At 38.9% G+C, this 144,179-nt stretch overlaps 1 protein-coding gene across 1 annotated transcript; it reads left to right on the top strand.

Annotated features, from left to right (window-relative positions):
• Positions 1–28,281: 28,281 nt before the first annotated feature.
• On the top strand, positions 28,282–107,359 carry LOC109433389 (odorant receptor coreceptor). The gene is made up of 9 exons (XM_029877254.2): positions 28,282–28,881; positions 36,744–37,182; positions 37,307–37,467; positions 43,908–44,006; positions 44,139–44,256; positions 59,416–59,626; positions 92,942–93,146; positions 106,723–106,878; positions 107,063–107,359. The coding sequence occupies exons 2-9, from the start codon at positions 36,744–36,746 to the stop codon at positions 107,111–107,113; spliced, it is 1,440 nt and encodes a 479-aa protein (XP_029733114.1). The 5' UTR covers positions 28,282–28,881; the 3' UTR covers positions 107,114–107,359.
• The last annotated feature ends 36,820 nt before the right edge of the window (positions 107,360–144,179 follow it).

The raw sequence follows: 144,179 nt of genomic DNA, 5'->3' as shown, positions 1-144,179 counted from the left end.
TAAAGATGTCATAAGAAATGGAAACGGGTATAAAATGTGTTAGTTCAAAAGTAATCACCAAGTATTAAGAAAAAAATCACCTTCAAATATCTACATATCTTTATGTCTAATTTAACTTATATGTTCTGCCACTGTCAAGTTACCACAACTGACTTTTAGTTGGCTGTAATAGGCGGAGCTTGTCAGGTTCCGAAAGTTCCATTAAGCATATATATTGGGAAAACATCTATCAACTCCTTCGTACCTCACAAATGTCATACTCTACCTACCCTTAACCTTATTCATGCATTAGCTGACGTTCACCCCGTTTACATAGTGCCTATCTGGGTCCATAGCATATCTGGGTCTATAGCCTATCTGGGTCATAATGACTCCAATGCACGACTATGGTTAAGACATCCTGAGATTGGTTACATGGATTGGACTTGAGAAGTCTCACAAGTATGTCATGGGGCAGAATACAATTAAAAAAACATCAAACCACTTTGCTTTCCTCAACTTACACATACAGTCCTAAGGAAACTGTATCAAAAGAACATAACATTGCTATAATGTGTAAAGTTTTCCCGGGCTCATTAGTATCCTTTAGACTTCAGATCAAAACAATAGAAATACTCTTATTATTAGTTTATGTTTTTGTTGACATGTTTCATCATTAAAAATACAATACGTCTGATTGTGAAATCGCTTAAATGAGTGAAGCTTTGCAGGCTCCATGAGTATCCATCAAGCGAAAAAATAGGAAATCGTCAATTAACCTCTGATACTACTTGAAAGGTTTCCAAATTGTCAAGTGACAAATAAAACTTCGTATTCTTATGTGTTTCTCCACTTTCATGTTTTCTTCCTAAAAAAAGATGCTAAAAACTAAATTTGATATTGCTACATTGTGTAGAGTTTTCCAGAATCCATTGCTTTACATCTAAATTAACTAGTTTTTAATTTTTGTTTGCATGTTTCCTTATTAAGAATCCAAAACCTCTGATTTTGAAACTTTTCGCTTGCCAGGCTCGTACATAACAATTAGGAAATTGTCAAGCAACTCCTTCCTACTCACAAATTCCTAGTTTTACCCTCAAGAAACTACTGACACAACTGTGTATTTTTTCGACTACTTTTGATTATCATTAAACTTTAAAAGCAAAATATTACCAACACTCTAGTTAATAGTGTTTTCGTTCTTTTAATGTTTTACCATAAAGAACTCAATACATCTAATTCTAAAATCGCTTGGATGGGTGAAGCTTGCCAGGCTCCAAGAAATCCATCAAGCATAAAATCAGGTAATCGCCAATAAACTCCTTAGTATCTCACAGATCTCGTGGTTCACCTTCAAGAAACAACTCATACAGATTGCATGAGTTTAGCTTTAAAGTTTATAAACAAATAGTTAAGCGTCAAATTTCCCAAATTCATTTATCTTTCTCAACATACACGCTACATCATAAAGAAATATCACATTATTATATTGTGAAGAGTTGTCCAGACTCCAATAATAATCATTAGGCTTCAAAACCAGAATATCAGAATTATGTAGTTGTTAGCTCGTGTATTTTGTTATATCATGCTCCCTGATATGCTTCCAAATTTAATTCCCATAACGTCTGTTTTGAGCATTACTATTATAAAGACGAACTATATCTCATCATTAGGAATTCCTATTGCATCATTTTGCTTATCACTATAGTTCTGCTAAATCCCCATAAGATGCTATGCAGATTTATCTGTAATACACATACTCATTTCTCTTTTCATTTTTTTTAACTTCTGTAGCACCTAGTTTATTCAGAGACTTTGTACTTACTCATTTGTAGTCTTATTTTCTTTCTACTCTGGCTTTTGTTGTCACTTCTGTGAGACCTAACGTATACCAAGACGCACACAGAAACAGAATATCTATAACTACCACAGCTTTTTGTTGCATTGCTCTTACAGTCGAACCTCCATACTGAAAAATCATTTCTGGATTACTATGATGATTCCTCCACAATGCCTCCAAAAGAATTTCTGTTCTACTACTCGATATTTCCACGAGTCAATGGTCCCTTCAATATCGACTAATGGAGGTTTTACTGTATGTGAGACCTAACTCTTAAGGAGACGCTACACAGAATGATATAGACAATAATTTCACTTTTTTTTGCTGAATCTTTGAGACTTGCCCATCCAGAGACGCACACCGAAATATTGTGTGTATCAACCATCTCCTCTGTTTTTCTGCCTTGTCTACCATCTGTGAGACCTAACTCTTAAGGAGACGCTACACAGAACCATCGATAAACCTTTTTTTTAACTTCTGTGAGACCTAACTCATTAAGAGACGCTACACAGAATCTTTAAGAATTCCACTGACTTCTAATCTCCAATTATTATATTGTTGAACTTCTGTGAGACCTAACTCTTATGGAGACGCTACACAGAATTCATGGTTTGCACTGCTTAGTCCGAAATATGATACCTTTCCATTCCTAACAGATAACTGTTAAAAACCAAACCAACTAACTTGCATCAGTAAAATAACCTTTTTCTGATATATAAATCCATTCCGATCATTGTAAATAATTCTCACCTTGAAACCAAATTATACTCGAAACTCATTAAATTCAGCACCAATTAAAATATCTTTTAAATAATACTTGATAGAATCGTAATAAATTTTTAACCACTAACCCAACATTGTTCGAGTTAACGCTGGTGCTTTGAATAAATGTAGCGCATAAATTTTCATCCTCTAGTTTAAACTAAAATCCGACATAGAATATTACAACAAACAACAAACTTCCAATGACGTACAGTCCTGCTTCATTCTAATATTTCATTCATACACTCGGTTGTGCAATATCACAAAAATGCTATTACGCTCCTGTAATAATCCAGATAACTAATAAATTACTCAACAAAGAACACTTCAACACTATGTCATTTCGATTCACACAAAACTTCCCATAAAATCTTTTTTTTATTTCCCAAATTCTTTCACAAAACAAGTAAACCAGCAATGACTGATTATACAAAACGCCATCAACGTTGATTTTCTCGTATAAGAACACCATCTCTTGTCAAACGTTCATTCATAAAATCGGTCCGTAAAATGGACCATTCTGCATTTTCTTGTTTCGACATTCCACTCACAATTCTTGATCTCGGATCAAACAACGGACCTCTGAATTATCAATATATCAATTTTATCATCAGAGCTATCGCGGTGCCTCGGTGCCACCCAACCCAACATTTTCCAACATCAATTGCCTTCAAAATTCTTAACATAATTAAAGAAGCATCTCCGCCTTTTTTTTGTTTGTCATTCAACTTACAATTTGTCCCGAGCAATATGGATCACTACCAAATGAAAATTCTAAACTAAATAAACTCATACCGACTGCGCCATGTAGTATTCGTACGCTTTTCGGAACAATCAAGGAAAATCGATGCAAGTTCAATCGTGTATGGATGCACGGGAATCCAGCTTTTCACTCCAAAAAACACCATCATTTTCAACGCCACCAAATGCACCAACAAATCAAGAAATTCAATCAACTTACCCTGCTTCCGGTCACACATTCTGCATTCCTCCATCCTCTAGCCATTAAAACATCAAAAACAATGTTCACTTTGTTATTAAAGAATATTTATTCACAGAAACTCAAATTACTTTTTTTTACTACTCCACATCACTACTCCCGTCTGTTCGTCTCAAACATCGTTCACAAACTGACTTCATTCGTCCGCCGTGGTGTGCATGTCCGCTCACGCCTTCTCGTTCACCCATAGTGGTTTCTGCTTTTAGTGGTGTTGCGTGTACGTACACGTTGCATTACACGAACACTACTTGAGTTACTGGTTGAAAATAGTAAACAAAAATCAGCTGTTCCCGGCAAAATCAGATGGGCATATTTTCAACCAGTAGATTTGCATTAGTGTTCGTAACGCCGCGCTGCGAAACCACTATTCGCTAGTCATTCATTCTCGCCTCCCTTTTCATCGCATCCAGTTGTTCGTCAGCGCAGCGCGAAAGAGCCTTCCGATCACGCCTAGACATCGTGAGCTAAAGCTCAGTTGCAACGGGTAGAAGTCATAGGTACACTCAGAAAAATAAGATTGTGTAAACTATTTGAATTTGAATCGAAATATTTTCTTCAGTCGACCTATATCACTACAACTCTCAGTAACGAATTTGATGGCTCATGCTCCCACTTGCTTCTGAAGCATGTTAGCCAATGAAAGTATACAGCTACCGCTCTGGGTGGAACAGCGTTGGTCAAGGAGGAGCAAATTTTGCTTCGTCCAGGGGAAAACGCTTCATTTTGCAAGCACTGGCGAGCTCCCAGGAGCACTGTACATTTCGAAACTGAAAGTCGTGCGCCTCATTTTTCTCAAGATGTGTCTCATGAGCTTCGTCTCATGCGCTGATTAAACTAGTAAATTCCAAGACAAAAACTTCCTAAACGAACGAGAATTGAAACCTTTGCATTGAGAGTTCCTAGTCGTATCGCATAGACCAACCAGACACTTTGGTTGTGTACGGAAATAAGTTGTTGAGATTCTTCGTTACCAAGAAGTTGTTTTTCACCTTAGATACCAACAGCTCACGCAGCGCATGCGACGAGCTCCCCGGGAGCTATGTACCTAGCTCGCACCCACCAGATTTTCGTGGGCCTCGGGCGAACACGATGAAATTGCCACACAGAAAGTATTGTATAACTTTTGATTGCGTTCGTCAAAATAGCTTATTTTTTGACCATGAATAGTATATTATGTTTAGCTAATACCATAAAATTTTCATTAAAATCGGTTGAGTATTGGCGCATATATTGTCGATATCATAAAATGAGATTTTAGAAAGCTTGTACACCCATTTCAAAAAATTACTGAGGCTATAACTTTTTTGTTACCTCATCAAAACGTTTGAAAATTTCACTCGATATTCTTAACATAGTATCAGTGTTGAAAATTTCATTTCGTCATATCTAAATTCAATCGCCTACAGCTAATTTTAGAAGCTGAACCTGAGAATATGGTATATGAAAAACTTGTGCGGCTAGACCAGTTCTGCTAGAAAGTCACGAAAAAACCGATATTTTTCGAATATTTAAGGTAAATGTCACGGACCAGCTTTGAAAAATGCTAAATGATATTCACTGTGAATATCATTTGGCATTTTTTAAAGGAAGACCGTGACATTTACGTTAAATATTCGAAAAATAGCGGTTTTTTCGTGACTTTCTAACAGAACTGATCTAGCTGCACAAGTCTTTCATATACCATATTCTCAGGTTCAGCCTCCAAAATGAGCTGTAGGTGATTGAATTTAAATATGACGAAATGAATTTTTCAGCACTGCATAGTATCAATTAAGTGGTAAAAATTTGATCGAAATCGGTTCAGTACTTTTTCTAGTAAATATCCAAAACTCAAATCGCTTCAAGGTAAATTTTAGGTACTTTTTAACCATTTTTAGTTCCGCGTGCACTATTTTGACTGTAGAACTGGTAACACTGTCCCGATTTTTATAAAACTTTGACAGTGTAAACTTGTTGTGTTATACTGTATACAGTGGAAATTTCAGCCATTTTTGTTGAGTACTTTCAAAGTAAGAGCAGTTTGAATTTCACTATACCAAAAACCTCATCTGCTTTTTGTGACATAGTGCGACATATATGGCTAAAACTTTTTAACGGTATGATCAAATTGAATGAAATTTTGACAAACTACTTCTACATACATACTTTACGTACAAAAAAAAAATCATTGATATCGGTTCAGTATTTTTGGCGCCAGCGTTGAAACGGCAAAAAAGTGATAATTTCCAAAATGTTTGTTTGTACAAGATTTTCAAGTGGCAATTTCCTTGTTTCAACGATATCTCCGCTATTACTCAACCGATTTTAATGAAAATTTTATGGTATTAGCTACACATAATATACTATTCATGGTAAGAAAATTAGCTATTTTGGCGAACGCAATCAAAAGTTATACAATATTTTTTGTGTGGCAATTTCATCGTGTTCGCCCTTTAGCAGCGCAGCACAGTGCGATTTTGAAGAGCTGGGAAACAATTTGGTGGGAGACTCGCTGTCACATTTATGTACACATGAGCAATGGGAAACTCTGCTCTACGAGTTCCTCTGGGTCCTCCTCTATGAGTTCCTCAGGGAATTTCTTTACGAATTTCTTCGGGAATTCTTCAAGAAATTCTTCCGGGAATTTCTTTAAGAATTCGTCCGGGAACTCATCTAGGAATACCTCTGGTAGTTTCTCTACGAGTTCTTCCTTGAATTCCTGACGAATTTCTTCGGCAATTTGTCTAGGAGTACCTCAAAAAATTCCTCTGAAAGCTCCACCGGCAATTTATTTACTAGTTGCTCTAAAAGTATTTCTGGCAGTTGCACAAGGAATGACCAAAGTTTCCTCCGAAAATTCCTCTATGAGTTCCTCCGGTAATTCCTCAGGAAATTCCTCTAGGAGTTCTTCCGTGAATTCCACTGAGAGTTCCTCCAGCAATTTCTCTAAGAGTTCTTCGAAGGTTTGTTTCCGGAATTCGTCCAGGAGTTTCTCCAAACGTTCTTTTAAGATTATTTTTGGGAATTCGTTTAGAAGATTCATCCTGGAATTTTTGTAGGTGTACCTACGGGAATGCCTGTACGAGTTCCTCCGGGAATTCTTTTAAGAGTTTATTCGGAAAATCCTCTAGAAGTAGACGTGTGCGCCGAAGCTCATTTTACCGGCGGCGGCGAATAGGGTAGTTTGAGACAACGGCGGCGGCGACGCCGGCGTCACGCCGTACACCCTATTCGGCGGCGGCGACGGCGGCGTAACCGGCGTGACCAAAAAAAAAATGTTTTTTTTTTTGTAATCTTGAGAGCAGATTTTCCATTAAAAAAAACGTCAACACGGAATGTTTTTTTTTGTGTCAAAGCTACGATTTGCAGAAGGAAGTGCACATTGGAAGTTCATCAATTATTTGAATCTTCGGGATTTTTTTAAAATGTCACAGATATTAAACTTTGAGTTTTTATAAGATTCCATTAGGATGTCTACAAGAAACTTTTTTATGTGATTTCTGTTGATATGGCTCATATCATTTCAGGAATTCCTCTGAGATTGTTACACATTTCTTACAATACAAAACAAAAATAAAAACTTTGGGGATTCTTCAGTGATACCCTTAAAGAACCCTTGCAGGAGTTCTACGAACCGAAGACTTCAAAAATATCTGCAAAGAAAAGAAATTTCCTTAAGAGTTTTTTTTTTGAAAACTTCCCCGGGTAATAATCAAGTGATTTCAGCAGATTCTTTTTTAATTTCTCTAGGGTTTCATCAAGACTTTTATAACGCATACACATACCATAAAAAACCCTCCAAGAATGAAATTGGAAATCCTTCCAATGATTACATTAAAAAAATACTTTGAGAATCATTAATGTGGTGGTTTCAGGGATTGCTCGATAAATCACTACAAGGATTTTATCATTTCGATAGATATTGATATTGATAACCCTCTACGAATTTTAGTGTTTTAGGTAGCCCCTCGTCAAAGGTATCAGCTTCACAGGGGTACCAAAAAGGCCTAAGACTAGAATTGAACAGGATGCTATTGCACGGTCGCATGATTTCTGAACTTAACAATTACTGTGTCTTAAATTTATATTTTCAACATCTATATCCCTCAAAGTTCTACAGATTTGAATAAAAATCTTTGGAATGTTCGCAGTGATTCTTTACTGGGCAATTATCCAATGTTATTTTTTTCAAAAACTAATCCTCAATATTTTTCACAAATTGTCTAAACAATCAAAGAATGTCTTTATGTTTCTAAAACAAAAAATCCAGCGAAAGGTGATCTAACATTTTTTTTTAAATTTTAATTCTTGAAAATTTTTATGTGATTCCTCCAGATTTTCTGCAAGTATTTCAAAGTTAAACTATTCGGAGTGTACTTTTTCAGTTTATGCACACTTTATTCCAAGAAATGTTTTATGAGCCCTAACATAAAAATTGCCTCAGATGCTTTTTAGGAAATCACCTCATAGGAATTTCAAAATCATATATTGAATCATGAAAAAAGTTAGGATTCTTTCAGAATAATCGTCTTAGATTCCTAAAAAGTTCTATATGAGATTTCTCCAGGAACTCCTATTGAAAGGATACCAGAAGGAACCCTACTGGAGTATTTTCTCAAAGAAATCCTGTAGAAACTTCATGAGGAATGCCATGAATGAAAAAAAAAAACCTACAGGAACAATATCTCAAAATATTCCCTAATAAACTCTAGGAGGATGTCCATCAGAAGCTTCATTTGGAAGAAACCAAAAAAGAGTTTCTAGATGAATCCTAGAAAGAGTTCCCAAAGAATTCCCGAAATCAATTTCTGAAAGAATTTCAGTAGAACTTCACGGAAAAATCCCAGTATCAATTTTCTAAGGAATACTGGAAGAAGTTCCTGAATCCACGAAAGCGTTCCTGACAAAATTCCAGGAGCAATTCCTGACAGAAGCCCAGAAGAAATTCTCGGAATTTTTAAAGCAATCCCAAAAATAGTTGCTGTGACAATCCCGGAAGGAGCTTCAAAAAAGATTCCCGAAGAAGTTTTTAGACGAATACTGAAAAAAGCTCTTGAAGGATTACTGGAAGATCTCAGAAAGGATTCCTGAAGGAATCCCAGAAGGACCTCCGGGAGGAATCACGCATGAAATTCTCGGAAGGAATCCCAGAGTGAATTTTTGGAAGGAGCTTCTGTACTGCCGTCCTACGCATAATTGTCCCATGTTATATGTGAATCCCATATAACATGGGACAACTATGCGTAGGACGGCAGTGTAGGAATCTTGGAAGAAGTTTTTGAAGAAATCCCAGAGAGAACGCCTGGAGAATTCCCGGAAGAAATTTAGGGTAGAAACCCCGGAAGAAATCCTCGAAATCTCTGAAGGAATCCTGAGAATGGCTCCTGGAGGAACAATTTAGGAATCTCAGAAAGGATCCCAGAGGAAACTTCTGAAGGAACCCCAATACAATTATCCATATACTCCCTGAGCAAACACGTTAGCATAACTAGTCACCACGTTATGTCCAATGGGAAGTATTATGAAAAGTGAATGTACCTTAAAATTTATTCGCTAGGGTTTTTTTTTCCTATACATTTTTCGATATTTGTATGGAATAATAATAGGAAAAAAATCAAAAATATCAAAAAACCCGAGATGAAATATTTTAAACCGCACAGATTCTGAAACTAGTGGTCCAAAGCTACGATTCTGCAGGATCGGATGGGGAATAACATTTGAGGTACACTCGGTTTTCATAATAAATACTTCCCTTTGGACATAGCGTGCCACAGAAGTCCAATGTCGTGACTGTTCGTGTGACATCTAGTTTTCCACGCTATTACAGCGTCAATAGGGCAGTGCATGAAATTATCTCCTTCTCTTTCACTCTTACAGACATTTTGTAAACAACAAGGCCACGAAACGTCAAAATCCCATACAAAATCAAAACAGTGCGGTGCCCTATAGCGCTACTAGAAGTGTCAATTTGGTTTACCAAAACAAGAGATCCTCTACAAGATGGACACCCATAAATATTCAAATTGTTCAATTGAAGTCAGTAATATTATTAAAATGGAAAAGTGACTACAGTGCCATTGAAGTTCTAGTGTATTTCTATTGGAATAACAGAAGGAAATCCTAGAGGAATCTTTGTGGAGAAATTAAATTTGTGGAGACACCACGGGAGAAATTCCCAAAGGAATCACAATAAAAATGGCTGTAGTAATCTTAGATTCCTGAAGGATCTCGGAATTGATTTCTAGAGAAATTTTGGAAGGTATTTAGGGACTCCTGAAGTAATCTCAGAAGATATTTCTTAAGAAATCTCTGAAATTTTTGTTGGGAAGTATTTCCTGGAGAAATCCTGACAAGAGCTCTTATGTATCCCAGACGAAATCTCTTCAAAAATATCAGAAGAAACTTCTGGAAGAGCCCCAGAGGGAACTTCTAAAGGAATTCTCAATGAACCCCTGGAAGAGTCTCATGAAGAACTCCCTGAGAATCCCACAAGAAACGCCTGGAGGACCCCTGTAAACTCTAAGGATTTTTTGGAGGACTCTGTCAATTAATTTGTATGGGAGTCACCCTTTACTGAGGGGCAGGCGTCTCAGACCTTGCTTAGACCCTTCCTGGATCCAAAAACGCCCACATACAAATTTTCATGCCAAAAAATGCGTCCTAAATCAATAAATGGGTAATATACACTGATAAAATTGCAAAGTTAAAGTTTATGTAACTGGCGCCCTTTAAATTCATAAGACATATCAAGGATTATTTTTATGTATGCGAATTTAAACTGTATGTCGAGGTTTTTCAACTTTATGTTTGCGCAAACATAAGCATTATAAGGATCTTCGTTATAGTAAAAAAATATAGGAGTTCATTTATAATTATCATGTTTGGCTTAGTCAGTGATTCAAAAAGATTTCCAACGGTCGTAATTGCTATCATCAGCCAAACCTCCAGTGTTATAATAACATCTTTACTTGTCCAAAGAAGATATCGAAGGCTGACTCGGCTACAACCCACCAGTAAGGTAAGTAAAATGTGATAAAAGTGAATAATTTGCGATCATGACTTTGCCTTTTTCACAGGAAAAACAAACCCCCGGGAAGCACGGTAACCCTTGAGCCAGCAGCAGGAGCGCGTCAATCCTCCGGATAGAGTTCGCATCAACTCCTTCGACACCCCCGCATTTGTCATTCATTTGCGTTTCCTTCAACTTCCGGAACTTTTAAAGGATCGCTATCGCCTTGGGGGATGAGCGCACAGAAATGGAATCCGGCGGCCGTGGGACCTGCATGTTCGTTGAGTAAGGAATTATCTGCAGTGACCAAGGCAGTTGCTAGGGCAATTACGTAAACGCCAGCTGCACCATCGGCTGACAAATTCATCTCGGGCAACGAAGCGACGCCAACAAGAACAGAGGATCGATAGCTAGCAAACCACTTCAGTGCTCGAGACACAAATTTTCGCTGACCAGACGACCAATCCCGCAAAGGAGGAGAAATTTGAACAATTGTGCATATAACTTAGTTCCGCTCTAGGTTCCAATAAATAATAATTGATGTTTTGATGAAATTGCTTGTTTTTATTTGCTTATGGCTTGAATAATGATTTTTAAAGAAGTTTACCAATAATTGTTATATATCACCTATGTATAAATGTTAAAACCCTCACACATAAATTTTATTTATCACAATAATGAATTTCATTCAATTTCATATATAACTTTCATTTGTGGGAAATTTTATAGAATTTATGTTTCCAAACATACTTTTTAAAGGTGATCTCGAATTGCAAAAAAATATGTAGTTTCACACTTAATAGTTAAACGGAAAATATCTTCAGTGTAGTTTCACACTTAATAGTTAAACGGAAAATATCTTCAGTGTACAGTACTAATCCGCCAAACATATTATCCAATACAGATTGTTTAAATATTGAACTAGTAGTAGCTCTACAGGTAAGAACAGTACTGTTTATGTGCTGGCTAGAAAAACAAAATACCCAAGTCGCTTTCTGATCGGCGTGGGAAATTTTGTTCGGCGGCGTGGAAAAATTTAATCAGCGGCGCGCCGGGTCAATTCGAGTGGCGGCGGCGGCGTGGAAAAAAACGTCGGCTACGGCGGCGCGGCGCGGCGGCGCACACGTCTATCTAGAAGCTCCACCGGGAATTTCTTTAGGAGGCCATTCTGGATTAGTTTTTGCGCAGCTGGTAGATGATTCACCATAACAGTTATTTCAATCAATTAAAAAAAACCTGAGAAAATAAAAAAAATATATAACAAAACCGTAACTATAAGCATGTCATTGAATCTTCAACATGGTGAGTTACTTAAAAATAAAACACTGATATTGATTAACGGAATTAACAAAAAAAACCCTAATTAATCCACCTAGCGGTGATGGTGCCTTTCTCGTGCTTTAAAATATCCTTTCAACAAAACTCGAGCGACATGTTGATGACATTGACATAAATACAAAATGAAAACTGCTTGCTAAATCAACTCAATATGGATACATTTTATATTAGCATAACATCCAATATTCAGAAAATATAAGACAACGATCCAAAACTCAAACCAAACAAGTGACATGAAGCCGCAAAATTTTGAAACGTCATTTTAGATTTTCCTGTCATCATTTTATGACTCCGGATATCTACCCCAACTAAACTAACCGCCATCTTGAACATTGAGACACCATCTTGGATGTTCTGGTATTCATTTTTAGACTCTGCACCTAAAATTACATAAAATAGTCGCTGTATTGAATTTTGGCATGTCGTTTATGATTTTCTGTTTACCAGTTTTGGACGAAGACCGACATTCTTCCCCATTCAAACTATAGTCATATTGCAGACTTTGTGAAACAGCGCACAGCTTGGGTTTTCTGATTACAAATTTTCAATTCTGGACATATTTTCATACAAAATATGCCCATAACGCAAGAATTAAAAATCCCATAAAATAGGCACTAACTTGAATACTGGGCCATTATCTTGGACTTTGGACCGCTATCTTGGATACTCTGGTGGACTCCGAACATATTTCCCATACCAAATAGACTTATTTTATATAGTTTTAGAGCTCAAAATTCCTTAAAACAGCCACCATCTTCTGTTGACGCGATCAAATTCTTATTTTTCCATTCAACGTTACCCATCCTGCTATAAATTTATACCTTAGGAATCTGAAATGGTACGATTTGATGAGATCGCTTAAGTTTTGTCTATATTTTGTTCTCATATATGAGAACTTAGACCTATTCGTCACTGTTGTTCATACCTAATGTTTATCAGGCCATTAAACAAAGCCACGATTTAATTTTTCACATGAACGTTGGTTCTGCTACACAACAGCTAGTCTCTAATGTGATCTAAGGCTATTTTCTTGCTATGGGTTTGGTTAAATTTTACATTTTACTACCCGGATCTGATTCCGGGTAACTACCGGCTGAACCAAATATGGTCTAACACTATTGTCTTGTTAACTGCTCATCGGTTAACCAAAAAAGCTGCAAATTGAAGGTGTCACATGCAGGGTTTGACAATTTCGACGGGACTCTCGGAATCGGAACCAATTCCGGAACACTACCAGTTGTCTTTAGTGTGACGTAAGGCTATTTTCTAGCTAACTTTTCATCAGGTTATCGCAAAAGCCACGATTGGATGTTTCACATGCCTGGATGTGGTTTACTTTTACATTTGGCCTCTTCCGGCCACTCAAAACCGATTCCGAAACACTTGCTGGCCGTTCATTAGGTAATATAAAAAGCCGCTATTTGATGTGACGCATGTACGGGTTTGTTTCTCTTTCAGATTTAACCACTTCGGCGGGATCCCCAGAACGGGTTCCGGAACACTACTGGTTCAGATATGGTCTGAGATGGTTTTCCTGCTCATTGTCCATCAGGTCATAGAAAATGCCGTGGTTTGATGTGTCGCATGTATGGGTTTGGTTCAATTGTATATTTGGCCACTTCCAGCGGGACGCCTAGAACCGGTTCCGGAACACTACCGGCTCAGATATGGTCTGAGATGATTTTCCTGCTCATTATCTATCAGGTAATCGAAAACGCCGTGGTTTGATGTGCCGCATGCATGGGTTTGGTTCACTTGTATATTTGGCCACTTCCAGCGGGACGACTAGAACCGGTTCCGGAACACTACCGGTTCAGATATGGTATGATATGATTTTCCTGCTCATTATCCATAAGGTCATCGAAAATACCGTGGTTTGATGTGCCGCATGCATGGGTTTGGTTCAATTGTATATTTGGCCACTTCCAGTGGGACGACTAGAACCGGTTCCGGAACACTACCGGTTCAGATATGGTCTGAGATGATTTTCCTGCTCATTGTCCATCTGGTCATCGAAAATGCCGTGGTTTGATGTGTCGCATGCATGAGTTTGGTTCAATTGTATTTTTGACCACTTCCAGTGGAACGCCTAGAACCGGTTCCGGAACACTACCGGTTCAGATATGGTCTGAGATGATTTTCCTGCTCATTGTCCATCAGGTCATCGAAAATGCCGTGGTTTGATGTGTCGCTTGCATGGGTTTGGTACAATTGTATATTTGGCCACTTCCAGCGGGACGCCCAGAACCGGTTCGGGAACACTACCGGTTCAGAAATGGTCTGAGACTATTTTCCTGCATACCGCTCATCAGGTTATCGAAAATGCCGTGGTTTGATGTGTCTCATGCATGGGTTTGGTTCACTTTGATATTTGCCAATTCCGGCGGGACACCCGGAACCGGCTCCGGAACACTACCGGTTCAGATATGGTCTTAGACTATTTTTCTGCTTACCGCTCATCAGGTTATCGAAAATGCAGTGGTTTGATGTGTCGCATGCATAGGTTTGATGTATTTTCATATCTGGTACCTTCCTGGGGTACCGTTCCGGAACACCTAAATGGCCATATCTCCGGAACGACTGAACCGATCGGAACCATTTTCAATAGGAAACAATGGGACCAGATTCCGCGTCAAATGAACCGTCGGTCATTGAAATCGGATGAGGTTTACAGCCAAAAAGTGATGTGAGTTTTTTGTACACACACATACAGACACACACACACGCACACACATACACACACACATACACACACACAGACACACCTCAATTCGTCGAGCTGAGTCGATTGGTATATTTGGCTCGACCCTCCGGGCCTTCTATCAAAAAGTCATTTTTGGAGTGAACATATAGCCTTTCCAGTACACTTAGTGTACGAGAAAGGCAAAACGTTATGCCCACGCCGTTTCACGCCGCCGCCGCCGAAAAAATACATTCACCGTCACGCCGATCACGCCGCCGCCTAAAAAATTGCAAAACGCCGCCGCCGACCGATTTAAAATCGGCGCACACCTCTACCAAGTGTTTCCAAGGAGATTGTGAAACACATGGAGGCGCATGGTTGTTGATGCCTACGCTATCCATGTTTAGGTCATTTAAATTTGACGATCGTCATTTAGGGGAGAGGGTGTCTGTAGAAGTGTAACAATTATACGATAAAGAGTGACAGAGGGGGGAAAGGGGATTTGAAAAGCGCGAAAAATGATGGACGTAATTTTAAGAGGTTTCCATAAAGCGGCATCTTACCCCGCGACAGATAGCCTTCGTTCCGTTTTACGAACCAGCTTTTAAAACCGCTTAAACGATGAAAATGCATTAGTTTCGTGAATATTTCTGCTGAAGTATCAAGCAAATATTGTCTAGTTTTTTTTACCACTTTTAATGCCTTACAAAAAAGGCTGTTTATCATTGAAAACAATGCAAGTTTGAAAAACACCATCCTACCCCGCTCTACTCTTCTGGTAACATTTTGTGAATGTCGTGTTCGTTCTTATGTTAGCAGTATGTACACTAATTTATAGTGATACATCATCAATAGCCATTTAGATGTTAATTGCGAATACCATACCATTTGGAATTCTATAAAATTTAACATATTTCAATGACGACTAGTTTATCCATATTCGTGCAGAATTTAGTTTAAAAGTCCATTCAATATATAACTATTCAAAATCTTCAAGCTCTTTTGTACTACCCGAAGAACTTTGTCAATCGTTTCGATTTCAGGCAATTCATTTTTATAATTTCTTCTATTTCCTTCGCCTCTCCCGTGTAGGAGTAAAGTATGGGAGTAAATTAATTTAATCTTTGTGGAATCCCGCCGACCTCCAATCCGCTTTCAGTGTGGTTTGTCATACCATGGATCAGCGTTTTACAATCGCTGAAGCACGACAAGGGATGAACATTATAATGAAATAATGTTTTATGTTATTAATGCTTTCTTCAACGAGGGTAAACAAACAATGACTTTGATTTTTGTCTGTATCAGGTTAACATCCAAGGTTAGTCCATCCAATTGAAGATTTTGATTAAAATATCAATAGCAGCATAATTTAGGAAACAGCTGGGAACTTCTGGCACTGGCACCAAGCCACCATCAATTACACCGCTCCGTGACGATGGAGCTGCAAAAGTTCTACGAGACAAGTCGAGCACATTTTAATTGGGAAGCAGTTTTGTAATTTGGTTGAATATTTCAAACTGGAGATGTAGACCAAACCATACTCCTCCTAGCAAACATAAACAGATCAGTGGCATCAAGTTATGGTTCTTTTGAATTGGTACAGGTGGAGTGGGAGCAATTAGTAAACGGTTTCTTGCGAACATTGGATATTGCTGAAACCGATAGATATCGTCAACCTAACCTAATTACGCTCATTAAAGACTGACACCAATTAGCGATTCTGTTGGGCGAATGACGTCGTTTTGCTTTTATTACCAAGCGTATCGCCAAAGGCAATAAGGAACAATACGATTATAATCCTTTGGAAAAAAAACAAGCTTTTGATTGCTGAAGAGCCCGTGAATCGAATTCTTGGAATTTAAATTAATTTGTTGGAGTTGTCCTTCTTCTTCTTTTTACCGAAGCAGGAAATTCGACAAATTAGTAATGGGCAGTAGGGTGGCCCATCTTTGTGTACTAATAAAACACTGATCAGAACTGTTGATAAGCCTACTACTGATTTTATTTAACATGATACTACGATGCCCTGGTCCAAGGTTTAGCTGTATCCGCTAAAACTTAGACGGTGGCATTGATATTTTGAGTTTGTATGGGGTTTTACATGTTTTTTTGTATTTTTCTCGATAGACGATCAAATTAATCATGAACCATACAAACATTGTTTATAGCTATAGATTTGGGTACCTCAAAGGTTTGTCGAAGACCGTAAAGTAATCAAAAGCTTAAGCAGTGAATAATGAAAATATTAGCAACATGTAACTTAAAAACTATTTCACCTAAAAAAAATGGAACACGATTCAGAAATCAATACATGATTATAAATGAAAAACTTTGGGTTTTTGGCGATTTTCGTTTTTTTTAGGTAAACTAGTGTCATCATTTAGGGCAAGAATGGAGAAAGAGAATGTTCTGTATTGATACAAGTAGGCAAATAATCTATTTTACAGTTTTCCCTGCCACTATTACGAGTGAGTAGCCTTGTAAAGTTTATTTTCAATAATAACAGACAGAAATTGTGTCGCCTTCCCTGAAACATTTTATTACAACGTCAACAGTTTATCGCAGCATTCATCTTCTCATCCATTCTTTACAATGTATTCAACAACTGGTGACGCCAATTTCATCGCCATGATCCAATTAAATTCTTGCCTGGGAAGACCCAGTTTAGAAATATACACCAAATTGTCGCCTTCTCAAGAACTTGTACCTTTCTGTTTTTGTGCGCTTTGCCATCGTTGTCCTCCGAATCCTCCACGACGGATTTTGATACACACATATACAGCACTGAATCGAATGCCAGTGCCAGTGTCAAGTAGGGAAAAAGGCTGTTTACATTAAAAATTAACCGTATCAAAACGGTGAGGGATGTCCGGAATATGACTCGGACGGACTACAGCAAGAGCTCGTCGCGACCACCCAGTCGGCGGCGTTCACACCACCCTCCACCCTGTGGGTTTCTTTTTACACCGTGGTAATCGCCATCGGCACGGCTCCCCAGTTCACCGCAGGGTGGCTGGGGGACGTGTTCAGTTCAGACGGAACAGTTGAAGAGAACGATGTAAAATGTGACGTGGGAGTGGAATGGCCAACTTTCACCAAGCTGGCCATAACCCCTTTACGAGATTCGGTAGTCCAGTGAAGCTTGTGTTGGAACTATTCCCGTCCGCCGGACCACCGGATCCGTCCGGGCCACCCAGCACGTGTTTGCAAATTGAAATTCAGTTGCAGAACTTGTCGAGCCAGATACCATACTACGCGACATGAGCAAGCTACAGCATCGAAGAAGTGTTACACCCACGTATACTCTGTCGCATCGTCCAATCCTCCCAATAATCAACCGAATTCATCCGATAATCGAGGGGATCACCGGATGTCAGCATGAGTGTTTATTTGAAGTACAACATGTGCCAAGGAGATTACTGTCAGTGCAATCCTGGCCTCTGCTTCGATAATTAATTCTTCACCAAGCAGTTAGAAAATGATCTTGGTATCCGCGAAGAATTACAGAAGACGTCACCGTGTTGGGTCTAGGTGAATTCATCAAGAAGGCTAAACGCCAGCTCGCCTCTACGATCAAATCGAAAACAAACCCTTTTTCCTCCACCCATGAGTTTTTGGTCATGAAGAACCCTACCGCACTTCTTCCGGCCGTAATCATCGATACATCGGCATGGAACATGCCAAACGTTCCATTGGCCAATCCGCACTTCGATATTCCGGGCATGATTGACATTATTATCAGTGAGGAATGCGACTATTAGCTCTACACCGTCAACCATATATCAACCGGTCTACCTCTGGTTTTCAAGACCCACACTTTGGATGGATAGAGCTCGTATCGCGAATTCACCGAAGAGTACCTCCGCCTCGGACACATGCGGCAACTCAAATTCGTAGACGTTATTTGAATCTCCGTATTGCTATTTGCCACAACATCCTGTGTTCAAAGGGAATAGCACCACAACCAAGGTACGCATCCTGTAAGACCTCCTCCGTTATGCCGCGTAACGATACACTACTGCTCGTTGGCCCAGTTGTTCAGCAAAATTTGGATTCCATCGCCATCCGCATCGGACTACGTGGTTGCCATTGTTGCTGACGCCAAATCCTACATTCTCCTGGTGATCAGTGATACATCCGAGTGCTGTTTCGTCGGCATCCGTTGGCTTTAATCGGTACCTTCGAACTACTAACAGTTACGTGTGGTACAGCCTCGGCTCTGTTCTAGTCAACGCGTACTCTGCAGCAACTAACAAAGAACAAAGGAAGAAACTATCCAGAAGCTGAAGAAGCAATCGACGAAGACTTCTACGTTTATGACGTCTTAACTGGAGCGAAATATCTAGCGGCTACAGTGGAAAGACGACGAAAACTATCCGCAATACTCACGTCCGCCGGCTTTCCGTTAAGGCAGTAAGCTTCCATTCCATCCCGAAGTGTTAGCTGACATTCCTCCAAAAGAGTTAGCCATCAAATCCGGCGTAATATACACTAAAGTGTCTCGGGTATACCAAAGTGGCGAATCCTTGTCGTTTTGACAGAACTCCTGCTCGATTGGAACTATGGGGATGACAGAAACTCGAGTGTTCCAATTTTGACGTATCTCCTCTTTGTTTTATCCAGGCTCATTAATCTACACAATGATCAGTCTGTGTCAACTCTCGAACTGGTATGGGATATTAGCGTAGGACACAAAAATACATTTTACTCCTGTACACTTTTTGAGTTCCATTTTGGCCCCATATCAACTGTGCAAAATTTCAGCTCAATCGGAGAAACTATATTTTAGCGCCAGCTGTTTTAAGTTTTCATACGATATACTATGGGAAAAATCGCCACAAGTTTACCCATTAATCCCTAAACATAAATCAATGAATGATTTCTATTGGAAATTTTATGAGGAATAAGCCATCTGAAGACCGCAAAGTGATCTAGGGCATGTGGAAAAAGTAATTGACCGAAAACCGAATGGCATGCCAACGCTGTTTAACGTATAAGGAATTCGAAGAGGAATTCGAAGGTATTTCAGAAAACTTCAGAAGATTCGGCTTGTGTGCGTTACATGGGGTCTGAGGGGATTTTAGAGGGATTTTGAGAGCGTTTCATTAAGCTTCAAAGGATTTGTAGCGGGTTGCACAGGCGTTTACAGGGATTTTGGATAGTCTCAGGAGCTTTACAGGGGTATTGAGGGGGATTAAGGGGGCCTACAGTTTCTAAATATTCAGTTTGAATCACCGCTCCGAAGTAATCTTCAGGGAGATTTCAGCAGCGCTTTAAAGCGTTTCATAAGAACTTTCCAAACTATTCACAATTGAAGATGACCTATACGCAAGGGAGCTCTTAGAAATTTTTAAACAAACATTGAACATACCATTTTGTAGGGAATATGAAGACTTAGAAGATTTGCCGTAAGACTCCAGAGCGATAGAAAGAATTAAAGGGCAGGAAAATGTAGCAGTTGCATATTATCACAATGGATTCGTGATACACAAAATCCAGTTCCATTTGAAGAGAACGTCAGCACACAGTTGCAACGGCTGTCTATGTATGACTTTCATTTAATCTTCCACGCACACAAGATATGCAGGTAGATTCGATGACTTATGCTTAAGAAAGTTTTTAGGAAAACTTAAACAGTACAGGCACAGAAGATCTCCCAAGATCCCATGTTACATCGGCCCGTGCCTTCTCAATCTCCGGCATTGAATATTGGTAAATTCTTCATCAAGTCGCCGATTTGCAATCGAGTACACATCAAGGCGTACATAGAGATTTTCGTCCGTTACGCAACGAAGGCTGTACACAATGAGTTGATTAAGACCCTGTCCACAATCGCATTTCTGTCGGTTCGCCGATTCGTCGCCCGTCGCGGTCCCATTCGAGAAATCCATTCGGATAATGGAATCGTCATTAAGCAGCAGTCAACGCTCTCCATCGTATTTACAAAATGGTAAAATCCAGTGACGCTGACCGTCCGCAAATCCAGACCTAAATAATGTGCCAAAAACCAGATTCAGTGGAAGTCCTTCCCACCCAGCATTTTAGAGGATTGTGGGTAGCCACGGTTTTCAGCGAAACATCATCTCTTCTGTTAAATTTACCACATCAACCTGAAATAAGTCAGCCGGGGTCCGTGGCGCAGTGGCTACACGTTCGCTTCATAAGCGGATGGTCATGGGTTCGATCCCAGCCAGTTGCTCTTCCCCCCCGAGAGTGGCTGGCACTTGACACTCTTCTGAGCTCTCATATCTCAAACGGATCCGGATAATTGGATATCGGCGAACGGCAACCCATAATGGGCGGCCCCCAATCGAACTGGAAAAGGAACAACAGTCACACATCATTTCATCATCGTGCTCATCATTCTACCAAGGACAGGGTAGAAAAGTGAAAGCAGCACAAATGCAAACCATTTCGATATAGTAGAAAACCCAGATTAATCCACCTAGTGGTGATAGTGCCTTTCTCGTCGAAACTGTACTCATGATTTTTCCATCGATGTTAGCCAAAATGTTCCTCCATTTTGGCTTTCATCGATTTGGGAAACTTATTGATGATACATATTCCGATGTTATGTTCAACAACAAAACATAGCTAAAAAATATCAGACCTCTTAGTTGACTGCTTGACCACCTTACCCCTAGTCGTGCATTGGGGTCATTATGACCCAATTCTATTCACTACGGCAGCGGGGTGAGCGTCAGCTAATGCATGAAGAAGGTTGACTTTATTCACAATCACAGATCACTTTGTGATCCTCGACAAAGTGTTTTTAGCACACTTTAGGCTATATTTTAGTATCATTGGTAACACGATTTATGTGAAATTTGACCTCCTTACGAGAAAAAGCGGAAAATGGAAATTTTCCATTCAAATTTCAATCGCAATGAGAAGAGCGAGGGCTCAACCAGCCGCACCCAAATTGTGAGCAGTAATTTTAGAAGCAAAAGAAGATTGAAGATTGAAAAAACTTTATTCGATGTTGATGCGGTCAAATTATATTTTTTCCACGTTGTTCCATCCTACTATATATTCACACCGCCCGAATCTGAAATGGTGTGATATGATGAGATCGCTTTGGTCACGATTTTGTTCTCTTGCATATATTAAGATTTTGATCATTTCTTCACTTATAATCTTCTCCAACGTGTACAGGCTATCAAAAAAGCTACGATTTGATTTATCGCTTTAACATTTATTTTGTTCACTTTTATAATTCTGCTATTTGATGTGCAGCTTCCATGGGTTTTGTTCAATTTTACGTTTGACCACTTACGGCGGGACACCTGGAACCGATTTCGGCTGTCTCACATATGGACTAAGACTATGTTCTTGTCAACTGTTCATCGGGTTACCTAAAAAGCCGAATATTAAAGTGATCTGAGGCTAATTTCTTGCTAACCGTTCGGCAAATTTTAGAAAAAGCTGCGATTTTATGTATCGCATGCACGAATTTGATTCACTTCTATTTAATCACTTCCCATGGAGCACCCGCAACCGATTCTGAAATACTATTACTAGTTCTAGATGTGGCCTGAGACTACTTTCTTGTTGACCGTTCATCAATAAATCAAAAACGCCGCTATGGTTTGGTTCCCTTCTATATTTTACCACTTCCGACGCGTTACTCGTCTCATCACCAGTTATGGAACACTACCGGTTCTCTCAATATGGTCTGAGATTATGTACTGGTTAACCGTTTATCATGTTACTGAATAAGTCATTGATATGTCGCATGTATTGGTTCCCTTTTATATTTGACTATTTCTGGCGGGACACCCGGAATCGGTTCCGTAACACACTGATATGGCTTGCGTCTATTATCTTGCAACTGTTCATCATGTTACCTAAACAGCCACGATACCTCAATGCATGGGTTTGGTTTCACTTCCGGCCCGGAACCGGTCGCGGAACACTACCGGCAGTCTCTTAAATTGTCTGAGCCTATTTGCTTGCTAACGTTTATTAGGTTATCAAAAAACCGCGCTTTGCTGTGTTGCATGCATGGGTTTGGTTCAATTTTATATTTAGCCGCTTTTCTAATCTAATCTAATCTCACACTAACGCAGCCATTACTTGAATGCATCCTGGAAAATGAAGACTTTTCAAGTCTATCATTTTTCTTGTCTAACGGCCAGGCCAACTGCGCAGCATGTACCGCAGAGAAGATTTTAAGGGATAGAAAGATTTCAACATAGTCAATATTTGAAAACATTTTACACCTTGAAATCGAGGGGAAAGATGGAAGCGTGGACCTCCCGTACCAAACGCTTCCAGATAACGATATAGATATTTCAACATGTTCGCATGTATTAATATGGTGATGTATACGGTGATTTGCTAAAAAAAATATTGATTAGTGCGCCTGGAATGGTGGTAAGATTCCTCACTGAAAAGGGAATAAAGAATAAAGGATTAAGTAATATATACTGAATAAGGCATAAGTGATACGCTCGTTACAGTTACTATTTTTTAAAACATGGTATTATTATACAATAAAATTACCTGAATCCTCCTGAAACAAAAAGGTTTATTAGCAGTTAAAAACAAAACATAAATTAAAACAACCATTACTAAAATACATCAAATTTTAATCTGGTATGCTACCACTTTAGGCAAAAGCAAGATTAAAATTTGATGCAATGTGGTAGATCTTACACCGTAACGCACCGTTCTAAGGTGATCTACCCACGTTACGGGAATTTTATATTTAGCCGCTTTTGGAGGGAAACCCGGAACTAGTTTCGGCACTACTGGCAGTCCCTAATGTGGTCTTAGCCTACTTCCTTGATAAGCGATCATCAAGTTGTCAGAAAAGACGTGATTTGATGTGTCGCATGCATAAGTTTTGTTCACTTTTATATACGGCCATTTCCGGCGGGACACCTAGAACCGGTTCCGAAACACTACCGGTTCAGATATGATCTGAGTCTTTTTTATGCCAACCTTTCATTATCAAAAAAAAAAAGCCACGCTTCGATATGTCGCATGCATAGATTTGGTTCACTTTTATATTTGGCCACTTCCGGAGGGACACTAGGAACCGGTTCCGGAACACTACCGGTTCAGATATGGTCTGAGACTGTTTCCTTGCTAACTGTTCATCAAGTTATCGAAAATGCCGTTGTTTGATGTGTCGCATGCATGGGTTTAAATCACTTTTATATTTTACCACTTCCAGCGGAACATCCGGAAACGGTTCCGGAACACTACCGGTTCAGATATGGTCTCAGACTATTTTCTTGCTAGCTGTTCATCAAGTTATCGAAAAAGCCGCGATTTGATGTGTCGCATGCATAGTTTTGGATCACTTTTATACTTGGGCACTTCCAGCGGGACATCCGGAACCGGTTCCGGAGCACTACCGGTTCAGATATGGTCTGAGACTGTTTTCTTGCTAACTGTTTATCAGGTAATCGAAAATGCCGCAGTTTGATGTGTCGCATGTATATGTTTGTTACATTTTTATGTATGGCCCCTTCCAAGGGTACTGGTCCGGAACACCTAAATGGCCATAACTCTGGAACGGCTGGACCGATCCGAACCATTTTCAATAGGAAACAATGGGACCAGATTCCGCGTCGAATGAACCGTTGGTCATTAAAATCGGTTGATGTTTACTGCCAAAAAGTGATGTGAGTTTTTTTGTACACATACACACATACATACACACATACACACACACAGACATCACCTCAATTCGTCGAGCTGAGTTGATTGGTATATGTGACTCGACCCTCCGGGCCTTCTATCAAAAAGTCATTTTTGGAGTGAACATATAGCCTTTCCAGTACACTTAGTGTACGAGAAAGGCAATAAGAATATAATAGAATAAGAATATATAATAGAATACAGTTAGACGCTGTACAAAGCGTAAGTGCAGTTGCCAATTGAAATCACTCACGTAGTGCCCTAGTAGACAAAAGAGCTGTAAAATAGGTTAAGTGGTTAAGAACAAAAAAACCTGAAATAAGAAGACATGGTCACATTGCCAGCGCAGGTCGAAATTAGCCTGAACTCGAGACCGTTGACTCTTATTCCGTCCGATCCTGCCGATTTGGAAGTCATGACACCCGGACACTTCTTGGTAGAATCTAATATTTAATCCGTTCCGGATTTGAGCATGGTCAGATGCCAGATAACCGTCGGAACCATTGGCAGCTTACCCAGAAGCTATTTCAGCGTATCTAGGCCCGCTGGTATCCAGAATGTGTCGCATAACTTCAAACACGAGTAACGAAGGACTGTAAACTACCAGTTTCGGTCCAGTTGGGACAAAACGTTATCATCAAACACGATCATCTACCTCCTGTGCAATGGCCGCTCGTGAGAATCACCCAGCTACTTCCCGGGAAGAATGGGATCGTGCGTGTCGTCACCATGAATACTTCTGACATTGTAGTGAGACCGGTTGTGAAAATCACAATGCCAATCGACGGCGGTCAGAAGCTATCAGCCAAACGAGAGCTCCTGATCCTTCAGAGATCGATAGGTAAGTCCGGAACATGCTCAGTTGCAATCTTTATTTCAGGTGCGTTACATAGGGTCCAGAGGGGTTTTTTTATCTGTATTAACGAGATTTTTAGCCCTAGGCTAGTTCATCTCGGGACCCACGCTCTACTTCCCTTCCGAAGGAAGAACTCACATATTGCGAGTTTGTCGGGAGTGGGATTCGATCCCAGGTCCTCGGCGTAATAGTCAAGTGTTCTAACCATCACACCAGGTCCGCTCCACTCCACTCCACTCCACACTCGTTGTTGGAGCTGCGCCGCCATGAGCCTCTAGGTCTACCTCTGCTGCGATGCCCTGCTGGGTTCCAATCTAACGCTTGCTTGCAGTTTTCGTTTCCGCCAGAGGGTTTTATGCGGACTTCGAAGCATTCTAGGCGGATTTCAGAGTCGTTACGCAGACGTTTTTGGAAATTTTGGAGAGATTCAGGTGTCTTATTTGGAGTCTGTGGGGGTCTTTCAGATGCATTTCCGTGGGGGATTTCAGAAAATTTGGAAGAGCTTCAAAGACTCTTTCACAAAATCCCTTGAATTACCACTGAAACCTCCCTAATCCCATTGAATCCCATACCCCCAACCAATGGCATAAAAAGGGGTTCCAGTGTATAAACTTTTTGTTTTTTCCCTACAGGAGTAATGAAATGTTCTACAACAGACTTGCCCAACCTTTTACGACCGCGGGCCACAGCTTACACTTCATACCAGTTGACGGGCCAGAAATTGACTTTGCTGGTCAATATAATGGCTTCAATCCGAAAGAAATATTAGAATCCTGAAGATGAAAATTCAACTATTGTTTCAACACTTTCACTTGGAATTTCATTGCTTACTGAATACATGAGAATTCTTTTCTTCAAGAAATTTGGAGTTGGTTTCAGTAAGAAATATACAATGGCATTCATAAAGCAGGATCTCATGTTGAATCCTTTTAATGTTTCTATGTTGTGTCAGATCTTACTGAAATCTTACGACAAAAATAGAATATTCAAAATCTCGTGGAATTCGGATTCGTTTTTTATTTTGTTAATTTGTTTTACAATGTCAAAGTGTTCTCAAAAGATTATAACAACTTTCACATTGACATAATCTGATGATTCCTCGCAATCTGTAAATTAAAACCAGATTTTATACATTTACTAGCTATCCCGGCAAACTTTGCCTTGCCGTCTTTGTGATGGTTTGACAACTGTTGAGCTCAAAATAGCACCACACTCTAGATTGGCTTCATTTCGATCGTGATTTCCTTTCCATCTGTAGAAAAATCAGAACTTTATCCATTTGCTTACTTTTCTAGTTGATTTTCGTAACTTGTTGTACATATAAACACAGACACCGCGAACCGTGCAAGAGTCCTGCTGATCGGTTCATCTGTTCTAGATTTTTGTTGCCTCAAAGGAACTTCAAACTCGTTTTGATAAATGTATAGATAGAAGATAGATAAATACGTACTAAAATATCAAATTAGTTATTTCAATTACATTTCACTTGGAAAAGAAAAAAATACTCGAAAATATTCTTTGTCCGGCCCGCGGGCCGTACGTTGGGCAGCCCTGTTCTACAAAGTAAAAAGGCACTTAATTTTGAAAAACCGTTCAACAAAAAACGGTGCAGCCTCAACAAAGAAACTCATCATCACTCGCTCACTTCGACCCTCTGTAGCATCATGAGTACAGAGGTCTAGGAGTAGTAAATATATCGTCCCCTTAATGCTAGAACTAGGTAACTCGAAATTTTACGTTTTTGAGTTGAAAATACCAATATATCAATCTTTTTGAGCTCTATAACATATCCGAAGACCAATGAAATACGATTATAAACAACGAAAATATTCATTATTTTCAAAACTAGGTACACGCTCAGAAAACCGTTCTGATAAACGTGAACAAACAAACGCAAATATGAGAACAAGCAAATATACACCGTGAACTGGAACTAGTTCCAGCTGTCAATATGGGCGTTCTAGAAACCGTGATATCTAGTTCACTGTGTACATTTCTTATTGTTGTTATGGTTGCTATGCATAGTTCCCGTTTGTTCCTGTTGCCGTGACTGAGAGTTCACGTATATCGGAACGGATTTTTTTGCGTGTATCTCGAAGATAGAATACAAATACTGCGTGCTATAACTAGGTAACTAAGAAAATGATATCTATTTTTAACTGCACAGCTTAAAAGTCATCGGACGCTTGGTGGTGAAAATGTTACTTGACATTATTTTGCTAGTAGATTAAAAATCCGTAAGATGTTTTTCATTTTTAACTTAAAAAAATTAAATGTTTTACTTTTATTTATTTGGACAAACATTGATTTTTTGTGGACGATTATTTCACAAACATTTTAAGATATCTTGTGGAGATATAGCAGGTATCCTAACAAATTCAGTAATTGAACGTTAATTTCAATATGTGGAGCCTGTTTTGTTTGCATATTGCAACAAGAAAACTAAACAGAATGATCGTCCTACGCATAATTGTCACATGTTATATGGGAATCCCATATAACATGGGACAACTATGCGTAGAACGGCAGATAGTGGTAAAAAACTAGGTATCTCAGAACATCTCCTCCATTATTTATTGTTTTTATCCAAGGTTTAACCGTTATGTGGCCGGCAAACATTTTGCTTTTTTCTACACCGTGTATTTTAAATGGGTGCTGGGTACCCGGGTACCCTGCCGGCCACATAAGAGTTAAACCAAAATAGTTCAAAACTTTCTCTTGTAACAGAAAGAGTAGAAGCTGAATGAGCATTCAAAGCTAAACAAGTATTATTTTAAGATTCCATACCTTTGGAACAACTGCATGAAAAAATGTGAAATTTTCAAACTCGTTTTTCTCGAAACCTTGATTTTTGAGTTACCTAGTTCTAGCATTAAGGGGACGATATAGTATTTGTGTATTTCTCCGATGCATTTATCCCAAATCCCCCTTTGAAGATATATTAAAATTGTATCACGGATGAGTCGGTGGGAAAAAAATCTTCACGCCGACGATGCAGGGACAGCTGGTGTCGATGAAGGAAAAAAAGAATCCTGCCCCTAATTGATGGTTTATGAAAGTCAACCAATGGGAGGCCGTCTTGAGACGGTTGAAGAATCAAGTTTAAAGTAGTTCGTCCTGCAGGTGTGGTTGGTATTGGGCCACGTATGCCAAGGACAAGTGCCCTCCGGGCGGAACTACTCCTAACAGACCTTGTTTAGGGGCGCGTCGGCAAACGGTTTCGACACGTCCTGCTCGGAAGACGTGTTCTCCCGCGACGTGGTCTCGCTCGACGTGTGGCGGTTCCAGTTGTCCCAACAGAAGCGTTCCTATCCCTCGCGTGGCGGTTTTTACTATCGGGTTGGAGCATTTTCCCCCCTGTGGTGTGACAGATTGCATCTTGGTGCATGGGAGAATAAAGTTCGATGATAGCGCGGAAAATGTGAAATCAAAGCGTTGCAGAAAAAAAAACGAAAACAGGTTTCTGCTTGAGTGAATAAGAAATCATTTCTTCTGTGCTACGATGGCAACGTCGTCGGAGTGAAAGATTGTCGGAAAATTCATCCAATAAACGACGACGACGGTTCAATCGTGGGAGTGAGATTGCAGAAAATTGAAAAATCTTAACTCTAAGAATCGATGGTGGAAGCAGTGGTGCATGGATTTTCAGTGCAAGTTGGATATCATCTGAAGCTGTACGAAACGACAGAAGAAAGTTGCTCAATCTTGTGAAAATCATTTTCTGTGGAAAGGAGTCCTGGTAACCTTATAGTTTGGACTGTGGAAAGGAACTTGAACCATCAAGGTAAGGAAATGAGATGAGTCTCGGTTTATACACACTCAACCTTGCTACTTTTATTGGCAAAAAAGATCCCCAGAACTATTTCGGCAATCGATTTTGCAGTAGTTCAGAACAACATCAACTGACAAAATCGTGTGCGGCTGTTCGAGCCCATATGAAGTTGATCATCAATATTAACTTCTTTTCTCGATCAACCTAGATAGTTGTGTAGTGTCGGTAGCGGTTGTTTCAATTGGCTAAGAATAACACTATGGACTGCCTGTTCTGGTGGTAAGAGTCCACCAACAGGTGACCCCCTAATTCATGGTGTGATGCGGCTATGTGCTTACCGTACCTAAGAATGAATGGCTAGGAGGGTCTTATAAAAAGCTAATCGCTAACGGAGCTTGTGGAATACCTGCAGGGCGCCCTCCACAGTATGTTGCCCTTACTGCGCAAACCGGAGCAATGCATTGCTATGGTGCAGTGGACCTTGTGTTTCTCCGAGATAATCAGCTTCCCTTCTTCAGTCTCACTTGAGGCTAAATAAGGGCGGGGTTAGGAAGATGTTGTAAATTAGTTTAAATTTTCACCATTTTCGCATTATGCGATTTATACAGTGTGAATCCTCGTCTTTGGCGATCTGGTTTTGTTGCTGCTGTTCTTTGTTGTGCTGTTATTGCGAAGAGTTTAATCTTACCTAGTTTGGGTAGTGGCTACGGTTAGGATAGCTCAGATCAATCTTCAGCATAATAGAACAGCAACAATCAATCTTTGAAGACTCATGCAAAATAGTACAGCCCAAGTGGCCTTGAATCAAGAACCTTACTATCGTAAGGGACATTTCTATCTAGGAAACTGTGTGAATTCAGAGTTTCATACTTTCAGTACACATGAAATGGCAAACTCGCGTGTCATGCCTCGAACCTGTGTGCTTGTCAACAATGCAATAGTTGCTACATTCATCTCTGAACTAACCACCAGAGATGTTTGTACCTATGTGTGCTATTACAATTGATGTATCTGTTGGAAACCTCAACAGGAAATCTGGGGCAGCTCAGATATTTACTTGAGAAGCTCCGGTTTGATGGAATACTTAAGTAGTACAGATCTTGGATTACTTAACATAGGCAACCGCCCAACCTTCATGGTATCTGCTTGAGAGGAAGTGTTGGACATAACGCTTTGCTCTAGCAGAATTAGTCACGAGCTGACCAATTGGCATGTGAAGAATGATTATTGGCAGATGAAGAATCTTTATCTGACCATCGCTACATCTTGTTTGAACATGTGAATGTTACTTCGCAAACTTTGCATTTCAGGAACCCTCGGTCAACCAACTGGGATCTATTTACCGATTTGATTGCATCCAAATTTCATGGATACTCACCATCCATTAAATCTCCAAGTGATTTAGATGATGCCGTTGATACTACAACGGCCTTCATTATGGAAGCTTTTGATGTAGCTTGCCCTCTGCGGTCTGTGAAGACCACAAGAGGAACCCCTTGGTGGAACTCTGATCTGGCGAAGCTCAGGAAACAATGTAGAAAGAGTTGGAACAGACGACGTTCTGCTGGATCGGAGGCTTTCAGGTCGGCTCGCAAGGCCCACCAGAAAGCTCTTCGGTCTGCTGAACGATCCGGCTGGAAAAACCTTTGTACAAATGTTTCCAGTCTGAGTGAAGCAGGCAAAATTTCTGATTGAAAAATAAGTCCCTAAGGAGTCAATAATTATTTCACTAACAAAAGTTAAAAGAACAGCCTATAAATTTAAGAAGGAAAAATTCCTGAACAAAAAACTAAACTAAATTGCCATTAAATAAGTACTACATTACCAGAACTTGAAAGAACAGCCTACAAACAAAAGAAGGAAAAATTTCCTATGGAAATGTTAGTGACTGAAATGCATATGATTTCTATAACAGCACTACAATGTTTCTTTCAATGAGCGGCAACAAAGACTTCTAAAAAATGTTTATCTTATAAGCGAGAAATACCAGCTGGTAAATAGGTCCACTAAAATTCGACCTTTTGTCCCATTCGACCTTTTGTCCCTTCGACCTTATGTCCATTCGACCTTTTGTCCATTCGACCTTTTGTCCATTCGACCTTTTGTCCATTCGACCTTTTGTCCATTCGACCTTTTGTCCATTCGACCTTTTGTCCATTCGACCTTTTGTCCATTCGACCTTTTGTCCATTCGACCTTTTGTCCATTCGACCTTTTGTCCATTCGACCTTTTGTCCATTCGACCTTTTGTCCATTCGACCTTTTGTCCATTCGACCTTTTGTCCATTCGACCTTTTGTCCATTCGACCTTTTGTCCATTCGACCTTTTGTCCATTCGACCTTTTGTCCATTCGACCTTTTGTCCATTCGACCTTTTGTCCATTCGACCTTTTGTCCATTCGACCTTTTGTCCATTCGACCTTTTGTCCATTCGACCTTTTGTCCATTCGACCTTTTGTCCATTCGACCTTTTGTCCATTCGACCTTTTGTCCATTCGACCTTTTGTCCATTCGACCTTTTGTCCATTCGACCTTTTGTCCATTCGACCTTTTGTCCTTCGACCTTTTGTCCCTCGACCATTTGTCCTTCGACCTTCTGTCCCAAAGCCACCTAACATTGTTAGTCGGTATGTGCATCAGCAATCAGCACCCTTTTCAACCTAATGTAAAATGCTCTTCATATGAGGACTGCTATCACCAATATGGCCTTTCGGTAAATCTGAGTAAAACAAACTACGTTGTAGTCATTTTAGATTCCAAACACCTGGTCACCTCATATTGAGTTCAGAATCAAGAAAGCTTGTACGGCCTTCGCGCAATGCAGGCAAACCTTTGGTAAAACTTGGAGCCAAATGGATTTACTGTTGTTCGTCCAATATCGGCCTATGGATGCCTTGTGTGGTGGCAAAAGGGCGAAGTGAGAACGATCCAATCAAAACTAGGCCATCTCCAAAGGATGTGCTTAATGGCGATGTCTGGAGCGTTCTCTTCAACTCCCACGGCAGCGCTCGAAGTTCTTTTTGGCGTTGTCCCACTATACATTAATCTCAAACAAGAATCTCTTTCTTGCACTTACCACCCATCGGTACTCGGTTTACTAGAGGAAACTCCTGTGAACCGCAGATCAACACACATCTCGTTGTTTCCCATTTTGGTGAATTGGGACATAGTTGACCTTGCTTCAAGTGATCTTACAATTGCTTATTATTTTCTATATAGGACATTTTCCACAAATTCCCTTCCCGGGAAGAGTAGACATCTGGTTATCTGGTCAAAGCATTGACTGGCCGCTGCCGACTCAGCTATCACCTGGTGAATTCAAAAAAGGATTCTTACAAAAAAAAAAAACAAGCAAACATCGTCACGAGATTCTTCTCGAAATTTGTCATTAGAATTAGTCGAAGAATGTCATTAGAATAATTTCAGGCTTTTAAGAAGTTTCCTTGGAATTTGTTCAGATTTAAGTCGAAGGATTCCGCTTAATTTCCTCCAAGGACTTAATTAGATAAATTTCCACAGATTCCTTAATAAGTTTCTGAAGATATTTTTTAATGAAATGAAGTGATGAAACTTTCTTCAAGGAAATAAATTCTTCGATGGAATCCTTCAATAATTCTTCTACAAGTTAACGCTTTTATTTCCAAACACTTCTATTACATCTTGTACCGACTTTTCGAACCCTCTAAGCAGAAAACCCTCTTCGAATGAGTGTAATCAGTTTCGTACCTAATAATTCCGCCCTATGTTGCATATCCTTTGACAGGTACGCGTATTTCGACTACCACTTGTAATTTTCCTCAGTGTCAGTTATCCACTCAGCTTGAGTTCACTCATTCGAAAACTTCTATTACACTTTTTTCCCTGTGTTTTTACAGAAAAATTTGAAATAAATGTCTTTTGAAATTTCCGGGATTTTCTTTCAGAAATTTTTATGGAGTTTTCTGCAAACATATTTTCAAATATTACTTAGAAACACTTCGATAGGGTTTCCCCGTCATTTCCTGTAAAAATTTCTTTAGAAATCTCGCCAGAGGTTCCATTAGAAATGCCTCTGAAAGTTCCTTTAAAAATTATTCAAGGGATTTTTTTAAATGTTTTGTGTTTTTTTTAATCCAAACAAAATTTTCCTTCAGAAAGTCTCCTATTGATTTATTTAGAATGAGGAAATATTTTATATCGCTCACAATATTCTATTCATTCCTTCCGAAATTGTTTCATATTCACTAGAGATTGCTCCACACATTTTCGCTAGAATTAGAATTTTATCATTAACTCCTACAGAAAATAATAAATATGATTATTTTTTTCAAAAATTTCTCCATGTATTCCGTTATAATATCTGCCACTCTTTTCATACAAAATTTCCCCGATGGTTTCTTTTAAGGTTTTCATGGATTATTTCAAAAATTCTTTCAGGGATGTCTTCATAAAGCCATTTAGGGATTTTTTTTAGAAAATCATAAAGAGTTTTCTTAAGAAACTTGTGCAGGAATTCCTTAAAAAAACTTCCACGATTTTTTTTGAGAAACTCTTTTAAGTATTCTCCAAAAATTCTTACAAGAATTCTTTCAGGCATGTCTTTACGAATTGCTCCAGAAATTCCAATGGAAATTCTTGCGCTGCAATAGCTACTGGATTTTCAATAGGTATTTCTTCAAATATTCCTGCAGAAATTCCTCCAGAGATTCTTACATGATTTCATTCAGTGATTCCGGCAGGAATTCTTGCAGAGACTTAAAAAAGTCATATAGAGATTTCTTCAGGAATTCCTCCTCCTGAATTGCTGCTGCTGAAAAGTTTTTTCTGGGATATACCGTCAAGGCACCATTCACCGTGGATCTAACAGGATTCGGGGCAAATAAGGGCTGTCATTTGACACCAGTCTTATAAACATTGTTGGTGCCGCTTTTAATTGCCTTCATTATAGGTTAAAATTAAAGCAATATCCACAGAAGTAGAAAATTTTTCATAAAATTTGGTGATATAGTACAATTAGTAAAGGGTAGTTGGGTCGCCTAATTCCGTGGTAGTAGGGACCCATTCACCGTATATGAGAAATTTTATTCTACTTTGTTTAAAAATGATCAAAACAACCCAGCCAAGGGAATTTTCTTCATTTAAATTCATTTCGAGTAATAACTTGCAAGATTTTATTAGAAAAACGAATGTTCAAATTTTCGATTTTTTCTAGATATATGGGACAATATGGGGCACGGTGAATGGAGACCATTGATTTTTAGGGTACCCATTTACCGTGCCTTTTTGTTTCAATCAAAAAGTACGAGTAATCGTACTTTCTTGTTAAACTTACTTCGGTAATGCAAAATACATACCTGATATGTGAATTTAATTGCTTCTTGGTGGAATAAAAACGTTATTACATTTAGTTTATCGCTTGAATCACCTTAGCGCAGTTTTCGTTTTTTCACTATGAATGCAGTGAACGAGTAGAAACCCGCTTCATGTAAACACACTTTAGTGTCAAAATGATACTTTTAAATGTTTCTAATGAGCGTTTTGACATGGTAACAATACATTAGTGTTGTATTGGTAAAATTGAAGGGAAATTGTCATATCATTCAATCATAATATGGAAATAATGAAAAAATATTCGAAGGCACACGGTGAATGGAGCCCCACGGTGAATGGCGCCTTGACGGTATTTTAAACTTAAAAAAAACTTTGGTAAAGATTTTAGGAAATTCTGGTTAACCCAACGAACAAATCATCGGTAATAATAACATAGATCGTTTGGGGATTCCTGAAAATTTCTCGAATATTAATTAAGTATGAAAACAAAATGCAGATAATCAGAAAAAAAAACAGAATCTGATACATCATTTCTAATTACTGTGATGATGTAAGTGATATTCTCGAAATGCAAAATGTGTTCGTTGTTATACTTGTAAAAAAGAAAAAAAAAATTTTTTTGGGTGACACCCAATGCCAATGGGTGAAATACACCAAGTTGAAATATTGGGACGGAGTATGCGGGAATTAATTAGACGACTGGACACTTCACTTTAATATAAACTTCATTAATTTAATAACTTTTGAGGAGACGGTTACAACTGCGTCCGTACTGCTCAACGGTCGGATGAAAAGACCCCGTTGAGTATTCACGGTGCACAAATCAATCTAAGAAAAAGAAAATATCGAAGGGGTGTGGATTTGTTTCTTCGAAACACCAAAACCCACCTTTAAAAAAATAGAAAAAGAAGTAACAACAAATTTTTGCGATTTACCATTGTCTAATTCACTATCGTGGGACGCCAACATGGATGCTTGCCAAGGGCGCCATAGGGCCATGCTATGACTATGGATAAATAGCACTACGCTTTACATCCAGTGGGTCAGTAGGGAATTTATCATTTTTCGATTACTGGCGACAAATCATAAATAACATTTTTGAACTCAAACTTCCGTTTACCTTGAATTTTTCATCATAAACAGAATTTTGGCTGATTAGTGTAAATAGAAAGAAATATACCACCTGGGAAATATGGATTTATCTAAGTGTTTGGCTATTTTACATACTTAAATTAAATAAATGCTGTTTTCGTCGATGAAATATTTTCTAGTGTCTCGATTATGAATATTAAGCCCAAATACTAATTATATCTGAAGAAAAAATATGAAGTACATGAAAGTTCGATATTGTGGATTTAGCACCAAATTGATGTCGGAAGTAACTTCATTGACTTCCGCTGCCTTTCCTATGCGTTAAACATAACGTCGGAAGTAGTGCGCTGTATAGTAAATCTGATGCTCTATACAGCGCACTACTTCCGACGTTATGTTTAACGCATAGGAAAGGCAACGGAAGTCAATGAAGTTATTTCCGACACCAATTTAGTGCTAAATCTACAATAATAATCGAGTTTTTAACACCGTGTGGCATTACGCCAAATGAATTAGCGCCCACAACAACGAACTTCTTGCCTGTCGTGCTGTTCTTAAACGGCTAGGGTAGTACAACTATTAGTAGTTCGATAAAGACTACCAACCCTGGACAGCAAAACCATCGCGGTTGTGATCTGTTAAATATTCTCAACGTTGATGTACTTCAGACCCAGATTAGGGTATTGGAACCAGGTGCCCAAAATCAGTTCTTCCGCAAAATGTAATAAAAAAATCGTAAAGGAAATTTCCTTCACTTCCTTGGACAGGACATATAATATCTTCGTGCCTATCATACTTTGTACACATGCAAAATGGTCGTTATTGGCAGAGAAAGCTCTCATTTAATAAGTTGATAGTTCGCATAGAACACTAAGCTGAGAAGCATGCTTTTTCTCAGTAAAGACGTTACGTCAAGAAGGATGAGCTAAAGCCCTGGATTTTCAAAATCGATGAAAAATTAGCGGAGATATGATCATTACAATTTCAAGGGTTCCCAGTTACCCTACCCACATTCTACTGTTTTATTGGATAAGTTTGAAGAAGGTAGTGGTCTAGCCATTCATAACCGTTCAGGACGCGCTCTTCAAAGCTGAACCGTGCTCACACTGTATACGACGAGCAAGGTTTTCTGGTTGTTTTTAACTTTTTACAATACAGTCAGGTTTTTTTTTACGCGGGGGATTCGTACCGCGTAAAAAAAAACTCAGTTCAAAATTCGAAAAACCGCGTAAAAAAAGTCTCACCATTTCTCGAAGAATCATGCAAAAATAAGACGATGAAATTTTTTTTTATGGAGTTTTCATTTACGCGGCCGCGTGAATCAAAACCGCGTAAAAAAAGACCTGACTGTACGTAAATAAAAACTGGTGTATCATTAAAGATTGGACATACTCCAACTACACATTACACGCCGAAAAAGTTCATCATTTTCAATCGATTATAATAATTTTCCATCACTCTCTTCCGCTTCAGATGAACGTCCAGCCGACAAAGTACCATGGCCTGGTCCTGGACCTGATGCCGAACATTCGGCTGATGCAAGGATTCGGTCACTTCCTGTTTCGCTACGTGAGTGGACCGGTTCTGATTCGCAAGCTGTACTCCTGGTGGAATCTGATAATGATCCTGCTGCAGTACTTCGCCATCATGGGCAATCTGGTGATGAACACGGGCGACGTTAACGAGCTGACGGCCAACACCATAACGACGCTGTTTTTCACCCATTCGGTGACCAAGTTCATCTACGTCGCCGTCAACTCGGAGCACTTTTACCGCACGCTGGGAATCTGGAACCAACCGAATAGTCATTCGCTTTTCGCCGAATCCGATGCCCGGTACCATTCGATTGCGCTGGCCAAGATGCGGAAACTGTTGGTCATGGTAATGGTGACGACGGTGCTGTCGGTTGTCGGTAGGTGTCCACACGTCAAACGGAAAAAAAATAGCACAAATGGAGTCACGTGGCTTGTGATTAATTATGATTTGTCTTTTGTTTTTCGTTTGTTCGCACCATGTCTGTCCGGAACGGAACTCAGCATGGATCACGATAACCTTCTTCGGTGATAGTGTCAAAAACGTTTTCGATAAGGAGACCAACGAAACGTACACGGTGGAAATTCCCCGGCTGCCCATCAAGGCGCTCTACCCGTGGGATGCGATGAGTGGTGTGCCTTACTTTTTCTCTTTCGTCTACCAGGTAGGTTTTATTCCAAATTATTTATGTACTTTATACAATTTTTTTATCGAAGAGAGAGAGGGGATGCACCACAACCTACTTCATACAAGTTAAGTGTATTCACTTTTGTTAAACCATAGCAAGAGAAAAGGAACCTTGGAATTTTGGATTTCAAAACCCCATGAAATCCCTTGTAAGCCCAGAATTTTCTTGGCAATCCCTGAAACGTATTAAAACCATGATAAATATGGACGTGTTAGATAGGCATATCTGTAAGAATAAGAGAAACGAATTCAATACTGTCCCGTAAATTCTAACTACGGTATTATATCCTGTAAAAGATACGTATATCGTCCAGAACTGTAAGGTCATTTCAAGTGAGTTCTTACAGTTGAGGTTGAATTACGTATCTGTCATATTGTATCCTACACACAGTACACACAGTTGGAATAAAACGAAACAGCATTCATTCGATTTTCAATTACAATCACCTATAGAAAACCCAATTGTAGCTCCCTAAACTCCTCTGAAATTTCGCATAAATTTATCTGAAATCCCTCGGAGTTGAAGTCACATTGAAGCCGCCTTCAATCCTCTTGAAATCTCTCAGAAGACTATAGGTTCACAACTTCAGGTTGTTTTTGTAAGTTTTCGGTTCTTTCAGTATTTTAAGCAGCTGAAGCGATCATTGCATTGACATTCCGATGCTTCGACGGATATTTCGTATTCTTCAAGGATTTAGAGGCTTCGTTTTGCCTCTAGATCCTTGAAGAAGACGAAATATACGTCGAAACGTCGGAATGTCGATTCCATAATCGTTTTAGCTGATTAAAAGACTGAAAGAGCCGAAAACATCAAAAAATCAGCACTAACAGTCGAAAGCATCCACAAAATTCCAATAAACAGAACTAAAGGTCTAAATTAGCAACATGGTCATATCCGAAAGAGCAACCTTGTATGATCAATTCTGACCGCTGGACCCACTTGTAGACTAATGAATAATATTATATACTTTATGGACATTCAGGTTCATCCAATCTGTCCTGAATAATCCTTGACGTTGACTCAGGGTGCTTTAGGGAATTATCGATAGTTTGATGGAGGGGCCGATGGTCACCCGAATCATCCCGGGACAAAATATTCCAGGATTTGGGTAATTTCAAGATTTCTTTAATCCGGGATATAATTTTAGCGCTTGAGTGTAGTGAATATGATGATGATGATAATAAATTATTCAAAATTCAATTGAAAAATGATCGATCTTCAAAGTTCACCAATACTTAATAGGACATCAATTATGTTCAGTGTATGCCATTTGGATGTGGCCTGAAGGAAAAGAGAATTTAATGGAAGCATTGTCAGTGACACCACTATGCGCGTGTGTGCGTGATCAGCAGAATACCTTGATACCTTGAAAAGTGATCAGCAGAAGCGTGATTCAAATCATGTTGCCTGGAAAGAAGAATGGAATGTAGGACAAGCGATCACGAAGAGATGAAAGGAGGATGGAGATGCGAGAGAATGATATAATGGTATGAATCAAAATGTGTGTGTGAGAGAGTTGAGGCCGTCATTCTCTAAACGATATTTGTGTCTTTCTTCGAATTTCGACTGTTGGTGATTATGTTGGAAGGGGAATGGCGTTCAGTCTTTGGAGGAACAACTCAAAAACGGATTTTTAAGCTATCATCCGACGTTTCGGTCGCTATATTGCGCCTTCTTCTGGGAATCTGTGGACAATGGTTCGATAAATCGAACATAAATCGAACCATTGTCCACAGATTCCCAGAAGAAGGCGCAATATAGCGACCGAAACGTCGGATGATAGCTTAAAAATCCGTTTTTGAGTTGTTCCTCCAAAGACTGAACGCCATTCCCCTTCCAAGATATTTGTGTCGGATAAACGCCAAAATTCGCGAAAGAAAAGAAAGCGGATTAAGTTTACAATATGAAGTGTGAATAATTAGTTTTATTGTAAGTGGTTCCGGATACTTAATAAATCATGTAAAATAGCTGGAAAACGCAGGAAATTTCCTATCAGCCCCTCAATATTTTTTTCAAGGAGTTTCACAAAGGCCTTTCAAAGAAGTTTTTCAAGAAGTTCGTAACCAATCCCTCGTAGAATCGCTTCAAGAATTTGGGAGTTTTTGGAATTTCTTTGGGTATCCTCCCAGAGATTCAGTCAATAGTGCTTCCAACGAATTTCACTGGAATTCAGCTGAAAATTTCTTCAGTTTTTTTTTCGGAAATTACTCATGGGATTGATTGTGAAGTTACTTTGGGATGTTTTTTTTTAATCTATTGGGACTTCTTCAAAATTTTAGAGATTCCTTTTGGAATTTCAACAAGGGATTTTTTCAAAAGTTCTTCCATTAAGTTTTTTAAGAATTTCTTCCAAAAATGTAATACAAATCCTACAGTAGTTTTTTTTTCGGAAATTCATCCCACGGTTTCTTCATGATTTATTTTTTTTTAATCCTTCTGTGATTCCTGCAGACTTTCTTACAAAGTTCCTTCTAAGGAAATGATCCATCAGGAACATTTCCTGGGCGACTTTAAAGATATCTGTAGATTTTCTTCAGATATTCCTTCTGAAAGATTCTGAAAGATCAGAAGTTCTTCCAGAAATTGCACAAAAATTACTAAAGAATTCGTGAAGGAACCCCTAAAGGAATTTCCAAGAAATCCATGGAGGATTGCTTTAAGAAATCCTTAAAAAAAACTCCCAGGGATGTCTTAGGAAACTCCGAAAGGAAATTCATGGATTTTTTTTTTTTTTTGAGGAATTTCTGGATAAAAATACCTGAAGAAACTATCGGAGAAACCCCACGCTTTTAGAAGAATCTTATAAGAATTTCTAGAGCAATTTCCAAAAATAAAATGCAGGAACAAATCCCTAAATAAATGAAATAATTTCTGAAAGAAGCTCCGTATAGATTCAAGTCATAATTTATGAAAAATTTCTGGATGATTTTCCAAGTTGCTATAGGAAAGCCGTAGAGGAATTTCGAAATGAATCTTTAATTTTTTGTGTAAAAATCTCTTGGGATTTTATCTTTTGAAGATGTGTTTAAAAGAATTCCTGGAGAAACCTCTGAAAACATCCTATTTTTTTTTGTTGAGAAATCCCAAAGAAAAACTTTTGGGAAAATTCCGACAATATATCTGGGACAATTAGCTCAAGCATCTCCGAAGAAATACATATTCCTACAATCATGAACTTATGTAGCAGTCCTTGAGGAATTTCCTCCTATAGAATCGCTTCAGGAGTCCCAGGAAAAATTTTGGAACAAATATCTGAGGAAACCCGTGGACCTGTTTCAAGATGATATTTTTTTAAGAAATTCCTTGAGAAACTCCTTAAGGCGTTTCAGAGAAAATTCCTAGAAGAATATCTGGAGAATACCTGGAGACATTTCAAAGAAATACATAGCCAGTGATGTATTCTAAAGAGATACTAAGAGGAATATTTTGATGTATTCATGCTAAAGTCCTTGTAAGAAATCCTGCGAGAATCATCGTTCTGTAAATATTCCAGATTTTTTTTTTGATAAATCATAAAACAATTCCCTTGAGTTAATCATAAAAAATTTTCTAGTAATTCACAGAAGTTTTCTGGCTAAACCTATAAAAGCAATTCCAGCAAGAATGTCCTCTCCATGACAATCACAGAAAAATTTCGTGAAATAATAATGCATAGATGGGGTTTCCACACTAATGAATTCATTTCCTTGATGCGTACTAGTATAATTATGCTTAAATTTCAAAACTTACTCTGATTTAACCATAACAGCACTGTAGGGCATATGGCATACTAAAATATCATACCCTTTAGGCACAGAACTGAACTCGATTCCACTAATGCACAACATCCCTTTCACAATCCAAATCTTCTTTGGATGGAATTAGAAGAACACATATATTTCTCTGTTGTGTGCAATGTGCGTGAATGTCAGAGCGGGAGAGGAATTGTTTTCGAAAATTGTTGTGAGCTGGTCAAGTGGCTCCGTAGCTTGAAGGAAAGAAGCCCCCGTCTAGGGAATTGGGAGTCGTGGGTTCGATTCAAACCGCAGTACGTGGATTTCTTTTCATAATTGAGGGGGTTAGAAGCAAAGGGGTGTGAGTGACAAAACCCACTTTCGAGTAAATGAGGTTTAAAGTTTTTGACCAGTTTTTCATCCCGTACAAAATGAATGGAGTTTAAAAATCAACCCAATTTTCTCTGATTTATTGTAATTTTTCCAAACATCGTAGAAACAATCTTAAAAAAGTTCCTAAAAGCTTGAAATCTAAAGAATTGTATAATATGCTCAGCTCGAAATCGATAAAATTGTCACTTACACCCCTTTGATTCTGGGCCCCACAATTGAAATCTCAATTTGTTCATCAAACACGTGTTTTTGTTGCGTGTTCCACTTGGTTTGGTTAGTCCAAGCAAAAATCGAGAAATTGACATTGGTTGTTTATTACCAAGATTTTCTAAACAAAACAAAAAAAAATCAACTTAAATATTAGAAAGGCATTGTTTCTTACGAATAAAAACTTTTAAATGCCCATTTCAAAAAATCTAATAGTAATAGTTGTTCTATGCTGCTTGTGGTAAAACTTTCAACAGGACATTCCTGAGAAAAAAATGTCCTGTTTTTATTGAGCTTTGCAACATCCCGGGATCCCGAAATTTTCCGGAATCCCGGGATAGGAAAAGTGGCCGAGAAAAGGACACTCTACTTCAGGAGGATCTTAAACGGGATTCAGACGTTTCAAAGGGCTTCAAAGCGGTTTTCGAAGGTTTTAGAGGGCTGAAAAGGTTTCAAGTAGCTTCAGGGGAGTTTAATAGGCGTTTCAAGGCGTTTCACGGCATTGTTAGAGGCTAACTTAGAGGTTAGTGACTAAACAGGCCTTTTCGAAAATTTCAAGTAGGTTTTAGTTGGATTTAGACGCTCTGAGGAACATTTTAAGATACTTCAGGGCATTTCAGTGTGTACCAGGATGTTTTGGGGTGTTTCATTGCGTTTCAGGAGTGGTTTCTGATGATTTAGGCAGGGCTTCACAAGCGAATGAGTTTCAGGAGGTTCTCAGAGCCGTTTCTAACGTTTCAACGTATTTAAAGGCATGTCTGAATTGGTATTTCAAGATATTTCAGAGGGATTTCCGATGATATGAGGGGGAAGGGGCTTCACAGGCTTTCGGGTGAGCTTCAAATGATGTTCATGGAGTTTATGGGACTTCGCAGGCTTTCAGTAGAAATTCAAGAGGCTTCCATGGGATTTCATTAAAAAAAATCAAGGCGTTGATTGAAGCCTTCTTGAAGGAATTTCCGAAGGTTTAAGAAAACATGACATGCTTTCAGGCGAACTTCAGAGAGGTTCTTAAGATATTTCAAGGCGTTTCAGGATATTTTAGGGCATTTCATTAGGTTTCGGGGGATTTTAGAGAGAACTTTAAAGGCTTTCAGCTAAGTTTCAGGGGGTTTAGGGGGCATTTCAAGGCATTTCGTGAGATTTCGAAGGGGTTCCTGGTGGTTTGGTGGAATCTTATAGGCTTTCGGGTCAGCTTCAGGGGGATTTCACTGGATTTGACAGGCCTTTTTTGAGCATTGTAGATATATTTCAGAGAGCTTCACTGCCTTCTTGGTTTCAGGGGCGCTTCAAGTTAATAATTAAAAAATACTTTAGCCGTCATAAATACTATATTCCATACATAAAAAAATGTATAGTCTACAAAATGTATATTTATATATTTAGACCAGTAAAACGAGTGTAAAATCTGCATGGTAACGCTTGAATGAAATTAGGCCTCAAAACATTAAAACCACCTTCAGACATTAGAACCCCCTCAGAAATCTTCCTTTCAGACTTCCTGAAAGTCTCCTTTTTATGATTCCCTCTGAGTCGCCTTTTTGACCCCTTTTTTCCACTCCATTGTACTTACATGAGATTCCCTTTCAGCCCTTTTGGCTCCTTTTTTGGCTCTCTCAGGTCTTCTGAGACCCACTTCCCCTCTCTACCCGTTAAACCTAAGTCTTAGCGTAAAACTATCCAAGCACTTTAAGCTCTCTTTTTTCCTTCCTTAACTGCTCCTGATATCTCTGTTTGTATTTTTTTAAACCTCCTGAGCAAGTCTCGTTAGATAAATGCGCGACTTGTCATCTTTTTGCAACACATCGCTTAAATAACTATGATTCAGCCGCAGCTCAGTGCATATAAAGAGGTTTCAGCGCAGCCCAAAGTTTGCATTCATTATAAATCAGAACTCTCCATCAGTTCATGCCGCCAGGCATCAAATGACATGAAATTGTGGCGGACAGATCATAAATGTTCCTGTCCAAGTTGTAATTTTCCTTTACTTCCCTTCCATACTGATGACCCAGAAGCCATAATCGTCACCCCGTGCCGACCCAAGCCGAACCCCCAACAGCAGCCCGACCACATTTAACATTTTTCAATCTTCCATCCTGACAGGCTTATTTCCTGCTGTTTTCGATGTGCCAGGCCAACCTCGCCGACGTGATGTTCTGCTCCTGGTTGCTGTTCACTTGCGAACAGCTGCAACATTTGAAGGTATGTATAAGGAAAGGACGGCAAACAGACCGACCGACCGACCGCCCGCCCGCCAAGCAAATTAGTCTCAATCTCTGACGCGTCGCCTCCATCCTGGCCCTGGTGGTCGGATGAATTCCATTTCTTCCACAGGGTATAATGCGCCCCTTGATGGAGCTATCCGCCTCGCTGGACACCTACCGTCCGAACTCGGCTGCCCTGTTCCGTGCGGCTTCCGCCGGATCCAAAGCGGAGCTGATTTTGAATGAAGGTAAGTGAGAGTGCCGTGTCTGTTAGAGGAGCGCGCGATCGTCCGTCAACGTTGAAAGCTCCAAGTTGAAAAGTCGACTGCTGTGCGGTTTTAAAATAAAGCACCACGACACGGGTTAAAAATAGACTCCAAAGAACTGCAACCAAACGAGCGTGCCTTCCAACAACGTGTCCCTATGGTGGTGGTGTGTGCAAGTGCAAACATTGAGCTGATTCGAACGAGATTTCAGAGACTTTCAATGCTTTTAGCGCGACGGCGGACAAAAATATCCACCCAGTTGAGTGGGGTGGGTACGGTGTGTCGATTCAGGGCAAAAGTTGAAAAAAATACGACATTGCTGATTTCTTTCAATTGAGGGGGTTAGAAGCAAAGGGGTATAAGACCAAGCCCACGCATGGGCTCCGTCAAGCGCTTTAACGTTAAGTAGAGCCGAGAACAAAGACGCGAACCGCACCGATCGCTGCTAAGAAGGGCTCGAAAACGAAAAGTTTACGTGCGGATCGTAACGGGGCTTAAAATTTAGAGACAAGCAAACTACGGACTCTATTCGTAGGCTCGTGCTCTCTCTCGCGTTCAACTCTCTGGGGTAGCGCAAAGAGGAGACAAAAGAATATGAGTAGGGATTTGTGACAATTGTTCCTGTTGGGTTCATATAGTTTGTAGATAATGATTTTCCAGTTTTGTATAGGCCATGGTTTCCCAAACTGTGGGTCGCGACCCCCCAGGGGGGTCGCCGGCCTTCATCCAGGGGGTCGCGAGGGACAGTGAAATATTTTACTGTAACAGACAACAAATGAGGAAATTTCTATGGGGGGTCGCGAAAACTACGTCTGCTGGCAAAAGGGGGTCACGCGACCTGAAAGTTTGAGAACCTATGGTACAGGTAATTTAGTTTAGTTTGTATCAAATATTGATATTAGTTCTTGCTTTCAAATTTCCAACGAAATAATATCATAGATCATTACAACAAAAACATAACAATTTATCTGACATACAATAGTGGTAGAGTGACAATATAAGCGCAGAAAAATAATAGATTGAAACAGACAGGTTTTGATTAAGTATGTTTTGAATAAAGTTTGCCTTTTTTCGCCGATCATACATATAGAAAATGTATTGATTTTCTCTTGAAAGTAGTAACGATTGATCTAAACTGCACCTTCAATTTTTTATTCGGCCGATCGTTTTCAAACTTATATTTCAAGAACTTATATTAAATAGTGATTCAGTTCGGTTACTTTGATACATGTGTCATATCTCTGATACGCTGCAATCATCAATATTGACAAGGACAGTAATTGGGCGTGATCTTACACACGGAGCCGCCAAACTACCCAAATTTGAGTTCTTTTGACGTTCTTTTTTGGTGCTTCCTCGTACTGGATTAGACTACATAAAAGTAGTTACGATTGTTTAGAGATACTTAGGGATATGGATTCATTCAAAATTTGAATATTTAATATTGACTAACGCAAAATTTTGCAGTTTTAGATCGCCTCCCTCCCCCAACGTAACAACTTTTGTATGGGAAATATCGAAATTTTATGTGAAGCGTAACACAGCGCTTGACCAACTCTCCCTCCCACAATACGTTTGCGTAATTGAATGAATCCTATGTTACTCAATACAGAAATCACAGAAAAACTCCAGATATTTTTTGTAAAAAAAATTAAGTAATACCGATATTAATCTATACTGTTGGAAGACAGTATTTACTATGACTAAAAATGTTTACCCACGCGAAGTTGTAGAGGAGATAACTACATTATGAATGTATTTTACACACATGTCCAGAAAATTATAAGAAAAATGCACGGGATGTTCTTATTCAATAAACCTTAATATAAAAAAATGCACAAAAGCTCAAATTCAGATATATTATTTGCGGGCTGAAAAATTTCTTGCGAGAAAGGCAACATGGATATCGAAAAGATAAACATTATTTTAGAACAAAAATCAACCTACAAGCCGTACAGTAAAGTTACAATCATATTATTAAGTAAAAAAACTTGATTTCCGGGATTAAATCCAATAACACATTCTTGAGAAAATGTTATCTTTGAACGTAGCAAAGAACAGTTCTGACTTTTATCCAAAACCCTCTCCTTTTAAAAAAATACTGCTCAGATTATTTGCCAAAATAAGATTTGCAATGACACCACAGATGATTTACAGTGCAAAAACCGATGATACGAATGGAATAGAGACCACCGGTGCGCAAAGACTACCGATAACTATTTTACTCACATGGAAACGAACGACCGGTGCGAAAATGGGTGGGTAACGGAATTAAAAATCGTTAACGACGTGTTGTTCCGTGTGTAGTATGGAGCCCACGCGTGGACTTGGTCTAAGTGACAAAAACCCACTTTCGCGTAAATGAGGTTTAAAGTTCTTCACCAATTTTCCATCCCATACAAACAATATAGAATTGTAAAATCGACCCAATTTTCTCCAATTTACTGTGTTTTTTTCTAATCATCGTAAAAAGAAACTTAAATAAGTTCCTGAAAGCTTGAGATCTCAAGAACTTTGTGATATGCTCAGCTCAAAATCGATAAAATGATGACTTACACCCCTTTGCATCTCAGCTGGACCTTTCAATTGGAAGACATGATTTCTTTCAACATGAAAAACAAGATAAGAATTAATTTTTTTAAATTTTGGAAAATTTATTGTTTTTTTTTTGTTTTGAGCACCTTTTAGAGTGACTATGACTTTTTCAAATTTTTAAAACTTCATTTTGATACCCAAAATCAATTTTAAAAAGATTGTTTGAAAACACCCTTTGACAGCTGGGGAACTGCTTGACAGCACCACCCAGAACAAAAACCGACGAGGGATGATTCAATAAATAGCTCCCATACAAACTCATAAAAATTTAGATTTCGGCCCAGTTTGGTGTGCAGATTCAGAATATGAAGTTATCTAAAATTTCAACGTGGTCAGATTTTTTATTACTATACAGAAACCACCTGGAAATCCCCTAAAACTCTTTTATAGCCCCTGAAACCCTTTGAAAACTCCTATAACACACCTGAAACCTCCTGTTCCGCCCTCCAAAAAGCCCTGGAATACCCCTGTAACCTCTTGGAAACATCCTCCTGAAATGCTCCTGGAACCAAACTAAAATCATTCGAAACAGCACTAAACACTACTGGGAACATCTCTAAAACCCCTGGAACGCCCCTGAAACCTCCTGTAAAGCCTCTGAAACACCCTGGAATGACTCTGAAACCCCTTCCATGCCAACAGCTTAGGTAATGTCAGTGTTCATCATGGATCAGTGTGGATCATGGATGCGTAAACAAAAGTGTGACGAAAAAAAAATATTCATTAAAAGCTAGATGTGAGATAATTTTAAACACTCGGTCTTGTACTATACCTTGATATTTACTATCGGTTTATTCTTGGCAATTTTTATGAATTTTATTTTAAGAATTGTCATCAGTAACCTAGTCAGTGTCATTTTCAATATTTTTAATGGAAAAAATGTATAATATTGTAATTAAATCAGTTCAATATCGTGGTACTCATGTATACGCTGATATTGAAACCGTTCAAACTTATCAAGAATTACTTGAGTTCGATTTACAAATCGACTTTCATAATGTTCAACATTTGGATAGTGTTCAACTATAGGCGAATAATCCTACTTACTACATTGTTTATAACAGGCCCGTGCACAGAAAAGGCAACAGAGAGGGGTTTTTACCAAATTGGGCAAAGGGCGGAGGGGCGCCTACTGTATGGGGCATTGGAAATGGGATGGTTTAAACCCCCAAAACCCCTCCCTTGTGCACGGGCTTGGCTTATAACACATTATGTCTCTATGACATTTCCCCGAATTCCATTACCCCGAATATTTTTTTCTCTATAATAAAACTTATTTTTGCTTAAATGAAGGAAAGAAACTTACAACGTTCCGGAATGAACTAGCTTGATTGATAAAATGTCATTCTGATTTGGTTTTAGAATATATGACCGAAGAATAATAATGAATAAGGCGTGGTCCACAAATTACGTAACGCTCTGGGGGGGGGGGGGGGCTAAAAAATGTCGACTTTTACGTTACGTAATAAATGAATGCTGCCTAATAAGAATAATGATCCAGTGTTCATGCCACTATTCTATATGACAGTATATGAAAGAATAGTCTATGATAAAAAAAAAAGAAAAACCTCTGATAAAGTATTATCAGTTGAAACGCTAACAAATTCCTTGAAAGAATAACTAGAAAGAATAGCCTATGCTTGAAAGAAGGATATAAATTTGAAGACACATTAGCAGTTCGAATGTCAAAAAGTTCCTCATTAGTATGGCTAGAAAGAACAACATATGCTCAAAGAAAGAAAATCTTTTCTGAAAATATGGCCAACCACTTGGAGCACCGTTACCCAGAGCAGGTCTCCAGATACGATTGCGGATAAATCATTCGGGGTAATGGATCATTCATGGTAATGGAATTCGAGGTAATGGCATTCGGGGAAGTGTCCTAAAGCCCACATTATGTAATCCACCCTCCCCCTATGAATGCGAAAAGAAATTACTAGCAAATCTGCCACCGATCATTATGGATTTGCGGTTCTTTTTTCTGCGAGAAATGTTTATCGGTCGCCGAAGTTAGCTGAAAACTGGAAATTATTCTTTTCATTTTCGCCATCCAATTGTATCGTCCTCAAAGTCATTGCGATAGTTATTAGAAGGCAAACAACAAAAATTATGCGGCCAACGGGATTCGATCCTAGACCCTCTACAAAAATATGCCTAAACGAGCACCATAACCACATGACCCCGCAAACTGTACGAGAGGGCGCAGAAATTTTGATAAAAACGAAGCTAGCTTGGATGGCGAAGACAATGTGGAAAGGCGAACAAAGAGCAGAAAATAAACCAGTCAACTTGTGTGTGTTAACTTGCTACGCAGCTAACCTTGTGGGTGCGATGTGCACTAGCCCCTCTCTGAAGCAATACCTTCTTGGTGGTTCCGGAGAGACGTAGGGTTTGGCGACCATAGGAATGGTTTAGTGGGTACGAGGAGAGAGTAGTCCTGGATTTTACTTGTGTTGTAGAAGACGGCCTGTCAGACCTACACTACCCTAACCTTCTGTTAGGGTGTCTGTTGAGCAGATTATCCCCCTATGGTTTAGAAGGAAAAAAAAAAACAGTCAACTTTTCATTTTTGAAGATAATCCATATTTCCGGCACTGCTGGACCAGCGAGAACACATACTCGGGCGAAAATCTGGTTTGAATTCATTGCACGTCTTTTTTCGCCGATAATGCGTTTTCTATGATAGCGATCAAGATCTTTAATTTCATGAGTTGAAAACAAGTTTGTAAAAAATTCATGAAATCGTAAGAATATCACAAAACACTCTGATTCTCATTTCTTTTTTTCAATGCTCATACTTGCCTACTAATCACTTACTATTCACTTTTCACTGCTAACTCTTCGTTCCTCACTTATCACTCCCCACTTAATCACACTGCTCACACTTCACTTTTCACTGCCCATTACTTACAGTTCACTTCTAACTTTTTACTGATCACTCCTCACTGTCCATTTCTCACTGCTCCACACTCCTGATTGCTCAGTGCTCACTACTCGATTCTCACTCTTCATTTATCGTTATTCCACTATACTGACTTCCCACTCTTCTTTTCTCACTCCTCACTTTATTTAATCCTCGCTCCTCATCATTGGCGTATCTAGGATTTTTTCCTAGGGGGTGCCTAGGGGGTGCCAGTTTAAGTGGCTTCCAGGTTGTTTTGTTTTGTTTTTTTTTTTTGTAAAAGGAAATACCGATCCACCCTCAAATTCTTAGTATAATGATATATTGCGTCGCAAGAAAAATCAGACCGCAAATTTAAACGCGCCATACATATTTTAAAGAACATTTTGTTTTTGAAAATCCGTTGTACTGATTAAACACTTTCCCCGCCATGTGAGGTTTGAAAACTTGATAACTTGATTGCGTATAATAAATGGAATTTGTATTTTCAGTTTGAGCAACAACTTCTTTGTTTTATAGATTGAAAACAATCAGGTCCGTGAGAATACGTTTTCACATACAAAATTTGGACTCGATTATCCTTAGTTCCGTTCTAAAGCTTCACAAACATATTATCAATCCAGTTGAAGCCCGGAATTTGGTGCGATTTTTTTCTTCGGGAGTCCGATTTAGCTATATGAAGCTGAAATTTTGACTTACTTAAAACCAACATTGTAGTAATAAGTCAAAATTTCAACTTCGTACATTTTGGATAATCGAGTATGATAAAAGGAATTTGTGCTTTCGGCAAACATTGTTTGGGTAGTTCTTCAGGGAATATTCCCGGCAATTTATTTGGAAATTGTTTAGCAATTTATTTCTCTCATTAATTACATTGGATTTGGCAAATTTCTTCGGTAATATCTTTGGATCCGTTTCGGCAACTTATTTAAGAATTTATTAGGTAATTAGTTTGGACTTTGATACTAAACACCTTTCACGCATCCTTTGAAATTTTCATAAAGAAATTTCTTCGGCAATTCCATTAGGAGTTTATTTGGCTTTTTATTTCATTAGCAAATCCTTTAAAATGTTTTCTCGGGATTTCCTTCGCCATTTTTTTAGTAGTATTTCAAGCATTGTTTTGTTAATTTTAGCAATACTATTGATATTTGCTTTTTAAAATTCTCCAATTACTCTTCAGGCAATTGCTTTGGGGATTCCTTAAGTGCAGCCTTTGGTTATTCATTCGCCAATAACTCTAAAAACATCCTCGCATTTTTTTTTTTGGAAATGTCTTCGGCAAGTCATTGGCGCCATCCACAAATTACGTAACGCTCTAGGGGGAGGAGGGGGAGTATTGTCGAGCGTTACGGTCCATACAAAAAATTTCGCGGTTTCATACAAAAAAGCGTTACGGAGGGGTGAGGGGGGTCAAAAAATGCCGATTTTAGCGTTACGTAATGAATGGATGCTGCCATTCTACTTTTTTTTTATTTTCGTCAATTTTTTGGATTATTATTATCTATGCTATTCGGTATTCCTTCGAAAACTCCTTCGGAAATTCTTTCATAAATCGCGGTACTTTAAAAATTCTGTCACGGTGATTCAACGGCAATTACTTTTAAATTTTTCTCTAAATTTTCTTAAGAAATTCTTTTGATGATTTCGGAATTTTGTTTTAGAACAGCTATGTTTTTTTTTTGTGAATGTTTGTGGAAATTTTTATAGAATATATCATTATTTTCTTCAGGAATTTCTTCGGTTATTCTTATATGAATTCTTTGGTAACTTTGAGAGTTTTAAGGTAATTTTAATGGCATTTATCCGGCCATTTCTTTGGAAATTTGTCAGGAAGTTTTTCGTGAATTTCATAGAATTTTCTTTGAGTAAGTCGAGTTGAGGATGTCTCAATTTCCAGATCAGCAATTTTCGGAAGCAATAAATATAAATACAATTAAATCATAAAGAATTACAAAAAAATACGATAAAATTGCCTGAGAAATTTTCAAAATGAGAAAGAAATTACTGAAAAAAATTCAGAGAAACAGCCATTGAAATTATAGGACAAAAAATCTTAAGAAATTTCTGATAAAATTCCAATGAAAGTACCGCAGATTTTTTAACAAAAAAAAAAACAACTATGCCGAAGGAACCCTCAAAGCTATACTGGGGTCTAGCGAATGCGGAGTCGTGGGTTTGAATCCCACCAGAATTTTTTTTCACAAATTCACATCTCAATTTATCAATTAGCAACATTCTGTGCCTTCTAATTAATTACAAGTTTTCCCCAGACATTCCTATAGGATTTCACTACAGATTTCCCTAGTAAAACTTCCTAGGATTTCTCTGGAAATTCCAAATATCCTCGAAATTCGTTTAGGGATTCCTCTAGAGACTTCTATTGGGATTCAGCTGGAATTCCTTGAAGAGGGCTAAGAGAAGCTTCAGGAGTAATACCATGATTAATTTCTAAACATTTTTCTAAACATTTCTAAACATCGAAGGTATTTTTGCAAGGCTCCTAGGAAGATTGCCTTGAATAATCCTAGCAAGTTTTTGAAGTAATCCCTGGAGAAATTCTTAGAAGAATCCCAAAAGAGTTTCTGGATGAGTTCTAGAAGGAATTGCTGGAAGAACCACAGCAGGAATAGCTTGAGAAATCCAGCTGAAATTCCTGGAGGAAGGCCAAGAGGAGTACCTGGAGGAATTCCATGAGAAATTTATGAGAGAATCCTTGGATAAAATTTCTTGGATAAAAAATTTTGGAGGAATCACTGGAGAGCTTCTGAAGATATCAAAGGAAAAGTCTCAAGAGGTATTCTAAAAAGCATTCTGGATTGTATCATTGTATAAATCTCAGCAGAAATCCTAGGAGGAATTGCTGGAGGAAGCTATACATGAAATTCTAGAGAAATCCCATCAGGAATGTCTGGGGAAATCCAAAGAAAAAGTACTTGGAATACCTAGAGAAGTCCCTGCAAAGACCGGTAGAGATATTCTAGAAGAATCTATAGAGAAGGCCCTGAAGGAATCTCAGGAAGATTTCCCGGATGAATTTGATTCGTATAGGAATCATTAGAAGAATTTTTTAACGTATAATTGTAAGAATTTTTGGAGGAATTGCTGGAAGAATCGCAGGAGGAGTTTGAAGTATTCTTGGAGGAAGGCCAAAAGAAGTTTCTGCAGGAAATCCATGATGAATCTTTGGATAAAATCTCTGAAGGAATTCCTGGATGAGTCCTTGGAGAAATCCCTGGTAGAACAACCAAAGGAATTTCTGAAACAATTCTAGGGAGATTGCCTGGAAAGATCCCAGTAAAAAAAAGCCAGGAGAGAGCGCTAGAAGAATCCGTAGCATAATTTCTGAAGTACCACAGTTAGTTTCGCGAATTGCTTGGGGAGTCCCAGCTGAAATATCTGGAAGAATATAGAAGTATTTTTGTGAGAAGTCCTAGAAACAGGAATACCGGAGGTATCCTAAGAGAAGTTCCTCTAACAAATTCGTTGAGGAATATCTACAGTTATCCTTGAAAGGATCGGTAGAAGTAGAAGGAGGAATCCCTGATGGAATCGCAGGAAGATTTTCTGGAGAAATCTCAGGAAGATTTCCCGAAAGTATTGCAGCAAGTAAGTATGCCAGGAGAAATTCCTAGAAGTATTTCTGAAGGAGTCCTAATGGGAATTGCTTGAAGAATTCCAGCTGGAATTTATGGACAAAAGTCAATAGAAGTTCTTGGAGAAATACCCTGTGGAATTTCTGGAAAAACCCTTGAAGAAATCACTGGAAGAATCACCGAAAAGATTTTTAGAAAAAATCCCCGAAAAGATTTTAGAAAAAATTTCCGGAAGAACTTCTTTAGTAGAATTCCTGAAGGTATTACAGTGAGAATTTTTGGAGGAGTTCTTAGAGAAATTGCTGGAAGAACCGCAGCATGAGTTGCTTGAGGAATCCTAGCCACAATTCCTGGAGGAATGCCATGAGAAATTTCTGAAAGAATCTCTGAACAAAATCTCCAAAGCAATTCCTGGAAGAATCACCGTTAGAACTTCTGGAAGGATCCCAGGAAAATTGTCTTGAATAATCCCACCAGGAACTCCTGAAGGAATCCCAGTAGAAATTTTTAGAGAAATCCCTAGAAGAATTCCGAGAAGTATCATAGTAAGAATTTGCAAAGAAATTCTAAGAGAAATTGCTGGATCAATCTCTGCAGAAATTTCTAGTATGTAAAACCCCATCAAGACTGCCTGGAGAATCCTAACGGAAGTTTATTGAAGAAATATCGGGAAGAATCCATAAAGGAAGCCTTAAAAAATTACTGTATGAATAGATAGAGGTATTTTAGGAGGAATCCATGGAGAAGCCTGTTGATTGTTCTTACCAATATCCAAAACGTAAAAATGTACATAAGTAATTTCGGGAGTGCTTTAGTTTTGTTTAAATGTTCCATTAATAAAAGCTTGTAATTGTTGTGTGAAGATTTAAATCACACTGACAGTCACACTGTCACACACTGTCACACTGTCAAGTGTCAAGGAATGTAAATTCTAGGGGGTGCCAAATTTGTTCTAGGGGGTGCCTGGCACCCCTGGAACCCCCCCTAGCTACGCCAATGCTCCTCACTTTTTTATGTTATATTTATGTGTATTTTAACTTAAGCTAATTCTACATTACTCCTCACTCTTCATTCGTCCACTTCCCACTCCTCCACTGTCTATTCATATCAGTTTATTTTCCAATCTTCACTGCTCACTTCTAACTCTTCACTGCTCATTTCTTATTGTTTCACGAACCTTACTGTTCGTCCATCACTGCTTACTTCCTACTCCTAACTAAAGGGAAGAATTCTAAGGGAAGCTATCCAGTGATATTTTATCGGCGTATTTAGCAGTCTCTCAACGAAAACAAAATCCCATTTGTCTCTCCGACGTTTAGATGTATGTAACAGCTTTTTTAAGTATTCTAAAAGTGATTGCATAAAGATTACATTAATGACGCATAGTCAAGGAAATTTACACAAATCTTACAAAAGCCTTAGCAATTTTATCAGGAGGTTCTTGTTGAGTAAACGTTTAAATTAAGTGTTTTGTACCAGTCACTATTATAATTTCTCAAGTAGCTTATTCAGCTAAAGTTTTTAAATTCAAGCCTCACTTCGGTTTATTCGGCCATTGTACAGATATAATGTTTGTTAAATTAGAAGATTGTGTCCTTGGATAGATGACCAATATTTTCGATAATATTTATAGCAAGTATTCGTTCGAATGTTTAAATGTTCGATGACCACTGCTTAACAACAAGAGTCTCCTGACAAAATTACCAAAGTATCTGTAAGATTTGCGCTAGTTTCCTTGACTATGTGTTATTAATATAATCCTTCTGTAATTAATTTAAAAACTCTTAAAACACCTGTAAAACACATCGAAACGTCGGACATTCATACAAATTAGCCTTAGATTTCATTAAGAGACTGCTACGCCGATAAAGCAGCCCTGTCTGCTTACTCATAAATTTAACCGGCTTACTTTTCACTCCTCTTTTTTCACTGCTCATTCCTCTCTGCTCATTTCTGATCTGACTACTCACTTTGCATTGCTCATTCCTCATCCCGACATACTCACATCCCCCTCCTCACTCTTCACTGCTCAATAGTTAGTACTTTTCCCTTACCTGTCCTTTCCCATGTCCTAGCCTTTTTCCTTCCCTTCTCCGTCAGGTAAATGATGAATAGACTCGTGTTCATGGCGATGACACAAATTTCCCGAATGAAGTTGAACGTGCCTCTAGAGCCGACCTACTGATACCTGATACCTGATAGTACACTTCTCACTACTTTACCACACTCACTTCACACTCTTCATTATTTACTACTCACCCCTAACTAATCAAAGCTCTCTCATCACTTATCAGGCCAAACTCCTCTTTTATAACACGGTTCTCAATCGTCACTCTTCACTGCCCTTCACTGCCCTTCATTCTGAACTATTCACATGTTCCTCCTCATATTGCTCACTCCTTACTGCTCATCATTTGTGGTACAGCTTTTCATGAGTATAAACTGAACATAGGATAACTTTTAAGAAAAAAAATAATATAGGACAGCTTATAATGACAAAACTAAACAAGGGACAAATTATTTTGATGTTGTTTTCAAAAAGTTTTCCAAACAAGTATACTTTTTTTTGTTTATACTTAGGGTATTGGTTCCCTTCTTAAGCATGTGGCTCCCATTTTCATCCTACGAAAAACAAAGGATTGAAGCGCTGTTTGTTTCGTTTCTTATTATTGTATTTTTTGTTAGAAGTGAGCACGCATGAAAACAGAAAGATCGAAATCAATCGGTGCCGTAATCGCTTGTTTTCGAACAGGGTGAATATGGGAGCGTGAGATTAATGATGGAACACATACCCTATGTGTTTCTTTTACCTTAATCTAATTCTTCACTACCAAGTATACTTATTATGAGCGGTTTTTTGAAAGTATTCGTGAAAATAGGCGATAAAAAGCCGTTCAATAAAACATGCATTCATTTACTCAACATCACATTTAAGACTAGACATAATCAACAATAGTACGCCACAATACTCGGTTTGTGGCTGCCGCTCTCCATCCTCGGTTTCGGTCACGCCCGATCGTATTCGCGATTGAGCTGCGCGAAGAATATCTATGGCATAAGTGCTTCCGAAGTGTGGACTGTGCACGTTGATTATGCTGAAGTTGTAGAATTAGCATCCTAAACTCGCGCATTCTTCCGTCGCACAGTGGGAAAATATATGTATAAAACGCGAACTAATTCTATATCTCTGCTCGGAGTGGATGGATTCGAATGAATTTTTGACACGAACTGCCAAAATCTCTACAGTTTCAGATAAGGAGGGTGTCATTCGCCGCACGATGCTGGAAATCAGTGTATTTAGCTCGTTTTATCCCACTCTCTCTCACACACACCATTTTGGAAAAAATCTCATCTATTCCCAACTGGCGTACAAAATAAATTACTTATTCAACTCGTATTTGTGTAAAAACTTCCATAGTAGCGGCAATTTGACATAGGGTTGGTCCTGCTCTTAAGGATTGCGTTCTACTCCGGGCGGAGATGAATGTGAATTTTCAAAGAAAAAGTGGATATCGGGATTATATGAAGATATTTCAATTTTTAATGCCGTGCGGTGAGCCAAATCAGATCTATTCGATACTACTGAAGTTTTTACACAAACACGAATTAAATAAATAATTTATTTTGCACTCCAAGATATTTCGAAAAAGGTGAAAAAGATAGATAATGGGGTAAAACGGGCCCATTACACCGAATTCCAGCATCGTGCGGCGAATGACACCCTGCTTATCTGAAACTGTAGAGATTTTGGCAGATCGTGTCAAAAATTCATTCGAATCCATCCACTCCGAGCAGAGATATAGAATTTATTCGCGTTTTATACATATTTTTTCCCACTGTGTGTCGGTCGGACACCAGCCGATTACGCGTTCATCTGCATATCGTCCATCACGATAAATGCTGATTTTAACTCGCGTGGCCGCAACTCTGGTGAATGATATGATTATCTCTAAACGTTCGCATCGCGAATTCTGTCCAACACACGTCTTTCAGAGCTACGATGCTAAACAAGTGGTTTTACAGTAGATCGGTGAGGCTCCCAATGTAGGGTCTGGGACCATTTGGGCAGGAGCACCTATTTTGGGCACTTGCTGCTGTAGCTCAGTCAATTTTCAGGCAATTGACTTAATTTTTGGAATACGGTAAGATACGCACAGTCTCTAGCCATGTACAAAATTTCATATCAATTGATTTGAATTTGACTGAGTTATAGCAGCAAGTGCCCAAAATAGGTGCTTCTGCCCAAATGGTCCCAGACCCTAGTTGACAGATCAGCATTTCCTCGTACCAAGTTTCGATTCGCATATTCTTTATGTTCGTTGGGATCTTTGCCATTGGTATTGGTTTATATTATTATTGTCCATTTAAATTCGGTTATCTGACTCATATGAAACCATCAACAATCCTAGCTAAGCTTAATGCTACTTGGCGAACGATATTTCTCGAACGTCAGAGATGTGAATTTCTTATAAGTACAAATTAGAAAATTTTTCCATATTTTTGGTAGGTGGGACAAAAACAAACAATATTAACAATATTACGAAAGGTTATCATCCTTCTTAGTAGGGGATTCTGGGGTAATACGCACCAGTTAAGGAAGATGCGTCCAAATGCATATAAAACGACAATAATTTATTGTTTTATTGCATGCATTCATTGCAAATACTTGCATTCTAAGCGATCTCGAACAAAACTTTGGCCTTAATACAGTATAGCTTTTGAAAATAACGTTTTTTGTGAAGACCAACATTACGGCTTCGTATGTTTATGCGGGGCAGTATGCACCCATGCTCGGGGTAAAATGCACTACAACAATGGGGCAGGATGCACTCAAACAAAGGGGCAAGACGCACCACAACATTGGGGCAAGATGCACTGTCGAGTTTATAAATCTCTTCCCTTTTTAGAGAAAAAGGATGTTTTCTAAGGTTTTAAGACGAATAATAGCTCAATTTCATTTGCGATTACTTACACAGTGCTCATAGATATGATTACAGCTTGTTTTCTATAGGTGCGTTTTGCCCCAACACCTGGAGTGCATATTGCCCCAATCAAGAGTAAAAAATAAAATTGTTTAAAATATATAATTTATGTACATTACTGTTTATGTTATTATTTCTACGCTTAGTATTACCCTCAATTACCTGAATAAATACAACAGCTTAAGATATTTGGTCGGTTTTCACCATCAAATCGTTCGACAAACGATCGGAGAAATTACATCAGAAACCTGCGTTTTGATTTAATTCATTTTTCTCACTAATTACGTAACGCAGATATGTAAAATTTTCCAGGTACTCATTTATAAGGACGTTCTATTAGACTGGCAAGGTTTCAAAGCTCCAAAACCGATAATTCCTGAAAAATCAAGGGGGTGCGTTTTGCCTCGACAGTGCATATTACCCCAGATGCCCCTATTACTGAACAAATTCCAATTCCAACTCACCGCTGAGCAGTAGGTTGTACACATTTGCAAGGCGTGGTACGTGCAGTGCATTTATTCACGGTCTCCTTTCATCGCCATCGCTTGTCCGCTGTACAGAGTTCGTGCAGCTACTACTCTGTGCCAGTATGTAAACCCCGTTTTACTATCGGGATGGTGTATCTTTCCACCGTCGCCACCGTCGTCGTATTATTGCCAGTGCTTTGCTTCTATGCTGCCATTGAGCTACCGGGCAACATGAAATGGAAGTGGCAACAGCGACAAGCCGTTCGTTAACACGAGCTTTCAAATCGTTGCATTTACAATTGAAGTGGGGCGGTGTGTTTTGTTCGGCATGGTCGCTGGAACTATATCAACATGTTGCTCTTTGATCCGGCGAGGAGGGCTTAAAATTAATACACGTTCAGATGTAGGTCAGTGGTGGATTTTTCAACTGGCGGACTATTGGCAACCATCGCAACGGGGGTGTAGCTCAAATGGTAGAGCGCTCGCTTAGCATGTGAGAGGCACCGGGATCGATACCCGGCATCTCCAATGATCTTTTTGCCAGCAGCGATGGGCAAATTAACCACTTATTTGTTCTTTTTTTTTTTTGTCATCCTCAGAAAAAGATCCCGACACGAAGGACTTCGATCTGAATGGAATCTACAATTCGAAGGCGGATTGGGGTGCCCAATTTAGGGCACCTTCCACTTTGCAAACGTTTAACGACAACAACGGTATGAATGGAAATCCGAACGGGCTAACTAAGAAGCAGGAACTGATGGTTCGCAGTGCGATCAAGTACTGGGTCGAGAGGCATAAGCACGTTGTTCGGTGAGTAAAAATTGAATTCACATAATACTTTCATCAATTGCACTTTGTCATCACCCTTATATAATACAACAAAGAGTAGTATTCGTCTGAGAAATGGATGTCATTATTGTTGATTGATTGATTTGTCTTTATTAAAGAGACTTTCGACCCTTGGCTGGTTCGCCTCTGTCATTATTGTTGTTGGGGCCCAAAAATTAGCTCCAACGTTATTCTGATGGTTCACTTTTCGAAGTTTCACACTTTGCCCTGAAAAGCACTATTAACCCCATTGGCCCTGGAAGGCGCTGGGACTCTGCCCTGGAAGGCCACTACACAATTGCCCTGGAAGGCATCAATTTCACTACCCTGGAAGGTTTTCGGTCGCGAATCGAGGAAATACTACTTGTTTTTACTAATAACAAAAAAAAACTGCATTACTTTATTTAATAAAAACGATAAATTTAACAAAAGGTAAGTTTTCCCGATCTTAACGCCGCGACGGTACAGTTGATTCGTGCGGTCGTGCGGTGAGCGCACCCGTTTTTCTATTTCCGCCAAAACTGCGCGACGACGATTGCGTTCTCGCTTCTCCGGTTCGTAGATGGATTCGATGCTGTGGTGTTGCGTTTGCGTTTGTTGCTGAGAGCTAGGCTGAGGGGTTTATCAATGATCGCAGCAGTCGGATTCTCACTCAGCACCCGCACGTCAAAAACTTTCAAACGTTCGACGGAGACGGTCGAACAATTGTCATTGGATAATACTTATAATCTTGTCGATGCCTTTGAATGAGGATGATGTCGGATTGGTAGTCATTAGACCTGTTCACTTTGAAACTTTTTTTTCTCCGATTCTCCGTGACACATCAAATTATAAATCCACATGTAAAACCAAGTCTTCAGTCCAAAATTGAGCCAAATTGATAAAGATTTAAAGGTGTATCAAATCAGTTTTGTGTTTTTTTAGCCGTTTTCTCAGAAATTTACTCAGAAATTCACAAAATCGCTCCGAAAAGATGCCGGAGATACCGTTAAGATATAGTTAGAACAATACTCTACAACTTTGCCGATGACACTACGGTGTTTAAATAGCGTATTTCGAAGTTATTCAACAATTTTAGTTAAAAAATCACGAAAAAACACGATATTTTAACGATTTTACATATAAAAGTCATGTAATATTACATTGTTTTACGTGACTAAATTTATTAGCGATTACTACATTGTATAACGAACATTTCGTCCATACATCGTTTTCGTGTAGGAATTGACTAATTATCAAAAGTATGTCACGTTGATACTAAAAATCGTACAGAGTTACCAGCACGAATTAAAACAAAGTTACCCATGATTAAGGCGTCATGCCATCGTATTCTAATGTCGTTTGATTTAAGTATCAGAAATGGTGCAGATGGTAAGGCTCGAGCTTGCGGATCAGAAGGTCCCAGGTTCAAGCTCAAATACATGATAAACTTTTTTTTTCTTTCATTGTAGCAGTTAGGATGATGAATCTGCCATGACTACTTACACGCAATCTCCCAAATAATAATGATCGGGACCTGCCAATTAAGCCCATTACAGGACTAGCTAGATATTTAGTTTATACTTGTTGACAATAAATCGTGTCGACGAGATCAGCTGGGCGAAATATTGAGCAACTGTTTGATAATGATCAATTTAGCTAAAACAATTCAATACGATGATGGAACTGCTTCTGGATGCAACATTTTACAGACAACTGTGGGTGGAGCTTACTTGTTATCTATATCTACCCATAAATCAGCACAGCTACACGGTGAAGGGAAACTTCATTCTTACTATGCACTCTACGGTTCCAAAACAATGCTATGATGCCAAATTGCAATGAGATGCAGTGCGTAGTTTCATCAACTTATAGCAGGATCGAGACGCAAAAAAATGCTATTTATGCTTGTTTTATTTTATGCTGGCAACTCTGTACAATTTTTAGTATCAACGTGACAAACTTTTGATAATTAGTCAATGAAAACGAATTTCTACACTAAAATGATGTATGGACGAAATGTTCGTAACACATAGGAGCAATAGCTCATAAAATTAGTCACCTAAAACAATGTAAAATTACATGACTTTTACATGAAAAATCGTAAAAATATTGTATTTTTTGGTGATTTTCAACGGAAATGGTTGAATAACTTTGAAATACGCAATTTCAACACCGTAGTGTCTTCGGCAAAGTTGTAGAGTATTGTTCTAACTATATTTTAACGGCATTTTCGGTACCTTTTTGGTGCAATTTTCTGGATATTGAAGTACATTCTCATGAAAATGCTCGAAAAAACACAAAATCGATTTGATACACCTCTAAACCTTTATCAATTTGGCTCATTTTTAGACTGAAGCCTTGTTTTTGCATGTGGATTGATAATGTGATGTGACACGGGTAGGTCACAAAAAGTGAACAGGTCTAGTAGTCATATTCACTGGACACATACCAAACCAATGTATCACAAAGCATGGTTCATATGGAAAGTCATGAACGTCACCAATCAAATTATTCTCCGAACACGATTTCTTCTAGCGTTCCAGAAATTACTTTAAATATAAAAGTTCCCCAATCCATCATGATCAACCATTCACACATCCTGTTTCCCACGTACGAATGAGCGAACAACGGAATCCAGCACACAGGAAAAGCACAAAAAAGGTCAACGCAACAAATCTTTCAACAGTTTCCCTCGGCACCCCATAATTTATCCCGCACAAGTATTCAATTTTCCGCTTCACGAGAATAATGGCTCTTCATGGTGACACATTGTCCTTGGCGTTGTTGGTGCGTTCGTATCGTAGGTGGTCGCCAGTCGCCGGCTGCTTCCTACCTTGACAGTACAGAATAAAAACGAAACTTTCTGGCTTAGGCACCCTTTGCCTGTGGTACTCTTTCCCGCGCGCCACTTCCGGATTCCCACACAATTTCATAAAGGAGACACTGACAGCCGTGCCGCAACAAGAAGATCTAGCCAAGAAGCTAGGCGGACGACCATACCATCAGCTGGTGGGAGCGATGAGGACTATAGAAAATGCGAGTGTTGTTTCTCCACCTGCTCCACTCCACACCGAATCGAGTTCCAGCAGGGTTGCTATTCAGCAGAAGAACGATGCAATGACGGATTCGAGAAAATGGTGTCGTCATATTTACAGATGGGGGAAAATTGCTCCAATTGAATAATTCCGAAACACTCTGTACAATAGGGGAAGATTCAAATACAACGTCCATCCTTTATTGGGATTTGCCAAACGTTGTTTTCAACATGCAAATTGCAAAGATTTCTTCTAAAAGCAGCACGTAAAAACAATCCAAGGGCTGATAAACAGTGAGACGATAAGGAGTGTCTAACATACAGTGTATCAAACAATTGTCCGTACATTAATTTTTAATTCAAAATAATTTTTCATTCAAATGTTTATAACTTTTTTATACATCAATCAAGAACGCTGAAATGTTGACCAATCATGAACAATATATTATAGCTTTATTGATAAAATTTTGAGCGAGATCGAATCAGTTTTCTGAAAGTTATAGAACTTTTAGTAAAACTTGTAAGATTTTCGAACAAATTTTTAAAACATTATATCTCAATATGTACTTTATAAAACTTTTTTATTTTTTGTTGTGTAACAGCTTATACCTACACTCTTAAAAAATTAGTGACGTAAACCATCAACGTACGTAAACATTTCATGACTGAATGGCAAAATTGACTCAATTTTACATCCATCATGTAAGTTCGAGTTGGTTGCACAAGATGTCAACAAACCTATCTGACCAGATAGGTAGAAACAGTTTTACATTTATCATTTGTCTCACAACTCGGTGATACAGCCGTGAGGTATAGTGCGTGCCTCTCAATCAGCGGACCAGAGTTCGAATCCAGTTCATTATTTTACTTACATATGTTTTATTTCTCGCTTCTGCTCTAGCGATTGCTAGCTCGACTTTATTTGTGATAGAAGACGTAAATTTGTGTCAAACGGGCCGCTCCTTTTATGTGCATCCAAGTGAACATAAATTTACATGATTTTTTCTAAGAGTGTAAAGGGGCCATTAGACTGTTTGTCATAATGACAAATATTTGCCATGGTAGTCCGACATTCATCCGAGGTTGCCATGATTTACGTTGTGTTGGTCATTTGTTGGGCTTGTTTGGCCAAATATTTGTCATGTCTATTGGGTCTTTAAGGCTTTCATATGCAGCTTTGTTTGAAGTTTTATATTCACTACAAAAAATATGAAAAATCTGTACATGTTCAGAGTATTATTTGGAAATTAATCATATTTTGAGCATGAGCATGAGATGACCGTACAATTCGTAGTTGCTACTCCGTTACTGACCAGAACAGTCAACATTACACAGAAAACCAAATGGATGGGGCCTGGGTGTAGCTTTCCATCCTCAATGTGCAATTTTGAAGGTTCAAAACTTTATATTGTCAGTACCGGCGCCGGCCACGTCCTTACGGTCATCAGGGAAGGGAAGGAATGTTGGTGTGACATCCGTTGCTACTGGAGACCGTGTGTACCTCCGCATCCCCACGCTTGTCACAGGAAGGAAGTTTGTTAGGGGAAAGGGAAGGGATAGAAAGTTACATAGATCTGGATTCACATTGGTAAGTAATGTGAGCTATGCAACCCTTGATATGATTTAGTCTTCCGCCAGCCGGCTGTCGGAAGAATACAATAATTTTATTGTATGTTTGTGTATTAAATTTAGTTATATGTATACCGGGTATGAATAACTTTTATACCACGCTTATGTCGGATCAACTCGTAATAACGCACGTTTTAAGCTTATCGTTTCTCAGTCAGAAAATAAACTGTATGCAATTCCGTTTAGTGTTACTGCCAATGCTGAAAAACCGAAACCCGCGCCGTAGCTTTACGAGAAAAATGGACAACTAAACAACTAGAATCGTTGCTTTTGTGTTTGAACTATATTCTTGTATTATTTTTTTCACGTTCCCGTGTTAATAAGATTGCGGATAATAAAACCGTTGTACATATTTAGGCGCTGTCCATAAACTACGTAGACTCATTTTGGGCCATCTCAGAACCCCCCCTCCCCCTTTGTAGACTTTTGTTCATACAAAATTTTCGAAATTTGTATGGAGCGTAGACTTTGGCCAGACCCCCCCGTCCCCCCTAAGAGTCTACGTAGTTTATGGACAGGCCCTTATTATCCGCGAATGTTCGCAACGCGTAATATAAGTTAAAGGTGTGACGAACAAAAATACATTATCGTAAATGTTCGGAAAAGAAACCGAATTATGGAACTCGGCACGAATAAATCGACGCGGAAATCGTGGTCTACTTGTCACTGTATCGTACGGTAATCTTGAACTTTCTAAAGAAAGAGATACTTCGCCGTTTTGATCGTTTATTGCCTGCTTGTAAATCTGAAATAGATAAAAAGTATTGAATTGTGATACGTTCTCCACTGTTATATTTTTGTAAATTGTTATTTATATATAGGTTAAATTTACCTTCATCCCTCTGAAACAAACGGTATATTAGCAGTGAAAAATAAATAGAATAAATAAATAAAAAAAATAAAGAGTGAAAAAAAATACACCAAATCTTGATCCTGGAATGTTCCTGCATTTAAATAAACAAGGCTGGAAAATAGCAAGATCAAAACTTGAAATGGTAGATCTTACACCGTAACGCACCATTCCAAGGTAATCTACCCACGTTACGGGTGAGTGGAAATTAATCATACCGTCGTGCGGGGCTACTTTTGAAATGCGGGGCTACTTTGGACACTTTTGAATATGGATTTTTTTAATTCAAAATATGGTTCAAATCTGTTTGATGTCTTTGGAACTATTATAAAGCAATAGTTTTCCCTTCATTTGGTTGAAATTATTTTTCAAACAGACCGTTTATTGCTTGTCAGGACGCGAAAAAACATCGAATAAACCAATATAATATACATAACGTATCAAAACATTTGGTCTGAAGGCATTGTTTCTACAGTTCATAAATTTCAAAGGGTTGATCAATTCAATTAAAATGTATCAACGTAGCATATACAATCGAATATTTGTATCGTTATACGTTATAAATGACCGTTTCGCCCAAATAAAGGATTGATGGTCCCTTTTTTCAGGCTATCTATATAGCAATATCACGCTGCTCATAATACCAAAGGTAGCACAGAACCATCTTAAAACGCATATTTTTATTGAAATTATCTATGATACAGTATACTACAGTATTGGTACAATGTAGTTTTCCAAATAACCCTGGAATTTGAAATGCAGTTTTGTTATAGATAAAAATGTCCAAAGTAGCCCCCATCCGGTTCTATATGAGATGTGTCCGATTGGTGTATGAAAAACTTTTTTGTTTATTTATCGATTTAGCTCAAATTTTGCATACACCCTACATACATACTCACAATTATTGTGTATAAAAATTGCGGAAATTCATTCACTAGTCTGGGAGTTATAATGTCATAAAGTTGAAAAACCATGAAAAAGTGTATAAAGAAGCCCCGCACGACGGTATTTTGATCTACAAATTAGTCTACATTTAATCTACAATTAATTATATTTTGATCTACAAAAGTACCAAGTGTTTTCAACTTCTTAAAATTTTCTTAATGTAATATTTTTTATACAGGACCTACTAAACCACATGTGCAGAGTAGGTCCTATGCATGTTTCGTTCAATTAATGCACTTTTATTAGTGGAAAACGTTTGGCAGATTATATACGTAAAATATGGTTAATTTATTAATATCGCCAACTACACAAACAGATTTTTAATATTTTTTGTAGTGAACAAATCAACTCTTACAAGATTGCGTATTGAATGTTCATTTGTTAGTGTTCCCTCAAAACAGTTTGAAAATATTTCATCCAATATTCTTTGAGATACAGATACAGAGTATTAAAATTTTGTTTAATTAACCATCTAGTTTTACCAAAAGTTATATAACTTTTTGAAAATTTATTCAATCTCACTCAAAATTTTACCAATCTAGCCCCAATACATAGTTTATGATTGAACCAAATTTCAGCGTTTTTCTTTGACTTATAAAAAAGTTATGAACATTTGAATTAAAAATCATTTTGACGAAAAAATTGCTGTACGGACAATTGTTTCATACACTGTAGCTCTGTTTCTCACAAGTTCCAACATCATGCTTCCTCGGTTCAATCGATGACAAAGACCGCCAGCTAAGAGTTGTGTGCTTATCTGATAGTGCAGCCTGTGCATTGTTGTCCTTCTTACTTCATGATCTTGTACCGATTTTCCGAACCCTCTAAGCAGAATACCCTCTTCGAATGAGTGTAATCAGTTTCGTACCTTTCAATACGCGTATCTGTCAAAGGATAAGCAACATAGGGCGGAATTAAAAGGTACGAAACTGATTACACTCATTCCTCTTACTTCAGTTAGATTGAGGAGGTACGTCCCGAGCGTCTGTTCATCAAGGAGGAGCGGCTCAAAACGGCGTCTGTTGTGGCATACAGTGGCTGAGTATGAAATGCTGCTCCACCGGAAGCTATACCTAAGGTGGCAGCCCCACCACGGTGGTTAGGAAACTTTAGGCCAACAACCTATTGATCCCGAAACCCAAGGTACTATACAGGAACCGAACATGAAAGATTACAAACTACCAACGGCAACGACTTTAATCGCGAAACAACGAACAGTAATTTGAGCTTGGAAAGTACTAGCCCAACAGAGTAAAATGGCACAAATACTCAATGAGGCATTCCGTATGAAGCTTCAGATCCCAGGACACTCCGTTGGCCAAACTTTGGAGAACACAGATTGGCGTCTAATGAAAAACTGCTATACTCTGGTCGACGAGGCGAATACGCTTCTCGGCCCGTGGAGTTGGTTTCCAGCTCAGCGATAACACCCACGCTGCGCTCATAAAGTGGGAACCTATTAATAGGGGGATAATTGTGAACAGATTCAGAACACGAGATCGAAACCTTATCATGATCCGATCTTACGCCCCATCCGAGACTGCCGAAATTCAAGACAAGGACAACTTATAACGCCAATTGATTGTTGTCGTGGATAAGATTCCAAAAACGTGATAGGCGATTTGAACGGTGATCGGGGGATCGCTTTTACTCCATCGACCAATACACAAAGTGACATGGGTTACCTGTGATTGCGTTAGGGACCTCTTGATCGGCAAGATCTGGCTGCGCATTGCAGGATCCATCGATAGGTGGAGAAAATCGGGCATCGGTTCAACATTCTTGGAGAAATTCTTAGAGGAATTATTGAAGAAATTTTTAGAGGAATTGCTGGAGGAACTTCTGGAGGAATTCTTAGACAAACCCCTGGAGAAATTCCTGAAGTTATTTTCGGAAGAATTCTTGGAGGAATTCTTTTAAGAGTCCCTAAAGAAATTCCCAGAGGATTTCCTGGAGGAAATCCTGGAGCAACCATGGCAGGAACAACCCTCCAGGAATTCCTGAAGGGATAACAGGATAAACTCCGGGAAAATTTCTGGGGGAAATTCTAAAAAAGGTTTCAACACTTTTTTCAACTAATTCCTTGAGTAATTCTTGAGTAAATTACTGTTGCAATTTCTTAAGGATTTCCTGGAAGAACTCCTGGATAAATTTCTGAGGGTATTTCCGGTAAAAATCATGGATGAATTCCTGGAGAAATTCTGGGAGGAATTCCTGGAGAAGTCCTTGCAGGAGTCCCTATAGACTGTTTCAGAAATTATAAATACACTTCGTTTATTAAATTAAATGAACTGTTCTAATGATTTTTACCGACTTCTTTCAGAGTATAGCATATTGTACTCCATATTTTTATATTTCCTTTCAATTGTCTTGATATTTTAAAGGACAGTCGAGTTCTCTAACAAATAACTTAATTTTTCAAATTTGCATTTGCACAAAGGTGTTTTTTAATGATTTCAACATTTTTTATCACTAAATACCAAAAATTATCTAAATTTTTATCACATTCGCTTTCTCAACAAGTTGTCTAAGGAATGCCTTGATCAAAATTTGGGAAAAATCGATAAAGGCATTTCCACAACATTTTTTTCGGAGATCAAGTTTCTCATTTTTTAAGGTTTTCTACGGAACATAAGAACTACCACACAGTTTCTAAGCTTTCCTGAACGCATTTAATCTAAACAAACTTATTTTTTCAGCTCATTCGATCCTTCAGATGGTAAAGCTTGTAATATCATAAAAACGAATGCAGTAAACAGTAATTAAGACATTCGTTTGCTTAACGTTTGTTGCTACTGGTGTTGTTGAGAAATTTGAAACCAAAATTTTTGTTTTGAGAAGGGCCGTAATGATGGTTCTTGATCAAATATTTCAGTAAAATTACTCTTACCAATTGAGAAATATCTTTTATTATCGATACAGCAATTTTTATTGTGTTTGGAAATAAAATATTTTATCTATGAGATTTTTTTCTTTTCTACTATGCTACATATTTTGACCACTTTGTGCAACTTCAAATTTTAATCAGTTTACAGAGCCCTATTTTTTAACTTTTACCAGAAATATCAACAAAGTTGGTATTACTTGCTTCGTTAGCATGTTTACTATAAGAGCTAGAAGAAACTTTTTTGGATATTGTGCTCAAATTGAAATGGCAGGTTATCGTTAGTGTATTTATAATTTCTGATACAGTCTATAGAGAAATTCCTAGAGAAACTCCTGGAGGAACCTTTGGAGGAATTCTTAGGGAATCCCTGGAAGAATAACTGAAGGAATGCTAGGATACATTGCGGGAGAAATTCCTGGGAGAATTTCTGAAGAGATTTCATTACTTTTTTCAACTAATATCTGGAGAAATTCCTGAAGGAATTGCTGTGTTATTTCTGAAGGAATTCCTGAAAGAACTCCTGGATCAATTCCTGGAGAAATTTCTGGGGTTATTTCTGAAGAAATAACCTCTGAGGAATCTTTGGGGGAAATTCTTGGAAGAATCCCTGGAGGATTTCTGGAGGAATTCCTAGAGGAATTGATGCAGGATTTTTTAAAGGAATTCCAGGATCAATTCCTGGGGTTATTCCTTGAAGAGTTCTAGGAAGAATTCCTGGAGGAATTCCTGGGGGAATCTCAGGAGGAATCCATACACGCTAATATAAAGATTCACACAAATCTGAGCTTAAATGGGACAACACATAAAATGCGCAAATTTCTCGCGCTAGCGCTGCTGGGCTAAGTGATAAAGCTCGATCAGTTCAAGCCGCATGATATTCTTGGTATTATCAAGAATATTATACAGTGTAAACTGATGGCACCTTTACCAACTTCTGGAACTCCTTTAGAACTCTTCAAGGAATACAAAGAGAAATTGGATACAGGATATACGAATTCGTGGAGGAATCCCTGAAAGAATTCGTGGGTAGACTCTGGGGGAATTCTTGGAGGAATTCCTGTAGGATTACTTGGATAAATTCCGGGAGGAATTTCTGGGCGACTTTCTGAATGAATTCTTGGAGAATTTTCTGAAGAAATTCCTGGAGAAATTTCTGAAGAAATTCCTGGAGAAATTTCTGTAGGAAATTCTGGAGAAAATGGAGGAATTTCTGGAGGAACTCCTGTAAGAATGCCTAGAGGAATCACTGAAGGAATCTGTAGAAGAGTTCTGGGAGAAATTTCTGTCCACCCGATTATATTTTTGGACGGGGTTTGTTTCTATCATAACTCAATTTTGAACCAATTTACATGAAAATTTGTGCACAGGTAGACATGGTTAGTACTATCCGTGGACAAAAAATCAAGTGGATCGGATTCAAATTGACTGAGTTATAGTAAAAAACTGACCCGTGCAAAAAAATAATCGTGTGTATAAATCACCGGAGGAATTCTTAGAAGATTTCTAAGAGGAATACCTAGTGGAATTCCTGGAGTAATCTTTGGAGGAATTCTTAGAGGAATCTCTGGAGGAATCTCTAGAGAAATTCCTGATGGAATCCTTGCAAGAATTCTCGGGGGAGTCCCTGGAGGAATTCTCAGACCAATCCTTGCTGAAATGCCTGGAAGAACTCCTGGAGAAATCCCTGAATGAATTTCTGTAGGAATCCCTTGAAGAAATCCTGGAGGAATCCAAGGAATAATTTCTTAAGAAATCCCAGAGGAAATACTAGGAGGAGTTTTTGAATAAATCCCAGGAGGAAGTACTGAAGAAATGGCAGAAAGAATTCTAGGAGAAATCTTTAAGGAATCCTAAGAAGATTTCGTGGGGGCATTCCTAAAGGAATCCCTAGAAAAAATATCGGAGAATACTCGGAAGGAATCCCGGAAGCAATTCCAAGACGAATTCCTGAGGAAATTCCTAAACAATACCTATAGAAAGTCCTGCAATAATTCGTCAAGGAGTTTCAGAAAGAATTTCCGGAAGAATTCCTGAAAAGATCAGAAGAAGAGTTCAAGGAAGAAATTTTTTAAATAACTTCTAGAGTTGTTCCTCAAAGAATCACAGAAGGTATTAATGGAGGAATACCTGGATGAATTCCTGAAAAAAATCCCAGGATGAATTTCGGAAGCAATCCCATGAGGATTTCCCTTAGAAATCTTAAAGAAGAGTTTCTGTAGAAATCGATGGACAATAACTGAAGGAATTCATGCTTGCAGTTATTTCCGAATGAATTATTGAAAGAATCTTTGGTTAGACCACTTAAAGATTTTATTATCACAAATATTTAAGAAATTCCTGGAATTCCTGGAAATGCTACAAAAATACTCCAAATAATTCCAGATGGAATTAAAATTATCTCTGGTGAAATTCCTAAGGGAATCCTTGGTATACAATTCCGAAAGAATCGTCGAAAAAAAAGCACTGGAACAATCACAGGAGGAACCTCTTAAGATATCCTAGGAGAAGTTGCCGGAGGAATGTCTTCTGAAATCCCTACAGGAATTATTGAAGGAATCTCTGGAGGAATCCATGCTGGAACCACTAAAGAAAGCTATGAGAAAATTCCTGGTTAAATTCGTCGTTGCATCCTTGCTGAAGTATCTTTAAAAAAAATCTGCAGGATTCATGGGAGGAATTCCTCAAGCATTTCTTGGAACATGCCCTGAAGCCACTACTATCGGAACCCCGCAAGACGTCCATGGAGGAATTCACGAAGGAATCCCTGGAGAAGTTCCTAATTTTTTGCTATTGTTCTGACGTTTCTTTAAATTGTATACTAGTGAAAATAGGATTTTTAAATGCCCATATGTCTATCTCTTTCCCTACCGGCACCGGTTACGGCATATCGGAAAAAATTGGCATGTTCTTTTTGTATTCCGTTAGGCCGGAACAAATCTAATTTTCTTCTTTTGTCACTTTGCTCGTTGACTCGTTAAGGGGGTGGATAATAAATAATAAATGTATTTGCTGAAAAATTACCTAAACAATTAGGCAAAATTGTAAAACTCATCGGATTTGTTAAGAAATTTTCTCGACAACTCTAATTTCAGTTCAAAATTTTTAAATTTTTGTATAATTTATTTGTGTCCCCCCTCAAAAATTCGAATTCCGACCAAAATTTTCCGAGGGGGGGATGACATTAGAGAAAATCGAAATTTGTGTCAGCCTTAATGAAAATCACAAAATTTAGCCATTTAACCAAGCTTGTCAGTGAAGGATCATATTCCGATGTGAACAGACGTGTTGATTCGCTCGTGATTGCTTTTGGTGTGCGTTTCGCCGAATGGATCGTTTGGCCGAATGCCGATCAAAACAAAACATAGTTAGTTCATAGTAACCCAAGCAGCACCTGCAACATCATCCAGAATGCTTCGGTCTAAATGAGTTGCACTAGAAGCACGCGAAACTTCCATCTTGTCAGTTGAGTTGCATTTAAACTCCAAATTTCGTAAAGTTGCAACTTTGTTTCATTGAAATCACAATATACCACGTGTTTGACATCGATTCATGGAGGCGGAGCTTACATATTGCTCGTAAGTGATAATACAGTCAGCTTTCATTAAATGCGTTATGTAACATGCATGAAACATCTAACTCTGGTTTGTTTAGATTAGATTAGGTTCCAAATGCGTTGCAGAAAACTTGAGCGTCTTTTCATTTTGACAGTTCTCTTACTTGTGACAAAGAAGGTGCAATAAAGTTACAAGTAACTTCAGTAGCTTTTAAGGACAAACGTCTTGAAATCCCGGTTCAACAGTGCATCAAAACTTCAGACGCACAAATCTCAAGAAGTAAGCTTCAAACTACAATGCATTTTATTATTCTATTCTTGCTCACTTGTAATAAGCTTAAAACAAGAAGCTCAGGTGCGCTAGTTTTGTTAACGAAGAGATTTGTGCCCTCAAAATCGTGAGTAGGTGCCAAAGTCGTCCATTGTGGCGGCCATATTGGGATTCTAATAAGTCTGTCCTTAAGGTGCGTTGAGGAACGATTCTCTCACAGAGCTCTTGTTGTAGTATCTAAGATGAGTGGATAATACTCCTGGTGTCCATGGTTCGAGTCTGGACAAAATCAATTTTCCATTTTTTTATTATCCCACCCCGTTTATGTTGCATAATAATTTAGAATCTGCGCTTTTTGGGTTCCAAGGAAGTAGCAATTGTGTTCTGTCGTCCGTAATATGGGCAAAGAATAAATTACACTAAGGTTGCTGTTACTGGATTAGAAACAAGTCGTGTTGCTTGGGAAATTGCACACCAATTTCATGTGCAAAGTGCGCCCACCGTTGAAGTTGTAAACACCCAGGAAAAAGTATTTCCATCACCACGGATTGAACTTCACCGTATTGCATAAGGAACTCAATCACAATAGCACGTTTTATCTTGGCGGTAAATATAGAACGTGATACGTGTTACAGCGGCACTTTCCACATACACCGGGGTTTATGAAGCCTTTATCTTTGTAAATTGGAAGCTTGTGGTAACGAAAAGCAATCTTAATATCTTCAACTGCAACCGATACACATTTTCGAGCGTGTTCCATCTGAATTATATTCAAGTCGGTCAATTGGAGCTGCATTTCTTTCTCCAGGAACTAATAAACCTTGGCTACCTCTGACCACACAGACCACAATGCTGAAGTCGATCGCCTAGGTATTTTTACGTCCACTGCTTATAGTAGAAACCCAGAAAAAAAACTCATAAATAAAACCGATGGGTGAGAACTTGTCCGACGTGTACGAGGCTGTCCATTTAGACAGATCTGCTGTTTTCGCTTCTGAGTGTATCATTCCATGCTGCAGCATTGCCGCCCGCACTAAACCGCTATGAATTCTTTGTCGAATCAATCTTTCCATCGACCATGTTGTTGACTGCTTTTACTACAGCCGTCCTCTAAAGGGGCCACATCGAGCTCGCTATCGTCTGGAAACGCTGCTTCGAGAATTGTTGATGGCAGAAAGTTTTGTGCTCAATTCGACCTTCACCAGGTCGTGATCAGAGACGATATTAGGTTAGGCCACAATAGGTCCTAACGTTGATAATGCTGGAGAAGTGCTCACCATCAATCAGAACATGAACGATCTGCGATTTGGTCTGCTGTGTTGGTCTCGATGTGTAATAAGGTGTAATGAAGCTGGTGAGCTCTGAGTTTTACTATCTCTCTCTCTCTCTTCTTGGCGTAACGTCCTCGTTGGGACAAAGCCTGCTTCTCAGCTTAGTGTTCTATGAGCACTTCCACAGTTATTAACAGAGAGCTTCCTCTGCCAATGACCATTTTGCATGTGTATATCGTGTGGCAGGCACGAAGATACTCTATGCCCAACGAAGTCAAGGAAATTTCCATTACGAAAAGATCCTGGACCGACCGGGAATCGAACCCGTCACCCTCAGCATGGTCATGCTGAATACCCGTGCGTGAGTTTTACTATCGTCAGTCTGAAATCTTTCTCCTGGCCTACCTGAGCGTTTAAGTCTCCTATGATGATCGTACTCGCATTCGAGCTGTGCGTAGAACGAGCCTATGCCTTTAGTTGCGGAGTGAGAACCAGGGATAGGGTGCGACTCAAAACTCTTTGCGTGCCGCACACTCTGCTACGAGACAGCACAACAAACTAGAAGGAGACGAGTAGGGGAAAGTGGGCTATATGCCATTTTTCAAACTTTCATCGTTTTCAATGATAAATAGCTTCATTTACTAGGCTTTTAAAGTGTTAACAGCAACTAGACAAATTATGCTCGATACTTCAGCAAAAATATTCACTAAACTAATGCATTTTCATCTATTTATAGCGATTTCAAAAACTGGTTCGTAAAACGGAAGTGGTGCAAAAAGGCCATCTGCCATGGGGTAAGATGCCACTTCATGAAAACGTTCAAAAATTACGTCCATAATTTTTCGGGCATTTCTGACTTCTTTTGCTCCTCTGGTCCGCTTTTTTCGTATGCTCAATATATGGAGTGTCACCGCTCTCACGGCTAAACGATGGTCGTCATATTTGAATGACCCCTAACATGAAAAGCGTAGACATCAACAGCCATGCACCTCCATGTGTGTTTCAATCTGCTTGGAAACACTTGGCTGGTAATAAAATCACCAGAAAACCTTAATTGCAAGCACGAAAAACCGGAAGTTGCCAGTTTCCATTGGGAAATCGAAAGATTTTCCATGGCTATGGCGGCCTAGCTTCTAGAAGAATGCTTTATGTAAACATATCTTGACACCATTCACCTATAGTAATGGTCAAATCAAATCGAGGAATGATTTTATGAGATGGGCCATTTTACCCCATCTTGGCATTTTGGGCTTTATTCCCCTACGCGCAATCGGTTGTGTGTTGCTCGCTTACTTTGCCGCGCGCTGGAGCTCTCCTGTCTCTCACGCTCTGTCGTATGCACTCTCTCGGTGCTTGTCTCCGTGCTTTTCACTTGGCTTGATACTACGCATGATTGGAAAAATTTTGAATCAAACGACCCATCACTTGTCAGCCCTTGACAAGCTTAACAACTTTGCCGAAAACACAAACTCTTCAATTACAGCAACTTGTGCATGCACGCGCGTGAAAGCACTCGACGGAATGGTTTGACGCAGCTGCCGACGCTGTGATTCGCGTTCACTCTGACTGGTCAACGCGTATCACCATGCGTTTTGCACTGGCGCTTACAGAAACTGTTCGAACGCAAACGCGTCGCACTGCGCTTCGCTTCACGCAACTTTCTACTATGTCACCGCCGTTGAGCTCACTGTCCTTTAGTAGATCGTAGCATGCACTGCTGGTGCCTTCGATAAAGTTGTGAAATATCTTCAGATCCAAGTACTGAGCTTTCAATCGTAAGTTCTTTCTGTTCGTGGGCGTCGTTTCATGCTCAAGGATTTGGAGGAAATTTCCATTGTTTGCCGCTGCTGCTATACAGGGTGATAGGTTCCTGAGTGCAAACTTTTTAAAGGGTGATAGAGGACCATAAATGGTGAAAAAAATTGTTCTACGCATATGGTCAAATCTCAACCGTTACGTAGTTATTGAACTCCCCATGTTTTTGATTCTTATTGCCTTAGCTGGCTATAACTTTAAAATGGTCAAACTTATCGCAGTTGTTAAACCCTTTTTTTTTTTTTTTTATTCGAAAGATCATTGAATTTTCTATCAAATGACATCTTTGCACCGATTGGTTTAGTTAAATAACTAAGTTTTTTAGAGCAAATAGCTCAAAAGTAGTGTGTTTTAATTTGTTTATGTCAATTATGTTTAAAACATGCGTAATGAATTAAAATTCTTTCTTCAGCATAGTTATGGTCCCTGTTCCACTCTACAATTCGTTCTTTGACGCCAAACTTCTAACTCTTATCGATTTCTTGCAATTTTAATTTAAATGTGCGGCACAGTGCGCAAAAAAGTGCTTACCATGACGATTGCCAAATTATGATCTGAAATGCGACGTTTAAATCAAAATTGCCAAAAAAGGATAGGAGATAGAAGTTTAATGTCAAAGAACGAATTGTAGAGTGGAACAGGGGTTACAACTTTGCCAAAGAAATAATTTTAATTCATTACGCATTTTTCAAAGATAATTGACAAAAACAAATTAAAACACACTACTTTTGAGCTATTTGCTCTAGAAAACTTAGTTATTTAACTAAACCAATCGGTGCAAAGATGCCATTTGCTAGAAAATTCAATAATCTTTCGAATAAGGGTAAAAAACTGCAATAAGTTTGACCATTTTTAAGTTATAGGGCACTGCATGAAATTCTCTCCTTCTCTTTCACTCTTACAGAAATTTTAAAAACAACAAGGCCAAGAAACGTCAAAATCCCAAACAAATTCATAACAGTGCAGTGCCCTATAGCCAGTTAAGGCAATAAGAGTCAAAAACATGGGGAGTTCAATAACTACGTAACGGTTGAGATTTGACCATATGCGTAGAACATTTTTTTTTTCAAGATTTATGGTCCTCTATCACCCTTTAAAAAGTTTGCACTCAGGAACCTAATACCCTGTATGTCGCCCTAAGTTAATCAATATTTCACTGACATCTTGGACGATTTATGGAGTTTCAAATCGGTTTCAATTATGATTGTTATTTTATTTGATAATTCCGTATTATTAGGCGCATATGGAATCATCTTCCCTGTTTCGCATTGCAATACTGATTCACTCATCGTCACACGACTGCCAGCCGGGATGATGGATAGAAAAGAACTCCAAATGCGTGCTTCTTGCACTGCATCATGATGAAATCCTCTTCATTCTCGAAATCGTTGTTTATCGCTATATAAGGACACAGAAGCAGCACATCATGGCTGCTTTCACTGCTCAGAGGGGGCCTCGAGAGACACCACAAGCACCATTCAAAACTCGAATGATGATGATGATGATGACGTTGGAGAGATGCTACGGCGACCATAAGCAACAACGTTGAGGTGGAAAATGATGTCTGGGACTCTGGGTAGCAGGCAAGGGATTCGAGCCTATTCACTGGTGGTGACAAAAGAATGGATTCAGCTTCTGACTGCTGGGAATGGATGGCTGTTGTTGTTGTTGATTTTGACTTCGTCGGCATATGGCGTTTACTTTGCTACACGCAAACCCCCTCGAGTGTGGGTTGAGCTTTTTCTTCCCTCTGTGAGGTCGGCAAATAACGAACGAAATGAAGGCCATTTGAATTTCACATCGCCCGACTTGAAAGCCGAGTGCCCTTGACTTGTTTTGATTGTTCCATTTTACTGGTCCTTGGGCATGGACTTGAGAATATTCTGTGATAACATTGTTGGAATGAACTACGATGAAGGTCTCTATCATGGTCAAGCAATGGCAATTTGGTCGGAGAACTTCTTAGGTAATTGTGTATTCAAATACCAAAGAGAAAATGCTTAGAATGAATGAATGCAATGATCTTATATCCATCTTTCAATAGCTAAAAATCCCCTTTGCGATGTTCTACCACATTTTTGAAAAACCCATAAATCCTCCGCTTCCAAGGATCACGATTCCGGTATATGCAAAAGCATCTTCCCTGTAAGCAAAGCAAGCAATCACAGCGCCGCAGCAACGAGGTGCACCTCAAGCAGTAGGTATTTCTTTGAAGCGTTCAAACGCAATTTACGGTGGTGAAAAACTCTCTGCAAGCAAATCAGAGCACGCGGAGTGGTTTATCCGTGGCGGCGTGGGTTTCATGGCTTCCGAGTTCCGGGGACGACGACGACGATGACGGTGAATAAGAAATGTTTTGTCGGTGGTCGCGCGGCGTGGGAAGCGTGGGAAGCACTCAAAGTGAAAGAAAACATGTAATCCTCTGATGCAGCAGTAGCTTTTGCTGTTATGATCGTTGCTACAGTTTGTTGGTTGGCTTTAGCGGAGCGGTGCGGTGTGGTGAGATTTTGTTCCTGCACTGACTGAGGGCTTCGTTTGGGGCAGCCAATTAAACGCCCCATAATAAATTCAAAAGTTTCCATAAATAATTCGAAAATTGCCAATAAATAAATACGGGTGGAAGCAATACTAAACTATAAAAGTTCCATAAACAAATCAAAAAGCGCATAAATAAATCAAAACTTCCCATAAATAATTGATTTTCGAGCAATAAAAAATGCCAGAATTTCCACAAATAAATCAACAATTGCAATAAAAAACTACATTTTTTTCCAACAAAAAATTTCGAACATACTACATCACAGAACTATTATGCTAGAAAGACTGAAACTATGTGTGCAATTTAACAGACAATCGCTTGCTGTCCGAACTCGCTAACGCTCGTCGGACTTTAAAAAGGGATAACATCTCTGTTCGCATTCTACCGGGCAAATTCTTGGATCTGTGGATTGCCTAGATCCGAAGACGGCTAATAACAAGACAGACAGCTCCCACCCTGTTGCAGGCGACATGGTTGAAACGCCCTCAACGATTCACAGGAACATTAAAATATGATTGTGTGCGTGTACATGCAAATACGTACACGGAAATGGTAGCATCGCATGCACACTCATTCATGATGTTGTTCCCTGAAGTCGTTCGTGGCGCTAGTGTGCTTGTAGCTCCCAAGGTATATGGTGCAAGAGGGAAGATGTCTGTCTTGTTATTAGCTGTCTTCGCTAGATCCGAATCGACGCAGTTAAGGCGCTCTATGCGGCTTCGTCGCATGGCTCGGCCGAAACTTTTACTTTACACATTGTTTCGTATATATTGCTAAATTTTCAATTGCTTTTTTGATGTTTTTCAATTGGGAATTTTTGAATTATTTATGGAAAAATCAGATTTATTTATGGAAAATTTAAACTTTTCTGGTGAAAAAATGTAGTTATTTATTGAAATTTTTGAATTATTTGTGGAAATTCCGATATTTTTTATTGCTCAAAAATCAATTATTTATGGGAAATTTTGATTTATTTATGCACTTTTTGATTTGTTTATGGAAATTTTATAGTTTATTATTGCTCCCACCCTTTTTTTTTTTTTTTTCTGTTCGGATGAGCCACTGCGACCAGTATTTAGATCTTTTGTAGCAATACCCGTATCCTTAGTATTTAGTGCATGTCGTACTACTCCATTGTCATTGAGAGGCAATGCAGCATCGATTTCTGTACAGATCTTGTTTTGTTACCTCAGAGGTTCCGGAAATCGAATGTGATGAAAAGTACCGTTTTCACAGGGAAATAAATCCCAGCGAAAGTGCGCCCTTATTCACACATAATCGATTCTATTTCTGAGAAAAACAAAACAGTAGAACTGATATTTGTCCATGCATCGGAACTCTGGCTTCATCCGTGTCTCGCTTCTAGTTTAGTCCCAGGACAACATTGAAAAACCCGGGGCTTTAGGCTAGATGCAAAACGCTGGTCAATTAGAGAATGCGTTCGGTAATAAGAATTCACGTGAGTCCTTGTATCACCAGTACTTATCAGTCCTTAGTAGGTTATTACGCAATTAGATACGCAAAGCATGTTTGTTTTTCTTACATCAAGTGTAGTCTCGGCGAGGACAAACCGAGTCTTTAACTATCCGTAAGGCAAAATAAATGCAATTTTAGAAACTGTCACTAGTAACAAGGGCTTTGTACCATGAACCCTTATTACCAGAACGCATTACCCCAGCTTAACAAGCTGGATGTCACCAGGGTTCAGTTTGGTAGATCTTACTCCGTAACGCAACCCAAAAGGGAGATCTACCCACGTTACGGGCTCCGTTAAAGATCGAGCATGTTTTAAACCCCCTCAACCATTCATCCCTCAGCACGGGTCGCCTGACACCTTGGATTGGGGTTCCCTGTTTGGTGGACTTTTACCCCCGGAACAGGGGGTCCGTAGTGCTATTCTAAGCCGGCAACTACACGGGCATGCTCCCACCCTTACTTCTTTATTGGAAATTTCTGATTTTGGTATGGAAAATGATGAATTTTCTATGAGTCGTTTATATTTTAGCCTCGTTTGGCAACCCAGGCGCTATAGGAAGCTCGCCGTTGGGGCATGTTGCGGTTAAGCTGCTGTGCTGTTTGCATAATGGTCGGGCGCAACGTGAATGCATCAGCGTGTGCGTTGGTAGGACATACAGGGTGGCCGATATAGTGTTACCACCCGCAATTTTGTGAAAAATGACCATTTAAGCCATATTAAATAATCATTTTTCACGAAATTTACCATAACTAAGGAACGAAAAATAGTGCATTCCTTAAATTTCAGCAACTAGCTAATGAAATTACCTACGCCGCCACCGCCGACACTTTTTGTCCCAAGCCGACGCTGACCGAGGTATCGGCGGCGCGCCATACGCCGATGTTTGACACGCCGCCGATTTTCGTTTTTCGCGCCGGTGATCAGTGCACGAACAAAATTAAGTTTATATAAAGTTGAGATAAAAAAATTCTCACGATTACTATCATAAAAGTTTGACTGCAATAATGTATTTCTCATCTGTAAATGTAATACGATCATTAATGAAAGAGAAAATCAATTTTTCATATTCGGTTGCTTTTGCAGTTCTAGACGCTACTTAAAACCATGAGATTACCCAAAAATGGATCGTATTTTGAAAATAATACTATAAAGGAAATATCAATAAAAAATCGAATACTAAAGAATTTGCCCTTATGAGATAAAAATTGAAAATAGTACGATCTAACAATTGAAAGTTTGATCATTGTAACAATGGTCTGTCCATTTTTTTCTTTCTATTGTTTAAGCCAAACTTTGCAGAAGACTTATTAACAACTTCTGAAGAAATTTAAATGGAATTTCAGAGTGTCCATTCAAATAAGAATTATATGAACTTTTTTTTTATTTTTCAATACATTTCATTTATTGTTTATTATTTACATCTGTCCAGCAGTTTTTTTTTCAGAGATTCTTCCTGAAAGATGCAATGATGCCCCCAAATTGTTTTTTATTGATCCAGGATTGATTTTTTTTTTTTCAGAAGATCTCCCAGGAAGATCTCGACTGGAGTACCTTCAGGGAAAACTCCAGGAATTCCTTTAGAAATTATTTCTGGAGGATTCAGGGATGGCTTAAATATAAACGACTCATAAGAAAATGATCATTCTTAATAAAAAAATCCAAAAGTCCCAGTGAAGAAACAGGGGTGTAAGCAGTAATAAATAACAAAAGTTCCATAAACAAATAAAAAAATGCATAAATAAATCAAAAGTTTCCATAAATAATTGATTTTTGAGCAATTAAAAACGTCAAAAATGCAATGAATAAATCAACTGTTGCAATAAAAAAAGTTATTTTTCCCAACAAATAACTTCGATTTTTCCATAAATAAATTCGATTTTTCCATAATAAATTAGAAAATTCACAATAAAAAAATATCGAAAAAGCAATAAATAATTCAAAAAGTGCAATAAACAAAAATATAAATTATCAATAAATGTCAAAAAACGAGCAATAAACGTAAATGCATTTTGAGCCCAAAATATATGAAGACCATGCGGCGAAGCCGCATAGAGGATTGAGGAACTGAGGCGACAGAAGGCCGCCGAAGTTTCCGATATCCGATGCACCGCAACTGCATCGATTCAGTTCTAGGCAAACCACAGATCCAAGAATTTGCCCGGTGTAATGCAAACATAGATGTTATCCCTTTTTTAGGTCCGACGAGCGATAGCGAGTTCGGACAGCAAGCGATTGCTCGGTAAATTGCAATCATAGTTACGCAAGCTTTTCAGTTGTTTCAGTCATATAAGTGCGTTTCAGCATTTCACTGTCATATACTTTCCTGCGTTTGTTTTTCATGGGTAATTTCGTCATTTTTTATTGCACTTTTTGAATTTTTTATTGCTTTTTCGATATTTTTTTATTGTGAATTTTCTAATTTATTATGGAAAAATCGGATTTATTTATGGAAAAATCGAAGTTATTTGTTGGGAAAAATGGCTTTTTTTATTGCAACAGTTGATTTATTCATTGCATTTTTGACGTTTTTAATTGCTCAAAAATCAATTATTTATGGAAAATTTTGATTTATTTATGCATTTTTTTATTTGTTTATGGAACTTTTGTTATTTATCACTGCTTACACCCCTGTTTCTTCACTGGGACTTTTCGAATTATTTATGGGAAATTTTGTATTTATTATGGAACGTTTAATTGTCTGCCATTCAGGGATGCCTTCTAGAGATACATCAGAGATTCATCCAGAAGATCCTCAGGGTATGATAGTTTATTCAGGGATTCCTTTTGAATTTCTTTCAGGAATTCCTACAAAAGTTTCCTTAGGAACTATAGTCCAGGAGTTTCCTCAGAGATTCCTCCAGGATATCCTTCACAAATTCCTCTAGAATTCCAAAAAGGATTTCTCCTGACGTGTTGTAGGGATCGCTCAAGGAGATCCTTAAGGGATCGCTTCGGAAGTTTTATCAAGGCTTCCTGCAGGAATTCCTTCAAACATCCCTCCTGAAATTCCTTCGGGGATTCCTCTTGAAATTACTTCTAATTCTATTTTTTTTTCAGGATTTCTTTCCAAGATTTCTCCAGAAGTTCCTTTGATGATCTCTCCAGGAGTTCGTTAAGGGATCCTAGAAGCTTCAGAAGGGATGCCTTCAGGTGTTCAATAGTAATTCCTTCAGAAGTTTATTTAAATAGGACTTCGCTCAGGTATCCTTCCAGAAGTCCCTTTAGAGATTATTTCAGGAGGAGTCATAAATGCCTCCAGGAGATCCATCAAGAAGTTTCTTCAGAAATTCCTGCAGGAGGTCTTTAGAAATTAATCTAGCGGTTCTTTCAGAGATTCTTCCAGGAGTGTCAGGGATTCTGGCAGATGTTTTTTCAGAGATTCCTTCTGAATTTCTTCAGGGATTTCTGATTTCTCACAGAATACCTTCGGTGATTTCTCCTAGAATTTTTCCGGGGATTCCTCCTGAAATTCGTTTGGGGACTTCACTTGGATCTCCTTCGGGGATTCCTCCTAAAGTTCCTTTGGGGATTTCTCCTGGAATTCCTTCGGAAACTTCTCCTGGACTTACTATGGGGATTCTTCTTGAAAATCCTTCGACTTTTTTCGGGTCAAAATAATTCTGAGATTCTTTCCAGAATTTCTTCAGGGGTTCCCTCTGGGTCTCCTGCAGGGATTTCTGCCTGGACTACCTTAGGGGATTGGAATTCGTTCAAAGATTCCTCCTGGAATAAATTCGAAGACTCCTCCTTGAATTATTTAGGAGATACCTTGTGGAATTCCTTCGGCTATTCCTCGTATAGTTTTTTTTGGAATTCCTCTTGAAATTCCGTCGTGGGTTCCTCCTGAAATTTATACGGGAATTCCCACTGGAATTTCTTTAGAGATTCCTCCTGGACTTCCTTCGGAGTATCCTCTTGGAGTTCTTTTGGTGATTCCTCTTCGAATATCCTCAGAGATTCCTCCTGGTATTACTCATGAAATTCCTCCAAGAATTTCTCATGGATTTCCTTCGGGGATTCCTCCTAGAATTTCTTCGAGGTTTCCTTCTGGAATTCTTTCAGAGATTCCTCTTAGAATTCCATCGAGAATTTCTTCTGGAAGTCTTTCGGGATTCCTCTTGGGATTCCTTCGGTGATTCCTCCTAGAATTTCCTGAGGAGTTTCTCTGGAACTCTTTCCGTGATTCCTTCTCGATATTTTTCGTAATTTCCTCCTAGAAATCATTTGGGGTTTTTTTTCGAATTCCTTTGGAAATTCCCACTAGAATTTTTTGGGGAATCCTGCTGGAATTGCTTAGTGGATTACAGCTGGAATTTCTTTGGGATTCGTGCTAGAGTTCTTTTGGGATTTTCTTTTGGGATTCCTGCGGAGATTCTTCCTAGAATTATTTCAGGGGTTCCTCATCGAATTCCTATGAGGATTCCTCCCGGAACTCCTTCGGGGATTCCTCCTAAAATTCCTTCGGGGTTTCCTCTTAAAATTCATCCAGAGGTTCCTCATGGAATTACTTCGAGAATTTCTCATGGAATTCCTTCGAAGATTCATCCTAAATATTTTTCGATGGTTCCTCCTAGAATTTTTTTGGGGATTTCTTCTCGAATTCCTTTGCAAAGTCTTCCTGGACTTCCTTCATGAATTCCTCCTGAAATTCTTTCGGTATTCTCTTGATCTACCGTCGTGGATTCCTTCTGTAATTCCTTCAGGGTTTCCTCCTGAAATTCCTTTGGCGATTCCTCTTAGAATTCCTTCGGAGATTTCTCTTGAAATTCCATCATCAGAAATTGAGTTATTTCGGCATTTTTTCTTAAAATTCCCTCGAAAATTCCTCCTGGGAATAAGGGATTATTCCAAGAGTTCTTTTGGGAATTCCTTCTTAAATTTCTTTGAGATTCCTCCTGGATTTCCTATGGAGATTCGACTTGGAATTCTTTCGAGGTGTCCCTTTGAAAAACCTTTGAGGATTCCGCTTGGAATCCATTGGGAGATTCATTCCGGAATTCCTTGGGTGGTTCGCCCTGGGATTCCTGCAGGGATTTTCCTGTAATTTCTTCAGAGATTCCTCCTAGACTTCCTTCAAAGATTCCTACTGGAATTTCTTCGAGGATTCTTCCTGGAATTCCTTCGAAGATTCTTCCTATAATTCATTATGGGATTCTTTCTGTACTTCCTTCGAAGATTCCTCCTTAAATTTCTTAGAGGATTCCTCCTGATATTTCGTCGGGGATCCCTTCTGGAATTCCTGCGAGATTTTCTCTTGGAATACCTTTGGTGATTCCTCTACAAATTTCTTCCGAGATTCCCCCTAGAATTTCTTCTGGGATTTCTCCTGATATTTTGCCGGAGATTCTTCTGGAATTTGCTCTTGGTGATTCCTTTTCGAGTTTCTTCAGAGAGTCCTCCTGAAAATTCTTCGGGAATATCTCATGGAATTCCTTCGGGGATTCCTCTTAGAATTCCTTCAGGGATTCTTGATAGAATTCCTTCAGGGATTCCTGCTAGAATTCCTTCGAGGATTTCTAGTAGATTTCTTTCGGCAATTCCTCCTGAAATACTTTCAGGAATTTCTCCTGTATTTCCTTTAGAGATTCCTCCTGGGTGTTTTTCGTTGATTTCTCCTAGAAATCCTTAGAGAGGATTCCTTCTCGAATTTCGTCGGGGATTCCTCCTAAAATTTCTTTGGGGATTATTTCTGTAATTCCCTTCGGATTGCTGCTTGAATACATTTGTGGAATCCTCTTGGAAATAATTTGGGAAGATTTTTGCACCACCAGAGATTCCAGCAGAAGTTCTTTCAGGGTTCCATACAGCATTTTCTGCAGAGATTAGTCCAGAATTTTCTTCATGGATTCCTCCAGGAGTTTCTTAGGGACTCCTCCTAGAATTTCTTCTGAGATTCCTCCCTGAAATCATACGGGGATTCCTTAGTGTAAATAGTGCAACATTATTATCAAATTTGATAGCTTCTGAAGGTGCTAAGAAAACTAAACGAAAACTGTAGTATTCTAACGATATTTTATTGCCTTTTATTTGCAATGGAGTAAGCATATCACGAACCGGCTCATGTAGGCTGTAATTGGTGTTTGCAGGTTTAAGATTAAGGAATTCCTCAGTAATTTCTCCAGAAAATCCTTCAGATATTAACTCAAAGAATTTGCTCGATTCAGTAAGAAAATCTCATAGAAATGTCTACACGAATGCTTAAAAAACAGCCTTGGTTCATTTGGCAATGTTTTTCACGGATTGCTTCAAAAAATATACAGCTGTGTTCATTAAAATAGCAGTGAAAGCTGTTTTCCATACAAAATGACCAATTTTGGCATGCTGTAACTGTGTTTTCTTATGAGCGATTGAGCTGAAAATTTGAGACAGCGAACTACAAATATGGTGAATATTGTTATAGCAGAATCATACAATTTTTAAAGCACGTGAAAAAAAGTTAAACACTATGTGAAATTGATCAAAATATTTTATTTTTTTTTTTAAATTTAAACATTAACTTGTAACCAAGGTGGAAACTGTTCGAATAGCGTGCGAAAATATTTCTTGCTTCTTCAAGGTAAACCTTCATTAAAAAATTTTTACGCTGCTATTATTTTGATCAATTTCACATAGTGGTAAAACAATATTCACTCTATATGTAGTTCGCTGTCAAATTTTCAGCTCAATCGCTTTTAGGAGAACAAAGTTACAGCATGCCAAAGTTGGCCATTTTGTATGGAAAACGGCTTCCACTGCTATTTTTATGAACACAGCTGTATTTCTTCCAAACTTTCTTATGGATTGCTTCAGAAATTCCTCATGACTTATTATGAATATCTCGTATTATTAAAAAAAACTTTCATTAATCTCTTCAGTAAATCCTCCCTGGATTCCTTCAGAAAATCCTAATAGATTTTTTTCAGAAACTCATCCACAGAGGTTTTCAAGAAGTTTCCAGAGATTTCTTCAGAAATTATCGTATCTTTCTTATTGCATCTGGTTGGGAACAGCTCGCTGGAGTTGTGTACGGTTTAAGTCAACAATAACCCTAATGCAAAAGGAGGGTTAAAAATGTTTGCTATGTATTCCTTTACCTTTTTTCTAATTTATTCCTTTTGAATTTCCTTCTAGCTTTCTTACAGAAAATCTCACAGGAATCCCATCAGAAATTACTTAAAGATTCTTTCAACAAAACTTTCAGCGCTTCATTCTGATTTTTCTTAAGGAGTTCCTTCTGAAGTTTCGCCAGGAATCCATTCAGAAGTTTCTTCAAAGGGTTCCTTAATGTTGGAGAAATTATCTTTTTATGGGCTGCTCCTGGAATTCCTCTGAAATTCTGTAATCATTCTTTTCCCAGTCAACTTACGAAATCTTTCTTGAGTTTTCTCCAATGTCTTCCTTGAGACAACTTTCTAAAGATTCCCTCAGTTATTTTATCATGAATTTCTTTAGAAAAAAAAACCCTTTAGGGATTCCTTCATAAATATTTCTATTTTTATTTGGGAATCACAGAGCCTTCTAAGAAGTTTTCCAGAGATTTCTTCAGAAATTGTCGTATCTTTCATATTGCATCACGTTTGGAACAGCTCGCTGGAGTAGTGTACGGTTTGGATCAACAATGACCCTAATGCAAAAGGAGGGTTAAACATGTTTGCCTAGTATTCCATTAATTTTTTTTTTAATTATTTTTATGAATTTCCTTCGAGTTTTCTTACAGAAAATCTCCCAGGAATCCCATCAGAAATTACTCAAATATTATTTTAACAAAACTTCTAGCGATTCATCATGATTTTTCTTAAGGAGATCCTTCAGAAGTTTCGCCAAGAATCCATTCAGAAGTTTTTTCCAAGGGTTCCTTAATGTTGGAGAAATTATCTTTTTATGGGCTGCTCCAGGAATTCCTCTGAAATTCTGTAATAATTCTCTTCCCAGTCAACTTACGAAATTCTTCTTGAGTTTCCTCCAATGTCTTCCTTGAGACAACTTTCTGAAGATTCCCTCAGTTATTTTATCATGAATTTCTTTAAAAACAAAAAAAACCCTTTAGGGATTCCTTCAAAAATATTTCTATTTTTATTTTGGAATTTTTTCACGCATTCCTTCAGAAATTTGTATAGTGATTCCTTTTAAATCCTTCCAGGAACTCCTTAGACATTCCTCTTAACGTTCAGATTTTTTTCAGGGATTCTTTCAAAAATCTTCCTAAGATTGCCTTTGCGATTCCTCAAAACTTTGCTTTTGTAGTTTTTCCAGCAATTCCTTAAGATTTTTATCAAGCATGCAAGAATATTTTTGGAAAATCTTCTCTAGAGGGATTGGTTTTAGAAAATCTTTCACGGATTGCTTGAAAAATTTCTCCAGATTCTTTTTCAAAATTTAGCTCTTAGTAAAATTCCCCAAAAAAATCTCCCAGGATTATTTTGGAAAATCTTCCATGAATTTCGTCTAAAATTGCTTCCTTAATTTCTATAGAAATTTCTATAAAAATCCTTCCAGAAAATCTTCCATGGCTTCTTTCTAAAATTACTCCAGGAATTCTTTCAAAAACCTTCCAATTCCAACCATTCTTTTAGAAAATCCTCCAATGGAAATTTCAGTGTTTCTTCATGGCAAGCCCGTGCACAAGGGGGGGGGGGGTTGGGTGTTAACCCCCCCTTCCCCCATTACCGACGCTCTTTACACTAGGCGCCCCTCCGCCTTTTGCCGAAATTGGGAAAAACCCCTCCCTTGGCGACAGAAGTGGCGCGGGCCTGCTTCATGGTATTATTTAAGGTTTCCTTATTTACAAATGTCTAACTGAATTTACGTAAAACTTGGCAGTTGTGCTTATTCTGCGAATGGAGTGACCTGACGTGAGTCAGAGTCGATATACGTGTCGGTATACGTTAGGTGAAAAATGTGAGAAAGGTGAATTCTATGGTTAGGATCTTCATCAGGGCTCGACGTGAACCAACTTGTGTGAAATTCGTGTTGATCACACGATGGAATATTGATTTAGGTTTCGCGCCGCATCCTGGCCGGGATGCGATTTTTCGGGATAGGGCAAAAAGACTCAATAGAACATTTGCCATCTTGTATTTTGGGCCGCCATCTTGAATTTTCTGGCCATTATTTTTCGACTCTGAATATTTTTACTGTACCAAATAAACCCGTTGTTGATCCTATAATAGCAGTGATCCTCAGCTTAACTGTCTTTGCGGGCCAAAATTGAATTTTGATATGAGGCTTGATTTTGATATGAGGGTTGATTTTCAACAATTTTCAAGATTCAACACAATCCATTTGTTTGATTTTTTTTTTCAAAATATTGAACAGGAGCTAAGAACTAAACAACCTGGTTATCAGGAAATTGTATCTCATTAGAAAAATCCTGAAAATCGTAGGGAATTGAAATCAGATGTTTTAAGACCGTAATATCTAGGTTTTGTTTATTTCAGACTATTTAGTTACTTAAAAGTCATACGTAAAATAAGCAATTGCAACGCTGGCTATAAGAATATCGAATTCTTTAAGAATGTTGTGAATAAACTTACAGCTTATTAGTACTTATAGCGCAGATTTTAAGTGCAGAATTGTGGAAGTCCTAGACACGAACACGTACATGTTTTTATGTTATGTTTTCCAGCTCAAATTTCCGAATTTGTAGGGATTTCAGGGTTCTCGTAAGAAATTCTGAAAGCTGCCCCGAGATACTGTTGTGGAAATCTTTGAGGTTTTTTTTTAGTTTTTCTTGCGTAATTCCTTAAGAAGCCAATGAAGAAATTCCTTCAGACATGATTTTCTTTTTTCATGACAATGTGTAGAAGTATTTGTAGCCGATTTAGAATGGTTATTTTAAGAGGAATTCCCAAAAGCATTGCTGGGGCATGAAAAGTATCTTACCCAATCCATGAAGTTTTTTAGCGAAATTCCAAGTTTGGATATCACTTTCTTTTAAAAGAAGTTAAAGGAAAAAAATCTGTATTTTTTTGGAATAGTTTCCTGGTAGTAGTTTTGAAGTTAAAGTATATCGAATACAAGGAAGTTTTTCGCCGATTAAAATAAAATAAAAATTATTTCAATTTTATATTCGGCAAATTGAACAAATTACTAATGACGAGCTCTGCCACAAGTCCAAAATTCATGACTTCTTACTTCTTGAGGAAAATTCTCTATGGTATGGGTAAAATTTCAGTAGTTAATATTCATTCTCAAAAAATTAAAAATGGTAAAATTTCTGATTTTCATTGTAAAATCTATAAGTGGGCCATTTTCTTATAAATTTCAAAATCAGTTCGCGGGCCACACAAAACCTGCTCGAGGGCCGCATGCAGCCCGCGGGCCGCAGTTTGGTGACCACTGCTATAGAACATTAGATGTTTTTCTTTTTAACATTGAATTAACATTAAGATGAAAGAGAAGATCTTAAGCCATCGTTTGGTGGGTGATTTAGCGATACTGATTTTTTTCGATGTTTTTTTTTTTTTGTCCAAGGCACCGTGAAAGCAAATGCAATAATGATCAATTGCGGAGATAATTCTAAGCGTACAAAATGTTGTCCGGAGTTCTGTTCCACAGGCTGCGGCCGATTGAGGAGTCCTTCGTCGGCGAATATAAGGCAGGATTTCGTGAGGGCCGATCAACGACGGACCAGATGTTCACCCTGCGGCAGATTCTCGATAAATTTCGAGAGTTCAACTTGCAGACCCATCATCTGTTTATTGATTTCAAGGCGGCGTACGGTTCAGTGAAGAGAAACGAGTTATGGCAGATTATGATCGAACATGGTTTTCCGGCGAAGCTGATTAGACTGATTCGTGCGACGCTTGATGGATCGAAATCAAGTGTACGGGTTGCGGATGAAATTTTGTCATTGTTCGTAACCTTTGACGGACTGAAGCAGGGCGATGCTCTTTCGAGCTTACTGTTCAACATAAGCACTGGAAGGAGCGATAAGGAGAGCTGGTGTGCACAGGAGCGGAACCATTGTGACGAAGTCGCATATGCTCCTGGGCTTCGCGGACGATATCGACATCATCGGAATCGACCGTCGGGCCGTGGAAAAGGCGTTCGTACCTTTTAAGAGGGTTACTTACGATTAACACCACAAAGACTAAGTACATGATTGCTGGTGGTCAACGTCGGTCCGGCCGTGGTAGTGGTGACGAAGTGGTGCTAGGTGGGGAAAAGTTTGAAGTTGTGGATGAATTTGTTTATCTTGATACTCTAGTGACGTGCGATAATGATGTTACCCGCAAGGTGAAAAGACGGATTGCGGCTGTAAATCAGGCCTTTTTCGGTCTGCGAAACCAGCTGAGGTCCCGCCGGCTGCAAACGAAGACAAAACTCGCGTTGTAGAAGACTCTTATTCTTCCGGTCGCTTTATACGGTCACGAAACGTGGACATTGAAAGAAGTCGATCGGAGAGCTTTTGGAGTCTTCGAACGTAAAATGCTGCGAACAATACTCGGCGGTTAACTGGAGGATGGCATCTGGCGGCATCGCATGAACTATTAATTGTACCAGGTATATAAAGAGATGGATATAGTGAAGCGAATACTACACGGCAGGCTGCGGTGGGCTGGACACGTAGCTCGTATGCCGGAGGAACGACAAGCTAAGTTTATTTCCGGCAGAGAACCAGGAAGGGGTCGTTGGCTTCGTGGAAGGCCGCGCACACGTTGGCTTTTTGCAGTTGAGGAGGACCTAAGGACTCTAAACGTTCAGGGAAACTGGAAGCGATTGGCCCATGACCGAGGCCAGTGGAGGCGGATACTTCATTCGGCGTAGACTCACCGCTACGACTTGTAGCCCATCAAGTATCAAGTAAGTAAGTACTAAAAATAAGACGAAGAAAAAGGTCGAGAAGCAGAAATTTTCACAACAGTTGGAGAGTATCAAAATGGAATAAAACTGTTCAATTTTTCAATTGAATCATTATCGAATTTCTATAATATCGAGAACCTGGGATCGAATCACACAACCGACAATCTCACTAAATGTGAGTTTTTCCTTCGGAAATAAATCGTGGGTCCCACGAAGAGTGCTTAAAATCCCGTTAATACAGATAAAAATATATCGAACTTCTTTAAATTTGTTTAATTACAAAGAAGCAATCTACAGTATCGGACAATAAAAATGCACCAAAGCCGTTTTTCCATACAAACTAGTCAACTTTCGATAGCCATATCTCAGTTATTTCTCAACCGATTGTTTTCGGCCTTTCTGTGACGAACTACAAAACATTTCAATTTTTGAAAACTATTGAAAAAATTCGCTGATAGCTATTGATAGAAAAGTTACAGATAGGTTGAATTTTGACAATAAAAATGCACCAAGACAAAATATTTTTTTGCAAAAAATGCTGAAGTCAAATCATGTTGGTCTCTTAAGCAAATTTACTCATCACCACACAAGAAACATATTTGCCGAAGACACCATAATGATATGACGTGACCATGTTTTGCTATAGCATTTTTTGTCTTGGTGCATTTTTATTGTCAAATTTCAACCTATCTGTAACTTTTGTATCAATAGTTATCACCGAATTTTTTCAATAGTTTTCAAAAATTGAAGTGTTTTGTAGTTCGTCACAGAAAGGCCGAAAACAATCGGTTGAGAAATAACTGAGATATGACAATCCAAAGTTGGCTAGTTTGTATGGGAAAACGGCTTTGGTGCATTTTTATTGTCCGATACTGTACATGCACTTGATCAAAGCTACCAGATGCTGTGATTAAAATGAGCACAAACAAATAAGCTAAACTTTTAAAATCGATCAAATGATACAATAAAACAAACTGTAAATGAACTTACTATGACCTTTAGTCCTTAGCGTTTCAAATTCAAATCCATTGCAGAGGGCAGTAAACGTACCGGCTGCAGATGTTAAAAATCCCACTGGGAAATCGATACCGTACACAGATGAATACATAAGCGGTTCATTATTTATTTAACCATCACTCATCCACTATCATGTCCATCCATGTCGTAATATAACCAACCGCTCACGCTCCACTTTATCGGTACTAATTTCTATGAAACATCCTCCCTCTTTTCTTCTTTTCTTCCCCCTTCCGCCTCTAGCCTGGTGTCGGCCATCGGTGAAACCTACGGTGCTGCCCTGTTGCTTCACATGTTGACCTCGACCATCAAGCTGACCCTGCTGGCCTACCAGGCGACCAAAATCGATGCACTCAACGTGTACGGACTGACCGTGATCGGCTATCTGGTGTACGCCCTGGCGCAGGTGTTCCTGTTTTGCATTTTCGGCAATCGACTAATTGAAGAGGTAATTGAGTTTCGTTTGGCCAGCACAGCAGCCAGCCAGCCAGCGTGGTGGACCCCTCACGTTGTTGGCTGGCATCGGCATGTCTAATCAGGGGGCTCAATGAATGCGATCATAAAATGCACAGGGTATGCTGTTTAGAAATGGGTAGAAATCCCTATGGAATTCGGTCTCTTCTATTAGGGGCAAGAGGAGCATAACAATACATGCACATTAGGAAAGCCCACACTTATATTAACAACATAAAAGCAGCTACCTACATTTTAAATTTGAACAAAATCGATTGAGTCTAAGGGGTCACTCAACAAGCTTCAAGTTCGTATGGAAGAACTTGGCCGAATATATGCAAAAATCACAAGTTTTCGATTTTTACTGGTAGGTGGCGCTGTAAGCATTCAAATCTATATATATAAAAATGAGTTTGAAGTTCCTTTGAGGCAACAAAACTCGGGAACGGCTGAACGGATCAGGATGACTCTTGCTTGGTTTGATTCGTATTCATGGTGGCTGTGTTTATATGCATAAAAAGTTAAGAAAATCAACTAGAAAAGTAAGAAAATTCATAAAGTACTGATTTTCCATGAGCTGGGAAGGAAATCAACACGACCAAAATTAAATCAATCTAGAGTGCGGTGCTATTTTGAGCTCAACAGTTGTCAAACCATCACAAGACGGCAAGACAAAGTTTGCCGGGACAGCTAGTGATAGATAAAACTTTTCAGGTATCAGTAGGTCGGCGACAGAGACACAATTTCCTCCATTTGGGAAATTTGTGCCATCGCCATTAACCCGAGTCTATTCATCATTTACCTGCGGGAGAGGGGACGGAAGAAAAGGATGCGAGTAAGGGTATAGGATCGTCAAACGCGCATAAGCGTACCACAATAATGGGTTCACGCAGTGTCCTAAAAAGGGAACATAAAGCGTAAAAAGAGCCTAAAGATCTTCACCACAGCGGGTCAAGAGCAACAGAACGTCCTGAAGATTCAGGTTTCTGAAGCCAGTTTCACATAACAAGTGTTTACGGAGTACTTGGAAGCGCAGTTGCGCTAAAACTGGACAGTTGCATATCAAATAATACGAAGTTCCATAATCGGATTCACAACTATCACATGCAAATGAATCAGCTTGCTGAATATTCGTCATGTGATAGCTGAGTCGGCAGTGGCCAGTCAATGCTTTGACCAGCATACTGCAATTCTGTTTTGACAAAGTTGTTAGATACTTCGCCACCCCTGGAGATGACTCAGTACAATACAATTTAGTTTGACGACATGACTCCAAACTATTCCAGTATTTTTTGTGCTGAGTGGCAGCCCAGATGTCAATCTGAGCTCAACGCAACACTTCGATATCGGAATAGCTGACTCAGGGCCATTGGAGCTCCAGAGCGAGCCAACTCATCAGCCATTTTCTTTCCAGCGATGGAGGAATTGCCGGGTATCCATACAAGGTAAACAGCATTTGCTGAATTCAGCTCCTCGATTTGAGTTCGACAAGCGATAACTAACTTTGACCTGGAGTTAGCCGAAGCAAGTGCTTTAATAGCAGCCTGGATATCTGAACAGCACAATATGACCCAGACAACCAGTAATCGTATAAGATGTCGCATAAGATGCTAAAGTGCGGCCATACGCGTGCATGCCTCCATTTAGGCGCATGAAAAATGTACGAATATCGCCTCCACTTTAACATCTTATGCAACATCTTATACGATGATTGGTTGACTGGGGACTTATTACGTGTTGCTGAAGTGCTGATTGCACTCCACACAAAACAGAAAATATATCAGCCTGAAAATCGGTGCAGTGTCTACCAAGTGAGTAAGACTGATGAAACTTTAGCTCACGAGAGTGGATACCAGCACTGCCTTCGGGAAGGGAGTCATCAGTGTAACATACGATGCTGTATAAAATAACCACTTACTCTTCCCGGGAAGTGCATTTTGTGGAAAATGTCCTAGGGTATCGGGATGCTTCGTTGCATAGTCCCCTCGTTCGGCCTATCTCAACGTAAACCAAAAACACGCATAACTGGATATCGGATAAGCTATGCGCCAAACAATTGTAACATTTCGTTTCAATGTAAGCACTTTGGAGCATTAAAATTGAATAAAAATGTCACTTTGTTTAGCTTTTATAGACGCCATGATTCTTCGGCTTAGTGGGTAGTCTATACACATGATCATAAATGGCATGATTCTGGAACATTTCGAATTGACTTTTCGTTAACTGAATATTTGATGCGACGGTCAAAGACGCTATTTTAAACTTGTATATTTGTTTTCACTTAATAATAACTGTTTTACAAATTGAATGTGAGCCAAATATTGAGGACATTTTTTTGACTATGTACCCAAATCTTGGCCAATCAGTGAAGTGACGTCAAAAACACCGATAAAGTGACGTCAACAACATTGCTTGCATAAGAACCAGAAAGTACGAACAGGAAGAAAGATTTTGTGAGCGGTGACTGTAAACATATAACACAATAATGGGGTTGCGTTGTTTTCGTGACTAAATTAAGAGAGAACTTTAGTTTAAGTGATTTATTGATAGTTTTTTTTTGAAAATTTGGCTCCGAAAATGTAATTTAAAAGTAAGATTGATGAACAAACAGAGATAATACTTCAGCAGAAATATTGAAAAATGAGATAATTAGTGGTTCCCGTGCATGGAAATCAATAGGCCAACGTTGTATCCACTAATAGGCCAATTTTTGTACCGTAGACCAACGTTGCATACCATCGCATCGAACCTTTTCAACTTAATTTAGTAAATTCTTGAATATTTTCGTTAGTTTACTTCCAATTGGTGAAACATGCATTGCCTAGAGTGTGTAATAGGGTCAACATATTATTTCTAGTGCTATTAATTCATGAGTTATGGTTAAAATTGTCAAGGCGGCTTGCAAATTAGGCCAAGAAATGGTACATATACCCTATATGGAAAATTAAAAGCAATTGTAAGATTACTTGGAGTAAGCACAACTTTATCCCAATTCACCAAAAGTGGAAACAACGAAGTGTGTGTTGATCTGCGGTTGACAGGAGTTTCCTCTAGTAAACCAAGTACTGATAGGCGGTAAGTGCAAGAAAGTGCTTCTTGTTTATGGCTAGTTTCCACCTGGTAAGTACTGTGTAAAAAGATAGGACAAGTAATGGTCACGTTAAACTTTTGCAATTGAGGGGGCCTCGTGGCCTCGAGGCTGCACGTTCGCTTCATACGCGGATGGTCATGGGTTCGATTCCCAGCCCCCTCAAAAACACCTCGTCCAGCCACCGGATGATACAACACGGAGCGCGATGCACAGGGGACACATCCATCCTCCACCAGTGTCAGATGGTGACTGCGGCACTTGACCCTCTTCGAAGGCATATTGCCTCACACGACACCACAACAACACGGTAATGAACCAACGGCGTACAACAATGGACTATGAATAACTGGATATAGATTGGACCATGCGATGATGTATCCACACATCACAACCGAACAACAATAGACGACAGAGAAGCATCTCTTCCTACACACTTGTATGCGATAGAGAGCGAGGTATTAAAAGAATAGGGCTAAATATAGATCTTGTAACAGTAAGCTACAGGTACACTATGAAATCGGCACAGTAGCGGTCATGAACACAGAGTGCCTACCAAATAAATGTAAGGAATAAAAAAAAAACTTTTGCAATCAAAATTACTTGAGCGTTCGCAGTTGATAAGTAATTTGCAGCCAGAAAGATTTGCCAACAGATGGCACTGTCATGCGATGCTGTCAGTCATGTTGTTAATTTTCCGTACGGAATAATATGTCGATGTATTATTCCGTGAGTTAAAGTGGCATTTCTCTTTCGTTTTTGTTTTTTCTTTCTCACCAAAGACATCAGGGTGCATGAAGCTGTTAGTACACAGGGGCCTTAGGCATGTAGTACACAGCGTCAAATATTTAATTTATTTATTTGATTGACGTCAAATAAATAAAAAAAAATGACAAGGAAAGAACTCAAGAAACAACATCAGTTTGAAGCGGAAAACGCAATGGGTTCGGCAACGGAATGCGGAAGCACTGCGGTACGTACTAAAAAAAATCGCAAGTATGCCGCTGCGGCATAGGCGCCAAATTGTGACGTATTTGGTGGGGAGGGGGGGGGGGTTGGGTGCGAAGCTCTCCAAAATTGGACAACATTCAACTTTTTTCAGTCCAATGCACTAGTTTTCACGATAAATTGCATCGATATTTTCCGCATTTTATTGGTTTTGAAAGGCCTTGCCCCTCAACTACGTCATACGTTGGCGCGTATGCGCTACAGCAAAACACAATGAGCACGGATATCCTGCGGTTAATTTCAGAACAACTCCAGCTCGGTGAATATGTTTGTTTCCTGGAAGAAAGGAATTATGTGAGAATCAGCAGCATTGCTCTGGCTCTGTTTTGTTCTATCAACAGAAATCTGAGGTTTTCTAGTTCTCGAAAATTCCTAAAAGAGTTCTCTCAGGTGTTTCTCGATATTTCCTCTAGAATGTCCCCCAGGAGTTCACGGAAATTCATCCAGAGGTTCTCTTCCAGTTCTTCTTCCAGGAGATTATGAGGAATTCTTCCGGATTTTCCCGGATATTCCCGTCGGCGTTCCCCGGAAATTCCTCCAGGAGTTCCCCGGAAATTCCTCCAGGAGTTCCCCGGGAATTCCTCAAGGAGTGTTCCGTAAATTCCTCCAGGGATTCCCCCGAGAAATCATCCAGAAATAATCAGGTTCTTCTTCCAGGAAACCCTCAATAAAACTTCCGGGAGTTCCCCGGGAATGCCTCCAGAAGTTCCCCGTTAATTCCATCAGGTGTTTGCCGGGAATATACCCAGGAGTTCCCCGTGAATTCTTGTAGGAGTTCCCCGGGATATCCTGCAGAAATTCCCCAATGAGTTTCCAAGAAATTCCTCTAGGAGTTTCCCACGAACTCATCTAAAATTACCTCGGGAATTCCACCAGAAGTTCACCAATAATTCCACCAGGAATTTTCCAGGAGTTCCTCTGAAATTCCCGTGCAAATCTTCCAAAATTCCTGGAGGGATTCCTGCAAGAATCCCCGAAGGAATTTATGTAGCAATCATCAGAGCATTTTCTGGAGCAAATCTCTAGAAATTCCTTCTGAGATTTCTCCAATAATTCCTCCGGAGATTCCTCCAAAAAATCCTCCGAAGATTCCTTCGGGAATTCTTTCGGAGATTCCTCCGGAAATTATTCCAGACATTTCCAGAATTTCGGAAGAATCTCCGGAGGAATTTTTGGAGCAATTTCTGGAGGAATCTCCGGAGGAATCCCTGAATGGATACCTGGAGGAATCTTCGGAGGAATTTCTGGAGGAATCTTTGGAGGAATCTTTGAAGGAATTATTGGAGAAATTTCACTGATCCCACTCCTGGTGTAATCTTAAAATGGCTAGTTTCCTGGAGTAATACCAGAAGAAACTATAGGAGAAACCCAAAAATTTACTTCTAGAGGAGATCTAGAAGGAGGTTCTGGAGAAATCCCGGAAGAAGTTGCTGGTGGAAGGATTTTCTCTGCGAAATCCCTTCGCGAAAGAATCCTTCGTGAATCTTTATAAAATTTCCCGTGAAGCTTTGTCCCAGTATTTCTTTAACAAATCCATAAAGTAACCGCCAGAGTCCCAGCAGAATTCCTTCGATCGTAGTCCGAACGCCAAAATTGCAGAATTTTTAATTAGTATCTAACCTTAGTTCTCTCTGTAATACCATTAAAAGTTCCCACAGAATTCCAGCGCAATGTCTCTAATCAGTATTTTCCTTGGAAAGCTTCACAACTCCGTTGGAAGCCCGCCCAAAAGTTTTAAATTGAACCATTTTTCCTACACGCGTGCGAAAAAGTACATTTAAATTTCAATAACATTTCCTGAGGAAACGAACGAAATTTCTCTAATGTCGTTTTCGTTTTTGTGGCGGGGCTACACCGCTTCGTGCTACACTTTTCACTACAAAAACGAACATTTTCGGTGCAGTTGCATTGGTGTGCGTGAATAAAAACCAACATATTTACATCTTTGCAAACGTTGATTGGTGGACACGGTGGACACCCGCTACACTCTCAAATTTTTGAGTGCTGCACTATCTTGAGCGGTGCAGAAAAAGTGCTACACCGGTGCAGCATGAAAATCAAAAACGAACACTTTCGATGCAAAAGTGCTACACCGGTGTAGCACCACCGCAAAAACGAAAACGACATAAGTCCAAATCGTAAACAACCTACTTCTTACAGCATCGTTTCGTTAAAATGCTGTCAGTTAAACAAATGTCAAAATTACTTACGGAAAAAGGTGAAATTTAACTTGAGCGCTCTACTTGGCAACAGGAAACTTAGCTTTTAGTTGAAATACCAGACCTATCACGCCAAATTTTCCTTTCACTGATACTGTGAAAAGTATCATGGAATTCCCAGGAATTTCCCTATAAGCCAAAGCGGAAAATGCCTGCGAGTATTTTGCCTGACTTCGAAAGGCATTTATATTACCACAATAGGAAAATTGATTATAATTGGGAAACACTTAAAAAAAAATATATTCACAAATATATAGAAATATAAAAAAAAACTATAAAAACACACAAACATAGGGGGCCTATTTTGAGCACTTGGCGCTTCAAATTCGTCAATTTTGTACCAGTTGATGCAGCGAGATGCACACAAATACAAAATGTACAAAATGCAAAGGGAACAAAATAGGTTCATCTGTTAAAATGGTCCCAGACCCTATTTGTTCTAAATTCTGTACCATTTTTTTAGTACCGAGGCATAGGGAAATTACTCTCGTTCACCTAGTTCCCAAACAATATCTAGGGGCATCCATGGGGAGGGGTTTGAAGGGGTTTTGATTTCATTAGTTTCCTTTCAGGGGCAATTCTGAAGGGTCTGAGTTCTAGGGAACTCTGAACGTTCTCAAATGCCACTGAAAACCTTTCTAAAACCCTTAAACTTAGACCCGCTGAAATGCCTCTGGAAACTCCCTGAACCCTGCTGCGCCTTTGAAACCCCCTGAAATCTCTTGAGACTCCTCAAAAATTTCAAGAAACGCGCTGAAATTTTTTGAGATGTCCTAGAGAAACCTGACGCCCCCTGAAATGCTTCTGGAAATCCCCTAAAATCTAATAATTTCCTGTAAAACGCCTTAATAACTACATATAAAGCGCCTGATATTTCTTTCTACTCCTTAGACACCCTGAAATGTCTTGAAATGCACTTGAAACGCCCTAGACCCCCTAGAGGAAGAGCAAAACGAACGGCGGGTGGTGTTCGCCGCTGCAAAAGCCGCGCTGAAGATCGAGATAAAAGCAAGCAAAAAGGCCTGCTTTGAGGGTCTCTGTCAAAGTGCCAATGCGAATTCGTGGGGTGACGCCTACAGGATCGTTATGACCAAGACGAGAGGTGTGATGGCTCCTACAGAGCAATCTCCAGAGATGCTGGAGGGGATCATCGAGGGGCTTTTTCCGCGTCATGATCCTAGTCCTTGGCCTCCTTTCGTAGGACAGCCGGGGACTGGGGCTGGCGATGAGGAGAGGGTCACCGATGTGGAACATGCGGGGATACCAAAGTCCCTTAGCGTAGGTAAAGCCCCAGGTCCGGACGGAGTTCGGTAGGTATTGCAGAGGCTCCCGAGATGTTCAGGTCGGCTATGCAGATATGCCTGGACGAGGGAGTTTTCCCAGAAGCTTGGAAGAGGCAGAGCCTGGTACTATTGCCAAAGGCTGGGAAACCACCCGGAGACCCGTCGGCATATAGACCAAAATGCATGATAGATACGGCGGGGCTCGAAAAGATAATCTTCAATAGAATTTTGAGGTTCACCGAGGGCGAAAATGGTCTTTCGAGTAACCAGTACGGCTTCCGGAAGGGGAGGTCCACCGTAAACGCTATCTTGTCGGTTACAAAAACCGCCGAGAAAGCACTCGAGCCTAAGAGGAGGGGAATTCGTTTCTGTGCGGTAGTGACTCTGGATGTAAGGAATGCGTCCAATAGCGCCAGCTGGTGCCTGCTATTGCCGATGCGCTCTTGCATCTGGGGATACCGGAGTACCTGTACAAGATTCTCGAAAGTTACTTTCAGAATCGAGTACATACTAGTTTACGACACGGAGGTGGGTCGGAAGTGCTTTCACACAACCTCAGGAGTCCCGCAAGGTTCAATCCTGGGTCCGGTGTTATGGAATGTCATGTACGACGAGGTGTTGAGGTTAGAGTACCCAGAGGGAGTGGAGATTGACGGATTTGCCGACGACATTACGCTCGAAGTCTACGGTGAAACGATCGAGGAGGTGAAGTTGACTACCGACACTCGATCAAGGTTGTGGAGGCGTGGATGCGGTCCAGGAAACTGGAGCTGGCTCACCACAAGACTGAGGTGACGGTTGTTAACGACCGGAAGTCGGAGCAGCAGGCGAAGATCAGTGTAGGTGCACTATCCTGTCAAAGCGCTTAAACACTTGGGCGTGATGATCGACGATAAGCTTACCTTAGGTATAGCCACGTCAACTATGCCTGTAAAAGAGCCTCCACAACTATCGCAGCACTGTCCCGGATGATGTCCAATAGCTCTGCGGTGTACGCCAGTAAGCGCAAGCTTCTGGCTAGTGCTACTACATCCATACTTAGGTATGGCGGCCCGGCGTGGGGCACTGCGCTAAGTACTGAATGCTACCGACGGAAGCTGTAAAGTACTTACAGGCTTATGTGTCTGAGGGTTGCTAGCGCGTACCGTACCGTGTCACACGACGCTCTTTGCGTCATTACTGCCTGCTGCCTATCAGCATTCTTATCAGTGAGGACATGGAGTGCTTCGAAATGCGCGGCACAAGAGGCATACGCAGGACTGTCAGGATGGCCTCTATGGTCAAATGGCAGCGCGCGTGGGACAGTTCCACCAAAGGAAGGTGGACCCATATGTTGATACCGAGGGTAGATAGTTGGATTAATAGGCGCCATGGGGAAGTTACATTCCACCAGACACAGGTCCTTACAGGTCATGGTTGTTTCCGACAGTATCTACACCGTTTCGGGCATGTGGATTCTCCCGAATGCCCAGTGTGCAATGGTTTAGAGAAAACGGCGGAACACGTTTTGTTCGTGTGCCCGCGTTTTCGCACAATGCGTGACCGCATGCTTGCCACATGCGGGGAGGACACAACTCCGGATAACTTGGTCCAGAGAATGTGTAGGGATGAGATTAGCTGGAATGCCGTTTCAACGGCTATCACCCATATCATCTGGGAGCTACAGAGGTGGTGGCGCGTGGACTCGGAGAATGGCTAGTCCAGATGCAGTACAAGAGATGGTCCAGGGGTTCGAAGTCGGCTTCGTAGGTCATACCGGTGCCCTGCGGTCGAGATCGACCCTTATAACGATTAAGTGGCCGCGGAGAGGAAGTCCCGGTAGTGGTGCTGTCGTGACGTCAGCCTACTGGGTTGGATCTGAGCCCGCGGTTGGAAAGGGGTCCCCGGCAAGGGTCGGGGTAGGTGAGACCCTGCTGTCTGCAACCTACGGATGCATCTGATAGGGCCTGAAGGGTAGTGATACCCTTCCTTTGCGGACAGGTCAGATCGGGTTGCATGCGGGCATCAGTTCTTGATGTCCGCTCAGCAGTAGGGCGCGGGCGGGGTTGACCCTGCCCGCCTTCCGAGGACAAAGGGAGTGGCGAGGAACACTCGGGAAACTGGCTAAGCGCCAGCATGCTACCGTGATGGACTCTCCAGAGCGAGTCATCGATGATCGTTGCTGCTAGGCTACGGCAGCTAACCTTGAGGGTGCGATATGCACTAGCCCCTCTCTGAAACAATACCTTCTTGGTGGTTCCGGAGAGACGTAGGGTTTGGCGACCATAGGAATGTGTTCTGGTGGGTCGAGGAGAGAGTAGCTCTGGCTTCTACTAGTGTTGTAGAAGACGGCCTTAACCCCACACTACCCTAACCTTCCTGTTAGGGTGTCTGATGAGCAGATTTATCCCCCTATGGTTTAGAAGGAAAAAGAAAAAAAAGACCCCTCCTTGAAACGTGTCTGAAACTCTCTGCAACCCCTCTTAAAATTCCATAGCATCTTTAAAATCCTCTAAAACTCCTTGAAGGCCGCTGAAAGCCCTTGAAAACCCTTGAAACCCTTTGAAAATCTCATTGAATTCCCTTAATCTCCTCAAACGCCCATCAAACCTTTGGAAACGCCCCTGTTGTACCATAAAACCTCTCAAAACACATTTGAAACCCTCTGAAAGTCATGACATTAAGCAGCACTGACTGAGATTGTTTGCAGCATGCCTACACAAATTTCTTCAGTGCTTGCAATCTACATACCTACTTTTAGTGTCTTGGTAATCGCTAGCATCAAACTGTGTTAAAAACGCCGTTTCTATTCCTTCAGTCTTCATAGCACAGTCAGTGTTTTTATATCATATCACGTCTTCAAGTTATACACTTAGTGAACTTAGCATGAACATGTGCAGAGGATAACGTGGCAGACGCTATTCCTCCTACATAACGATAACTAACTCTCACACACTGAAGATACCTGTTAATCTCCCAAGGAGATATCTCTTTCTTTGCACAATGGGTCCAGAGTCATATTTACAAAGCCGAAAATTTGTGTGCGTAAACTTCCAGTTTTAAATACATGGTTTCTTTGGTAAATTTTATTCTTATGTTTGATTCTTTATATTTTATTTATTTTTAAATGATTTGCTCCTTTTAGAGATATGACTTATCAAAAGCAATTTTCGAAGAAAAAAGCAAATAAATTAAAATGAGAGATATAACATTAACCCTCTACTACCCAACCCCACCTTTAGACGGAGTATAGTTTGAGCATTTTTGTTATTTTTGTTTCGTGGAAAATCAAAACTTTTAAATTTTTGGCTAATATTTAGGACTGTTTTGTATGTCTCAAAATGGTTTTTGGTGTATTTTAAAGCGTATTTACATTTTTTTTAAATCATTGAAAAATTGATGTTTTAGTCACCTTTTAGAAGTCATTGTTTGTTTTGTGTTGAATCGCTACAATTAATATATTTTAAATTTTTCCCAAATCATTCTATCCTAGTTTTATAGTTTAAAGGAATTGAATACACTCTGAAATTATTTTCCTTAAAATTACACGGAAAATAAAATTTTCTATGAAAAAAAAATAAAATAAAAGTATTCCAACAATAATCATAAAATCTGAAAATGTTTTCATCTCAAAAAATCCGTACCCCAAATAGACTACCAGGAAAAATATAAAACTGTGGGGATGTTTTAAAAAAAAAATTGAAAAATCAAAAACTGAAATTCACGAAATCGAGAATTAAAAAGAATTATCTTCCAAAACATGTTTAAATCGATTTTAGATGACGGAAAATGATATTTAGATCAAAATCAAAAATTTGAGTATTAGAGGGTTAAGATTTTTACAAAAAAAATGTGTCGTTGACAGATCTAAAAGTGCTCGGAACAAAGTTTTTTGTCGAGAAACTTGCCAATTTAAAGTTATTAAAGAACCCTTAATATGAGGAATCACCCTAACATAAATCTTACAAACAAACAAAAAACATAAGTTAGGAACATTGTGTAAACGTATATAAAATTATTGAAAAGCAGATATATGGATCAGCTAAACTTGACGGACCACCCAAATAATGATGTGAAAAAAGGTGGAAAAAAAAAGAAAAAAAGTTCCTCAAAGAAATTATGTACCGTCAAAGCACCATTCACCGTGGATCTAAGAAGATTCGGGGCAAATAAAGGCTGTCATTTGACACCAGTTTTATAAACATTGTTGGTGTCGCTTTTAATTGCTTTCATTATAGGTTAAAATTAAAGCAATATCCACAGAAGTAGAAAATTTTTCACATAATTTGGTGATATAGTACAATTAGTAAAGGGTAGTAGGGTCGCCTAATTCCGTGGTAGGTCACCATTCACCGTGGTAGTAGGGACCCATTCACCGTGTATGAGAAATTTTGTTCTTCTTTGTTTAAAAATAACCCAGTCAATTGAATTTTCTTCGCTTATTTAAATTCATTTCAAATAATAACTTGCAAGATTTTATTAGAAAAACGAATGTTCATATTTTCGATTTTTTCTAGATATATGGGGCACGGTGAATGGAGACCATTGATTTTTAGGGTACCCATTTACCGTGCCTTTTTGTTTCAATTAAAAAGTACGAGTAATCGTACTTTCTTGTTAAACTTACGTCGGTAATGCAAAATACATACCTGATATGTGAATTTAATTGCTTTTTGGTGGAATAAAAACGTTACTACACTTAGTTTATCGCTTAAATCACCTTAGCGCAGTTTTCGTTTTTTCACTATCAATGCAGTGAACAAGCGGAAACCCGCTTCATGTAAACACACTTTAGTGTCAAAATGATACTTTTAAATGTTTCTAATGAGCGTTATGGCATTGTAACAATACATTAGTGTTATATTGGTGAAATTGAAGGGAAATTGTCATATCATTCAATCATAATATGGAAATAATTAAAAAATATTCGAAGGCACACGGTGAATGGAGCCCCCACGGTGAATGGCGCCTTGACGGTATTTAGAAATCATGTATTTAAAACTGGAATACTAACATTTTTGTCTTCGTAAATACGGCTTTGGACCCATTGTGCATTGGTTGCATGTATGAGTGAAGCTGATTTAGCGATACTGTAGCAGCAACTACGAATGGTCAATCAAGTTCAAGTTCTAGATAGTGTACATTTAGAATGTGCAATAAAAAAATGTTTTTTTTTTTTAATTTCACGTGGGAGCCTAATCCGTTATTAATTTTTCTTTGCCATCTGTTGAAAGAAACCATAAGCTTTTTGAAGCAGATTTAGAGATGCTTAAAAGATTTAGAAAAGATGAAATAGAAATGGCAACATTTTTTTGTATCAGTAAATGTTGAGCAATTTAGAAGTTCTCACAGCATCTATAGACAGTTCTCAAATTTCCACTATAACCTTTAGCTGAATACCTTATTAAAGTAGATTTTTTTCTCTAAATACGCTAAGATTCAAATTCATAAGTTTTTTTTTTCAGCAATCTTTCAATTTTATTCTACAATTAATCGAAATTCCGTCTATCTATAAATTAATCTTGGAAATTGATTCTTGAATAAATCCCGCAAAACAGATTGAGTTTTTGTTTTCGTGAAAAGCCAAACGGCAATCCATGTTTCTTGGAACAAACTGTTGGTGTTAATAATTGTGTTATGAATTTGAGTCTAAGCGTATTTAGAGAAAAAAAAATCTCCTTTAAAAGGTATACAGCTCTCAATTATAGTGGAAATTAGAGAACTGTCTCTAGATGCTGTGAGAGCTTTTAGATTGCTCAACATTTACTGGTACAAGAAAATGTTGCAATTTCTAATAATTTTAACTTTTCTAAATCTTCTTAAGAACTCTAAATTTATTTATTTCTATATTTTTTTAATCTCATTTAGAAAGCTTAAGGTTTCTTTCGACAGTTATGTACTTTTTACATAGATGTTTTTTTTATTGCAACGGTCGCAAATACTTACTTTCACTAACAACTTGATTGCACTCTTTTCCCCCTGCTGATAACACAGAGCTCGTCGGTGATGGAGGCAGCCTACTCGTGCCACTGGTACGACGGTTCCGAGGAGGCCAAAACTTTCGTGCAAATCGTTTGCCAACAGTGCCAGAAAGCGATGACCATATCGGGGGCCAAGTTTTTCACCGTATCGTTGGATCTGTTCGCATCGGTGAGTTGTGGTGATGGTGTGCTTTTTCGGGTTTTCATCTTGCGGTTTCGTTTTTCGATGGTTCGATGGAGGAAAATTAGCGCTGGTGATAAAATCGATACGTTCGACGACGACCGAAGAAGAAAGCCACCGAAATGGAGTCAACTATAATTAATTATTTGTTCGCATTTCTTTTCTTTTCCAGGTTCTGGGAGCTGTCGTCACCTACTTCATGGTGTTGGTGCAGTTGAAATAAATTGGTTTTTATGGGTATGATGGAAGCAATACGGTACTATTTTTGATACTAATGCAAGCAAACGGCGATACATGACATGACATCGTTTTTTGTATATAGATTTAAGGAAAAAACTTATCAGTACAAGACAAATTAGACTAGATCCTCCCTCGTATCATTACGCATGGGAAGGCAAATGATGTTGATATTGAATATTTTAGTAAGCATTTATAACCTAGCTAATGTAGACGCTCAAGATGAAAGCAATTGATGTGATTGTTATACATGTTTGAAAGAATTCCATACATATTTTGTTAAGCGTGTTTCTTTTCTCAAATACAACATTATTGTGTAAATCAGTCATTACACGATAAATACGCAGCTGTACAAGTCATGCAGAGGAATTTGGGACACGATTGCTGTTCTTCCATAATTCTGCAAACTGACGTAAGCGCCATTTAAAATGTCGATATTTTTTGGTATATTATATATAACATCTGGTGCAAAAAATAACACTGTGGTATGCCTGCTGTATTAGAATGCAAGATCTAGCCGTAATCTATCATCTATTGAAAGAAACTTAGAGTATGAGCATGAGTTTTATGCATAATAACCAAAAAATGGGCCAAAACTATCAATGTCGCTTACGTCACTTTGCAGAATTACGGCAGTGTTACTCTCCAGGTTTTTTTTTTGTGATAACGTCCTGACGCATTATATACGATGGATAAATTATTATTTATCATATAAAGCTTGTAGTTAATAACTATAGAGTTGAAAGGCTGGCTATTTCCATTTTGCGGTAATACGCCAGGACAAAAAATGTGTCACAGAGCTTTGAACTTCAACACTGATTTTTTGGATATAGGGGTCAATATGACCCAGACTGGCACGCTGATCGTGCACTACACCATCGTGGTTGAAATAAAAGTAGGCGTGGAGCGCAGCAGTCACTATTCAGAAATTGATAGCCTCCACCTCTATGCATTTTGATGATTGAAAAAAAAAATGGATTCCAAACTACTAGTGCACCGCTATGCAAAACAACAATTAATCCACCTAGCGTGAAGGTCTTGGTTACTGAAATAGGTGTGCATCGGAAATTGCATATTAACAATGTGGTTCACCATTGCACACTGGGCCACGAGCGGGATCTAGCAAGTAAAAACCTCTAGCGCTTTGGGAGCACATTTTTTTGAGTTGGTGTCTTCTGAGACTTGTATTAATTTTACCTGTACTTTTATGTGGTGAAGAAATTTAGTTGGTAATTTTGCCGCATAGGTGGCGCTGCGATACTAACTTTTTTGTCTTACGTCCTAGAGGTTTCCTGTCTTCTGCAAAGTTGTAGAACGTGCAAAAATAAGTGCCGAAGACACTAAAGTTGTGTGACTTCAAATAACAAAGTTATATTAAAAATAGTTAGTAGTAGTGAAAATCACGTTTTCATGACTATTTTGAATGTTTATCGCAAATTTATCAATTTTAACTCTTCACACGTGTTAATCAAAGTAGCCTGTGTCTGATGATACCAACTTTACAATTTTTCGGGATCTTTAAAATGGTTTTTTGGGCAAAATGGTAAAAATTACTATGATTTTTACTGGCAGTTTTTTTTTCAAAAAGCTGCAAATTTCGGCTAAATTTGATGCTTGCTTCAAAATATACCACTCAAGATCTATTAAATCTGAAAGTTTGACGGAGGTATAATTCGGTGTTTTTGAGATATCTCGTTTTAAAATAATGATGTTTTTAAATCTGAATTATTTTGAAATAGAAGCAATTCTTTATCCCGGAGTTTTTTTTTGTCTGTAATAACGAGATTTTTAACTCTATGCTAGTTCATCTCGGGATATTCCGGAGTTGTCCTGCCAGTAGATACTCGTGGATAACTTTTACATTAAGTGTTTTATGTTTACCCAACGCCCTGAACACTCTACATTAACTTTTTGTGTTCTATTGTTTTGTGCTTCAATTTGTTGAATCAACAGTGCTCATATATTTATTGGTATATTGAAAGAAAGAAATTATAATGGTTTTTGGCCCTGTGTGAGCGACTCACGCAAGTGCGAAGTTTCGTAATACCAATCCGTGTGGTCAATAATGATTTTCAGTTACCTCAACGTACATACGAAAAAATGAATGAATTATTGGTTATATTATAAAAAATATCTTCAGCTCAAGATGAGATTTGAATTCACGACTCTTATACAAGTGCTTTACTTACTAAGTCACAGTGTCAATTAATGACATGACAATTAATGATAAGCTAAGTTTTTTTCATAACTTCATCAATTTCCATCTAAACATATGTAGGTTGAGTTAACTGAAAATCATTATTGATTCCACGGATTGGTTTATCGAAACTTTGCACTAACGTAAGTCGCTCACACAGGATCGAAGAGCATTATATATTTTTTTTTCTTTCAATAGACTAATACATATATGGGCGTTGTCGATTCAATACAATGATGCGCAAGACAATTGAACACAAAACGTCAATTTGAAGTAATTAAGGCGATGGGTAAACATAAAACTTTTTATTTAAAAGTGATACGTGAGGATCTAATGACAGGGCAACTCCGGAATAAAGAATTGCATCTCTTTCAAAACATTTTAGATATAAAAACATCAACATTTTAAAACAAGATATCCCAAAAACACCAAAATATACCTCCGGCAAACCTTCAGATTTAATAGATCTTGAGTGGTATATTTTGTTCATTTATTTATTTATTTATTTATTTATTTATTTATTTATTGACGTCAATCAGAAGTAGACCGTTTCGTTACATTTTAAACCTAAGCTTATTATATATTGTTTTTACTTAAACTAATTTATATTACGATTTAACATAAATTGTTTTTTCAGTTCTGTTTTTGTCATTGTAAAGTCTATGGTTTGGCAATGTTTATTGTATATAGACATAATTCGGTTTAAAGGGCCAAATTTTGCGTAATCATTATGATGATGGTTGGTGGAAAAAATGCTACGTTTCCGTAGTGGTCTAGAAGAAGCATAAAAGTTTAATTTTGATAAAAGTTCCATCGAGTCGATACGCTGCGAAACCATATCATTAACAAACGATAACATTGCAAATTCTCGGCGTTGCTTAAGTGTTTGAATATTAATGAGCATACATCGTGCTTCATAGGATGGGAGAGGCAACCTTGTCCAGCCTAGTTTGCGGAGTGCAAAAAGTAAAAACTGTTTTTGAATTGATTCTATGCGTGTTTCATGTGTTACCAAACTATACTACAGTATTCTAAAATTGAACGCACATAGGCGATATATAACGTTTTTATAGTATATGGGTCATAAAAATTATAACTAAACCGTTTAATAAAACCCAACATGTTGTTTGCTCTATTGATAATTGTATTATAGTGGTCTATGAATGTTAGTTTGGAATCTAAAAACACTCCCAAATCTCTTATTCTTGTACATCTTTCCACAGATTGATTTCCTAGAAAAATTGTCCTATTGGATGTACTACGTTTTCTGCTTAACTCTATAGAGTTGCATTTTTTTACATTTAGTTGTAGTAGACTCTTGATGCACCAATCATAAAATATATTAATTTCATTTTGGAAAATGTTCACATCTTCATCGTTTAATATTTCTAAGTAGAGTTTCATGTCATCGGCATATATGAGGACTTTTACATGTTTAAGGATAAAGCAAATGTCGTTAACGTACAAAATGAACAGTAAAGGGCCTAAATGAGATCCTTGAGGAACTCCTGATGTAACTTGAATTGGTTTTGATTTTGCCCCTTTGAATTTAACAATTTGTTGTCTGCTAGTTAGATATGACTCTACCCATTTTAGAAGACTTCGTTCGAATCCAATTTTTTCTAATTTGAACAGTAACATTGGTATATCAATGCGGTCAAATGCTTTACTGAAGTCTGTGTAGAGGGCTTCTACGCGATTACCGTTATCCATTGCAGTTAAAGAATAATTTACGAATTCGAGTAAGTTTGTACATGTTGAGCGTCCTTTGAAAAACCCATGTTGATTATTAGTTATTCTGTTCTTCACCATATGAAATAAAGTTTTATTTACTATTGCTTCGAAAACTTTGGGAATGCAAGAGATAATAGCTATTCCACGATAATTACGTATGTCAGATTTCTTACCGCTTTTAAAAATAGGTACTAAGAAAGAGCTTTTCCATGTTTTCGGAAATACACCAGATTGCAGCGACATATTGAAAAGCCAAAATAACGGGATGGTTAGTTCCGCTGATAGAGATTTTAAAAAGACAGGTGGAATCCCGTCAGGACCTGCACTTTTAGAAACATCTAGACTTTTAAGTGTGTCCATAATGTCATGTACTTTAATTTGGGTCATTTGTATGTCTTTTGAAAATTCCGGAAGAAATGAAAAATATTCACGGTCCCGGTCCTCCTCCGAAAAAGTGGTGTAAACATCTTGAAAAAAAAGTAGCAAAGAGATTGCAAATTATTTCGGAGTTGTCGCCAGATTTTTCATCAAGATGCATTTCCGATGGAAAGTTGTCTGATTTCAATTTTGATTTTACATAATTAAAGAAGTTTTTTGGGCATGACTTTATTTCCCGTTCAGTTTTTGCATTGTAATCCTCAGATGCGATATCGATGGCGATGTTTAATTGATCACAAATATTCAAATAGTTAGTCAAATATTCATTACTTTTATGTTTTTTGTACGCTTTATGGGCTTTTTGCTTACGATTCTTTAGATTTTTAATTTCATTGGTAAACCAGATGGGATGTTTTGAGCTACGGTGCCGTCTTCTTTTTATTAAAGGTATTTCATCGTGTATTATTTCAAAAAGTATTTTGTAAAAAGTGTCAACGGCAGTTTCAACATTTTCTTCATTCCTCAAAATATGCTGCCAGTCTACTTGACTCATTTTTCTACTTATATTTTCGTAATTAGCTGATTGATAATCATGAACCTCTTCAAAATCACAATTTTCGGGTCTGTTGTGTTCATGGATGAATAAAGAATATTCAATTGCGGTATGATGAGATTCATTTTTCCATAAAGGTGTGAGTGATTCTATTACGCAAAAGTCTTCATCAGTGTTCGTCATTAAAAGATCCAAATAACAATTATTCTGGTTTTTCACATGGTTAATATAATTTAGACCCAAGCTTGCTGATGCCAAGTAGCCGAACATGAATCAGGTGTTTTTTTTTCGCTGTATCAAGTGAGAAAATATACCACTCGTACATATTTTTTTTCAATAAGGTTACCGACATATAAGTAAGGCACTGGAATCTGAAGAAACGGCTGATTCATTCTTGGCTTCTTTGGAAATCTGACGTAATAAATGAAATTTCATGGTTTTGAGAGAGTTTTACACAATTTTAACCCGGGAGCGGTCGCGTCGTGTACTGAGTACACGCACCATGAAAAAAGAACGCTTGCGGTACACAGCGTGTGCGTGGTGTCGCTGAGGGTGGCCAAATACGCGACTGCTCTAGGGTCAAGAAGCATTGTATGGAGATTTTTAATGGGAGGGAACACATCACTTGTGGTTTCATACCGCATTTTTCGCAGAGATTATTATTAATATTGACTTTTTGTTATAGGGAAATTCAGCACGAGGCTGGTTCATCCCGCTTTCCAGAGATAAAAAGAAGCTTCTTATCGAAACTGAATGCAAATGACTGCTTTTTAACAACATGGCGACAAGAATGCGATTATGATCGTTTTCCCACTCTTTTGGTCGATTTTTCAACTTCAAGCAAGTTGATCACTCCCTCAAATTTGTATCAAAATTTCAAACTGATTTTAAACTGATTTGTATCAAAATTTCACTGAAGCTTCTTGACAGGAGGAACAAATTCGGTAGGTAGCAGCGCTTGTGTAGCTTTAGTCTTGGAAATATTTACATGACCTAATTTGACAGCATGGGCTAACGAACAAATGCCAACCAATATACTTATCACGCTTACTCCTACTGTTAAATTCAAATTACGATTAAAATAACGCAGTTAAAGTGAAATTTCAAGAAAACTATTACCAAGATCAACTATTTATCGTTTTTCGATTGATTGCCCTGATGGTGCCCAGAACAACAACAAAACTACTGTCGAATGCAATAACGTTCAGTTTCAAAAAAGTTAGGCATCAAAGTAGAAAATTTCCAGCAGTGATGTAAGGATTCATGGGTTTTCAGAAGGATGTGAAGTGATTCTAAGAAGTTTTAAGGAAATTTTCGGAAATTTCAAGAAATTTCTTGGGGTGTATTCATGCCCTCTAATGGATACATGGGGTTCATTGAATTTTAGAGCCACTTTGAAGTGTTCGCAAAAATAAATGGATTGACATATCGACTCCATTTTCAAGTTATACCGCGATGAGTTATCTAGTCTAGTCTAGTCTAGTCTACCCATACACAGCCATTCATTGAAAGAAACCTGGAAAATTATAGAGTCGACTATTTCTATTATTTTTCTTGTCATTATCAATGCTTACAGCACATCTGAGATACAGTACAAGAATTGAAGCAGCCAGGCCTACTGTTCAGCGTTTTGTTGTGAATATTGATGTCACTACGATGCTAAAGAACGGGGACATCTCGTCAAACAACTTCTTCGAAGACACTAAACTTCTAAAATCAACTTTTCAGGTTCAAAATTATTAGGAATTGGGCCATTGGAAACAGTGAGGGTTGTTCAAAGAATTACAACAGAAATTCCTTCCGAGCATCCTGTTGGAATTCTTTCAGAGATTTCTCGAGGATTTCCTCTCGGGAGTCCTTCAGGAATTCTTACCGGAAGTCTTCCAATGAATTTCTTCCGGGATTTCTTCAAGAATGCCTCCCAAGTTTCTCCTGGAATCCCTCCCGGTATCCCTGCACAAATCCCTTCCACGATTCCTCTTGGAATTTCTCCCTGGATTCCTCCAAGGATTCCTCCCAGGTTAACTTCAAGATTTTTTCCGGGATTCCAGCTGAAATACCTTCCGGGATTCCTCAAGGAATTCCTCCCACGATTCCTCCAAGAATTTCGTCAGGAATTCCTCCCGAGCTTCCTCCAGAAATTCGTACCGTCATTTCTCCAGGAATTCCTCGCGAAAGTCTTCCTGGAACTGCTTCCGAGATTTCCCAGGAGTTCCTCCCGGGATTCCTCCCAGGATTCCTCACGGAATTCCTCCCGGGATTCCTCCAAGAATTTCTCCAAGAATTTCCCCTGGCATTCCACACGGGATTCTTCCTGGGATTCCTCAAGGAATTTCTCCTGGAATAGGACACATCGGTGTAGTACTAGATTTGTAGTAATGAGCTGCAACAGTTGGGCAACAGTGTTGTTGTTTTCTCCATTTCTTGCAACATAAATAATATAGTTATCCAAAGATTTACTCAAACATCATCAAATTAGGCAAGAAATTATAATACCCACGCTTTTTGCACCATTTCATTGCAGAAACGGAGAATTGATCTTCTCACCATAATAAAATTCAGCTCATTACTACAAATCTAGTACTACACTGAACGTGCCCCATTGCTAACGGGATTCTTCCAGAAATTCCTCACGGGATTCCTCTAGCAATTCCACCCGGGATATCTCTTGGAATATCTCCCGCGATTCCTCCCGGGATTCCTCCCGGGATTCCTCCCGCGATTCCTCCCAGGATTCCTCTTGGGACTCCTCCAGGAATTCCACACGGGATTCCTCCAGGAATTCCGCACGGGATTCTTCCAGGAATTCCTCCCGGGATTCTTCCAGGTATTCCTCCAGGGATTCCTCCAGGATTCCTCACGGGGTTCCTCCAGGAATTTCTCACGGGATTTCTCCAGGAATTTCTCACGAGATTCCTCCAGGAATTCCGCACGGGATTCCTCCAGAAATTCCGCACGGGATTCCTCCAGGAATTCCTCCTGGGATTCCTCCCGAATTTCCGACCTGTATTCATCCAGGATTTCTTCCTCCCGGGATTTCGACAGAAATTCTTCCCAGGATTTCTCCAGGAATTCCTCACGGGGTTCCTTCAGGAATTCCTCACGAGATTCTTTCAGGAATTCCTCACGGGATTCCTCCAGGAATTCCTCACGGGATTCCTTCAGGAATTCCTCCCGGGATTCTTCCAGGAATTCGTCCCGGGATTCCTCCAGGAATTTTTCACGGGATTCCTCCAGGAATTCCTCCCGGGATTTCCCCAGGAATTTCTTACGAGATTCCTCCAGGAATGGATTGGGAGGTTCGACTGAATGGGATAGTTATGCTACTTAATAGGCTAAGCAGTCTCTTGATGAAATCAAACGATGTTATTTGACTTTGCCCAACGTTTCGACCACTTTTTTTTTGACGAAGAACGATAATACCGATTAACCCCTGAAGAAGACCAAAAAAGTGGTCGAAACGTTGGGCAAAGTCAAATAACATCGTTTGATTTCATCAAGAGACTGCTTGGCCGGTTACGTAGCATAATTTTCCAGAAATTCCGCACGGGATTCCTCCAGGAATTCCTCCTGGGATTTATCCCGAATTTCCGACCGGTATTCATTCAGGATTTCTTCTTGGGATTCATCCAGGAATTCCGCCCTGGATTCCTCCAAGAATTCCTCCCGGAATTCCTCCCAAGATCCTTCTGGAAATCCTCCTGGGATACCTCTATAAATTCCTCCTGCAACTCTTCTGAAATTCTTAAGGTTCCTCCAAGAATTTTTACCGGGATTACAACAAATTCCTCCCTCGATTCTTCTTGGAATTTCTTAGTGGATTCCTCCAGAAATTTTCCCCAGGAATTCATCCCTCTGGATGATTTTCAATTCAACGGTCCATCATCTGTGAGTCCTTGACCAACCAGTCAACTTTTCCGAAGGTACTAACTTTAATCATTAGCATTACGCGAGTCGAACACATTCATGAGCATAAGCATGAGCATAGATGATAGCACAATTCGTAGTTGCTACTCCGTGGTTGACCAGAGCAATCGAAATTGCACAAGGAACCAAAGAATAGGGCTTGGGACTAGCTTACTATTCTCAATGTGCACAGTCCGAGAACATTTTTAACGTCAACAACGGCGCTGGCCACGTCCTTACGGTCCTCGAGGAGAGAAAGGAATGTAAGTAAGACAACCGTAGTTATAGAGACCGGGAATCTCAGTGTTTCCACGATTGTCTTGGGAAGGATTTTTTGTTAGTAGGGTAAGGTACATTTCCTTTCTAGGAGTCACCTATGCTTGGTGATGTGATCTGACAATGGATCAATACAAAGTAAGTGTCGCGCACAACCGGTCACTTTTCTAAACGAAAACATGTCTAATAAAAGAAATTCTGTAGCGCGTCTCCACCCCATTAGGGAGCAGAAACTTTGAGCCCATTCCACACAGAAATGAACTGAACGCTACAAAGGACAAACCAATGATCCAAACCATATGCGAGTCGCACAAATTCATCCCCCAAACTTTTGGTCGATGTCATCAAGAGTTAATTTACTTAATACCTTACTTCTAGAGTTTTTAGCTAAGTTCGTTGAAAAGCAATTAAAAGCTAATTGGTGCACTCAATTTCCAGCGAGACTTCCGTAAGTTAATATTCATTTTTTAGAAAATTTGGCTTAAGTTCACACACAAACATTTTTTTAAAAGTTGTTTTTAATCATGTTCAAAAATTTTTTGACTTATTGTTTTTTGAATGAGATCTAGCGTTTTGAAATTGGACGCAAAATGGCGGAGATATGGATCTACAAGAATGACATGTTTTTGAGGACCCCAAACTTTTGATCAGGAGTGTACATGGACTGCAGACCTGTTCACATTTTCAAAAATGTGCTTTAACTCTCAAGTTCACCCTCATATTTTGAGTGGCATCTTGCAGACACTGTTAGTAGTTTCCTAACCCATAAGAGTCAGACAGACAGAAACTCATTTAGATTAGAGCGTCTTGTTTCTCGGACCCGGGATTCGGGATTTTTATATTTTTAATCCCGGGAAAAATCCAAATTACCCATAACCGATAAAAAAGGTAATGGAATCAATCCTAGAACAGTTTTAATTGAATTTCAACTAATGAAAACGTTCAACTCGTTGGATTTTCATTTTCATTTCCCGTTTATAAAGACATTTACATTCCTCGAAAAATGAAGCAATTTTATGAATCCATGAGATCCCTTTTTATGTTGAATTCGACTACTTTACTGAGAAAACTTGAGTGATAAAAGTTGGAAGTGTGATTTGAAAATTTCTAATCGCAACTTTTTGTCAACATAGGTATTGGTCTTTAAAGTAAAGTATGAAGGAATTGGTTTTGGCTTTAAACAAATTCAAGGACAAATGCCGACATTTTTTATTAGTTTATTTGTGAAATACGATAAGAAATAGTTGGCAAAAATGTTCAGAATAATTCACGGCAAGTGCTTCTTACAAATTCTTGTGGCATAACTCCGTTTGGCCAAATGCCATTTGACATACAGTCAATTTGGCATAACGGCCATTTGGCATAATGCCGTTTGGCATAATACAAAGAACAGCCTTCTTAGTAAGAATGTGCATAATCTTTGTTATGCCAAATGACCATTATGCCAAATGGCCATTATGCTAAATGGCCGTTATGCCAAATAGCATTGTGCCAAACGGCATTATGCCAAATGGAATTATGTCAAATGGAATTATGCCAAATGGATTAAAGCCCAATGAATTAAGAGATGCCTTTAAACCTATAGGATTTCCTTCTTTCTTAAAACGACTCTGACAATTCCTTCCACAAACTTTGATCCTATTTCGATATGTTAGTTTTCTCATTAATTATTGTTTTGATTTCTGTGATATTTTGAAAACCCACTTATCATTTCCCATCTACATTTCACAATGAATCAAACTTCTTTCGTTGGATTTTTGTGCAGCAGCCGCTGGGAAGTCGTGTGCGAAATTCGACTGTGATAATAATATATGTATTATGGGTCGAGTTGCATGGATGATATTTTATGCTCTGTGATGTTAAAAAAATACCAGCCCAAAAAGATCTGGTTTTACTGCTGGCTGTGTTTTCAGCTCGGCTATATAATACACATCGCTCTGGTTTTTTTGTTGACATAAACTCAGATATTAATTCTGCAGAAAACCTAAACATGAAGTTCTTTTTTTACTGGAAATGAATTCAAAAATTATCCTTGAAATTGCTTTAAAAATTCCTTCAATAATTGAATATCCAGATTATTTTTTCATAAGTTCAGTATGACTTTTTTCCTGAAAATATTCCAGAAATTATGTAGTCCGCAAAAAGTGGCATTACACTGTTTGTCATAATGCCAAATATTTGCCATTGATTAATTTTCTGAAGAGGTTTGTGCAAAAGGTCCTTAAAAAAAAAAAACGTTTTTCGTACAAAAAAGATTAAAAATTTTCTGCTTCTCAAAATGTTTTAAGATAAATGACCATACGAGAGCAACCCTATAATAGCCTAAAATCACTCTATCGAATCCATATCATTTCAACCATATCCATAGAAAGTTATGGCCTATGTTCCTGCCATATAATGTAGAATCAAGTTTAGAATCGAATGCAAAAATGGAAACATTTATCAAGATGATGTAGAGTGTATATTTATGTTTCAGTAGAACAACTTTTACCATTGAATTTTCAGAAAAGTTCAGGAAAAACATCCCGGGATTCGGGATATTTTAGATCCTGGGATTTTCCGGGATTTTTGCCCCGGGAAATCCCGGGCAAGACCCTCTAAGATCAATGAAATTTAATTTTTTTTCCTATAATGAGAAAAACTGAAACCGACTGTCCGCTATTTCAACAAAAGTTGCATTTGACAGACACATCTTCCTGCCTAGGAAAAATCGTCCAGATAATGTACAGGACGCACAATACAGCAATCATTCCCAAGAAGGTGTAGGCGCTGAAACCATTGTTCGTTAAAGTAACCGCTGGTGTTATCCATAAAAATCCATATAATCGAATAACTTCCTTGGGAGATCGTTGCACATGGGCATGCGTTACCTTTGCATTTGCGTCTGCTGGAAAACTCACGATGCGTAAAGTCGAAATGCGCTCACACGAGCAGGCCAATGCTAAAACCGAAGGCAAAACAATTCAGCATATTTCCAAAGCTAAGCTGCGGGTGGGCTGGGCATATATATATATATGTAAGTATAACTAGGTACCTACTTCATAAATTTGCAGAAAACGAAATCGAAATCTACCTTCGTACGAGCAGCGGGTCCATCAACTTCGTGCGCCTAACCTATAGCATAGTGCCAAAGTCATCGTCGCGCGGCTGATTTATGGGTTTTCTTAATTGCCCTTGTGTAACGTTGCTTCGAGTTGCGTGATTTTTTGCTTCAGTTAGTTAGTCACTTGTTGCTGTTGCTCGGTCAAGTAAAGCGGAAAACTTTGCTGCTACTAGATCGGAAGCTTTGATGCGCCATGATGGTGTCGGTACACGAAAGATAATCTAGAATGAAAGTTGTACTGACTTGGGGGCCATATCTGCTCTTAGCTTGGTGATCTATGTGCGGTACCATAAACAATAGCTGAGGGCTTACATTTTCAAATGACCATTTGCCTTGCTACCTACACTACCCGCCATAAATATGGAATCGCATCGTCTAGTATTGCAACACCCCAATTGAATATTGCGGCACCCCGAAAAGTTTGGCATCACCTGAAAACCTTATGATTTACTAAACTATATCTTAAAAACCGTATCCTCTGCATTGTTTAGACTTTCGACAAAGTTGTTCAGCATGTTTATGACCCTCAAATGGTGGAGTGTTTGGTACGTAATCCCGCCGCTATGTGGCGCTAGTGTGTCATTAAAACGAAGTATTTTGACATGATTTGTCTCATGTTTCTGACCACCTAGACCTGTGCGCCGACTATATTTTGCTCGGCGGCGGCGTAAGGGCCATTTTGGCCGGCGGCGGCGGCGTCATCCCTTCACGCCGGTGGCAGCGGCGGTGGCGTGAATCGGCGTGACGAAAATTTAATGTTACATTGGCAAAGCAAACAAGTTATCATTACGCTCTAGAATTTGTAGTCTGAGCTATTTCATGACCATTGATAACATAAACTATTACGATTGAATGAATACCTTTATTCATTCCTGTTCAGATCCGTCGCTGCGACCTATGATTAGACGTATTGTGATATTACCAGTATCGTTAGTGTAGTTCATGTTGCATTACTCAATTGCAAATGAAGGCAACACAATATCGACTTTGCTACAGTTTTTGTTTCGTTTTCTTAGAGCATTCGGAAGCTATCAAATTTGATAATAAGATCGCACTATTGGCAGCATCCATTTATTACTTAACGCTAAAATCGATATTGTTTGACCCCCTCCCCCCTCCGTAACGCTTTTTTGTATGAAAATCCTAAAATTTTTGTATGAACCGTAACGCTGGATTGTACTCCCCCTCCCCCTTGAGCGTTACGTAATTTGTGGATGGTACCATTTACACTAGGCAATTTCCGAATGATTTCTGGGAGGAATCTCAGAAGAAATTCCAGGAGGAACCTTAAATGAAACTCCTGGAGAAATCCATGAAGAAAATACTGGACTTATCTCTGCTGGAACTGCTGTATGAAACCCTGAAGGAACTTTTTCAGAAATCTGTCTTGTAGAGATCCCTACAGAAGTTCTAAAGGAATCAATGATTTAAAATTTCGAGGAATTTAAGAAGGAAATCCCGGAGGATTTCCTAAATGAATTCAAGAAGAAATCCTAAGGGATTTACAGTAGGATCCACGAAGGAATTCCCACGGGAATTTTTAAAGGAACTCAAGAAGGAATCCTTTAAGCAAGGATTTCTAGGAGGAATCAAGAAAAATATCCAGGAGAACTCCCGAAAGAACTTCCAGCAGGAATCCTCAAAAAAATTCTAGTGGGAGTTTCCAAGGGAATCAACGAAAAATACCTTAGAGGTCTCACTCAAAGTACGAATTTTTGGTAATACCAATCCGTGTGGTCAATTATGATTTTAAAATAACTCAGCGTACATATGTACAGATGGGTAAATTATTGGTTAAATTTCTCAGGTGAGGTGTGGATTTTTTCCCAACTTTACCAATAATTTACCCATCTGTACATATGTACGTTGAGCTATTTGAAAATCATAACCTTAGAAGTATTTCTGGAGAAACTTCAGGAGAAATGAATGAGAGAATTCTAGGAGGTATCCCTGAAAGAACTCTAAGAAATATCCCAGCAGGAATCCCAGAAGGAATCACCGAAGAAAGTCTAGGAGGAATCCCCAAGAAATTACAGGAGAAATTTCTGCAGGAATCCCATGAGAGCCGCCGAAAGAATTCCGGGAGAAATCTTCGAAGGAATTCCGAGCGGAATCTTCAAAGGTTTTTAAGAGGAAACCCCCGAAGGAATTCCAAGAGGAATCTCCATGGGAAGTCAGAAGGAATCCCCGAAGTAATTCAAGAAGGAATCCTCGAAGGAACTCTAGGAAGAATTCACGAATTCTAGAAGGAATTTTCGAAAGAATTGTTGGAGAAATCACTGAATAAATTCAAGAAGAAAACCTCGAAGGAATTTCAGAAGGAATCCTGGAGGAATTCCATGGAGAATTTAAGGAATACCAAGAGGGAACTTCAAAGTTATTCCAGGATAAATTCCTATGTTAATGTTAATGTTAATGTTAATGTTAATCCACGAAGGAGTTCCAAGACAAATCCAAAAGGAGCTCTATGAGGAATCCCCAAAAGAATTTCAGGAGGAACCCATAAAGGAAGTCCAGGAAAAATTCCCAACAAATTTCAGAAAGAATTTTCAAAGTAATTCGTGAAGGAAGCCTCAAAAGATTTCTAGGAGGAACCATCGAAAACAAACCTAGCGGAATCCTCGAAGAAATTCTATGAGGAACTCCATGATGAAATTGAAGAGGAATCTTCGAAGGAATTTCAGGAGAAATCTAAGAAAGAATTTCAGGAATAATTCTCGGTGGGAGACTAGGAGTAAACTTTAAAAGAAAATCTAGGAATGATCGCCAAACGAATTCTAAGAGGAATCCCCAAAAGAATTCCAGGCAAATTTCCCGATAGAATACTAGGACGATTCTTCGAAAATATTCCAGGAGGAATTCTCAAAGGAATTCCAGGAGGAACCCTCAAAGGAAGTCCAGGAGGAATCCCCGAAGAAATAACAGGAGAAATCCCTGCAGGAATTATAGGAGGAACTTCCGGAAGAATTTTGGTAGGATTCCAGGTGGAATCCTCGAAAGTTTTTCATCGGAATCTATCAAAGGGAATCTTTCCGAGTAGGGGGAAGAATTAGCAGGAAGTATCCCCTAAAGATTTCCTGGAGAAATTCCAGAAGAAAATCCAGGATGAATTATTATACAAACTCCATGAAGGATCCCTCAAATATATGCAGAAGAAATGCCTGATTATAATCTTAAGGAAATTATTGAAGGAACTCCTACAAGATTCCCTGAAGGAACTCCAGTAGAAATTTCTGAATGCGCTTCTGGAGAAATCTCTAATGTAACTCATAGAGGCATCCTCATACTCCTGGAGAAATCTGTGATGGAACTCCTGGACTAATTTCTGAAAGAACTCCTGTAGGAATTAACAAAAGGAAATTCAGAATGAATACCTTCTTGCGGTTTTTTTTATCCATCTCCAGGAGGCATTAATGAATCGTCATGAAACAAATCTCTAAAGGGACTTGTGGAAGGATACCTGAGCGAACTTTTGATGAAATAGCTTCGGGATCTTCTGAAGGAATTTCTACACCTGAAGGGCAACCCTCCTGGAGCTATTAGGGAGATCCTTGAACAAACTCCTGGAGAAATCACCGAAGGAACTGCTGCAGCAATCCTTGAAAGAATTCCTGGAAGAATCTTTGAAAAAAAAATCATTTAATTTCTCGATTGAACCTTGAGGTATGATGACGTCGTTTTTTCTTCAAAGGTATATTGCCGTGAATTATATCGTATAATATTCTGTAAAATGTTGTAACGGCATCTTTGACATTTTCTTCATTTCCTAACATATTTTGCCAATTCACCAGAGAAATTTGTTATCGTATATTATCATAATTTGCTGAACGATAATCATGAACTTCTGCAAAGTAACATTCTTCAGGTCTATTGTTTACATGCACAATAGATAGAATTCAATTGCTGCATGAAATAGTTCATTTTTCCATAAGGGATGCAATGATTCTACCACACAGAAATCTTTATCAATATTCGTCATTAAAAGATCCAAATAGCGATTCTGTTGATTTTTTACATTTTTAATCAACTCAACTCTCAACCACGACTCTCCATAAATTGGTAGAAAGAAGCTCTCATTGTCAACGTCTGGGATGAAATCGATATCACGTTGATTGAAGTCTCCATAAATATTCACTTTTATTTCGGGGGGAAAAATGCTAATGATATTTTCAGAATTATGATAAAATTTTTCAAAGATAATTTTACGATCATTACCGGGTGGAAAGTACACTGAGACAAAAACATCTGTTTCACCTGCTATGTGCACTTTCACCCATACATGCTCAAACTCTTTGAAGTTAGTTTTGAAGATATCTGCGTTTAAGTTTGACGAAACAGCAACCAATGCTCCACCCCGGACTTCTTCTCATACGTTAGACAATCGCGATCATTCTTATTTCCGAAAACTTCTTCACTTTTAACAGTCTTATCCCAATCTCTGTGCAACTTAGACGCACTCTTCATACGGTTAAAATTTTGACAGTATTCCAAAATTTCTGATTTCGGGAATTTCAGGATGAGCTCTTAAATACATTTCAGGAGGGATGCTAGAAGGAATTCCTGTAGAAAACCTTGAAGAAACTCTCGGAGTGATCCCTAAAGGATCTCCTTGAGCGATCCATACAGAATGTCAGAATGTCGGAATTCTAGAGAAATTTTTGAAGGATCTCCTGAAGGAATCTCCTGGCAGGCCCATGCACAGAAATGGCGCCAGTTAAGGGGTTTTCCCAGTTTCGGCAAAAGGCAGAGGGGCGCCTACTGTATGAAGCATCGATAATGGGGAGTGTTTAACCTCAACCCCCCTCCTTCCTGTCTCCTGGATTAGTTCCTAAAGAAACTCCTGTGTGAATTCCTGAAGGAACTTCAGAAGGAATCCCTGAACCTGAAGGAACTCTCATATTAATCTCTAAAGGACCGCCAATGGGAATCCCTGCAGCATCTTGAAGATGATTTTCTGATGTATCTCTAGGAAGAATCCATAAATCCTTTTCTGAAAGAAATTCTGATGGAACTCCTGGTGTTTTTCCTGAAGGTACTCCTGTCATGTTTCATTAAATTTTATTCATTATTCATCATTCATATCTCTCCAGAAGTCTCTTCAGAGATTTTTCTAGAAGAATTTAATAATGTCTCCAGGAGTTCCACCACGGATTCCTCCAGAAAATTCATCACTGATGACTCCAGGATTTACAAATGAAAAAGTCGATGATGAGAAACTCTTATGATGATCGTGAAAAAAATTTTAGTTCAACTTTATGCAAACTTAATTTTGTTTGTGCACTGAACACCGGCGCGAAAAATAAAAACCGGCGGCATGACAAACTGCGGCGTACGGCCTAGGTGGTCAAAATCATAAGATAAACCATGTCAAAGTACTTCGTTTTAAATGCACACTTGCGCCACATAGGGTAAAAAATATAATTTGGACATGTATGTAATTTGGACATGCACGGCGATATATGTCTTGTTCCGGAGAGATAATTAAAGTAGATACTTCTCAATATCGATTATTGGATCAAACATACCCTATTCTGATGACTTACGTTGAAAATACGCTTAACAATTACGAATTTACTTCAAAATTATCGAAAATGTAAATATTTTCACTAAAACCCCTCAAATGCACAGGTATGCAAGACGACATACACTTCACAGTCACATGTAATATTCACCTTAAAATCGTTGAAATAATAATTGTACGACATTTAAATGCCTTATTGCAATGAAATATGTTCAATAAAGAAGCATTAGGTGGCCAATCTCTTAACATTCATCTAGAACGCTTAAAATAGGTGGTGTCCAAAATACATTGCATGTTTTCTACTGTTAATATATTTTGGTCATCTGACGAACTAAATGGGGATGCTGTGCGATTGCATACTTGAAGGCATATTCTGTGGGTCTGGCGATATTTTCTCGATTTTAATAAAAACCTTAATAGTTATCAAAATAGATGCCTGTTAAGCGGAGAAATTTGATTATTTGCAAGAAAATATTTGTTAATGATACTATTTCCATGATTTAGCAGTATTCATGGCTAAACACTGAGATAATTGCCCTGTCCAAATTATATGTACCTGAGGGTGTCCAAAACATATACATATTCGGTGTCCAAAATGCAATTCTTACAGGCGATTGGAAATCATGATTTTCTTAGATTGAAATGCTTTCGTTAAGGTTTTTGTCACCAGGAACGCAAAGTACAATCATATTTTGAGCGTATTAGTAACTTTGCAAAATAATCAATTGCTTTTTAAGGAAGCTAGGGGACGATTTTTCCAACGTTGTCCTCAGCCTGTCCAAAATACATGAATTACCCTAGCGGCGGAATTACGCACTAAACATACCACCATTTGATAGCCATAAACCTTCAAAACTATGCAGGGGATACGGTTTTGAGATACAATTTATAAAACGATGAAGTCTTCAGGTGATGCCAAACTTTCTGGGGGTGCTGCAATATTCAATTGGGGTGTTGCAATACTAGACGATGCGATTCCATATTAATGGCGGGTAGTGTATATATAGTTGCAAGCATAAAAATACAGCGAGCCCACCGTCATCAACTGAGGGGCCCAGAATCAAAGGGATGTAAGTAACCATTCAGTCGATTTTGAGTTTATTATATCAAAAAATTATTCAAATTTCAAGCTTTCAGGAACTTTTTTAAAATTATTTCTACGATAATTAGAAAAATTATAATAAATCGTAGAAAATTGGGTCGATTTTGAAACTTCATACATTTTGTATGGGATGATAAATTGGTGAAAAACTTTAAACCTCATTTACTCGAAAGTGGGTTTTTGTCACTTACACCCCTTTGCTTCTAACCCCCTCAACTAAGGTTAATCATGTTCTCCAAGAGTAAATATTGAATACTAACGATCATAACATTTGGTGTTTACTGGCGCAATCGTGTATCGCACACTAACAGCGAGATAAAACCCCCGCATATTATTTCGTTTCATGCCTTCTAGCACTTCAGAAATCACACTCTCTTTTTGTTGTCGCTCATGGTTGCGGTGGGCTCGTTTTTTTATGCTCTTGGAACCCAGTTTTGCCTGGACATTGAAACTTATTCTGTTGTTTCTTGTACTTTTAACGCTGGATAATCATGCCCAAGTTTTTTTTTTTTATCAAGCAATATCTTGAGTGATACACGAGTCGTCAGATAAATCGACCACTTTATAATGCTTCGATTACGGCGGCGGCGACGGTGGCCTCAAATGATGCTGCCTATCGATAAGAAAAGTTACGAAATGCGGTGGGTGAGTCTGCCTCTCTAACACCGCCAAATGGGATAGATTGGATTCGTATAATTATCTCCATTACGGGGGGCATGTGGCTTAGCTTTCAATTTTTGGGTGAAAATTGCGTAAAGTAATGAGGCATCGCTGCTGCTGCAAAGATTGATTTATTAAGATATTGAACAGTTGTTTCTTTTCCTCTAAGTTGTATCGAAACGTGTCTGTAAAAGTAATGATCGACTGTTGAAGCAATCAACAATAAGTGATGTGAGATAGGTTAGTACATAGGCAGCTGATACATGAAGGCTTCTAATATTCGTAATGGCCAGCCCAACGATACCTTGAAGCCGGATGACCTATATGTGGGATCGTAATGAAAGCCATTTATTAGGCACCGCAAGAATATATGACAAAGTTAAAATACTCTTAAAGTGAATGTCACTCCTCCTCACCTCTTCTTGGCGTAACGTCCTCACTGGGAGAAAACCTGCTTCTAAGCTTAGTATTGTAAAAGCACTTCCACAGTTATTAACTGAGCGTTTCCTCTTTCGATGACCATTTTGCTTGTGTGTTGCATGAAGATACTCTATGCTCAAGGAAGTCAAGAAAATTTACTTTACGAAAAGTTTCTGAATCGACCGGGAATCGAACCCGCTTCAGCATGGTATTTGCTGAATACCCGCATCGACTTTTTATTAAAGTCTGTTGTTTACATAATGTAAACATGTATGTAAATTAAAATGTGCACTCACCACAGGACACTATCACAATTTAAAAAAAAAAAAAACAAAAAAAGTAAAAGATTTAAGTTTTTTTGTTTTCTCATAACAATTTCAAATCTACTCTCCTCATATTTCCCAAAAAAAAGCAGCAATCAATGCTTGGATGGTTTGTAGCTGAAATTATAATTACTACATTTATAAAATAAGCCGTATAATGCACCACACTTTCCCAAATTATAAATGCACTGCGAGGTCAGTGCATCCGATATCTCGGGGCCCGTTGCAGCCCATCATCAATTAAGTAGAAATCAGAAAATTTCCCAATTCCTCAAAAGACTCGACCACTTTGGCGTGCAAAAAAGTTATCGAGCCGGAAACCTGCACCGTTCGTTCGTTCGTTGCGCTGTTGTTAGTTTGGTTCGGCGGGTCTGCGTCTGGCCTGGCCTGGCCCGCCGTGCCATGACATGACGACTGTGACGTAAAGCTTGCGTCAGTGCCTGCCAACATGTACCTAGTGGCATCGCCACCGAGTGCAGTTTCTATTCCACCCCGGCAGCAGGCAGTCTGCGAGCATCGCGCCATATAGTGCGCGAATGCGCCGAATGCGTACCCGTGTTCATATATCATTGCATTGTTACCACCAGTAGTGCTGGTAACCGCTTTATATAGCTGTTTTTGGGTGAATCTACGACGAATTGATGGATGGATTTGATCTTAACGAATCGAAGTGTTACGGCATGTTGTGTTATAGTCCTTATCTATATTGAATACAACTTTAATTGTTTTTTATCTGGTCCGTTGTCTCTTTGTACGCGGCATTCATCATGTTTCGGTTGCTGTTAGGTTTTGCAGAAAGGTGCAAACAGATGGCCAATTTTTTCGAGGCCATCGTGAAGAATTCTACAACGATACCGTCCTTACCAGCTGCCTTGTGGTATATGAGCTGGAGAATTTTATACTTAACTTCCCTCAGCATGAGAATTGAACCATTTCCGTCCTCTGCTGCACTGACGTTGCTGGTTGTACCGTTGCCTTGGTCCACCGTGTGCTCATTCGAAGTTCTGCTTCCACCTTTCACATTTCACTCAGTCAGCTTTGTTTTCGATGGGATGAAAATGGGAGCACTTTGGTTCCATTCCCCTCAAAGTTGGCAAGTTCGTCCGATCAATCTGGCTATTCTGGCTGTGCTATATGAAAACTACGAAACAATGTTCTGAATATGGTCAAAACAGTTCTATCGGAAAACACTGGAACCCCCATTTAGGCCATGAGACGGATCACAGGAATGCCTTCATATTTTTTCCCTTAAGGATTCATTTCCTAAGTGTACCCAGTTTATTACCTAAATGGATTTTAAGGTTGTACAGAAGTTGAAGAGAACCTCCAAGGGAGTTTCAGGAAGGTAAGAAAGGGTTCAGAGATGTTTCATGGCATATCAGGGCATTTCAGACGGTTTTGGAGGTGTTATAGGAGACGTTTTCAAGGATTTCGGATGGTCACGGGTGCATTATAGGGGGGCAAGAAGGTTTCGGTAGGGTTTTCGACAGCATTTCAGGAAATTACAGAGGATTTTTAGCGAATTTCAGAGGTTTTAAAGCCCAAGCAATATTTTGATGGCCAATTTGTCTTATACAGGTTTTTAGAACCGTCACAAAACCTAACACCTCTTTTTTTGGTTTTATGATGGTTCTAACCTCTTCTTGTCTGTTTGACTAAAAGATGCTACTAGATAGGAGCATTTTTAAGGGATTTGGAGGGTTCCAGGTGCGTTATATGGGATCCGAGGGGGCTTCAGGAGGTTGACGAAGGCTAAAATATAAACGACTTTTTTAAGAGTGATATCCATAACCAAATCGAAAATTAGGGGAGAAAGCAATACATAATAAACAACAAAGGTTCCAAAAACAAATAAAAAATAATCGAAATTTCCCACAAATGTTCCGAAAATAAATAAAGAGTGTATTATGGGTTTTAACTCATCAAAGCGGCGCTGTTCGTGTCGCCTGGTAAGAGCGGGAGTCGTTCATCTTTTTACTTCTAACCATCTTTGGTATGGCTTTAAGACATTTGGTCGAATGACATTTGGTCGAACGGAAATGAACCAACTCCCACGCTGAGGGAAGTTAAGGATGTCATTCATCAGCTCAAAACCAACAAAGCAGCTGGTAAGGATGGTATTGCAGCTGAACTCATCAAGATGGGCCCAGAAAAGTTGGCCACCTGTCTGAATCGGCTGATAGTCAGGATTTGGGAAACCGAACAGCTACCAGAGGAGTGGAAGGAAGGGCTAATCTGCCCCATTCACAAGAAAGGCGACCATTTGGAATGTGAGAACTTCAGGGTGATCACTATTTTGAATGCTGCCTACAAAGTACTATCCCAGATCATCTTCCGTCGTCTGTCACCAAAAACGAATGAGTTCGAGGAAAGTAATCAAGCCGGCTTCATCGACGGCCAGTCGACAACGGACCAGATCTTTACCGAACGGCAAATTCTCCAGAAATACCGTGAATACCAGGTTCCAACGCATCACCTGTTCATCGACAATCATGGAATCATGGACGAAAATGGCTTTCCTGGGAAGCTGACTAGACTGATTAAAGCAACGATGGACGGTGTGCAAAACTGCGTAAGGGTTTCGGGTGAACTATCTAGTTCCTTCGATTCTCGCCGGGGACGGCGACAAGGTGATGGACTCTCATGCTTACCCTTCAACATCGCTCTGGAAGGTGTGATGCAGCGAGCCGGGCTTAACAGCCGGGGAACGATTTTCACAAAATCCGGACAATTTGTGTGCTTTGCGAACGACATGGACATTATTGCCAGAACATTTGGAACGGTGGCAGAGCTGTTCACCCTCCCGAAGCGCGAAGCAGCAAATGTCGGACTGCCTCAAAAACAAAGTACATGATGGTAGGCGGAACCGAACACGACCGGATCCGTCTGGGTAGTAATGTTACGATAGACGGGGATACTTTCGAGGTGGTGGAGGAATTCGTCTACCTCGGATCCTTACTAACGGCTGACAACAACGTGAGCCATGAAATTCGGAGGCGCATCATCAGCGGAAGTCGGGCTTCGGGTTCCAGAAGAAACTGTGGTCGAAAAGGATTCACCCACGCACCAAATGCATCATGTACAAAACGCTAATAAGAGGACCTGCAAGCACTCGGAATTTCGAGCGACGCGTGCTAAGGACGATCTTCGGCGGTGTGCAGGAGAACGGTGTGTGACGGAGAAGCATGAACCACGAGCTCGCTGCACTTTACGGCGAACCCAGCATCCAGAAGGTGGACAAAACCGTAAGGATACGGTGGGCAGGACATGTTGCAAGAATGCCAGACAACAATCCTGCAAATCTGGTGTTTGCAACTGATCCAGTTGGCACACGAAGGCGTGGAGCGCAGAGAGCACGATGGGCGGACCAGGTGGAGCGTGACTTGGCGAGCATTGGGCGCAACCGAGGATGGAGAGCGGCAGTCGCAAATCGAGTATTGTGGCGTACTACTGTTGATTATATCTTGTCTAAATGATGTTGAACAAATAAATGTATGTATGTATGAATGTATGTAACACACATAATAATAATTTTTAGCCATTTTAGAAACCCCCTGATCCCAGCACAATCCGGAATATCTCCGGAATGGTTCCGGGTATTGCATGGCCACTTGAGTATAATAAACTTGCACCAATTTATGATCGATTGAGAGCGACTCCAAAAAAAATTGAATGAAAATTGACGAAATGCCAGCGTTTTGATATGAGTTGTCGGGAGTCGGGTACGTTAAGGTTAATAATATTAAACATTAAAAAGCAAATGTTATGTAGTTTTCGTTGGCATTGTTGAAGTATTTGATTTTCCATCAAAGAATTGTGCTTCTTGTCAACATATGATATTCTTTCAAATTTGTTATTTGTGCTAAGAGTGGACATTATGATTATGATTTTTCGTATTTGTACTGTTTTTCATGTTATAGCTGTTGTCTTTTTATCATGTTTTTTTTTCTTCGGCCTGATGTCCATTCGACGAATTGTTTATTCGACTAAATGTAATATGCTTCTTATTCCACAAAATGGGTTTCGACCAAATGTCCATTCGACCAAATGTCCTTTCGAGTAAATGTCTTTCGACCAAATGTCATAGATCTGATTTCGCTTTGGGACAGAAGGTCGAAGGACAAAAGGTCGAATGTACAAAAAGTCGAAGGGACAAGAGGTCAAATGGGACAAAAGGTCGAATGAACAAAACTTTTTTGAGAAGTCTTTGTTGCCGCTCATTGAGAGAAACATTGTAGTGCTGTTAAAGTAAATCAAATGCATTTTAGCCACTAACATTTCTATGGGAAATATTTTCTTCTTTTGTTAATAGGCTGTTCTTTCAAGTTGTATTAACCCTCGAGCAGTCACGTCTTTGACTACCTGCAGCGACGCCGCACTCACGCTGGGTACCACACGACGCGACCGCTCCTGGGTTAATGTAGTATTTATTTAATGGCCATTTATTTTGATATTTGTTTAGGAATTCTTCCTTCTTAAATTTATAGGCTGTTCTTATAACTTTTGTTACTGACATAATTATTGGCTCCTTAGGGACTTATTTTTCAATCAGAAATTTTGTATTCTTGTTTTCAATAACTGTTTTTTTCTAACTGTACTGAAGAAATATTCATTGACTACTTGTGGTTAGTTATCATCTTCTCTTGGATTGATAGGTAGATCCTACCCAGTAAACCACATATCGTAAAACGATATACAACCAAAATCTTATTTTATTCTGTCAGAAATCGAAATCGCAGAAAACGGTAAATGTTGCAACAATAATGCTGAAAAAAATTGTGTATAAATCGGCATTGCGATTTGTTTACGATGAACAGTATTATAAACAGCTCGAGGCGTAAATAGAGAGAATTGAAGTCGTCACTAGCTGTTAAAAATGCTATATCTCATATTCAGTCAGATTAGCATTAAGTGGAATCGTAATGCCTTCAAAGAAGTTGTCACCCGTCAAGCCAAGACGAAAGAAAATCGTCATTGCGATTCAACTGGTAGTTTGTTGATTTTCAATGTAGGGCTCAAAACAACTCGAAACCATACGCATTGACCAAATGCTAAATTTCTTAATTCTGGTTGTATTAGCTACATGCACGCGTGAAACAGGCCGACAGTCAACACAATCGATGAGCAGCAAAAATCCCATCTCCCCCACATCACATCAGCCGGTACATTACACAATTTGGCATTTACTCCACTCACCTCGCTTCCGTTCCAATCCGTTTTCATCATCCAAAATATTAAAATTATGCATCTGTTGATTTCAATTGACACAATAGTAGGTACTTGCCGATCATTAAAACTAGGTGATAATTAAACAATCATACCTAATCCTTTTGAATGGTTGGGGTGCTGCAAATTTTTTGTTGCTGTTGTTCCGTATTAGGATGCTGCAATGTGATCCACATCTCGTTCATTTCCAGGCATTCAGTGCACTCCTTGTGAAGACGTTTTAGTATTCACTGCTGCTGATGACCGCGGCGCAAAATGTTTTGTAGGTTTAAACGGGTTCCCACTAGAAAACGGAGGTAATTCCCGTAACTTTTTCCGCGACGACGGCGACGACGACGACGACTAGAGCGCGGCGGCGGTGACTGTTCTGATGTAAACAAGACAAGTAGCATAAAGCGCCATCCAAAATCGCTAGAAGTTGTATATTTGACAGATACCTATGTAGTATTAGATATCAGGTTTGGAAAGCACGAAATGGAATCGCAAAGACTTAGTCAGAGTTGAAACCAAGTCTCCGTATTAGCACCAAATGGTACGATGCGGGTAAGCTCTGAGTTTAAATTGGCCAATATTCAATCACTCTTCAAGTTAGATGAATTGGTACCGTGGAACGGTATTGGATTGCGGATCTCGAGGTTCTGAGATCGAAGCTGGATATGGACTTTTGAACTTTTTTCATCGGTAAATTAAGACGTCGTATAAGTTATCACGTAAAGTCGTTTTTATTTTTCCACCGATATTTGAGGGCATCGTATTACTGTTCACAGGAAGTCAAGAAAAGTCGTCAGAAGTATGTATATGGCCTCCACTTTGGTACGTATATAGCAGTTTTGTGCACTTTATACGAGTGCATTGGCTCTTATATGGATGTGTATAACAAAAATTATACAGACCAAAATGTTGACTGGGTATACTGTATAAGTAAACAATTTCATTTCGTTTGCTCGTTACGTTTGCGCGTTACGGCCAAAATTGAGAATTTTTGATCCCCCTCCCCCTGTTCTTTACTGAATATATAGCCTGTTACACTTTTGCAAACCCTCCCCCCTATACTTCATGGATCACCCCTATAATAGATTTGTCCTTTTTTTAATTTATAGAGTGTTTTGCTTTATTTAATCGCTGTAATGATTGGAGTTTCAAATGACAATATTCCGCTCTATGATTCATCCTTCTTCAACCCATAGGCTGCTCTTTCAAGAAATATTGTTTTCCATATTTAACCTTAATGAATAGCATTACTTTCCATCATTTAAAGGCACTTATTTCGAACTGCAATGCGGTAATAAATTGGTGCGTATAAGCTATTGCAAGTTCTAGTAGACACTTTCCTATCTTCCAATAATGGTTGTTTTGAAGTTGTTGAAAAATTTTGGTATCACTGCACACCTAGAAAATATCATGTGATTTTAAGTGTCCTGAACCTGACATATACGAGCATCTTCAAAAACACAAATTTAGAGGTTATAGCATGTGAATTTACGTCTTTCAAGACACCCCAAAATGAAACTTATTTTGTCTTAGCGTCTAGCAATCGCTAGAACCGATTTGACAGATAAAACATAGAAAAGTAAAATATTGTCATGCATGGGATTCGAACTCCGGATCTGCTGATCGTGAGCCACATCTCTTACCTCTCGGCTATTTCACCGAGTTGGAAAGTGGTTGATGAACGTGATACTGATTCTACGTTTCTGGTGAAACGGATTTGTTAACCAACCAGCACTTACATGATGCACGTAAAATTGAGTCCAATTTGTGATTCAGTCTTGAAAACATTTACGTTTTTTGGTGATTCCGTTTCGTGGAAATTTCAGAATTTCTAAGTGTGTGGTTCTATTTTTTATTCGTCGTTTTTCTGTCGAATTCTGATCACTTTTTCATGTCTTCTAATTTGTCTTTAGTCTATTTAACCTTTTTGTCCTTTTCGACCTTTTGTTCATTCGACCTTTTGTCCCATTCGTGTTTTTGTTTCATTCGACTTTTTGCTCTTCGACCTTTTGTCCTTCGACCTTTTGTCATATATTCAGACCTTGAAACACCTCAAATTGGTCCAATCATCTTTCATTTAAGTACCTATCCCCTTCGTGAAAAAAAAAACTCCTGTGAATTATCATAGTGAAGAACTTTTTTCTCAATACTGTACAGTACAGGGGATAGACAAAATGATCGGGACAGGCAAAATTTTCACTTTCCAAAAAATGTTCAACCAGCTGTAACTTTTCCAAAAGTGCATCAAATATTCTCAAATTTTTACTGTAAGTTCTTCAACTAGTTGTGTATCAGTGGACAAAATTTGGAAAAGATGGGACAATTCTTCACGAAGTTATACAGATTTTTGAAAAAGATAAAATTATCTGGTTGTCAACTTTTAACTTTTATATCTCCGGATTCAATGAATCGATTGCAATGAAATTTTGACCATTCATGACTTATATAATGAACTCTGGAAAACACTTAACTTAACTTGAAATTTATAACAAGCGAAAAAGTTATAGCGATTTTATTTTTTTCACGATTTTTTTGTAAATTGGTCTATTTTTAATATGCATCCCATTACTTTTTCAATTTATTGGCGGCTATGTTGTTACTTTCCTTCAAAACGCATTTATATATAAGTCAATCAGAGGGAAACTAAATGAACTATAATTTGCATCTTGAATTTTGAAACGATGTTGATGTTTTGGATAATTTGGTGTTTTTTTAGAAAAATAATCTAATCGTTATAACTTTCTTCCGTGTTAAGAATATCAAGTTAAGTCAATGGTTTTTCATAGCTCATTATATAAGTCATAATTGGACAAAATTTCATTGCATTCGGTTCATTGAATCCGGAGATATAACAGCTCAAAGTTGGCTATCGGATAATTTTACCTTTTTCAAAAATCTTTATAACTTCGTGAAGAATTGTCCGATCTTTTCCAAATTTTGTCCACTGATACACAACTAGTTGAGGAACTTACAGTAAAAATTTGAAAATATTTGATGCACTTTTTGAAAAGTTACAGCTAATTGAACATATTTTGAAAAGTGAAAATTTTGCCTGTCCCGATCATTTTGTCTATCCCCTGTAGATTCACAACACACATCGTCTTGAAAAGCGAAAAACCTGGCAAATATCGGAGAGCAAGACAACGCAGCGCCGAGATGTTTCTTTGAACACACATCATAAGATGGTAAGCGAAGAAGAGAAATTGACCATTGTCGATAGAAACGCCAAGGCACAGAAACAGCACGAGGCGTGCGCGGCATGGCGTGGCATAAATCTGGCAGACCGTAGCAAAATGCCTCTGGTATCATCGATAATTATCTCATTAACAGGATGAACATAACGAGAAGCTCGGTGGGTTTTAGAGGGGCGGGTGGCTTGGTTATACGTCCGTCCACAGACTCGGGTGGAAAAGCGCAAAATTCACGTGAATAGCTCCCGTATGTCGAATCGAAAAGTGAGCGAACAGTTGTGGCGCGTTTTGAAAACATACATACATATGTGTACCAGCTCAGCGGCGGCGGCGGCGTGCAGCCCCAAGCGCGCTTGGCGCATTCATATATCGCTTCTGTTCGACATCGGCGAGATGTGCGTAGTTATCTATTGGTGCGATACAGACAGGCAGACAGACTGGCTCTCTCGGTGAAATGCAATAAAAAGCATCCTTGGAATGGGTGTTCGCTCAGGCAATCACATGAATTATGGGGTATATTTCCAGCGCTACTCATCACGCGAGGCTTGTGCTACATGAGCTGATGTTGATTATGAAAATTTTAGGTTTTCAGCTCGAAAATTGCAGCCATGAATGTTGATTTTATGACCGGCGTTAAAGTATGTTGCGCTGTTATTATTATGGTAAGTATTGAAAAACAGAAGCCATAGAAGAATATGTTTTTTTTCTGTTCGGGGCATAACCACTGAGGCCAAAATGTGATCTAGTGTGGTATATCGCGCGTTTTTTTATAGTGTAAGTCGTGTTACCTTATCACTATTGAAAAGTTACAAAGTATTCGGTTTTGTTACAGCTACAGTCATTTTCAACCTAATCGCAAGGAAACATCCTGATCGAAAGGTTCCGCTTGTACGCGCTCCTTTATCAGCCAACATTAGATTTTTTAACAAAAAAGTCAATAAATGATACCGGTATTGATACCGCATCGGAACGCTAGTCCTTATTGACTCGAACTAGTGAACAAAAAAAGATGAGAAATTCTAATTCAGTTTTCCTCGCTTCAAGATCACTCTCAGCCAGAACCAAACCGAGACCTGTCCTAGGACCTGTCACTTGAAGGTTTAAGTGTCTTCCAAAAATATGCTTATCCATGTTTGGAAGCAGGGTTCAATTGGTAGATATTTCACCGTAACGCAACCTAAGAAGGTGATATACTCACGTTACGGGCCTTGTTAAAGATTGAGCATTTTTAAACCCCCTCAACCATTCATCGATTAGCACGCGTAGCCTGACACCTAATCAGTATTTCTTTAAATAGCACACAGAGATTCCGTCAGAACATCTTCCAAGGGTTCCTCTAAGAATTCCTTCAGAAATGCCTTCAGTGATGTCTGCAGAAACTCCCAAAAGAATTTGTTTTTGAATCGTTCCTGCCATTTATTCATTAACTGTTCTTGCGATTTATTCATTGATATTCTTTTGGAGTTGCTTTCTGGATGTTTGTTTTTTTCAGATATTCCTCCAGGATTTCTTTCAAATTTTTTTTCCTGGAACTCAATATACACCTTTGTTCTCAGATAACAACACTATGAAACATAATTATTATCAACTTATTATTCCGAGGTGCCTAGTGTAATAGTGGTTTGTTAAAGCATTAGAATAGCAGACTAGTGAAGAAACTGTCTTATGGTACGATTAAGTGATTAGGCAAGTCCATGCATGTCATAGTCAATGACTATTAGTCATATCCTTAGTTTTATTTATCCATTGCAAATCATTTTCCTTCTACAAAAGAATTTCATACATCAACCACAAATACAGCAACAGGGCATCGTATTTTCAACTTCACCATCATCGGCATGGCAGCAGCGTAAGCAGCGAACCATAAAGATAACATGAAAATTCAATTAGTCAATTTGATTTTCAACCAGCGGCGTTTATTTGATTTGCGCTTCACTTACATTCGAGGTGGAAAATCTTTGGCTTAATAAATTCAGCGCGTGCGGCTTACACGTTCGTCGAAAGATGAGGTCAAAAGAGTATGTTGTGTTGTACAGTAGATACAGAATTAGGTAACAGCGAAAGTTTGAAACCATACACTAGCGTGCGCAGGGTTCTTGCTTAGGGGGGGCACTATAATAATGGTGCAATATATATATATATATATATATATATATATATATATATGTATGATCATGGTGCAAAATAGAATGATGGTGCTACACGCAATATGAATTCCCAAATAAGGGTTTCAACATGTTGTGGTGCCAACATCACCAAGTACTTCATATTGGGATTCTAGAAAAGGCTTGGGATGGTAATGATTTCAAGGCAATACGAAACTTAAACATGAAGTCATTATCTCGACTCTTATAAAATTTTATAAACGTATCAAATACAATGGAGAATATCTAGAAAATTATCAATTATAGATAAAAAAAATATTGTCGTTGTGAAAGAATTTTGATCCTAGACAATTAATGATGCTAGGAGAATGTCAGAACTCCTAGATAGAACATTCTGATCGGAATCCTTATTGCAATCTACAGAGATTCCTCCAGGATTTCTCCAAAGATTCGTGCATTAGTTCCTCCAGGAATTCCCTCAAAAAAATTCAAAAAATTCCTTCAGAAATTCCTCCAGGAAGTCTCATATATTTCTCCAGAAATTCCTCAAATAATTCCTCCAGGAATTCCTCCAGTAAATACTTTAGGAATTCTTCCAAAATTATCTCCAGGAATTCCGCCTGAAATTTCTTCTAGGAAAAATCCACTAGAAATGTCTGCCCCCAATATTTCCTCCAGGGATTCCTCTAGGAGTTGCCCCACGGAATCCCCCAGAAAATCCTAAAGGAATTTCCGAAGAATATCTTCCTGGAATTCCTTGAGAAATTCCTCCAGGAGTTCCTTCAGAAAATTATCCAGGAAATTCTCAACGAATTTCTTCAGGGATTCATCCATGAATCATTTCAAAAAATCCTTTTTAAATTGCTTAACAAATTCCTCCAGAAATTTCTCGAAAAATAACGCCAGAAATTCCTACAAAAATCCTCCAAGAATTCCTCATGAAATTCCTCCAGGGATTTCTCCAGAAAATCCTCTAGGAATTTCAGCCAGAATTTCTTCAGAGAATACTAAAAGAATGTCTCCCGGAACTCTTCCAAAAATTTCGCGAGGAATCTCTACAGGAAATCCTCCACAGATTCCTCCAGTAGTTTCTCCAGGATTTTTTCCAGGATTTTTTCCAGGATTTTTTTCAGGAATTCTTTCAGGAACTCAATAATAAATTTCTTCAGAAATTCCTCCAGATATTCCTTTAGAAATTTCTCGAGGGGTTCCTTCAGACATTTCTTTAGAAATTCCTCCAATATGCAACCAGTGATTTCTTTATGGAATCCCTCCACGGATTCTTGCAGAAAATCCTAAAGGAATTTCTTCCAAAACTCTTCCAGGAATACCACTAAGCAATCCTATAGGAATTTCTTTAGGATTTTTTCCAAAAATTTCTTAAGGAATTTCTCCAGGGATTCATTACTGAATTTCTTCAGAAATTCCTCAGAAACTTTTTCCAGAAATACCTCCAGGAATTCCTTCAGAAATTCCTCGAGGAGTTCTTTCAGACATTTCTCCAGGAAGCCTCATATGTATATTTCTCCAGAAATTCTTCAAATAAAACCCCCAGGAATTCCTCCAGTAAATACTCCTAAAATTCCTCCAGAGATCCCTCCTGACATTTTTCTAGGAAAACTCCTGAATGTCTGTCTGTCAGAATTCCCCCAATATTTCCTCCACGGATGCCTCCATAACATGCTAAAGGAATTTCTCACGGAATTCTTCCAGGTATTCCTCAAGAAATTTCTTCAAGCATTTTTCCATTAATTCCTTCAGGGAATTCTCAAACAATTTCATCAGAAATTCCTCCATGGATTTCTTCAGAAATTCCACAAAAAAACCTCCAGAAATTCCACCAGGAATTCTTTCAGAAATTTGTCGAGGAAGAACTCCTGAAATTCCTCCAGCAGTTCCTCCAGGCATTCCTCCAGAAAATCCTCTAGGAAATTCTGCCTGAGTTCCCCAAGAATGTCTCCCGGAACCCTTCCAAGAATTCCTCGAGGAATTCCGCAAGGAAGTTGTCCAGGAAACCCTCCACGGATTCCTTCAAGAATTTCTTCAGGATTTTTTCCAGCAATTCATCCAAGAATTCCTGCAGGAATTCATTCATAAATTTCTTCAGAAATTCCTCAAAAAATTCCACCAGGTATTCGCTCAGAATTTGCCCGAGTTCCTTCAGACATTCCTCCAGAAATTCCTCCGAGATTTCTCCCTGAAATTCATCCATGGACTCCATCAGAAAATCCTAAAGTAATTTCACCCGAAACTTTTCCAGGAATTCCGGGAGTTCCTCGAATTTCTCCAGGATTTTTTTCCTGAAATTTCTTCAGGAATTCCTCCAGGGATGCAATAACTAATATCTTCAGAAATTCCTCCAGATATTCCTTCAGAAATTCCTCGAGAAGTTCCTTCAGGCATTCCTCCATTTATTTTCCAGGAAGCCTTATATATTTCACCAGAAATTCCTCAAATAATTCCTCTGGTAAATACTCCAATAATTCCTCCAGAGATTCCTCCTGAAATTTTCTTTTAGGAATGACTGTCAGAATTCCTACAATATTTCATCTAGCTATTCCTCCAAGAATTGATCCTCGCATTCCTCCAGATAATCCTAAATGAAACGGAACTCTTCCAGGAATTCCTCCTAGAATTCCTCGAAAAAATCCCCCATGGATTCCTCCAGGAAATTCACAAGGCATTTCTCCAGGAATTCCTCCGAGGATTCATTCATGAATTTCTTCAAAAATTCCGCAAAAAATCCTCAGCAAAAATTCTTTCAAAAATTTCTTAAGGAAGAGCGCCAGAAATTCTACAAGGAACTCCTCCAGGGATTCCTCTAAAAAATCATTTGGGAATTTTCACCAGAACTACAGGAATTTCTCCTTGCATTCCTCTAAGAATTCCTCAAGAACTTTTTCTAGGAGTTTCTCAAAGAGTTCCTGCAGGGATTCGTTAAAAAATTTCTTCAGAAATTCTTAAAAATATACTGCACAAATTCCTCCAGAAATTCCTTCAGAAATTTCTCGAGGAGTTCTTTCAGAAATTTCTCCATGGAGCCTCATATATTTCTCCAGAATTTCCCCAAATAATTCCTCCAATAAATACTCCAGAAATTTCTTCAGAATTACCTCCAAGAATTCCTCCAGACTTACCCCCAGGAATTCCTCCAGAGATTCGTCATGAAATTTCTTCTAGAAAAAATCCTTTAGGAATGTCTGCCAGAATTTCTTCAATATTTCCTCCCGGGATTCTTCAAGGAATTGCTCTACAAATTCCTCCAGAAAATCCTAAATGAATTTCTCCCGGAACTCTTCCAGAAATTCCTCCTGGAATTTCTCCAGCAATTCTTTCATGGATTCCTGAAGGACATTCTACAGGAAATTCTCAAGGACTTCTTCAGGGATTCATTCCTTCAACGATTTATTCATGAATTTCTTCAAAAATTCATCCAGAAATATCTCCAGGAATTACTCCAGAAAATCCTCTAGGAATTTCTGTCCGAATTCCTCCAGAGAATCTTAAAGGAATGTTTCCCGGAACCCTTCCAAGAATTCCTTCAGGAATACCTCCATGGATTCCTCCAGGAATTTCTCCAGGATTTTTTTCAGGAATTCCTTCAAAAATTCCTCCCTCCATGGATTCCACCAGAAATTTCTCAAGGCATTCATCCAGGGATTTTTCCAGGAAATCTTTCACGGAATCCTCCACATAATCCTAAATCAATTTCTCCTAGAACTCTTTTAGGAATTCCTCCAGGGATACTTCCATGGAATCCTCATGAAATACCTCCAGGGATTGCTGCCGGAATTCCTACAGGAAGTTCTCTAAGAATTTCTGCCAGAATTCCTCCAATATTGTCTCCAGGTATTCTTCCGGAAATTCCTCGATTAATTCCTCCAGAAAATCCTAAAGTATTTTTTTCCGGATCTTTTCCGGGAATTTCTCTAGGAATTCCTCCAGAGATTTCTTCATGGATCCCTTCGAAATTTCGTCGGGAATTCATCCATGAGTTTCTTCAGAAATTTCTCATAAAAATCCTTTATTAATTACTCGAGGACATTCCTCCAGGAAGCTTTAAATATTTGTCCAGAAATTCCTCAAAGAAGTCATCCAGGAATTTCTCTAGTTATTCCTCTAAGAATTCATAAATGAATTCCTCCAAAAAAATCTGGAGGAATTTATCCAGAAATACCTCCCGGAATGCAAACATGGATTCTCCCAGAAATTTCTCCATAGATTCCTGAAGAAAATCATCCAGGAATTTCTCCAGAAATGTTTCGCTAAAAATACCTCAAAGATTCCTCCATTCCTCCATTCATTCCTTCCTCCAGAAATTCCTCCATTCATTACTTCAAAAATTTCTTCAGTAATTCCATCTTGAATTTCTACAGGAATTCCTGCAAGGATACCTTAAGGAATTCCTGCTCGGATTTCTCCAGAAAATCCTGAAGAAATTTGTCCCGGAACTCTTCCGGGAATTCCTCGTGAATTTTTTCCAGGGATTTCTACAGAATTTTTTTCGGGATTTTTTTTTCTGGAATTTTTCCAGGAATCTCCTGGAACAACTATAAAAATTTCTCTAGTTTTTGCTCCAGAAAATTCTCTACAAAAATCTTTATGGATACTCCCAAGAATTCCTCTAGGTATTCCTCCAAGAGTCCATCCACGGATTTCTCCAGAAAAAAAACTTCTCCCAAAACTGTTCCAGAAATTTTTCAACGAGTTCCTTCAGGAAATCCTCCAGATTTTTTTTACCAGGAATTACTTCATTTTTTCAGGAATTTCTCCAGAAAAATCTTTAAGGATTCTTCCAGAATTTTGTCTAGGAATTCTCCAGGGATTCATCAATGATTTTTTTAGATATTCCTCAAAAATCCCTCTAGGAATTCTTATGCTCGAGGAGTTCCTTTAATCATTCCTTCAGGAAGCCGCAAATATTTTTCCAGAAATTTTTCAAAGAATTCCTTCAGGAAATCCTCCAGAAACTCTTCCAGGAATTCCTACATTTTTTTTAGGAATTTCTCCAGAAAAACCTCTAGGGATTGTTTTACGGATTCCTTTAGGAATTTCTCCTAGGATTACAGCAGGGATTTCTCTACGAATTTTTCTAAAGCTTTCTCTAGGATTTTCTCTATGTATGTCTCCAGGGATTCCTCCAAGTATTCCTCCTGAAAATCCTCCAGAAATTCTTCCAATGATTCTTGAAAGCATGCCTTCAGAAATTCCTCCAAGATTTTTTTCGCGGATTCTTCCAAAAAATCCTTCAGGAATGATCCCACTGATTCCTCCAGAAATTGCTCCACAAATTCCTCCAGAGATTTTTCCAGTTATTTCTGCAAGGATTCCTCATTGAATTCCTCGAGTAATTCTTCCACAAATTCATGCAGGATTTTTTCTAAAAAATCCTTCAGGAATCCCTCCAGCAATTCATCCTGGAATTCCTCCATGAAATATTTCATGGATTCCTTCGGTTACCCCTCCAGTGATTCATCCTGTTATTCCATCACGGATTCCTTCAGGAATTCCTCCAGGGATTACATCAGGGATTTCTCCAGGAATTTCTCATAGCTTCCTCAAGGAATTCTTCTAGAAACTCCTTCAAATGTCCCTCCAGAAATTTCCTCAGGAATTCCTGCAGAAATTCCTCCGGACATTCTTCCAGAAGTTCCTCCAGGAATTCTTACAAGGAAACCTCTAGGCATTCTCCGAAGGATTCCTTCAGGAATGCCTTCAGAGAATCCTCCAGAAATTCTTCCAGGAATTTCTCCAGGGTTTCTTCCAGGAATGCCTCCAGAGTTTACTCCAGGGGTTCGTTAATGAGCCCCTGCTGGAACACTTCCAGAAATTTGTCCAGGAGTTTTTCAAAATATTTCTCCACAAATTCCTCCATGAATTCTTTCACGAATTCCTCTGATGATTCCTTTAGAAATGCCTCCAGGGAATTCCTTCAATAATTTTTTCCAGCAATTCCTTTAGTAGTTTCTCCTGCAAATTCTACAGGAATTTCTCTAGACTCCTCTTTCAGTTTTAGAGAGCTACGTTCAAGAATTCTTTCAAGCACTTCTTTAGTAATGCCTTCAGGGATTCCTCCTGAAATTTCTCCAGGGATTTCTCCTGGAATGCCTTCACGGATAACTACAAATATACGCCACGATTACGAATTGAAAGCTTTAGTAATGCATAAAATTTAACGATGGTGCATTATTTCGCAATTAGACACATATTTGATTCAAAGACGGTGCGTGAGATGGTGCCTGGATGATTCTGTGAACATCATGGTGGTGCATGGAATGAATGGTGTATGTATGGTGCATTAGCTATGATTCTGTTATACTCGTCATGTTTCATATTAATGTGCACATGCAATTCGTGCAAAGGTGC

Source organism: Aedes albopictus, chromosome 3 (genome assembly GCF_035046485.1).
Source record: "Aedes albopictus strain Foshan chromosome 3, AalbF5, whole genome shotgun sequence".
NCBI lineage: Eukaryota > Metazoa > Arthropoda > Insecta > Diptera > Culicidae > Aedes > Aedes albopictus.
The sequence above is the reverse complement of the archived record's forward strand: the minus strand, read 5'-3'. Positions and strand labels throughout refer to the sequence as shown.

Excerpts from the sequence above, each read along its gene's own strand:
- LOC109433389 (XM_029877254.2), top strand. The coding sequence starts at position 36,744 with ATGAACGTCCAGCCGACAAAGTACCATGGCCTGGTCCTGGACCTGATG. Across the intron at positions 37,468-43,907 it reads TTTTCTCTTTCGTCTACCAG|GCTTATTTCCTGCTGTTTTC; the intron begins GTAGGTTTTATT and ends CCATCCTGACAG. Across the intron at positions 59,627-92,941 it reads AGGCATAAGCACGTTGTTCG|CCTGGTGTCGGCCATCGGTG; the intron begins GTGAGTAAAAAT and ends TTCCGCCTCTAG.